The sequence below is a fragment of the Nyctereutes procyonoides genome, unplaced genomic scaffold (genome assembly GCF_905146905.1).
Source record: "Nyctereutes procyonoides isolate TBG_1078 unplaced genomic scaffold, NYPRO_anot_genome, whole genome shotgun sequence".
Classification (NCBI taxonomy): Eukaryota; Metazoa; Chordata; class Mammalia; order Carnivora; family Canidae; genus Nyctereutes; species Nyctereutes procyonoides.
In genome coordinates, this window is record NW_026575047.1 from 29695672 (window position 1) to 29817567 (window position 121896).

At 48.4% G+C, this 121896-nt stretch overlaps 2 protein-coding genes and 1 non-coding gene across 3 annotated transcripts; 2 read left to right on the plus strand and 1 right to left on the minus strand.

Moving 5' to 3' along the window:
- Window positions 1-38779: 38779 nt before the first annotated feature.
- On the plus strand, window positions 38780-102324 carry NSD2 (nuclear receptor binding SET domain protein 2). The gene is given in 22 exon segments (XM_055326052.1): window positions 38780-38795; window positions 38798-39375; window positions 41802-41964; window positions 53527-53693; window positions 54164-54646; window positions 62529-62673; window positions 65450-65568; window positions 68769-68850; window positions 70087-70208; window positions 80660-80791; window positions 81255-81378; window positions 82294-82494; window positions 83622-83801; window positions 84394-84550; window positions 84687-84892; window positions 86111-86214; window positions 87937-88206; window positions 89175-89291; window positions 96527-96668; window positions 96848-96954; window positions 97885-98089; window positions 98825-102324. Coding segments are annotated over 22 exon segments (4092 nt in total). The 3' UTR covers window positions 99097-102324.
- On the plus strand, window positions 96299-96423 carry LOC129510656 (small Cajal body-specific RNA 23). The gene has a single exon (XR_008664634.1). It is a non-coding gene; the product is annotated as a small Cajal body-specific RNA 23 (non-coding RNA).
- Window positions 102325-102769: 445 nt separating the features above from the next.
- Window positions 102770-118987, minus strand: NELFA (negative elongation factor complex member A). Its single transcript, XM_055326809.1, has 11 exons — window positions 118691-118987; window positions 110472-110643; window positions 109018-109179; window positions 107863-107952; window positions 106130-106260; window positions 105967-106036; window positions 105587-105675; window positions 104825-104936; window positions 103818-104095; window positions 103601-103700; window positions 102770-103486 (listed from the first exon to the last, which is right to left on the minus strand). Exons 1-11 carry the CDS (start codon window positions 118898-118900, stop codon window positions 103302-103304), a joined length of 1599 nt encoding a protein of 532 aa, XP_055182784.1. The 5' UTR covers window positions 118901-118987; the 3' UTR covers window positions 102770-103301.
- Between the last annotated feature and the right edge of the window lie 2909 nt (window positions 118988-121896).

Consider the following 121896-nt stretch of genomic DNA (forward strand, 5'->3'; position numbering starts at 1 on the left):
GGGGTTTTGTTCTGGAGTATGCAGCTGCGCCCAATGTCAGGGTAAGCATCCTCAGAAAAGGACTTGAGAGGCATACATGAGGCATAGAGGGAGATTTGACTCCAGAGTCAGAATGATGCCATGGGTTGGGGACCTGCACAGCCTGTGCTAGCTTCAAAGGCAGAGGAAGGGCCTTGAGCTGGGGAATGCAAGGAGCCTTTGCAGGTTGGCAAAGGTGAGAAAATGGGTTCTCTCCTGGAGCCTCCAGAAAGGAATGCAGCCCTGATGACACCTTGATTGTAGCCGAGGAAGACCTGGGTCAGATCGCTAAGTTGATCTGTTGTTAAGCCACTAAGACTGTGAGAACTTGTTACAGAAACAAACAACTAACATACCCCACTGAATTAGTGGCACCTTTATTATAAATTGAGTAGCCTGTTGAGACTCTATTCTGTCGCTTTTTCTTTAAACTTGAGTCAATACCAAGTGGTTTTAGTTACTACAGCTTTATAACCTGTCTTGGTATATGCTGTCAGACCTCCAGCTTATTCTGTTTCTTCAAGCCTGTTTGGGTTTTTTGGTGTCCTTTCATGAACCAAAGTTCTTAATTTTAGTATAGTTAAATTTGCCAGTCTTTCCTTTGAGAGCTGTCCTTTTGGAGAAAACTTCCTTTTTTTTTTGGAGAAAACTTCCTTGACCTAAGTCAGAAGTGTATTCACTTAGCTCTTCTACCAAAAGATTTACTTTAAAAATATATTTATTAAAAAAATAAAATAAATAAAAAATAATTTATTCATGAGAGACACACAGAAAGAGGCAGAGACATAGGCAGAAGCATGTGCCTTGCGGGGAGCCCTACGTGGGACTCAATTCCAGGCCCCTGGGATTGTGACCTGAGATGGAGGCAGATGCCCAACCACTGAGCCACCCAGGTGCTCCTTCTACCAAAAGATTTAGACATTTTCTTTTACTCTTTCTTGATCCATCTCAAGTTTCCAGGCATTTCTGCATATAGTGTGAAATATAAGCCAAACCTCATTTTTTACCGTATAGATAATACAGTACTTTCCCAGATTGCCTAAGTGAACAGTCATATAACAAAGCACCAAGGGAGTCTGTTTCTAGACTCTTTCCTCTTCCCTTCTATCTCATTGGTCAGCTGCTCCCTACACCACTAACCCACTCATAACTGGATGCACAGTTGCCCTGAAGCTAATGAGGCATCTGCATGAGACCCTGACCAGTGTATTCGCACAGTTCTTTTCTTGGTAAAGTTTGTATAAGTGTGATACAATTGGTTAGTGGATTGCAATTGGTTAGGACCACTGACTCACACAGCCTGACCTTCTGGGTTTTGTGTATTTTTAAAGATTTTTAAAAAAGATTTTATTTGTTTATTCATGAGAGACACAAAGAGAGAGAGAGAGAGGCAGAGACATAGGCAGAGGGAGAAGCAGGCTCCATGCAGGGAGCCCAATGTGGGACTCAATCCCAGGACCCCGGGATCACACCCTGAGCCAAAGGCAGACGCCCAACCACTGAGCCACCCACATGTCCCTCTAGATTCTGTTATCTTCCTTTGACAATGACAACGTGTGCTTTCCAGTCACTAAATACTCTGCAGCTTCTGCCTCTCTCCCTTTGGATTTCCACTCTGGGGGAAGCCAAACCCTATGTTGGGAGGATACTCCAGCAGCCGGTGGAAAGGCCCACATGGGGAGGAACGGAAGCCTCCTGCCAATGGCCAGTGCCACCTGAGTAAGCTGTCCCAGTAGCCCAGGTGAAGCCCCAGCAAGCTTTTGGATGATGGCAGCCCTGGGCATCATCTTGTCTGTAGCCAAAACTAGCTGGTTCACCCACTCCCAATTCTGACCAAAGAAACTGCATGTGATAGTCAATGTTTACTGTTGTTTTGAACCACTAAGTTTTGGAGTAACATGATACACAGCAATAAATAACAGATAAGATGTGTCTAGAGAATGTTTTGCTGCAGGATGGGGCTCCAATTCCTAGGGCATGGACCCTGGGGTCTCAGCCGCATGCCCAGGGACATTCAGGGGCTTGAATGAGGTGTCCACTCTAGTTGCCCAGAGCTCCCATGACAATGTTCTCTGGAAATTCTGGCAGCCTCGCAGCCCAGGCCTTCAGCTCAGTCTGGCAGCCCAGCCTTCAGCCAAGGGCAGTGGGACATCTTAGACTCCCCCCTACACACTTGCCTGCCCTCCAGTGCCCTGTCCACAGATTCCCACTGCATCACTGGCCCTTCAGCTCAGCCATGTGGTGTGCTCTGGCTGGACCCCATCTCCCTGTGCCACAGTAGGATACTGCCACAAGTACAGAGCTGGGTAGGCAAGGTGTACCTTGTGTATTTCCCTTCACTGGGGATTGCAGTCCTGCATTTCCTGTTTTTTTTTCACGTTGAGAAAATGGCTGCCTCATCTGTTTTGTCCATGTTAATGGTCATTTACTGTGGGAGGGCCAGGATTCTGACAGAGTCTGCACAGAAACCTCAATTGAATTTGCCTATTTTGTTTATTTTAAGACAAATCTCTCTGGGTGCCTGAATGGCTCAGTGGGTTAAGCATGGCCTTCCGCTCAGGTCATGATCCCAGCGTCCTGGGACCCATTGAGCCCTGCAATGGGCTCCTTGCTTGGCAGGAGCCTGCTTCTCCTTCTCCCCCTGCTGCTCCCCCTGCTTGTGTTCTCTCTCTCTCTCTCTCTCTCTCTGGAATAAATAAAGTCTTTCAAAAAAAAAAAAAGGATAAATCTTTCTACATTTGTGGGAAAACTGGTGAGCTCTGAATCAAGCCTAAAATTTAGTTAGTGGTAACAGACTGATGTTGGTTTCTTAGTTTTAACAAAGCTGCCGTGAAAATGTAAGCTGTTGACACTAGGGGAAAGAAATGGGGAAACTGCATCATCTGTGCTTTTCTGTAAGTGTAAACTTATTACAATGAAAAAAATTAGAAATGATCCCTCTGGTTAGGGGCAGGACAAGGGAAGTGGAGGCCAGGCTCCCTGTCTGCGTGGCTGGCTAGCAGCGGCTCTGCTCAGTCCCCAGCTGACTGGTGAAGCTGGGTTACTAGTCTCCAGCAGAAGTGGTCCAAGGCACTCCCAAGCACTTAATGGTGCTTATACCTTGCGGCTCGCTCAGGGTTTGGGAAGAACTTTCATTTTCTTTTCTTTGCTGTTTTGGGTTTTAATTTCCTGTAATCTTCACAATTAGAAAAAGAAGCACAGGGACACCTGGGTGGCTCATTGATTGAGCGTCTGCAGGCTCAGGTCGTGATCCCTGGGTCCTGGGATGGAGTCCCTCATCTGGCTATCCGCAGGGAGCCTGTTTCTCCCTCTGCCTGTGTCTCTGCCTCTTTCTGTGCGTTTCTTTTTTATTTCTTGAAAATATATATATATATATTTAAGAAAACGAAGCAGAAAACAACGTTTCTTTAGCCACAGCTTGAGTGAGTGGGCCTCGCTGGCTACAGCGCCCTGACCTGGGTGATCCTGGACCTGGGGCAGTCCCTGCCGGGGATGGGAGTGTAGGGGCCACAGGAGGGGCGGGCACGGCACTGCGAAAGTCGCCCGTGTTCTGGTTATTGCCCTCGCTTCCTTCCCTCCTCGGGAGCCGCAAGGCTCACTCGGCCGGCCAGCTGGGAGCAGCGGGCTGCAGCCTGGGCGGCGTCGGGTCGCCGGCAGGAAGAGGAGCCCAGGAGCGGGCAGCGGGCAGCGGGCGGGGCCAGGGCTGTGGGCGGGGCCTCCCGGCGGGCGGCCAATGGATCGGGCAGGACTGTAAGGGCGGGGCCAGGACGGCGGTACCTCTGTATGTCCTCCCCCCAACCCCCTCGCTGAGCCAGGTCCCTAACCTCCGCCGCCCGGGGCGCCGCCGCCTGGGCCAGAATAGGCACGCCTGCCCAGCTGCTCCCGCCCGGCTGGGCTTCCACTGCCCACGCTGCGACTGCCCGACCATCCCCCAGGCCATCCCCTCGGCCATTCCCCGGGCCAGTCGCGCCCGGCGCCTTCTCCAGGGAGTGCAGCGGGGCAAATGGGAGCACGTGTCCTTAGGGAGGCAGGCTTTGACTTGAAGAAGCCATCCCTTACTGTCGCCGCTCCCGCAGGGGGTTACTGCACTACTGCCACACAGCGTCCACGGAAGCCTCACACGCTGCCCAAGGTCTGGCAGCGAGTAGATGTTGTGGGTTGAACTATTCCCCAAAAGATAGGTTCAAGTCCTAACTCCCCTGCCTGGGAATGCAACCTTATTTGGCAACAGGGTCTTTGCAGATGTAATCAGATTAAGAGAAATCTCCAGGTGGGCTCTAATCCAATGACTGACATCCTTAAGAGAAAACAGGGGTGCACTGCATCCAATGACTGGCATCCTTAAGAGAAAACAGGGGTACACTGCTGGCTCAGTTGGTGGAACAAATGACTCTGGGTCTCACAGGGTTTTAAGTTTGAGCCCCACTTTGGGTGTAGAGATTACTTAAAAAGAAAGTCTTAAAGAGGGAAGAGAAAATAGGTGGACACACAGGGAAGAGACCATGTGAAGATAAAGCCTGGGAGTGGAGTGATGCTGCCAGGAGCCCCAGTACACCAAGGATTGCCCACCATCACCAGAAGCTGGGAAGAAGCCAGGAAAGAAGGAGCATGGCCCTACATATGCCTCGGCTTTAGGCTTCCAGGCTCCAGAACTGTGAAACAATAACTTTGTGTTGTTTTGTGGTACTTTAGTGGGGTCCTAAGGAACCTGTTCAAGGGAAACAGGACTAGAAGACTGGCTGTCCAGCCCCAGGCAATAGTGCCACTTGGAGATAGACACAGAGTTATAGGTACTCTCCAGGAGGACTCAGCCAGTCTGGGAGAAGTCATAGGAGACTTCTGGAGAAAGTATTATCCCAGGTAAGATCTGGCATGGGGACAGAGAAGTTCAATTTGATACCTGCCCAAGGTGAATGTGTGTGGCTGTCCAAGGGGTGACATCCAGTGGGGAGTCAGCTTCATACTTGAAGCTCTGGGTTTCAGAGGCAGAGCTGGACATCCTTCCTGCTCCTGAAAGTCCAACACAAGTCAGGCTGAGGAATGGGTTTCATGTGAGGGGCACTGGGAAACCATAGCACGATTTTATTATTTTATTTATTATTTTATTATTATTTTTAAAAGATTTTATTCATCCATTCATGAAATACACATACACACACACACACACACAGAGAGAGAGAGAGAGAGAGAGAGAGAGAGAGAGAGAGAGAGAGCAGAGGGAGAGAAGCAGGCTCCACGCAGGGAGCCCAATGCGGGACTCAATCCCGGGTCTCCAGGATCATGCCCTGGGCCAAAGGCAGGCGCCAAACTGCTGAGCCACCCAGGCTGCCCGATAGCATGATTTTAAACAGTTGGATGATATGGTCAATTTTGTGGGTTTTTTAAAAAAGATTTTATTTATTCATGAGAAATATAGAGAGAGGCAGAGACACAGCAGAGGGAGAATCAGGCTCCCTGCGGGGAGCCCCATGTGGAACTTGATCCTGGGACCCCAGGATCACGCCCTGAGCGGAAGGCAGACACTCAACTGCTGAGCCATCCTGGTGTCCCAGTTTTATGGTTTAGAAACATTCTAGTTGAATGCAGAGAATGGACTGGAGGGGGAGAAAGCTGCCTTTACTGGAGAGAGGCTACATTAGAGGGGATTTAGGAAGTGGAATTCCTGGGGGTTAGGGGGCTGGTTTTAGACCAGCTCAGGTGGAATCTCCAAGGAAGCAGCTTTGGGGGGCAAGATGGGTCTGGGTCTGTGGTTGCCCCAGTCTGTGGTTTGCTCTTGGAAGGACCACTGAGACTCTGTTGACAGGCACTTCAGACTTCTTGGAGGCTACTAGGATCAGCCCCGAGGTTGAAGGAGAGAGGGGTGGCAGGCAGAGCAGGTGGAGAGGCCTCCTGCTCAGGCTTTTTAGCCAGGACAGGACCCCCACTTAATGGAGAGTTGCCGATGTGACCATAAGGAGCCTTGCAGTGCTGCCTGCTGGCCCCCAGTGGCTGCATCTTCTGCTCCTGTGGGCTGTTCCAGTGGACCAAAGTGGCCCTTGAGCCAGGTGGGAGCTGAGGCAGAGCCAGGCCTTGGAAAAGGCAAGTTTCCAGTCTAGAGAGCAGAGTGGGCAGGGCTGGAAAGGGGCTTCTGGGAAAGTGGGGTAGAGGGAGCCCCCCCCCCCCCCCCCCCCGCCCCTACAGCTCTGCCTGAGCTGGGGGAAGGGCCTTTATTCCTTCCCTCCTTGGAGGCAGGGGCCACCTGGGGCATGGGAGGAGGGGTGGCTTAAGACTGCCAGTTTCCACTTGGAAGCCCTCTTTATTTGGCCAGGGATGGAGAAAGGCTGGGGTCAGAGTGCATGCATCCCCATGGAAACAGCAATGAGCCTGGCCCCTCAGGGACCCTGGCCCTGGCAGGGGATGGGGCTCTTTTGGCTAAGGGGCCTGGGCCTTGCCTTTGGCAGCAGCTCTTACAGGGAGGTCAGGCCATGAGCTGCAGGACCTGTGGCAAGGAGGAGCAGGGAGGCAGCGAGTTCTGCGGCCAAGGGCACACTGAGAACAAGGAGAGGAGGTTTCAGTGTGCCTTCTGGAGCTGTATGTATGTATGGACTGGGTGGTCAGTGGAAGGCAGGCAGTCATGGAAGGCAGGCAGGCAGAGGTGGCACAGCTGCAGACCAGGGGAACTCCCCACCGATCTTGATCCCGGGGCCAGCAGATGGGCCTGGAGTCCTCTGGTCCTAAAGACCTTGCTCAGCTTGGCCTTGGCCTGGGGTGGGGGGCGGGGGCGGGAGGTTGTGCTGTGGGAGCTGAGAAGGAGGGCAGCTGAACAACTCCCCCCCCCCAAAGGCCAGAGCAGAGCAGCCCTCCATTATCTATAATCACCTGCCTTTGAGTCCAGAGTTTTGTCCAGAGAAATGACAGGAGTCTCAAAGAGACCCAAAGTTCAGTCCCAGCTGCTGCCCTCCTGGTGTGGCCAGGATCCCTCTGAACCCACCAGGCAGGGGGCTTTGCCTCTCAGGGTCCTCACCTACCTGCCAGAAGCCTGTTTCCTGAGAATATGCTTTCTCAGTCTGTAGTGCCAGGGAAAAATCCAGACTCAGAATTTCCAAGCTCTGTATGCATTGAAATTGTTGCCTGAGGGACCACTGCCCACCTTTGGGAGCCTCATATGTAAGTGCTTGTGGGGGGCCCAGTCATGAGAAATAAGGTCCCTGCTGGGTGAGGCCCCTGGAGTGTGCAGGGCTGGGGGCTGTCCTGCTGGCCAGACTGCTGGAAAGGGCTCCAGAGCTCCGCAGGACAGTCAGGCTGGGCCTAGGGAGGCCTGCACTGGGCAGGAAAAGACCAGCCAGCCCCAAATAACTTTCTTCAAGAAAATCTAAACACACATTTGCATATTTTGAATAAATTTGCATGTTGAACACTATCCTAAATGCATTTTTTTCCCCAGGAGATTTAGTTCCAAATATGAAATCAGATGAGATATATTTGTTTTGTATACGGATTTAAAAGGTGCAGTTTTCAGGTATGTGCCTCAGAGGGATCCAAGGCCTGGAGAGGGCACCTATTCTTCCCACAGCCATAGGGATAATATGGCAAAATGCAAATGTTTATGAGCCACTGCCCAGCTAGATACCTTTCCAGGAGCCCCTCTTGAGTTCTGGCAGTGATTGCTGGGGGAACGGTCTCTTCTGGTTTCTCAGGATCTCCAGGGTCTTGCTAGGGCACAGCACACATTAGGCACTTCACATGACTTCACATACAGTTTTTGGCTGAAAGTGAGCAATTCTATAATTCAATGGAGACACTGGGGAGGGTCTCATCCCTACCCCGGCTTGCCCTATGCCAGTTCCTGCTCTGGCGGGTCAAGGGGAGTATTATGAAGTACCAACTTCTCTGTCCTGTTTCCTACCAGAGCCCTGCATTGGCAGAACTGATCATGCTTTTGTGTCTCCTTCCCCCTCGGTCACTGGATATGGCAGCCCTGGGAGAGGAGACCCATGGCCAGATGGCTCTTTGCAGCTGAGCTAGACCTGCAGGAGGTGGCAGCTGGAGGCTGAGCAGGAAGACCTTGTTTGGGAGGGGATCTGAGTGGCCCATCTGTGTCCAGCCGACCAGCCCACTGTCATCACCAACTTCCCAAAGCTTCACTCTGGCTACAGGCGGGTATTCCAGGGCCTCCCTGGTAGCCCTTTCTGTCCTGCGCCTCTGCCCCACTGCAGTCTCACTGGCATGGCACATCCCCCAGCAGTTCCAGGGACTGAGCCCTGACTCCGACCACAGATCCCCTAGGGCACCCAGCTCCAGGCCAGATTCCGGACTGGGGGACTAGGCTACGGGCTGAATCCACGCCCTGCAGATTTCTGCAGGAAAGACTCCAACACCGCCCTGCCGGCCAGTCCTACTTCGGCCTGTTTTCCACGCTCGCTCCCATTGTTTGGGACCATGCAAGCCAAGTCCGTAGGGTAGGTTCTCGGAGCGCAGTTGTGCGCGCGTGTGCACGTGCGGAGGTGCTCCTCCGGGGCTGCCAGCTGGCCTTCCCTGGGTCGGGCCACTCGGAACTTGACCTCCGCCATCCCTGCGCCACCGCGCTTCCTGTCCCGGGAGCCCTCTTCCTGCCCCCGAAGTCGGGGCGTGGGACCACCGGGACGCCGTGCTGGCGGCTCCTGGGAGCTGACCCCGCCGTGCCCCGCGCACCGGCCACCGGCGGCTGTCCGAACGGCACGTGCCATAGCAGGACACGCCGGGTGGCGGCGAGCAGGCGGCGCGGCCCCCCGTCCCCACTCCGTCGCCGCGCGCCCCGGGTCGAGGCCGCGATCGCGCGGGGCCGGCTCGCGGGCGGCGATTGGGTGCGCGGCCGTGACGTCACCTCGCCCCGCCAGCTCCGGCCTCGGGCTCCCGGCTCCGGGCTTTGGGTCTCGCCGCCGCCTAGCGCGCGCCCGGCTGAGTAGCGGGAGCGGGACGCGCGCCCGGCGCTGGTCTGAGACGGCTCGCGGGGTCCCGCGGCCCCGGCCCCCGCGGCTCCCCTTCCCCCACCCCGCCCCCGCGCCCCCCAGCGCCCCGCTAGGTCCCCGCCCGCTTCGCGCCCCGCCCGCCCGCGCGCCCCGCCCGGCGCGGATTTGAAAAGCCCGGCCGCAGCCCCGCGAGCGCGGCAGCCAATCAGCGGCGCGCACTTTCCCGCGGCTTCTGCGAGGCGGCGGCGGCCCGGCGGCGGCGGCGGCGGGCGGGAGGCGCGGGGGCGGGGTCGGCGCCGCGCGCGGAGAGCCTCGGCCTGGCCGCGCTGCGCCCGCCGCCGCCGCCGCCCCCTCCCCTCCCTCGGCCCTCCCTCCCCCGCGGCCCCGGCCCCCTCCCCGGCCCGCCGCCGCCGGAGCCGCCGCGCCCGGAGAGTCGCCGCCGCCGGAGGATGCGACGCACAACAGGTCACTGGAGCCGCCGGCCCAACCGCCGCCGCCGCGGGCCTGAGGGGCTGAGGGGCTGAGGGCTGAGGGCTGAGGGGCTGAGGGGTTGAGGGGCCGGGGCTGCCCGGGGGGAGAGGGTGGCGGGGCCGGCGGGAGGGCGCCCGCGGGGAGGACGGCCGGGAGGCTGGGGGAGGGAGGGAGGCCGGCGGGGCGGGGGCGGCCGCGGCTAACGGGGCCGGGCGGCGGGCGGGCGCGGCCATGTTGGGCCCGGCCGCCGGCGGCTGCACCTGTGCCGGCCTGCGGGCCGGGCGGCCTTTGTTCGCGGCGGCGCCGGGCGGGCCGGGCCGGCCTTTGTGAGGCGCGGGCCCGGGGCCGGGGCCGGCGGTGGGAGGGGCGCGCCGGGCCGGCGGGGAGGCGCTTTTTGTCTGCGGAGGGTCCGCGGGTGACACTGGCCGACGCCGGCCGTTGGTCAGCGCGGGCGCCCGGCGGCCGGGCCGGGCCTTGGCAGGTGGAGGCGCGGGGCGGCCGTGGGGACCCCGCCCGGGGCTGTCGGCGCGCGCGGCCCGGACCGGGCACTGAGCGGGAGCAGCCCGAGGCCTTCGGCGCACAGACGCGTCCCCCCGGCCGCACGCTGGCTCGGCCCCTCGCGAGCGGGCGGGTTGGAAATCTCGGCGTTTGAGGAGCGCTGGTGCGGAGGGTGGTTGAGGAGCCGGTGGGCCGGCGCCGGGTTCGGGCCTCTCTGTGCGCGCGGGGCGGGAGGGTCCCGGCTGTGACATTCAGGTGGAAACTTCGGACCCCCGCCGCCCTTCCGCCGCTGCTGGGTCTGCGAGGAGGGGGGGGAGGGGACGGGGGATGGGGTGCTGGGGAGGGGGGCTGCGTGCGGGGCTCGGAGCCCCCGGGCGGGGCAGGCGGGGGGGGGGTGGGTCACAGGCTTCCTTCGGGCTGCGTTAGGGAGCCGGCGGCGCTGACAGCCCACGCTTAGGTTCCCGGGCCTTGACTTTTCAGTGAGTTAAACACCGTCGTTCCTTGGTCACTAAACACATTGCGTCCCTCACGGACGCACCACGCACCCATCCTGACTATGATTTGTGTATTTTTAAATGAGCTTATCGAGAGATGAGGTAAGAAGCCATCCCGTTTATGCAGTTGCGACCCTAACGTGTATTTTTTGTAGTATCCTAACTGCCCTAGTTGCGTATTTGAATGTGAAGAGGGCAGCAGTCCTGTGAGAGTAGCAGTGCACACAATGAGGTGAAGGAAGCGAGTCCTGCGCGCACGGCCCTCCCCGTGTGCCCGACGTGTGCTTTCACACCCCACCACCGTCCATAGTTCAAATCTAAACTACCGACTGCGAGCGACGAGGACTCATGCTTTAAGCACGATTACTTTGAGTCATTTCCTTTTCTTTCCTTCCATTTTCTCAGACGCCCGGCAGCCTTCAGTTTGGGGCTGATGATGGGTGAAGTGAGTTTGTGAGAGCTTTTGTGAAGAGCTCTGATCCATTCAGCACAAACTCTTCCCCCTCCCCCACGGACTGCGCTACTACCAATTAGACTGGCCTCTGATTCCAGCAGCAGGCTGTCCAGTTTGAGAGTCCCCCTGGGTACCTGCATTTGGAAGAATGGGAGGCGCTTTGTTCGTGTGTGTGCACCCATGTATGATAGGTTCTTAAGTAACATAAACTAACACGCAGTCTGTGGAAGCACTAGGGTGAAACAGTAAACAGGCTACCAGATACCAGCAGCTAGGCTTAGGGTGTTCTGCAAGTGATTTATGTGGAACCCTGAAAACAGTAAGGACCTGCTGCAATGTGAGCACCCAAGGGAAGAGTAAGAGCCGCAGGAATTATATGTCAGAAAGGAGAAGCTGTGGCTTTCCTTAGGGAATGGGTCAGCCTCCCACCTACACAGACAGAGGTCCCAACTTTTACAAGTTTACTCCTATGGCAGAATGTAAACTAATTAGTTATTTCCTTTTTTATGGTTTGACGCTTCAGTGTAAAACATATAAAAGTAGGTGGGATAGACTTACTGAGAAGTGCTAGGAGAGGATGGACACTAATAAAATGTGTGCCACGTGAGAGAGTTTTTTGTCACCAAACACATACAAAAAGTGCTAAGTTGCTGAAGTTTATCATCTAAATTTATTTTGCTCTGCCCTTTTCAATGGGGGCAAATAACCTTTCTAAGTAAACACTTTAGTCAATCAGCAGGAAATGAAGATCTAAGCTTTATACTTCCATAATCTGGTGTATACTTTTGTTGTTGTTTCTGGCTTGACTGTGGAATGTGTGCAGTTTGGGGTAAGCATCTTAGTTTCCTGAGCCTCACTCTTCTCTTTTGGTGGACTTCAATAAGTGTGTCTTTCTTCCCCAAATATGTGGTGCCCTGCTCTGAATCTAGGCCTTTGCGTGGACTGTTGCTGGATGTGAGGTACTGGTTGTCCTTTCTTTTGGAGCACAGAGTATCCTAGCCTTTTAATGGCTGTATGTGACCTTTCTCCCCTATTGGATGAGCAGTTGGAGATAGCACTCTTTTAGCTTTGGGCAGCCCAGGCCCTTTTGGTGCCTCCTCATAGCCGGCACTCAGTAAATGGTAAATAAATGGGCCTATGACTTAGGATAAACAAACAACCCATATTAATGTCCACGTCTGGCCTGTTTGCCTCTCTTTTTGGTAAGTCACGTTGGAGCAGAAAGGGATCCTCTGGAAGAAGCTGAAGATGGAAAGTAAGAGGCTGGCTTAAGGTGACCCTGCTTTAATTGGGGAGCCAGAACTGTTTGTCAGGCAGGGCTGTTTCCTTTTCCTTTTCTCATCATAGCTAACTCAAATGTTAAATAAAAAGTTAATGATGAGGGACACCTGGATGGCTCAGCAGTTGAGCTCAGGGAGTGATCCTAGTCTGGGGATTGAGTCCTGCATCGGGCTCCCTGCGAGGAGCCTACTTCTCCCTCTATGTCTCTGCCTCTTTCTCTCTCTCATGAATAAATAAATAAAATCTTAAAAAAAAAGTTAATGATGAAACATTGCAAGTGTATACGAGTAATAGAACAGATCTAAGGATCACCAGGATGAAGCAAGCAGTGATGTTTCTACTGTACCTCTCTGTATTGCTGGGCAAGGTAAAAAGAATATAAAATGTACAAAATACAATAGCAAGGGGTGACATGAAAGGAGGGTTATGCAGGTACTTTACCCACTATCTTTATATGATTTGTTAATTTCTTTTTCAGGATTGGTTGTTTACACTAAGCTCTTTAGGGGAAGAAAAGACCTATGTTAGTTACCCCAGGTACTTGTCAGCATTTTGCATTTGTCTGTTGAAATATAGTTTTTGAAGGAGTTGATTGATTTGATGAAATTTGGGTTGCTAGGTAAAAAAAAATCAAGACAGACCACAAAGTAGTTTTGTCCTTAAGTCTGCCTTCCAAAAAGCAAATGGCCACATAGAAGTTCTCAAAGCATCTTATTTCTGTAATACTTAAATGATTTCAACAAAACAGACAAGTATAGACATTGTGAAGTGTTGGTTAAGCTGAGTGCTGGCTTGTAGCTCAATACCCTCAGCAGTGAGACTTCCCTGGCAGGTGTGTAATAAACAATGTTTATTACTGGAAGGAGTTGTCACTGAAAGAGTTGAGGATATGAGTGAAGTCTGTTACACTGTTTTTTAAGATTTCATTTATTCATGAGAGAGAGAGAGAGAGAGAGAGAGAGAGAGAGAGGCAGACACAGGCAGAGGGAGAAGCAGGCTCCATGCAGGGAGCCTGACTGGGACTCAATCCCGGGAGCCAGGATCACATCCTGGGCTGAAGGCAGGTGCTAAACCTCTGAGCCACCCAGGGATCCCTGTTACACTGTAAAGGATGTAGCTGTGTCTTCAAGTTTTGTTTTTTGTTTTGTTTTGTTTTCTTTCTTTTCCTCTTTCTTTCTTTCTTTTCCTCTTTCTTTCTTTCTTTCTTTCTTTCTTTCTTTCTTTCTTTCTTTCTTTCTTTCTTTCTTTCTATTTCTTTATGAGAGACACAGAGAGAGGCAGAGACACAAGCAGAGGGAGAAGCAGGCTCCCTTCAGGAAGCCTGATGTGGGACTTGATCCCAGGGCCCTGGGATCATGCCCCGAGCCAAAGGCAGACAGACGCTCAACCTCTGAGCCACCCAGGTGCCCCTGTCTTCAAGTTTCAATTATTCTTCCATGTGTTTTTGTTGCTATATGCTGGAGGCCAGCAGATTACAAAGTGTGCTTCTGTCTCCAGTTTTACTAGCCTCAGATCTCTATATCCTGCCTGGACTTTGCAAAATGCACACGTGGTCAGGTGAAGCCCCACTCTTCAAGGATATCCATTGCCATTTGGGCGTCTCCCTAGCTTCCCCTGCCCCCCCATCACACCCACCCTCAGTGTATATGTGGGCAGAGTTGGCTTTTCCTGTTAATTACCACTCATTTAACTCTCAGCTTGGACCTCACTCTTGCAGGGCCACCCAAGTCCCTGCCTGTTTTGAGAGGCTCTCATAATTATACCTTGAAGAGTGTGTGCTTGCTTCATCTACCTTTGCCTACTCTCCATTCTCATTCTGCTATAGCCACCCTGGCCTTTGGCCCACCTCAAGGACCATAGCCATGCTTGGCCTCAGGCCATCGCACTTGCCATTTCTTCTACCTGGAGTGCTCTTCCTGGGATACCTGCATGACTCCTTGTCTGCCTTTAGGTCTCCTTGCCTTCCTTTAGGTCTTTGCTCAAACTTCCTCTCTCTCACTTTCCTGACCACCAATTTAAAAGGCCCTGTTGCCACCTGGCACTCCCCATCTGCCTTAGGTTTTTCTGCACGGCACGTACCCTATGACATTCTGTGTTTTACTTGTTCATCTGCCTGACTACATTGAGACGTCTGTAAGGGTGCGGATTTTTTTCCTTCTGGCTTTGATTACTGTCATGCCCCCCCCAAGTGCCTAGAATGGTGCCTGAGTGTCAGTGATTGTTTGAATGAATGGACCCTTCCTTTGATGTTGAGCATAGAATATGTCTCAGAAGTGGTGCAGATGGGGGGAAGTGATGTGAGCGTGCTTGCCTTATTGTGAGGTTGGAAAGGAGAGGGCCCTGGGAACATAACATGTCAGAGAGGAAGCTCATGGACCAGTGCTAGAGAATGGTGGCCCTCCAAGGCACAGGAGGTAGGGGTAGAAAGAGTGAAGAGATGCAAGAAAGGGGGCTGAAGTGGCATTGGTAGGATCAAGCACAGCATAGGGCTCAAAATAAGAGGACAAATCAGATTTAGCCCAGGTGTATTCACAATTTGAAAGATTGGGTGGATGGGATACCAGTATTATCTTCCTGTGAACTAGTGAAAGGGAAGATGAGCCTAATTTCTGATCTACCTCAGCTCCTTCCAAAAAGAAGCTCTGATCTTATCTACCAGCCAAAAATGCATCCTTGGTGCTTCACTGTTCACCCCATAGTGGAAACCATAGATCTTGAGCTGTGGCGTGTGGCCCCTTGTGTTTTTCTGGCATTTTTGTTGGTCATTCCTTTGTGGCTACTCAGATCTCATTGTTCTGCTGCTGCAGCTCTGGTAATGAGCTGGGCTCTAGACCATCATTCTTTGTGTGTGCTGTTGCTTCTTCATTTGTCCTGATCGGTGCTGTAGCTCCTCTCATGGCCTGGCCTTCATATCCATTGCCAGTGGTGTTGCCCACTCTGCACTCAGAGCACTAGATATGGGGTTTTTGGCTTTTTTTCCTTCTAAGTTTGGTGTTTCTTTGTGAATTCTGGGCCCTGTCATCACCATATATCGTGGGGGTCTTGCCCGTCCCTCTTTAGGTTGTGAGTTTTTCAAGAAGAGGACCCTTTTACTTGACTTCTGGTCTTCAAACAGTGCCCCATTAGTACTCTGTTAACAAGCAGAGATAGCTTTTGAGTCTTCTGTTTTCCTAGAGTTTTTTGTTTCATAATGTGAATTCCTAGATTTTTAAAATTCAAATATATGTTAGAAATGAGAGGCTTCTGTGTTGTTTCCCCCAAAAGATTTGAAGTTGGTGCCATCTGGGTACAGCTTTTCTCTACATGGCTTTGAGCCTTGAATATTCTTTACCTCTTATTGAATCCTCACAGCCGGAAACTGAATCCCAAAGATATTAAGTATGACCCAAAGTCACAAGGCTGTTAAGTGATTAGAACTTCTGCAAGGCCTGACCTTTGATTCTGTACTCTGGGAACTTACTGTTCTGCCTCTCAGGGGACTTTTTAACATAAGGCAGTCTGTATGTGATCAGGAGGGTGGGCTATTATGTTTTTGTTAGTCAGTATGGTGGTGTACTTTCCAGTATTTCTTCACTCATTGTCATCTGTGTTCCAGTGATGAGCCAGAGCCTGTGTCCTTCATCCCATGGAGTTTACAGACCAGTGAGGGGGATGAAACTGAGGAGACAGTGGACAAAGATTACATTTTTGAAAACCCTGTGAAATAGTCTCGCCAAATAATTAAACCTGAATCTGATCAAGGTTCTATGTCCAACAACCAATTTATGGGAAATAATGGGGGAAAGGAACATTTTAAACTATACCATAGGATTGTCATTGATAGAACTCAAAACTTGGGGACCTGCAAGTCCTATAACCTGATCTTTTCAACAAAGAACAAAATTGTACTGTGGAGGGCTTATTTGTGTCCCAGACAGACCAGTTAGTTAGAGACATGGCTAAACATCATCTATGATACTTGAGACACTTAAGAATTGGAACATCCACTAGATTTGTCATTAAGGAATTTATTTCCTTCCTTCCTTCCTTCCTTCCTTCCTTCCTTCCTTCCTTCCTTCCTTCCTTCCTTCCTTCCTTCCTTCCTTCCTTCCTTCCTCTGCCATAATGGTTTTGCTATGTTAAAAGAATTTGAGGGATGCCTGGCTGGCTCAGGTAGTGGGGCATGGGACTCTTGAGCTCTAGGTCTTGAGCTCAAGCTTCATATTGGGTGTGGAATTATTTAAAAAAAATTTGTACCTTTTAGGGACACATATAGCTACTTGCCTATGAAATGACACACCATCTGTGATTAGCTTCACAATTCTGTGAAGAGGCGGTAGTATGTATGTGGCTGGGTCAGGACTGGCCTAGGTTGGTGGTGGTATGGGTGCATGGGCCTGTACCTATTCTGTCTACTTTTACGTGTATTTGGAATTCTCTGTAACAAAGGGAAAAAAAGTCATGAAGGAAAGATTGAATGCATCTAGTAGCATCTGTGGGGAGGCTGTATGTAACTGGGGCCTAACTTTCAGGGAACACTTCCTGATGGGATTGCCGCTGGAGCAGAGAGCAGAAGGGGTCTTGGTAGAGGGTATGCTGGGTAGAAGTAGGCATAAGTATTCCAGGGGACGGAGCAGTCTGTGCAGAGACCCTTGGATAGGAGCGGAAAGGAGGCCGGTTTGGCTGGAGCAGAGGGTGAAGGGAACTGTGTGCAAAATGATGCAGAGGTGGAAAAAGGGTGCAGGTGTTTGGGGGCTGTATTAAGGATTTCATCCTAAGAGCAACGTGAAGCCCTTGAAGAGTTTCAGGAGAGGTGGGGTCAGTGCGTGAGACATGCATCCATTTGCTTTGGAAAGTGCCTTTCTCAGTGTCCTCCGTAGAGTTGGTGATGAGAAGATCAGGGGAGAGCGAAGAGTTGGGTACTGGAGACCACACTGTAGTTACTGTCCATTTGCACTGGGAACTTTCTAGTCGCCCTTGCTCGGGTACCCTGTAGAATTGAGCATCCCTTGGAGTGTGGGATGGCTATGTAATTTGCTTTGGGCAATGAAAAGTGACCTGTGACTTCTGACTGGAAGATCTGAGAGATGTGTGCTTTATCGTATTTTCTTTTTCTGAGTCTAATTGTGGAAGCACACAGATATATGCTGTAAGCAAGAAAGACACCTTTGGGTTGAACCAAGGAACAAGTGATTGCTTTGGGGCTTGTTATTGCACTGTAGCCTAGTCCAGTGGGTCTTTAAAGTCTGGTCCCCAGCCTGGCAGCATCTGTCACCTGGGAACTTGTTAGGAATGCAGATTTGCAGGCCTGCCTTTGACCTATACTGAGTCATAAGCTCTGGAGTGGGGTGGGTCTAGCAGTCTGTGTAAATGAGTTTTCTACATGATTTGGATGCTTCCTACTTTGAGAATTGCCTGTGAATTTGCTGATTGATAAGCCAATTAGGAGCTTGAGTGTGTCTGGTGGAAGATGTTGTAGTGGGCTAGCACTGAGATTGTGGGTGTGGAGGGAAGTAGGTAGGCTTAGGTAGGAAGGATTTTGGCTGAAATGAAACTGGTAAGGCCTGTTGTTCGAGATATGAGAAGTGGTGAGGGGAGAGATGTTAGGGACAGCCCTTAAGTTTTTTACTGACAAGCCTCAATGACTGGAGGTGACATTTGCTGTCTAGACAAAATATTCTTTTGTAAACATTTATATTTACTTCAGTTTCAGGGCTCAGAAACAGAGAAAAGCCTATTAAAGAATCTTTAGGGATCCCTGGGTGGCGCAGCGGTTTGGCGCCTGCCTTTGGCCTGGGGCGCGATCCTGGAGACCCGGGATCGAATCCCACGTCGGGCTCCCGGTGCATGGAGCCTGCTTCTCCCTCTGCCTGTGTCTCTGCCTCTCTCTCTCTCTCTCTCTCTCTCTCTCTCTCTCTCTCTGTGACTATCATAAATAAATAAAAATTTAAAAAAAAAAAAAAGAATCTTTAAACATTTTTATTGATTTTTTTTTTTGCTCAGATATCAGTTTCTCAGTGCCTGTATGGATCTCCCAGTTGAAACTGCACCCTTTCTGCTCCCCTAATCCCCTCTGGCTGATTATTTTTCTCCACAACAGTTATTACCTTGTTTATCATCCCCCACTCCTCCTCCCCTGCCCCCCCTTGAGTGGAAGCTTCTTGACGGCATGACACTGGTCTCTGGTTCCCTTCTCTATACCTAGAATCATGCTGCACCTGCAAGTGCTCAGTGTATGGAAGCTGAGTGGACAGTTGCCTGGTGAGCTGTCGGCACTGAATGCTGTCCCTGTGGCCAGATTGGTGAGCAGCAGCACACTTTGGATATGTGGGTAACAAGGAGAGCATGTGGCTGACTTAGAAGTGCTCAGGTTCTGGTCTGTGTGACTGGGATGTCACTGAGCACTGTCTAGTGTCGAGGCCCTTTTATTCTCATCTGTTCACATTTTTCAATGTGATGGTCTGAGGTGGAGGCATGAACAAGATTGAGAGCACGGAGAAGCTGTCTGACTTCCGGCAGTCTGGTCTTCCTCAAGTGGGAGAAAACATGTTATGTTGGAAGCAGCCAGAATGAAAGCTTATAGCAACCTGCATGTTAGGTCTTTCTCTCTTGCTCTGTATCTGAAATTGTATACTTTATCTGTGGATCATGACTTGGGATTATGCATCATGCTAACAGTTTATTGGTTTTTTTTCTGCTTAGTTCTTAAATGTGTATAAAAAGGTGTTTGTTTCTTTAAAATTCAACTTATTATCATTTCTTTGGGGGAAAAAATCATGGTTTTTGTTGGTCTACTGTCTACCTTTGGAGGCTAAGCTCCTGTGCCTTTCTCAGATGCCAGAGTGCTCCCAACTGCTTTAGGGATCTGTGTGAATTAGCAGATTCCATCAGTAAAAGGCAGAAACAGGGTGGCACCCAGTGCTCCATTGTCAAGCTCCTGCCATGGGTCAGTGGAGTGTTCTTGCAGGCTATCTTTTTGTTCAGAGGAAAGAGTAACACAAGACATCATAGATCATTACCCTGTCTACTTTCATCATTACCCTGTCTACTGCTTTCTTTGGAGAGGGGCCCTGATTATTTTTGTAGGTTGATAAGTTTCTGATATAGAGGAAATCTGTGTCTTGATGGCCCATTAAAAGTGAAAATAGGTTTTAATAGGAGTTTGCTCTTTACATTCTGTTTCTGGAGACTCCAAGGTGACTCTTTAGGGCCCAGCATAAGTAACAGTGGTTTCACACACCAGATGTACATCTGGTGTTGGAGTGGAGCTGGTGGCCTCTCAAGCCTGGTTTCTGTTCTTGGTTGAGCCCTCTTCTATGGGCTGTCCTTCAGCCATAGAAGCCATTGTTGTGTCCCTGAGTCTTCACCAACTACTTGTTCTCCATTATTGGTTGAGATCTCGGAGCTGGTTCTTTATAGCTGCCCAAATCCTGGCACCACCTCACCTCTACCCTCCCTTTGTGAGTTTCTGGTACAGGACAGGAATGATGGGATGGATATAATGTAGCAGAAAGTGAGTTATGAATTTCAGCCTAAAGTTCATACAAATTATTGACTTTAAGGCAAATGGAAAGCTTAATTAATATTACAAATAATTTTTTAAAAGATTATTCATTTGAGAGAGAGAGAGTGAGCAAGAGGGAGAACACAAGCAAGGGGAACTGCAGAGGCAGAGGGAGAAGCAGGCTCCCTGGTCAGCAGAGAGCCCAATGTAGGACTCGATCCCAGGACCCCGAGATCATGACCTGAGCCAAAGGCAGGCACTTAACCCACTGAGTCACCTAGGTGGCCCTATTACAAATAATTTTTAAACCAGAAAATACATTTTACAAAAAATTTGTGTCATACAGAAATGTGGAAGGAAACATAATTGTATCCTCACCAACCAAAATGTTTATGGATATTTCTAATTTATCTTTTCTTTTATCAAACTGAACCACGTACCCTAAAAACATTTTGTTCTGTGAGGATCATAACAAAGGATAACATTCCTCTGCTTTACTTCCCTCTTCTTCCCATTCCACAAGGCAACTGCTCTATTCTTCTGTATCTTATGATATCTATTTGTACTTTAAAAAAATGACTTGCTTACTTTGCTGAGTTGAGAACTTTCTGATTTATATATTGTGTATCAGGTTCCATCGTTGGGAGGTAAGGACTTAACTTTCTTATCCCTTTGACCTCCCACTTCACCTTCCCTGCTTCTTCCCAATACTGTGGTGTTTTGGTCACCTATTTCTACATAATAAGCTATTCCAGAACTCAGTGGTTGAAAACATAGCATTTATTTGTTTACAGTTTTGCAGTCTGGACATAGTCTGCCAGAGTTAACCTTGTTTCTGCTCTAGCCAGTGTCAGCTTCATTCATGTGACTGGCATGCTGGTATTGGCTATTGGCTGCCTGCAGGCCTCACTTGTCCCCAGAAGCCATGAGGCTGCTTGGGCTTCCTCACAGCATGGTGGCTGGCTCCATGAAGGAGAGGTGAAACTGGCCAGCCTTTTCACAGGTTAGGCTGGCACTGGCGTGGCATTGCTTTTGTCATATTCTATCAGTGAGAGCGGGTGGGTAGTGAGAGAGAATTTTTGGTTATTTTTTTTAAAGATTTAAAAAATTTATTCATTTGAGAGAGAGAGAGAGCATGCGCACTGGTGGGGTGAGGGGCAGAGGGAGAAGCAGACTCCTTGCTGTGCAAGGAGCTCCATGCAGGCCTCCATCCCAGGACCTTGGGAATCATGACTTGAGCTGAAGGCAGGTGCTTAACTGACAGAACCATTCAGGTGCCTCTGAAATTTTTTTTTTAAGATTTTATTTATTCAAGAGAGACACAGAGAAAGAGGCAGAGAGGCAGAGAGATAAGCAGGGTCCATGCAGGGAGCCTGATGTGGGACCCGATCCTGGGTCTCCAGGATCACGCCCTGGGCTGAAGGTGGCTCTAAACCGCTGAGCCACCTGGGCTGCCCCTCTTGGTGACTTTGGAAGCTCTCTGTCTTCCTGCTGCAGACTGGACTCTTCCATAGGCTTGTGGCATAGCTGCACATTCTTTTTTTTCTTTTTAAAATAAATTTATTTGTTGGAGAGAGTGAGTGGGGGTGGAGGCAGGCAGAGGCAGAAGAAGAGGGAGAGGAAACTCCAGCCGAGTCTATGCTCAGCCCGGAGCCTGATGTGGGACTTCATTTCATGAACCAGAGCCAAAACCAAGAGTCGGATGCTTAACTGACTACACCACCAGGTGCCCCACAGCTGTACACTCTTATCTTCTGAGGTAGACTACCAGTTTCTTGGGTCTCCTGTCTTCTGTGATTTACTTTCATGTTTTGCTGATATATACCTTCTGGTAGTTGTCTTAGAATGTGTGGGAGGCAACATTTTTTGAGATTTATCATGCCAAAACAATCTATTATATTGGTTGATAGCTTGGCTAGGTATATAATTTGGATTGGAAATAATTTTCTCAAAAATTTGAATGCATTGCCTTCAGTATTTTGGGGTTTTCCGTGTATATTTTTTCTTTTAGGAAAGCTGTTGCTGTTGGGGTTTCTGATTCTTGCATATGACCTGTTAATCCCCCACCCCACCCCCAAACCAGGTGGGTCTCCTTTGCATTCATTATGCTGGCACTTGGAGGGCCTTTTTAACTTTTTTTCCCCTAGATTTTATTTTTTTATTCATGAGAGACACTGAGAGGCAGAGACATAGGAAGAGGGAGAAGCAGGCCCCATGCAGGGAGCCCAATGTGGGACTTGATCCCGGGACTTCAGGACCACACCCTGAGCTGAAGGCAGATGCCCAGCCACTGAGCCACCCAGACATCCCACCCTTTCAATTTTTTGATCCTGGGCCATTTTGAGTTATTTCTTTCATAATTAAAAAATCTTGACTATAGGGCCACTCGGGTGGCTCAGTCAGTTAAGTGTTCGAATCTTGATTTTGGCTCTGTCATGATCTCAGGCTCCTGGGATTGGAGCTCTGCACTTGGTGTGGAGTCTGCCTGAGATTCTCTCTTTTCCTCTGCCCCTTCCCTACTCTGCCCCCACTTGCATGCATGCATGCTCTCTCTCTCAATAAAGAAGGTCTTTTTTTTTTTTTTTTTTTTTTATTTATTTATGATAGGCACACAGTGAGAGAGAGAGAGGCAGAGACACAGGCAGAGGGAGAAGCAGGCTCCATGCACCGGGAGCCCGACGTGGGACTCGATCCCGGGTCTCCAGGATCGCGCCCCGGGCCAAAGGCAGGCGCCAAACCGCTGCGCCACCCAGGGATCCCTAAAGAAGGTCTTTTTAAAAAATCTTGACTGTATTTATATTTTTCTTCAGTTTTGTTGAGGTATAATTGGCAAAATTGTGTATATTTAAAGTGTACAATGTGGGGCACCTGGGTGGCTCAACTGGTTAAGTATCTGTCTTCGGCTCAGGTCATAATCCTGGGGTCCTGGGATTGAGCCTCGCATCAGGCTCCCTGATCAGTGGGGAGCCTCCTTCTCCCTCTGCCTGCCACTCCCCCTGCTTGTGTGCTCTCTCTGTCAAATGAAATCTTTATTTTATTTTTTTTTTAAAAGTTGGAGGCTACCTGGGGTGAGCCTCCTTTTTTTTTTTAATTTTTTTTAAATTTTTTATTTATTTACGATAGTCACAGAGAGACAGAGAGGCAGAGACACAGGCAGATGGAGAAGCAGGCTCCATGCACCGGGAGCCCGACGTGGGATTTGATCCTGGGTCCCCAGGATCGCACCCTGGGCCAAAGGCAGGCGCCAAACCGCTGCGCCACCCAGGGATCCCCAAATGAAATCTTTAAAAAAAAAAAAAAAGCATACAGTATGATGGTGATTTTGATATACTTATACATTGTGGAATGATTACCAAAATCAAGTTAATTTACATACCCATCACCTGTTACCCTTTTTTTTTTTTAAGATTTTATTTCTTTGGGAGAGAATGGGGAGGGGCTGAGGGAGAGGGACAAGTGGACTCCATGCTGAGTGAAATCAAGAGTCGGATGCTTAACCAACTGAGCCACCCAGGCGCCCCTCACAGTTATCTTTAATTTTTCTGATTCTGGTGTAGTTAACATACAGTTATATTAATTTCAAGTGTACTATATAAGCTTTGTGTGGTGAGTATGCTCAAGATTTGCTTTCTTAGCAAATTTGAGGTATGATACAATATTATTAACTCTAGTCACTGTGCTGTAAATTACATCTTGAAAACTTAAAAATAAAAGTTTCTATTCTTTGGCCAATGTACTTCCATTCCCCCCACCCCCAGCCCCTGGCAACTACTGTTCTACTCTATTTTTCTATGAGTTTGACTTTTTCTTCTTTAGATTCCATATATAAATGGGATCATACAGTATTTGCCTTTCTGTTTTGCTTATTTCACTTAGCATGATGTCTTCTGGGTTGTAAATGGTAGAATTTTCTCTTTTTTAATTTGTTGGATAATACTGCATTGTATATATCTGTCATATTTTCTTTTTTTAACATTTTTTATTTTTTATTTATTTATGATAGTCACACACACACACACACAGAGAGAGAGAGAGAGAGAGAGAGAGAGAGAGGCAGAGACATAGGCAGAGGGAGAAGCAGGCTCCATGCACCGGGAGCCCAACGTGGGATTCGATCCCCGGTCTCCAGGATCGCGCCCTGGGCCAAAGGCAGGCGCCAAACCGCTGCGCCACCCAGGGATCCCTCTGTCATATTTTCTTAATCCACCCATCCATTGATGGATACAGAGGTTGTCTCCCTGTCTTGGTTCTTGTAAATAATACTGCAGTAAACACAGGGGTGCAGATATCTCTTAGAGATCGTGATTTTGTTTCCTTCTGATAAATGCTTAGAAGTGGGATTGCTGGGGACGCCTGGGTGGCTCAGCAGTGACTGTCTGCCTTCAGCTCAGGGCGTGATCCCGGTGAGGGGATGGAGTCCCACATTCGGCTCCCTGCATGGAGCCTGATTCTCTCTCTGCCTATGTCTCTGCCTCTCTCTCTGTGTCTCATGAATAAATAAATAAAATCTTTAAAAAAAGTGGTATTGCTGGATCATATGGTATTTGTTTTTAATTTTTTAAAAAAGATTATTTATTTAAGAGAGTGTGTGCATGAGTGGGGGGGGAGGGGCAGACGGAAAGAGTCCCCAGGCCAACCCCCAGCTGAGCATAGAGCCTGACACGGGGCTGGAACTCAGAACCCATGAGATCATGACCTGAGCTGAAACCAGGAGCTAGATGCTCAACTAAGCCACCCAGGCGCCCGTTTTTAATATTGTGAGGAACCTCCATATTGTTTCCACAGCGGGTGTACCAATTTATCTTCCCACCAACAGTGCTTGGGGGTCCCCTTTCCTCCACATCCTCGCCCACATGTGTTGGTTTTTGTCTCTTTGATGAGAACCATCCTGATGGGGGTGAGATGATTCCTCATGGTAGTTTTAACTTGCATTTTCCTGATGATAAGGGATGATGAGCATCTTTTCACATACCTATTGGCTATCTGCATGTCTTCTTTGGAAAAACTTCTGTTGAGAGCTCTTTAATAATTTTTAAAGTCTTCTGTTTCTGTTTGGAACTCTTATCGCATGGATATATTGTCAGCATGATCTTCAGATTTTTTTTTCTCACCTATGTTTCTCCTTTTCTTTCCCTGCCTCTTCTTTTCTTACATCCTCATTCTTTGCTGTTCCTGCTTTCCTGCCTTGGTTCTTCCACTCCCTCCCTGGTCCCTCTGCTTTCTCCTCCTTTCTTCCTGCCTGCTTCGCTCCTTCTCTCCTTCCTCTTCTTGTGGCAAGACTGTAGGGTGTCTTGTCTCTTTTTGTCCCCTTAGTGGTTGTGGAAGGTGACTAAAGAGAGTGCCATCATTTTTAACTCTTTTGGAAATATTTTTGCATTTTCATAATGTTCCGTTAGAAGTCTAAAGAACTTAGATATGTTCTCATACTTCAACATTAAAAAATATGATGTGAAAATCCCTTCCACTCCACTCCAAGATGTCTGATTCATCTTCCCAGGGGCAGCTGTGTAACCAGAGGTAGACCGAGCACACCTGAGTGGGAAGGAGTGTGTCTGATTGACTACTATGGGAATGTATGTTGAGGGTTCTCTCATTCTCTGTATGATGTATTCCTCTGAGTTCCTAGTTTTCTTTTGCTTGTTTCTCATGGCAGGTTTCTGAGTTTCCTTGCATGCCTGATTGCCCTCCTCAGCAAAGGCTCCTTGTTAAGAAGGAGATCCAGGAGCTGTGCACAGGTCTCAGGGGTGGGACGCTTCATTGAGGGCTGGGCGATCTCAATAGGTGTCCCCCCTGGGTCCTGACAGGTGTCCTCTGGCTGGCTGCAGCTTAGACTTCACTGCTGGACTTTGATGGAAGCTTGTGGTATTGAGCACCCCTTCCCCATGGGTTGTGATCCCCCCAGGTACCCTGTCCCTAGTCTAAACTGCAGTCCTCCTGAGGCTGGGGCAGGGCTGTTACATGAACTTTAAGCCGGTTCTTCCCAGGTTTTGTAGCAGATGCTCCTGCTACATGCAATGGATTATAATTATGCTTTATTTATTTTTATTTTTATTTTTTAAGATTTTATTTATTCATGAGAGACACACAGAGAGAGGCAGAGACACAGGCAGAGGGAGAAGCAGGCTCCATGCAGGGAGCCTGACACGGGACTCGATCCCGGGACTCCAGGATCACACCCTGGGCTGAAGGCAGGCGCTAAACCGTTGAGCCATCCAGGGATCCCCTATCATTATGCTTTAAATATATTTTAGAAGGAAAATAGTGAAATATTTTACAGGTATATGAACAATACAACTTAATATGTTTAATATCTTTCCCATTCAACAAAAAATTAGATATTTAGAAAATTGAGATAAAATTCACATACCGTAAAATTCACCATTGAAACTATTCTAAGGTTTATATTTCAGTGGGGCTTTTTTGCTTTTTGTTTGTTTAGTATGTTCTTAGTGTTATGAAACCATCACTACTATCTAATTCTTGAATATAGGGGTGGGGGCCTGTACCCATTAGCAATCAGTCCCTCCTTGTTCCCTCTCATTCCCAGCCCCTGGCAACCACTGTTGTACTTTATGTCTCTGTGGATGTGCCTGTTCTGGACATTTCAGAGAAACAGAATCCTACAGTACGTGGCCTTTTGTGATTGGCTTCTTTCACTTAGCACTCAGGAATTCATTCCTTTTTATGACTGAGGATTGCATTGTATGGGCAGAGCACATTTCTTTTCTCAGTTTATCACTTATTGGCCATTTGGGTTTTTTGCTTTCACGAGTAATGCTGATGAAGATTCTTGTACAAGTTTTTTTTTAATTTTTATTTATTTATGTATGATAGTCACAGAGAGAGAGAGAGGCAGAGACACACAGGCAGAGGGAGAAGCACCAGGAGCCCGATGTGGGATTCGATCCCGGGTCTCCAGGATCACGCCCTGGGCCAAAGGCAGGCGCTAAACCGCTGCGCCACCCAGGGATCCCATTGTACAAGTTTTTGTATGAACATGTGTTTTCAATTTTCTCTTGGGTAGATACCTAGGAGTGGAATTGCTGGGTCGTGGGAACCCTAGTTTAACTTCCTTTTTTTTTTTTTTTTTTTTTAAGATTTATTTGAAAAGGAGCACAACTGGGGAAGAAGGTCAGAGGGAGAAGGAGAAGCAGACTCTCCAGAGAGCAGGGAGTGCAATGTGGGACTCCTAGGACTCTGAGATCATGACCTGAGGTGAAGCAGATGCTTAACCAGCTGAGCCACCCAGGTGCCCCTGGAGTTTCTGTTTAACTTTTTAAGGAGCTGCTGGACTGTTTTCTACAGCAGTTATACCAGCAGTGTACAATGAGTCTAAAGATTTGACATACTACATTGAGAATATATGGAGTAAAAACCAATATGATACCAATTTATGTATCATCATAAGGTTAAGACGGGGGTTGTAGGGGAAAGAAGCAGCTCTGATGGGTAGGTCCAAGGCTGACATTGAGACCTGCCTCTGGCTCTAAGCTTTGCAGCCAAAACAAAACAAGAAACAGGTCAGTGGTGAAGTCCTTACTGTCATAGATGTATTTCTACAGGAGAAACAAAACTTTTGCTGTGAATTCTATAAAATCTTCTCTTTCATAAGAGAATTATTATGGAGTCATAGAGTGGCTGTTGCCCTCAGCCCCTATTTTATAGCAAACTACTGGTTTCATTATTCTTCACATAGAGTTCTTTGATAAAAGCGTGGAGGTCTTATCATCATTCAGTGAAGGCAGGACCAAAATACATTCCAGGTAGGTGAGTGTGACGTGTTAGAGGACAAAGGAACATGGAGGGTTATGTGCAAATCTTATTTGTAAACTTGGGTTTTGCAGTTAAGTCTCTCTTCTGCCCCTGGAGGAGTGACTCAAGAGCGTGGTCCCTCTCCTGGCTTGGCTCTGGGGCATGTCCTGAGGCCTTAAAGCTGTCTCAGCATTGAGATCTCTGCATAGTAGTTCTCTGCTCAGTTAGATTCACAGAGTGAACCCAGCAGGCTGCAACTGAATATCCAAGCAAACAGGAGTGGGGCCTGGTGGGCCTCAGGCAGGTGGTGCCCCAGGGAAATGAGCTTTGGGGATTGCTTAGCTCTAGTCTAGGGAGGACTTTCTCCTGCCGTCTTCTGCCTTTCCACTCCATCATTGTCCTTCCTCTTTTCCCTAACATACTATATCTATATTGTGAAATCTCTCTCTGGTCTAGAATATTAGCTCCACAAGAATAGGGAATGTGCTTTATTTGCTGCTCTTGTTTCCAAATGTTGGAGCAGGGCCTAGTGCTCAGTAAATAGCTTTGAATCTTGATTGCTTTTTTCTGGTTAACCTTTTCCTTTCTCCTGAGTGCAGTGCCCCTTCCTTTACATTGGAAACTCCTCTATTCCATGAGGCTCTGGAGGGGCTGCCCAGCCTTCCCAGCCATCTAATGTATCAGGTCATATTAAATGTATTCTGTGAAACCTGAGGACTTAATATAATTCTCAAGAGCTTATTACAAACAGCAGCGATATGATGCTTAGCTTTCCACACTGGCTCCCCTTGGAAAGCTACGGATAGCTCTCAGCTGCTAATTTCTCTTTTAACTCCCATATTTTCATTTTTCACTGTTTTAGTGTTTTCTTCTTACAGTGATCACATGCTACGTTTGTTACTGAAAGACATTTTGACGGGGAAAATGTTGTTGATCAAGAGAACTGAAGCCCTTAGCCTCTGTCACCGCAGCAACAGCGTGCCTCTGAGGCAGCTTTGGTTCCTCCCGTGAGCGCCCCATGCAGACACTGCCAGCTCTTGGTACTCTGTTGCCTTTGTCCCCATGTATTTACACTGTTTTTTGTAATTCCTTTACTATCGTTTTAATTGGGGTTTCTGGAAGGAGTGTTGATAAATGTGAGAAAGGAAGCTTCATGTTCTTTTTAAATATAAAAATTGTTTTAGAATTATCACTCTTCCCTTACTTTTTACATCCTGTTCTTTTCTTCTGGGTTTATGTTCCTGATACTGTGCCTCTTTTAGCATTTCTTTTGTGGAAGGGATATGTATATATATATATATTTTTAATTTTTATTTATTTATGATAGTCACAGATTGAGAGAGAGAGGCAGAGACACAGGCAGAGGGAGAAGCAGGCTCCACGCACCGGGAGCCCGATGTGGGATTCGATCCCGGGTATCCAGGATCGCGCCCTGGGCCAAAGGCAGGCGCCAAACCGCTGCACCACCCAGGGATCCCATGTATATTAAACTCTCTTAGTCTTTATCTGAAAATATATTTGGCCTCACATTTGAATGATAATTTTTTTTTTAGATTTTATTTATTTATTCACGATAGACATAGAGAGAGAGAGAGAGAGAGAGAGGCAGAGACACAGGCAGAGGGAGAAGCAGGCTCCATGCTGGGAGCCCGACACAGGACTCAATCCCGGGACTTTGGGATCGTGCCCTAGGCCAAAGGCAGGCGCCAAACCACTGAGCCACCCAGGGATCCCCTTGAATGATAATTTGGGAAATTATTTTCCCTTAACATATTAAAGAACCTCCACCATCTACACCTATCTGTTGAGGTTGAATAAGGGTCTGTGCTACTATTTCTCTTCTTGTGGTGAAGTCTGGCAGTTAGCTAATTCTTTTTTTTTAATATATATTTTTTAAGATTCTATTTATTTATTCATGAGAGACACAGAGAGAGGCAGAGACACAGGCAGAGGGAGAAGCAGGCTCCATGCAGGGAGCCCGACGTGGGACTTGATCCTGGGTCTCCAGGATCAGGCCCTGGGCCAAAGGCGACACTAAACCACTGAGCCACTCGGGCTGCCCAGTTAGCTAATTCTTTATGGGTTTTAAGATTTTCTTTTCTTTTTTTTTTTTTAAAGATTTTATTTATTTTTTTCATGAGACACACACACACACACACACACACACAGAGGCAGAGACATAGGCAGAGGGAGGGAGAAGCAGGCTCCATGCAGGAAGCCCGATGTGGGACTCAATCCTGGGACCCCAGGATCACACCCTGAGCCAAAGGCAGATGCTCAACTGCTGAGCCACCCAGATGTCCCTAAGATTTTCTTTTTATCCTTCATGTTCTGTAGTTTCATTATGATATATCTAAATATTGATTTTTTAATTTATCTTGCTCAGAACATTGGGTACTCTTAATCTGAATACATGATTTCCTTTCATCTCTGGAAAAATTTCCATCATTGTCCCTTTGAAATTGCCTTTCCTCCATCCTCCTTAGTCTCTCCTAGAACTCCATTGAAATGTAAGCTCCTTGAGGGCAGAGTGTCCATTCCTTTTTTTGGTGGCAACATACACATGACATAATATTTACTGTTTTAACTATTTTTGGGTGTGCAGTTCAGTGGTATTAAGTACATTCACACTGTTATGTGAGCATTACCACCATCCATCTGCAGAACTTTTTCATCTTCCCAGATTGAAACTCTGTCCTCATTAAACACTAACTCCGCATTCCTCCTCCCACTCTCTTGCAACCACCATTCTTTTTGTCTCTGTGATTTTGATTACTCTAGATACTTCATATAAGTGGAATCCTATAGTATTTGTCCTCTTATAACTGGCTTCTTTCACCTAACATAATGTTTTCAAGGTCCATCCATGTTGTAGCATAACGGAATTTGTTACTTTTTAAGGCTGGATAATTTCTGTATGTATATACCAGGTTTTGTCTGTCTATTCCTCTTTTGATGGATACTTGTGTTGCTTCCATCTTTTGGGTACTATGAATAATGCTGCTTATGATTTGTTGGAATACAAACACCTGTTTGAGTCACTGCTTTAAATTCTTTTTTTTTTTAAGATTTTATTTACTTATTCATGAGAGACGCAGAGAGAGAGGCAGAGACAGGCAGAGGGAGAAGCAGGCTCCATGTAGGGAGCCGACGTGGGATGCCATCCCAGGTCTCCAGGATCATACCCCAGGCTGCAGGCGGCACTAAACTGCTGTGCCACTGGGGCTGCCCTCTGCTTTAAATTCTTTTTTTTTTTAATTTTTTTGTTTTATTTATTTATGATAGGCACACAGTGAGAGAGAGAGAGGCAGAGACACAGGCAGAGGGAGAAGCAGGCTCCATACACCGGGAGCCTGACGTGGGATTCGATCCCGGGTCTCCAGGATCGCGCCCTGGGCCAAAGGCAGGCGCTAAACCGCTGCGCCACCCAGGGATCCCTCTGCTTTAAATTCTTTTGGATGGGTAGAATTTATTTTTTGGAGCATTTTTAGATTCACTGCAAAACTGAGGGGAAGGTACAGATATTTCCTGTATATCCCCCGCCCTCCACCCTGCACCTCCCCTGCATAGCCTCCCCTGTGTCAACATTCTCCACCAAAGTGGTACCTCTGTACAATTGATGAACCTGCACTGACATATCATAATCACCAGAGTTCATAGTTTACATCGGGGTTCGTTCTTGATGATGTATGTTCCATGGTTTTGGACAAATGTATAATGACAGGCAGATATCCACCGTTGTAGTATCATACAAAGTACTTTCTTTGCTGTAAAAATCCTCTGTTTTGCCTATTAATTCCTCTCTCCTTCTGGTAACTACTGATGTTTTTACTGTGTCTGTAGTTTCACCTTTTCCAGAATGTTCTATGGTTGGAATCATACAGTGTGTAGTCTTTTTTTTTTTTTTTCAGTAAGTAGTAATATGCATGTAAGGTTCTTCCATGTCTTTTCATGGCTTGATAGTTGCTTTTTAGCATGAGTAACATTCCATTGTCTGGATGATCCACAGTATATCTATTCATCTACTGAAGGATATCTTGGTTGTTTCCAAGTTTTGGCAATTACGAATAAAAGCTGGTATAAACATCTGTGTACTGATTTTTATGTGGATGTAAGTTTTTAAATCCTCGGGGTAAATACCAAGGAGTGAGATTGTTATTTCGTATGGTAAGAGAATGTTTAGTTTTGTAAGAAACCACAAAGTTATCTTCCGAAGTGGCCGAACCATTTTGCATTCCCACCAGCAGTAAATGAAAGTTCTCCTTGCTCCATACATATCCTCACTGGCATTTGATATTGTCATTATTCCCGATTGTGGCCATTTGAATAGGTGTAGAGTTATCTCTCATTTAAATTTGCATTTTCCTGGGACACCTGGGTGGCTCAGTGGTTTAGTGCCACCTTCGGCCCAGGGCATGATCCTGGAGACCCGGGATTGAGTCCTGTGTTGGGCTCCCTGCATGGACCCTGCTTCTCCCTCTGCCTGTATCTCTGCCTCTCTCTCTGTGTGTCTGTCATGAATAAATAAATAAAAAATCTAAAAAAAATTTGCATTTTCCTGATGACCTGTGTGTGGCACATGTTTTCTTTTTTTTTTTAATTTTTATTTATTTATGATAGTCACAGAGAGAGAGGGGGGGGGCACAGATACAGGCAGAGGGAGAAGCAGGCTCCATGCACCAGGAGCCCGACGTGGGATTCGATCCCGGGTCTCCAGGATCGCGCCCTGGGCCAAAGGCAGGTGCCAAACCGCTGCGCCACCCAGGGATCCCTGGCACATGTTTTCATATGCTTATTTGACACCTATATTTCTTTGGTGTCTGTTGAGATCTTTGGCCCATGTTTTAGTTGGGTGGTTTATTTTCTCACTGTTGAGTTTTAAGAGTTCTTTTTATATCTTGGTAACAGTCTTTTATCAGATAGGTCACTTGCAAATCTTTTCTCTTAGTCTGGTTTGTCTTCTCATTCTCTAGACATGGTGTTTCACAGAGGATGATTTTTTTTAAAAGATTTTATTTATTTAATCATGAGAAACACACACACACAGAGGCAGAGACACAGGCAGAGGGAGAAGGAGGCTCCATGCAGCGAGCTCCATGGGACTCGATCCGGGGTCTCCAGGGCCATGCCCTGGGCTGAAGGCAGCACTAAGCCACTGAGCCACCCGGGCTGCCCCTGATTTTTTTTTTTTTAATGAAGTACAGCTTATCTATCATCTCTTTCATGGATTGTGCCTTTAGTGTTATATATAAAAGGTGACTGCCAAACTTAAGGTCATCTAGGTTTTCTCCTATGTTATCTTCTGGAAGTTTTATAGTTTTTTAACTTCACATTTAGGTCTATAATCCACTTTGAATTTATTTAAGGTGTCTAGATTCTTTTTTTTTAATTTTTCAATTTTTAAAAAGAATTTATTTATTTGAGAGAAAGATGAGCATGAGCAGGGGGAGGGGCAGAGGGAGAAGCAGGCTCCCCAAGGAGCAGGGAGCCCTGTGCGGGACTTGATCTCAGGACTCTGGGATCATCACCTGAGCTGAAGTCAGACACTTAACTGACTGAGCCATCCAGGTGCCCCTCAATTTCTTTTAAAGATTTATCTGAGAGAACATGAGCAGGGGAAGGGGGCAGAGGGAGATGATGACAAACAGACTGTGAAGCTGGAGCCTGATGTGGGGCTTGAACCCAGGACCCTGAGATCATGACCTATGCAGAAATCAAAAATTGGATGCCCAACCAACTGAGCCACTCAGGCACCCCTAGGTTCTTTTTTCTTTTCTTTTCTTTCTTTTTCTTTTTATTTATTTATTTATGATAGAGAGAGAGAGAGAGAGAGGCAGAGACACAGGCAGAGGGAGAAGCGGGCTCTATGCACCGGGAGCCCGACGTGGGATTCGATCCTGGGTCTCCAGGATCGCGCCCTGGGCCAAAGGCAGGCGCCAAACCGCTGCGCCACCCAGGGATCCCCTTCTTTCTTTTTCTTTTCTTTCTTTTTTTTTTTTTTTAACCTGTGGATGTCCTGTTGTTACAGCCCCATTTGTAGAAAAGGCTGTTTTTTCTTCATTGTATTTTCTTCACTCTTTTGTCAGATTTGTTGACTGCCTTTATGATGGTCTGTTTCTGGTACCTATTCTGTTTTGTTGAACATTTATCTATTATTTTGCCAGTATGACACTACCTTCGTTAGTGTACCTTCTTCATAGTTAAGGCTAGAAGTCCTATAGTGTCAGTTCTCCAAATTTGTTTTTTTCCTTCAATATTTTGTTGGTTATTCTGAGTCTTTTGCTTCCCCATATGAACATTAGGATCAGTTTGTCAGTATCCACAAAATAACTCTGATTTTGAATGGTATTGCACTTAGCTTTTAGATCAATTTGGGAAGAACTGACATCTTGCCAATATTGAGTCATTTTATCCATGAATGTGAAATATCTTTCCATTTATTTAAACTCTTCTTTGATTTTATTCATCAGAGTTTTGTGGTTTCTTTTCTATATAGGTCTTGCACACATTTTGTTAGATTTATTCCTAAATGTTTAATTTTTATTTATTTATTTATTTATTTATTTATTTATTTATTTATTTATTTATTTATTTATTTATTTATTTATTTATGATAGACATACAGAGAGAGAGGCAGAGACACAGGAGGAGGGAGTAGCAGGCTCCATGCCGGGAGCCTGATGTGGGACTTGATCCCGGGACTCCAGGATCGTGCCCTGGGCCAAAGGCAGGCTCTAAACCGCTGAGCCACCCAGGGATCCCCCTAAATGTTTAATTTTTTGGAGTGCTAATGTGAATGGTGTTTTTTTTTTTTTTGGATTTTTAATTTATTTATTCATGAGAGACACAGGCAGAGGGAGAAGCAGGCTCCCTGTGAGGAGTGTGATGTGGGACTTGATCCCAGGACCCTGGGATCACAACCTGCGCCAAAGGCAGATGCTCTACCACTAAGCCACCCAGGCACCCCCACTCTATAAATTTAAAAAGAATGAACATGAATGTTATATCTTTTAATCCCTCTTAAATATTTTTCATCCCTTTATCAGCTGTATGCCTTGGTGATTTGTCCAGATTTATCTTCTAATAAGTATATATTTAGTTGTGGTTAGTCTGCTGTATTCAACTCAACTATTTTAATTTCATTGCCTGTTTTTCTTTTCCAAATCTGCAAGTTATGAGAAAAATAATTTCCTTTTCTTATTTCTGAAATACCTTCCATATTACCCTCTGCCTAGCTCCTTGGGTATCTCTCTCTGTTGGTGATGGGTTTGCATGCTGTGTAATCCCTCTCTATGGTTCACCTCAGCAGGGAGGTCTTGCAGGCAGGCTCTGGTTGTGGTGTGTGTGCTTCCCCTGAGCAGTTTCCAGCTTGCTTTTGCAGGGTCCTACCAGCCTCATTCGTTCTAGATCTGTTTTTACATAAGTTTCTTGGCTCAGGCTTTGAGGCATCACAGGCTCTTGAGGCAGATTTCTCAAGAGTGATTGTCTCCCCAGTGTTCTCTGATTTCTCACATTCCCCTTAAGAGTGGTCTTTTATCTTTAATTTTGTTAAACTATACATAATATAAATTTTATCTTAATTTTTTAAAATGTATGGTTCAGTGGTGTTAAGCACATTCTCATTGTGCAGCTGTCCCCACATCCATCCCCAGAACTCCTCATCTAGTGAATCTGAAACTTATACCTATTAAACACTAACTCCCTATTTCCCCCTACCCCTCGCCTGAGGTTCCCACCATCAACCTTCTCTCTCCACAGATCTGTCTCCTCTAGGGACCTCATGTAAGTGGGATCCTATGGAATTTGTCCTTCTGTGACTTGGTCACTTCTCTGAGCACAATGTCCTCCAGGTTCATCCAGGTGGTGGCAGGTGGCAGAGTGTCCTTCCTGTTTCAGGCTGAATAACATTCCATCGTGTGGTTGGACCACATTTTGCTTATCCATTCATTGGTTGATGGACACTTGGGTTCTTCTGTGTCTTAGCTGCTGTGAAGAGTGCTGTTGTGAACATGGGGAGGCAGGCATCTCCTTGAGACCCTACTTTCAGTTCCTTTGGATACATATCCAGATGTGGAATTGTTGGGTCATATGGTGTTTTTTTTTTTTTTAGAGATTTTATTTATTTATTCATGAGACACACACACACACACAGAGACAGAGAGAGAGAGATAGAGAGAGAGAGAGAGAGAGGGGCAGAGACAGGCAGAGGGAGAAGCAGGCTCCATGCAGGGAGCCTGATGTGGGACTTGATCCTGGGTCTCCAGGATCACACCCTGGGCTGCATGCGGCGCTAAACCGCTGCGCCACCGGGGCTGCCCGCTATTGGCCATTTTAATGTTTCTGAAGAAATGTCTATTCTAATCCTTTGCTTATATGTGAATCGGATTTTGTTTCTTTGTTGTTGAATTTATGTCATTCATTTTTGCAGCTTTAAAGTTAATAATTGGTTCAGATGTAACACATTGTCATTTCTTTTTATATCCAACTCAGATATGTACCTTATTGATTGAATTAGTATTATTAGAGGAGTGGTCTTGGCTTTATATTGGTTTCCAGGTTTTATGATAATTTATTATTGTTTAGATAAATAGTGATTGCTTATTTCAGCATGATTTTCAGAAATCATATTTTATACTACCAGTTTATTTTTTAGGCCTGTGGGAAGAAGGAAAAAAATAGAGCTATTCTTCTTTGGCATCATGAAACTTGGGAATATAAATTGGTCCATGGAGCAATTGAAGAACACATTAAGAATATATTAGTGATACAGATTAGAGTAGATGCTAATTTAAATATTAATTGGAGAGCTCACAAAACAGAAAAACTCATGTGTTTTGGAGGGAAAAATGAGTTCAGGTGGTTTGAGTCTGATGTGGGACTCAATCCCGGGTCTCCAGGATCACGCTCTGGGCTGAAGGCGGCACTAAACCTCTGGGCCACCGGGGCTACCCTTATATGGTAGTTCTATCTTTAATTTTGTGAGGGATTTTCATATTGTTTTCCACGGCGGCTGCACCATTTGCACTTGTATTGACAGTGCACAGGGTTCCAATTTCTCCACATCCTCACCAACACTTGTTACTTCATGATATTTTTGAGAGTAGCCATCCTACTGGGTGTGATGTAGGATCTCACTGTGGTTTTGATCTTAAAGTGATGTGTTGGTTTGTTTTTTGTCCAGCAGCTGGAATCTTGTTTCAGTTATTTTATAAACTGGGCTTCTTGGACTCTGTCCATATATGTATCTACCTGGAATTTGGGCACGGTTTATTTATTTATTTATTTTTAAAAAGATTTTATTTATTTATTCATGAGAGACACACAGAGAGAGGCAGAGACATGGGCAAGGCAGAGGGAGAAGCAGGCTCCATGCAGGGAGCCCACCGCGGGACCCGATCCCAGGACTCCAGGATCACGCCCTGAGCCAAAGGCAGATGCCAAACTGCTGAGCCACCCAGGGATCCCCTGGGCACGATTTCTATGCAGAATTTGGGGCTTTTCTTCAATGGCTCTCTTCTGTTAGTTTTACTTTTTTTTTTTTTTAAAGATTTGTATTTATTTAAGAGAGGGTTGGGGAGAGGGAGAGGGCAAAGCAGACTCCTTGCTGAGTGGAGAGCCTGACGGACGTGAGGCTTGATCCCGGGACCCTGGGATCATGACCTGAGCCAAAGGCAGATCTGCACCCACTGAGCCACCTAGGTGCCCCGAAATTTTACTTCTTGTACAGCTGTTCCTGTTGCCTCAAACTCTCCTTAGGCACAAAACTGAAGCCTCAAACTCTCCTTAGGCACAAAACTGAAAGCCGGCACGCTCTCCTGGCACTTTCCACCAGGAGCTGACTCCCATTGATTTTCTTCCTGCTTTCAGTCTCTCTTCGTGTCTTCAAGTAATTTTTTTTAAATATTTTTACCCAGTTAATGTGACTTGAGTTGTAAAAATTTACATTAAAAAAAAATTCCATGTGAGTAAAAGTGCATGCTATCCCACAAGTTCCATGTCAGGAGGCTACTGGGTGCGCAGGACACTCCCTGGAGCTCGGGCTGCTTCATGTGCTCCTTTTTCCCCCATGTCTCTCCAGTGAAGTCTATGTTCCTTATTGCCGCACCTCAGATTTCTCCACCTTGGCACTGTTGGCATTTTGGCCAGATAGTTTTCTGATATGGAGGCGGTCCTGTGGGTCAAAGGGTATTTAACAAGCTTCTTGACCCTCCCCAGTAGAGGTCAGTAACAGCTCCCTAGTGGTAGCAATCACACAGTGTTTCCAGACCATGCTAAGTGTCCCTGGGAAATAGAGGCTTCCACAGTTGAGAACTGCTGCTGTGCACGTGTGGACCTCTTTGCTCTGTGCTCTCAGCTTCTCGCTGGTGTCTCATGAGCTGGTGCTGCCTTCTTGGGTGGGGGGCTCTCACTGGTAGCTGACATAATGCCGTCTTGGTGAATGTCTTCCTAGCTGGAATGGGTGCCTGCCTGTCCCTGGTTACTAGCTGTCCTTTGGGTTTCAGTGCCATCATTGGTGTCCCCAAGAGAGGACTATAGCTGTACAGTAAGGACCCCAATCATCACACGTAACCTAAGGGGTCTTCCTAAAATTGCCCCCTGCTGCCCTTGGGCCTCAAGTGGCCAGTGTGGCCAAAGGCAAGTAGTGCATGTTATGGCTCAGTGGTGTTGACCTTGCTAGTTAATCTTCAGGAGATAGCTGAAGAGAATTTACCATTCCTGCAATGCTTCTTGTCATAAGCAGTTAGTTTGGGCCTGGGCAAGGACAGGGTAGAAGACAGAGATTAAATGACTAGTCAGAGTGTAAACCAGAACTGACTCATTTTTTAACTGCCCCCACCATTAATCTGGAGCTAATGGTGTGGCAGGGACTGGGAGATCTGGTTTTCTGTTGTGCTGATTAGTAACCTTGGGCATGTGGCTGAACCTCTGCCTGGAGTCCTCAGCTGTGCCCAGGGGAACTTTGTTTTTGAGCTTTTCCCTCTGTCCTTTTACAAAGGCCTTTGTGTTAGCTGCCCCAGGCACATGTACTAGTGGTGATCTCCCCATTTCAGCAGTGGTTGAGCCAACTGAATCACGTGTCCACGGCCACATTCATTGCTAGTTGGTGGTGGTGGTGGTGCGACTCGGGGGCCTGACTTTTGTGTTCTCCTCCTTAAAAATTATCCTTGTTCCTTTCCTTTCAGTTTTATCATTTTGTGATTCTGTCTCATTTTTGAAGTATTAGAACTGCCTTCTGTGACCTAAATGATTATGTAAATATCATAAATTGCCTCGAAACAAATAACCACACAAAGCTGTAGAGGTATTGGCATACTTAAGTTAGGTTTTAAACATTATATTTCTTTTTTATTTTTGTTTTTCTAATACTGTAGTGTTCTAAGAACAGAAGCATCTGGGCTGAATGGAATTTAGCATCAAAAAAATCCTCTTTCTGTTCAGAAAGTTGTAGAGTGCATAAAGATGAAGCAGGCACCAGAAATCCTTGGCAATACAAACGGAAAGACTCAGAACTGTGAAGTGAATCGTGAATGTTCTGTATTCCTCAGCAAAGCCCACCTCTCTACCAGTCTGCCGGAGGGGGTCATGCAAAAATTTAATGGCCACGATGCCCTTCCCTTTATTCCATCTGAGAAGCTGAAAGATCTGACTTCCCGTGTATTTAATGGAGAACCTGGTGCTCATGATGCCAAATTACGTTTTGAGTCACAGGAAGGGAAAGGACTTGGGACACCGCCTAACACCACCCCTATCAAAAATGGCTCTCCGGAGATTAAGCTGAAGATCACCAAAACATACATGAATGGGAAACCTCTCTTTGAATCTTCAATTTGTGGTGACGGTGCTGCTGCTGTATCCCAGTCAGAGGAAAACGGACAAAAAGCAGAAAATAAAGCAAGAAGGAGCAGGAAGAGAAGCATAAAATACGACTCCTTCCTGGAGCAGGGTCTTGTCGAAGCAGCACTGGTGTCCAAGATCTCAAGTCCCTCAGATAAAAAGGTATCTGTGAAGAGTTGTGGCCAGGGGAGGATCGTGAGGGGGGCCTCTGCGTGTGGGGTCGGGCGGAGGAGAGGAGAGGCTGCCATGCATCTGCTCTCCAGTTCTCCCCGTCTGCCCGTGGCCTGGGCCCCTGCATCAGTATACCCTGACATTGCCCACCTTTGGCCTCTCAGCAGCTGTTGAGCCAGTGGTGAGGCCTGGAGAGGTTAACTAAGTGATCAAGATGAAAGTGGCTCAAGAGGTAAAACCAGTTTCTAAACTCAGGTCTGGCCAGTTCCAGAGCCCTTGATCTTTAGACTGTATTCTTTTTCATGGATCTTCTCTCCAGAGACATAATTTAGCCTAATGATAGAGGTGTGTGGGGATCTAGCATTGGGCTTCTTAAATTTATGCCGTGTGAGGAATAGGGAACAAAGCTGTGTTATGCAGGAGTACTCCTGTCCTTCCACATGGTCCACTGTCCACTTAGCTTGTCTCCTCTACCAGGGGTCCAGCAGATGGTCTGCCTCCTTGAGGACCAGGGTTCTGTTCTTATACCTTCACTTTCTGGGTTCCCAGCGCAGAGCCCAGCATTCGGAACACATCTGAGCAAGTGTTCACTCATCAAACACTGGGTGGAAATCCCCAACCTATAGTGAAGGAATGTAGTGGTTTATGTCACTGTATCTTAACGTGGCACTCAGGATGGCCCACTACTTAATTTAAGTCATACAAAACAGGGAACTCTGGCCTTGGCTGAAGGAACTAGGGGGGTGCCAGGGGCTGGCAGGCTATACAGTCTGTATGAACAGAATTTGGAAGGTGCCTGGTGCCTGTTGGTCTTTACCTGAAACTCCAGGTTCACTTGCAGGGGTGGGCAAAGGGAACCTGAAACCGGTTTGGGTTGGAATATTTAGTTTAAAATTACAATTGAGGAATTTTATTTACAACTTTCACAGATAAGAGGGGAAATGGCTACGGTTTCCTTGAAGTCATTAAAATAATGAAAGTTTTTAAGGGTTTGAAAACAGTGTTTTAAGTGCTCAGGAGCTGTTTAGCTTTTGCTAATGTAACTCCTACGGTGAACTTTTTAAAGATCGATTTAGTGAGCTGGGCTGATACAGTGGGTTTTGAAATGCCCATGATTGTAGGGGACCTCACTCTTTCATAAGGGAAGAGGCTGGTGCAAATTCTTTCCTGCTCTGCTACTTGATTTTGTAAAGACTTGGGTAAAATGCCTGAATTTTGACTCTCCATCTTCAGTATGGAGGTGATACTACTCATCTTTATGGGGCTGTCGTGTGGCTTAGATGACAAAAAATGTAAAACTGGGATACCGTGGAGTAATCAGCTGGCATTTTTTGAGGTACTCTACCTATTATTACACCAAGCATATCCCGCAAAGAAGAATACTTCTGATAGAATAAATAAAATTATTCTGTAATGCAGTGTGTAATGTGGCAGCTCTAGGCCAGCCCTTACCACCACACACACTAATCCTTTTAACAACCAGTGAGATTTCAAACCTGCTGTCCTTGGTTTACAGATGAGTAAACTGAAGCCCAAACCAATTAAGCTTTTTGCCCAAGTATGTAGAGCTCTTAAGAGAAAGCTGGGGAATTCACACCCAAGAGGGGGCTATGCTGACTGTGCTTGTCCCACTGGAGGGCAGAATTGAGAGGGGTGTGTGGTGATAGTGGCCCTGGTCAGGTCTTCAGACTCCTAAAGTGACTTGTGTTCTCAGGTGGAAAAAACAAGCTTACAGCCCCAGGACTCAGATCAACAAATGAGACTGAGACCTGTGGCCACGCCTTCCTGATGTCCTTGTCACTCTGGGACCTTTCCTGCGAGTGATGCATGTGCTCCAGAGAAATGACAGATATACGGCTGGGGAGTGGGAGGGTCAGAATATGGATTTGATCTATGAAAATTCTTTTTGGACTAAGTGAATAAAGCACCATTAAAGACCATCTACCAGGCCAAGGAAATCAATTTATGTAGGTTCATAATGTTGATTATCTACTGTGTGTGCCAGGCACTGTGCTAATTCTTTAGCTAGAGCAAGGGACAATTTTGATGAAGTGATAGCAGGGGAAGCATGTTCCTTTTTTTTTTTTTTTAAAGATTTTATTTATTTGAGAGAGAGTATGAGTGGCAGGAAGGGGCAGAGGGAGAGGGAGAAGCCGACTCCCCGCTGAGTAGGGAGCCCATGTCAGCGTGGATCCCAGGACCCCCTGGAGATCATGACCTGAGCTGAAGTCAGTTGCTTATTAATCAGCCTGAGCCACCCATGTGCCCCCAGTATGCTCCTTCTTTAGGGGTGTGTGTGTGTGTGTGTGTGTGTGTGTGTGTGTGTTTTAAACCTATAGTCTGATTAATCTGTGGATAGAAGGCTGGGTTTAGAAGTACTTATTGGATGTGTTAGTATGTCTTTTGTTCATTTTCAGATTGCAGCTAAGAAAGAGTCCTGTCCAAATACTGGCAGAGATAAAGACCACCTGTTGAAATATAATGTCGGTGATTTGGTGTGGTCCAAAGTGTCCGGTTACCCTTGGTGGCCATGCATGGTTTCTGCTGATCCACTCCTTCACAACTATACCAAACTTAAAGGTATTGTGTTTATGGATTATTTTTCCATCTTTCCCTTTCTGCACTTACTCTTTCTAATGTGCAAACTTTTTTTTTTCACTTTTCCATAGCCCTACGATGGTTCTTTCTTTTTTTTTTCCTATTTAAAAAAATTGTGCTAAAATACACATAAACTCTACCATCTAGACCTTTTTTTCCCCCATCTTGATCATTTTTAAAGGCACAGCTCAGTCGTATTAAACATTTTCACATTGTTGTATGGTCATCACCACCATCCATCCCAGGACTCACTCATCTTGTGAATCTGAACCTCGGTGCCCATTCCTGCCCCTCCCAACCCTTGGCACCCACTGTTCTATTGTCTGTCTACTTTTTGTAGTTTGGGTTTGCAATTTCCTAAGGATTAGTGATGCTGAGTGTCTTTTCTTGTGCTATTGGCCTTTTTTTTTTTAAAGATTTTATTTATTTATTCATGAGAGACACACACAGAGAGAGAGAGAGAGAGAGGGGCAGAGACAGGCAGAGGGAGAAGCAGGCTCCATGCAGGGAGCCTGATGTGGGACTCGATCCTGGGTCTCCAGGATCACACCCTGGGCTGCATGTGGCGCTAAACTGCTGCGCCACCGGGGCTGCCCGCTATTGGCCATTTTAATGTTTCTGAAGAAATGTCTATTCTAATCCTTTGCTTATATGTGAATCGGATTTTGTTTCTTTGTTGTTGAATTTATGTCATTCATTTTTGCAGCTTTAAAGTTAATAATTGGTTCAGATGTAACACATTGTCATTTCTTTTTATATCCAACTCAGATATGTACCTTATTGATTGAATTAGTATTATTAGAGGAGTGGTCTTGGCTTTATATTGGTTTCCAGGTTTTATGATAATTTATTATTGTTTAGATAAATAGTGATTGCTTATTTCAGCATGATTTTCAGAAATCATATTTTATACTACCAGTTTATTTTTTAGGCCTGTGGGAAGAAGGAAAAAAATAGAGCTATTCTTCTTTGGCATCATGAAACTTGGGAATATAAATTGGTCCATGGAGCAATTGAAGAACACATTAAGAATATATTAGTGATACAGATTAGAGTAGATGCTAATTTAAATATTAATTGGAGAGCTCACAAAACAGAAAAACTCATGTGTTTTGGAGGGAAAAATGAGTTCAGGTGGTTTGAGATTCTTGTAGAAAGTTCTTCCAGAGTAGAGTTTGAATTCAGTTTGAGGAAGGTGATAGATGGTGAGCACAGTGTTGGAGCTGAGCCAAGGTAGTGCCCAACTGATCTTTGCACCCTTGAAAGGTGTGGTGACTAGAGCTGTGGGCTGGGCCAGGCGGCCTTCCCAACCTCCTAGTACTGCTGATCAGTCAGCCTTATATGGCATCTTAGGGGTATGTGAGTACATGTCCCCTCCTGTTCTTTGACTGGAGGCCTGAGCTCTCACAGGAGCCGCATTGCTGCTCTCACTATAGGTTGGGGTGCTATTGGCTTGCTGTGTGTGTGAAGCAGATGGCTGCTGGGGATGGGGTACAGGGGAGCCTCTCTGGTAAACAGCCTTGAGAGGAGATGGGTTCAGGATGAAGGGGACTATGCTTGAGTCCTGAGTGCCTCTGTCTGAGTCCTGCCCACCTTCCTGCCCCCAGGGGTGGTTAGACTCTGCCTCAAGGCTCAGGAAAGCATATCTGCTTACGATGTGTGGTGGCCAGAGAAGACCCTTTGGGGTGGCTTTAGCTCTGACTTCATGGAGGACCTTTGGCATCCTCAGCTTGATGGAATTGGGGAGTCCCTTCCATGAGGCTTAGGGACCCCAGGATGTACCCCAGAGGATTCTAGACTTGGTCAAGTATGAAAAAAACTATCAGTTGAGACAGAGGCTGGGCAGGCATACTGATGTGCCTGAGTGCTGCTGGTTCCTTCCCAGCTCCTCTAAAACCATGCTGCAAAGCAAAGTGGGAGTCAGTGTGGGCATTATGAGTCTCATGCCACTGGTCTGCCTAACCTATCACAAGCAATTCCTTTTTAATGTCTGAGGGTTCCACTTCGTATGAGGCCCTCTCCCTCTGCCTATGTCTCTGCCTCTCTCTCTCTCTGTCTCATGAATAAATAAATAAAATCTTAAAAAAAAATAAAACCAGATATTTTATTGTATCTATCCTATCCCCTTCCCCCAGACACCTCTGGGACTCTTTTCTGAAAACATTCCGGTTTGGCCAGTTATTTCCCTGCAGGATCTTAGTGTTGGGTCATTTACTTTAAATAAATTTGTACTGATTCTTAGTGCCTTTATGTCGCCAGATGTGCCCTGGCTTTCATAGCAGTGCCATCTTGTCATTTGTTTGCTTTGTGAAATATTTTTGTATTATTGCTTGTTCATTTTTTATTTAAACCCCCCCCCCCAAAAAAAAAACCTTCCCAAGCCCACGGTTCAAAGTAGAACAATGCAGCGGACATCCATGTACCCTCAGCTATATTTGCAAACTTTAAACGTTTTGGTGACCTGCTCCATCTCTTTCTGATTGTGGACACTCTCCTCTTGGCCAACCCATGTGAATGTAGGCTGTAGGTGTCATGGTGCCTCACCCCTAGATGTGCCAGCAGGGATTTTTATAAGAACAAGGACTGCTTTCCACACAACTGAGCACCCAGGCACATGTAGGGAGCACTGAATCAGTGACTCTGTCCCATCATCGTGGCTCTTGCTTAGACTTCCCCAGTAATCTTCAATATTTTCTCTGTGCCTGTTTTTTTCTTCACTCTGGATTGAAAAGGATGCTTGCATTGCATTTAGCTGTCCTGTCTGTTTAGACTTCTGCAGTGTACAACAGCACTTCCTGCCCCAGCCCATTCTCAACTGCTCTAGTCTCTTGTGATCAGATTCAGGTTCACAAGACGATTCAGGATTACCTGTTGGTGTTCTTGAGGGAAGGGGCTTGAGCTTAGCCCTTCCCTCAATACCTGCCTTCTTGCAATGTGTTTCTCTAGGAATTATTTGGGGACACAGGGAAGGCAGCACTCATAATCACAAGCACATCAACTTCAGAAGACTGGTAATGTGCATTTGAAAAGTAGTCCAAAAGGAAGGGAGCCAGGGTGAATTCTCTAACTGATAGGATAGTCACATGACCTTTGAAAAGAGAAGGAGTCAGAAGCAACAGAATGGGGAGCGGGTGGTGGTAGTGACAGAAGGACGCTCCCTTCAGTTGAATTTCATCAGGAGCTCTTGGGGTCAGCTATCCCACTTCCCAGGAGGTGGTGGCCAATGGAAAATATAGGCCTTTTTTGTCATTAGCGAGTGATCCGTGGCTGTGGTTGGAGATTAGTTTCCCCTGCTAGTCTCACCTCATGGTGTCAGCACTCATGACCCATGGCTCTATAAAATGGTAACTGTTGATTTTTGTCTTGCTTTCTGTGCTTAATTAACTGGTATTTTTCTGTGAAAATGAGCTGCTTCTTAAAAATTTTGTTACGTAGTATAGTCCTTACTCTTTTTTTTTTTTCATTTGAGAGTGAGAGAGAGTGTACAAGCAGGAGGAGGGGCAGAGGAAGAGGGAGAAGCAGGCTCCCCACCAAGTTGGGAGCATGATGTGGGGCTCAATCTCAGGACCCTGAGACCATGACCCTAGCCAAAGGCAGACATCCAACCATCTGAGCCACCCAGGCTTTCTGTCCTTACTCTTCTAAAAAAATTTTTTTTTAAAAGATTTTACTTATTTATTCATGAGAGACACAGAGAGAGGCAGAAACATAGGCAGAGGGAGAAGCAGGCTCTCTGCTGGGAGCCTGATGTGGGACTACACCCCAGGACTCCAGGATCATAAAGTGAGTCAAAGGCAGACACTCAACCACTGAGCTACCCAGACACCTTAACATTTAAAAAAAAAAATTCAAATTCACTTTAATTAGCATATAGTGTTTTATTAGTTTCAGAGGTAGAATTTAGTGATTCATCAGTTGCATATAGCACCCAGTGCTCATTCCGTCATATGCCTTTCTCAGTGGCCATCACCCAGTCCCCCAACTTCTTATTCTTACTCATTTTACATTTTAAAAAAAATATTTATTTATTGGGCAGCCCCGGTGGCTCAGCGGTTTAGCGCCGCCTTCAGCCCAGGGCGTGATCCTGGAGACCCAGGATCGAGTCCCATGTCAGGCTCCCTGCATGGAGCCTGCTTCTCCCTCTGCCTGTGTCTCTCTGCCTCTCTCTCTCTCTCTCTCTCTCTCTCTCTCTCTGTGTGTGTGTGTGTGTCCCTCATGAGTAAATAAATAAAATCTTTAAAAAAATATTTATTTATTTATGATAGACACACACACACACACAGAGAGAGAGAGAGAGAGAGAGAGAGAGAGAGAGGGGCCGAGACAGAGACACAGGCAGAGGGAGAAGCAGGCTCCATGCCGGGAGCCCAACACAGGACTCGATCCCGGGACTCCAGGATCGTGCCCTGGGCCAAAGGCAGGTGCCAAACCGCTGAGCCACCCAGGGATCCCCCTCATTTTACATTTTTTAAAAAAGATTTTATTTATTTATTCATGAGAAACACAGAGAGAGAGAGGGGCAGAGACACAGGCAGAGGGAGAAGCAGGCTCCATGCAGGGAGCCTGACATGGGACTCGATCCCGGGTCTCCAGGATCACGCCCTGGGCTGAAGGTGGCGCTAAACCACTGAGCCACCTGGGCTGCCCTCATTTTACATTTTGATGCTCAAATTGTCCCAAATTTAACCAGCAAGAGTCTCATGAGGTCCCTTGAGCAGTGTCCCTTTGACCTCTCATTCGGACTTTGAGCACTTCTTACATGTGGCCCAACAAGATGTTCCTTGCTCATTTTATACTTTGTTTGCCCTAGTCATGGAATCATCCGTTTTCTTGGGAAAAAACTTGGATCTTTTTTAGAAGACAGTGGTGTGTAGAAGCCCACATCTGGGCCCAGTTGTATTCATTGCTATGGGAGTCAGAGGATTCAGCAGGGATGTGTAAAGTAGGACTCCAGGCAGTCCTGAGACTTGGCTCCAAGCAGCAGCTGTATAGTGGGTGGGAGTGACATGGTAAGGGGTGGGTGTGCTTTGGGGGTTTAGGTGTCTGTGTTGGGCCCAGGGACCTGAAGAAGGGGTGGCTTCTGGCACAGAGCTGGTTGAACATGGGGGTCTTGTGAAGTGAGCATTTTCTTTTCCTGTGAGGTACAACTGCCTCACCCTACCCACTACCCAGATTTTCTCTCCTTCTTTTTTTTTTTTTTTTTTTTTTTTGTGTGTGTGTGTGTGTGTGTACTTCTTTTGTTTTCTTTTTAACTTATCATGCTTGGATTTATAGATGTGTTTGAATTTGGATCTTAGTAATGTACTTAGATCATTGAAGTATAATCTACATGCAGAAAAGAAAACACCTCCATAGGCTGCAGCTCAATCCAGACTCTTTTGAAAGTTCAAATTTCCTTTGAAAAGCTAAGTTAATGAAAGCTTTAGTAGCATTTTTGTGATATATAGTAAGCATAACTTGTCTTGCTTGCTATCTACAAGGGCATCCAGATGGATGAGCAGCTTTGAGACCTGACTCTATAAGTTGGAAACAGAAATAAATGTATGTCTTAGATATGGTACTGTGAAGAAAACTGAATTCTGTTGCATCTGGGAGCTTCACCATCTTCTTTTTTTTTTTTTTTTTTTTTTTTTTTTAAATTTTTTTATTTATGATAGTCACACACAGAGAGGGAGAGAGAGGCAGAGACACAGGCAGAGGGAGAAGCAGGCTCCATGCAGGGAGCCCGATGTGGGATTCGATCCCGGGTCTCCAGGATCGCGCCCTGGGCCAAAGGCAGGCGCTAAACCGCTGCGCCACCCAGGGATCCCTTCACCATCTTCTTGTACACCTTTATCTCACTAGTCTTCTCATCAGATAACTGGGGAAATTTTTGTCCCTTTTTCTGTTACGAAAGGGAACCCTCATTGCCTTATTTCTAAATTCCAACATTTTCTAAAAATATTACAGGTCATCTGGCTTTCTTATATCTTGGGTTATTTGATAGTATAATCTTCTCACTGATTTTTTTCCTTTTTTGCTTCTCTCAGTTACTAAGTGAGGTTGTGTTAAAATCACCCACTGTGATAATGAATGTGCCTATTGTGGGGATCCCTGGGTGGCTCCATGGTTTAGCACCTGCCTTTGGCCCAGGGCATGATCCTGGGATCCTGGGATTGAGTCCCGCATCGGGCTCCCTGCCTGGAGCCTGCTTCTCTCTCTGCCCGCCCCCCCCCCCCACCACCTGTGTCTCTGATGAATAAATAAATCTTAAAAAAAAAATGAATGTGCCTATTTTTTTTCCATGCCGCATTTCTGCTTTACCTATTTTGGTGCTCTAGTGCCCCCCAGGGGCTAAACCAGGAAATTCAAGCATGATGATACTTGTCCTGTATTTCCTTAGATTGTGAGGTCATGTCCTTGGGATTTTGTCCCTGTGCTCTATTCTTGCTTCTGTAGACACTTGTCTGCATTTTTTTTTTAATGGCTTCTCTTCCACCCTGGAGCTTTGTCTGTATGTGGGGTCCATTCTGCATGCATGGGTGACTGCCATTAAAGGATTCTGTAGAATCTGTAGAGAGACTGGCTCAGTCTGGCTCAAAGGCTCAGGGGCCACCTTAAGTCTGCTGGGCCATGATGGGGAGGAAAGGATTGTAGTGAAAAATTAGGTATTTGGGCTATTATTGGTGGAGGAAAGGTTTTCTTAGAAGGGATTGTAAGAACCAACCATGATTGATGAACATCAGAAATCACAGAAGAAATAATTACTAATAAATGGTGGGATAGCTGGTTAATTATGTGGTAGAATAAAACTGTGAGATTTTCACCTCTCACTTGAAGCAAAGATATTTATTCATTTGTTTGTTTGTTTATTTATTTATTTATTTAAAAAGGATTATTTGTTTACTCATGTGAGGCACACAGAGAGAGGCAGAGACATAGGCAGAGGGAGAAGCAGGCTCCCTGAGGGGAGTCCAATGTGGGACTCAATCCGAGGACCCTGGGATCATGCCCTGAGCTAAAGGCAGACGCTCAACCACTGAGCCACCCAAGTGCCTGCCCCTTCTCTGCTTTTCTTCCACCTGATTTGTAAGGAGCATTTTTCTGTGTAATTAACTATTTATAAAAAATAATGTAAGTTCATATAGTGCATCTCATCTTAAGCACTATAACAGATTTTCTCCATTACCCGAATGCTGTGGTGTCTTTTGTAGTCCTTTTCATGACCAAGGAAAGTTCTTTCCCAGTATTAAAGTAATGCAAGAAGTCCCAAATCCCTTAATGTATTTTTGAATTCCAATTTGAATTGTAAAATCAAATCAGTATATGCACTTATAAACAGACCAAATTCTACTGAAAGGTTAACAGTGAAAAATAGTTCAATCTTCTCCTTAGAGCTAATTATTTTTAACTCTTCCAACATTTGCTTCTAGTTTTAATTACTATCTTTTGATTTAACATTATTCAGATATTTTCTGTTGATTTTTTATTATGGAAAATGAAGCTGGATCTCTTCAATTGTTTATTTCTTTTTTTCCAATCCTCTACATATAATTAACTCTAACTCAGTTTTTTGGTGCTTTTTATTTGTTTTAATTTTTAGCCTACTAGCTAGCCACTCCAGGGGGCAGATTAACTCACTGTTTTTATTACAGCAAACAAGTATTTACATAATTTTGATTATGATTACAAAATATCATTCAGTGAAAAGCAAAGTGTATTCTCTAGTCGCCTTTTCTTTTTTTGTACAACTTTTTGTTTTTCTTGGAGTTAATTGTTGCCTGCCTGCCTTCTCTCCTTCCTGCCTTCCCTCCTGCCTGCCTGCCCACGTGCTTGCTTTCCTTCCCTCCTTCCTTCCTTCCTTCAGCTCTACACCCAACATGGGGCTTGAACCCATGACCCCAAGATCAAGAGTCACATCCTCCACTGCTGAGCTTGGCAAGCTCCCCTGCTTTTCTTCTTATTTTATTTTTTTTAAGATTTTATTTATTTGTTCATGAGAGACACACAGAGAGAGAGGCAGAGACAGGCAGAGGGAGAAGCAGGCTCCATGCAGGGAACCCCACATGGGACTCGATTCCGGGTCTCCAGGATCACGCCCTGGGCTGAAGGTGGCGCTAAACCACTGAGCCATCCGGGGCTGCCCAGAAACCTGCCTTTGATTACCATTTTTCCTTTCCTGCTCCTTGGACCTCATCTTTTTTTTTTTTTTTTAAGATAATTTATTTATTGGGTGCCAGGGTGGCTCAGTCGGTGAACCGTCTGCCTTCAGCTCATGATTCTAGGGTCCTGGAATCAAGTCCTACATTGGGCTTTCTGCTCTGCAGGAAGTCTGCTTCTCCCTCTCATTCTGCCATTCCCCCTGCTTGTGCTCACTTTCTCACTTGCTCTCTCTCTCTCAAATAAGTTTAAAAATCTTTTTAAAAAAGATTATTTATTTAGAGAGAGGGTGCATGAGCAGGGGAGGGGCAGAAGGAGAGGGAGAGAGAATCTCTAGCAGACTCTGGGACTGAGCCTGGAGTTGTCTCCTAGAATCTTCCATTTTCCTCCCTCAATCTGTATCACTGGCACCCTTAATCTTATGCATAGTAGTAATCTTAGACTTTTTTAAAGTTGCTTTCCCGGGTTACATGCATTGTTTTCTGTGGCTCTGCACTGTGCTCACTCTTGGTCAGTTTTTCTTTTCTGCTGGAGTATATTTTTGGGATTCTAAGAAAGTTTGCATGGGAGGTAAATTTGATTCCCTGTCATTCAGAGGATGCCACTTTTGTGGTTTGGCTCAGTATAGAATTTTATGTTGAAAATAATTCTTTTCAGAATTTTGAAGGTTTTACATCATTTCCTCCTAGCATCAGGAGTTGTTCTTGAGGGCAGCCCCGGTGGCGCAGCAGTTTAGCGCTGCCTGCAGCCCAGGGTGTGATCCTGGAGACCCTGGATCGAGTCCCACATCGGGCTCCCGCATGGAGCCTGCTTCTCCCTCTGCCCGTGTCTCTGCCTCTCTCTCTGTGTCTTTCATGAATAAAAAAGAAAAAAGAAAGAAAGAAAAAAAGTACTTCACCTTGTTGATTTTTTTTTTAAGATTTTATTTATTTCTTCATGAGAGACACACACACACACACACACAGAGATAACAGGCAGAGGGAGAAGCAGGCTTCATGCAAGGAGCCCGACTTGGGACTCGATCCTGAGTCTCTAGGATCACTCCCTGGGCTGAAGGCAGGCGTTAAACCGCTGAGCCACCCAGGCTGCCCTTTGAAGTACCTTGTTTTTTTATTTTTTATTTTTTTAAGATTTTATTTATTCATTCAGATACAGACACACACACACACACACACACACACACATACAGAGGCAGAAACACAGGCAGAGGGAGAAGCAGACTCCATGCAGAGAGCCCGATGTGGGACTTGATCCCGGGACTTGATCCCAGGATTCCAGGATCACTCCCTGAGCCAAAGGCAGACGCTAAACTGCTGAGCCACCCAGGGATCCCCAAAGTACCTTGTTATCCTACTTTTTGTTCCATGAACATGGAAGCTGCACTTGTCTCTTCCCCCAACAGCTCAAATGTCACAAACATGTGCATTGGTGTGGGTATTAGATGAGGCACTTAGGATTGTTTCAGTTCTGAGACATGGTCTTGTGTGTGTTTTTGTATGTGTGTGTATGTATGTGTTTTGACAACTTTCTCTGTTTCTCTCGCTAGAAGAGTAATTACTTGGGTATGGTACTTCCTGGGTTGATCTTATAGGTTGCTTATGGGAGTAGATGTTTTTCATCTTACTCTTTTTCTTCTTTCTGAGAGATCTTTTTTTAATTTTTAAAATTTGTTTATTCATTCATGAGAGACACAGAAAGAGGTAGAGACATAGGCAGAAGGAGAAGTAGGTTCTCTGCAGGGAGCCCAATGTGGGACTCGATCCTAGGACCCTGGGATCACGCCCTAAGCCGAAGGTAGATGCTCAACACTGAGCCACTCAGGTTCCCTTTCTGAGAGATTCTTAACTTACTTTCCAAGATTTCTTGCTATTTTTTTAAATTGTATTTTAAAGTCTCTAATCACTCTTTTTCTCTGTTCTCTTTTCATAGCAAACTAGAGATTTTCTTTGTTAGGTGTCCTCTCTTCCTGGAGTTGTGTGTGTGGCCTTGCAGAGACTGTTTATTTCTGTGTATCTTGGATTCATTTATGCTGAGGCTTCCCTGGGTCTTGGAGGTCCTTGACACTGCATTTGTGTTTGAGAGGGCACCACTCAGAACTGCTGCAGCATGTATGTGGGGAGACTCTTAGCTTATTTTAGAGGGTCCAGTTGGTCATTGGCCTTGTAGTTGGGAGGATCTCCAAAAGACTGGAGGAGTTTTTCCTTTGGGGTGTCTTGGTTCTTTAGGAAGTGTTCTTGGATTTCTTGTAGCCAGCATTCTCTATGAAGAAGCAGGGGCTAGCAGTCCTCCCATGGAGATCCCTTTTCCTCCCTCCACTCGACACAGAGATCTGACCTTTTATTTATTTATTTATTTATTTATTTATTTATTTATTTATTTATTTATTTATTTATTTTTTAAAGATTTAATCTTTTTATTCATGTGAGATACAGAGAGAGAGGCAGAGACATAGAGGGAGAAGCAGGCTCCTCACAGGGAGCCCAATGTGGGACCCGATCCCCAGACCCGGGACCACGCCCTGAGCCAAAGGCAGAAGCTCAAACACTGAGCTATCCAGGCATTGAGACCATTTTATTATTTTTAATTAAAAAAAAATTCTTTTTTTTTTTTTTAAGTTCAACGCAGGGCTTGAACTCACAACCCTGAGATCAAGACCTAAGCTGAGATCAAGAGTCAGATGCTTAACCGACTGAGCTGCCCAGGCACCCTGAGATCTGACTTTTTAACCAGCTTCCTTGTTTTCAACTTACTCTTCCTAAGCTGAATATGGCACCTCCTCGCTTGGATTTTGGGATCAAGCGTCTCTTTCCTCACCCATTTCCCTTCTGGCTGCACTGTAGGATGTGGCTTCTTCCTTTATTCTAAGAGGAACAGCAGTGGACCTCTTGGGGGGTTACCCTGTTGCCTCATGGCTGCCCTCAGAGGTCATTGGTGTCCTAATTCCCTCTGTGAGCTTTGTGGGTGAGGAACTGGCCCAAGGTTGTCCAGCTGGTAGGTGATGGGTTTGGTTTGGGATTTAAACTTAGGCTGACAACCAGTCTGTCCCCTTCATTGCTACAGAGTCCCCTCTCTGTTGAATGGCCCCTTTGTTGATATCCTTTCTTGCCTTCTTTATTTGGTAATCTTTTTAAGTGGATCTCGGAAGGGAGGAGATGTCTACGTCCTTTCCTAGTTGAATTTGAATCTTATCTGAGCCCCTGATAAATGCATTTCTTTTCTCCTTGACGTGGAGCATGGTGGGGATAAAAAGAGTAGAACTTTTTTTGAGGTTAACAGACTCAAACAGCACCAAATAAAACAACTTCAAAGCAGCTTCCAGCTTCATATCAGTAATTATTAATAGACTTGCCTAATTTCATCCCAAATTCCAACTTTCAAGTTCTAACATTTTATTTCAAAAACTAGGTCAGAAAAAGAGTGCACGCCAGTATCACGTACAGTTCTTTGGTGATGCCCCAGAAAGAGCTTGGATATTTGAGAAGAGCCTTGTAGCTTTTGAAGGAGAAGGACAGTTTGAAAAATTATGCCAGGAAAGTGCCAAGCAGGCACCCACGAAAGCTGAGAAAATTAAGGTGATAGATGTTCCTTAAGTATAATTTTAGACCAAAACTTTAATTTTTATTCTTATTTATCTTATTTTGAAATTATGGTTGCTTGATATATTGTAATGGCTTATTTATGTCTGTCATTGTTTAACTTTGCCCAAGTATGCTGTTATAAAACATGACAAGTTTCATTAGAGACGGTTTTCATTTTACTCATTTGATGATAGAGGTAATTTGTTTTATAATTTTAATTATTTTGTATATATGAAAATATATAAAATGTTATCTATAATATATAATGTGATGAGAACTGATTTCTAGTTTAAAGAAACAGTTATTATATTGGGCTGAGTACTATATAAAACCTTCAAGTTAATTGGCTTTATAGTGTTTGATTTCTAAATTTATCTGGAATTGTAAAAGTATCTTTCTTTAAAGTGGATTAATTTTTTTGCTTATATAAAGAAATTTACAATGTCATATGTTTTTCTTTTCAGCTGTTGAAACCTATTTCAGGGAAATTGAGGGCCCAGTGGGAAATGGGCATTGTTCAAGCAGAAGAAGCTGCAAGCATGTCCATAGAGGAACGGAAAGCTAAGTTCACTTTTCTCTATGTGGGGGACCAGCTTCACCTCAACCCTCATGTAGCTAAGGAGGCAAGCATTGCTGTGGAGTCTCCGGCACAAGTGGTAGAATCCTCAGGAGTCATTGAAGAAGCTGCTGATAACCCCAAGTCCCTGAGAGAAGAGGGCATTCCCATCAAGAGAAGGCGGAGAGCCAAGCTGTCTGGCTCTGCTGAAAACCAAGAAAGTGAGCCTGGGACAGTAAAGAGTACTCCTCAGAAGGTGGCAGAAGCTGACCCCAAGAGAGGAGTTGGGTGTCCTCCTGGAAGGAAGAAGAGCGTGGCCTCCACTCCACGGAGCAGGAAGGGAGATGCAGCATCCCGGTTTTTGGTCTTCTGTCAGAAGCACAGGGATGAGGTCAGCACTGTGATGGGTTCTGAGGTGTTGTGTATTTATTCTGGGGATTTCCTGAAATTGAGGGACATCCCTTCAGTGCAGTTCCTCTACTTCTCAGCATTATCAGCACAGTCTGTAGTGAGCCTGGCTGAGATTTTAGGTTTAATAAATAAATATTGTTAGGGAACAGTCATTTTCATCCTTGGGTGCAGAGATGCTTGGCTCTGCACTCTTGGTTATAGGAATGTCTCTCCCATGGTGGATGAGAAGATACCAAGGACAGGAACATACCAACAATGAAAGTATTTGAACACTTTTCTTGATTGTCGTCATAGAATAAGGCATCTTTTAGTACATTGTAAAGCTTGATTGTAAAGAACTGAAGGGATTAGGTCTCTGTTTTTTGTTATGTTTGATACTACTTCAAGTGAGTGGGTTGGTAGGGCTTTTCTCAGGTGATGCAATGTGAGAAAATCTAGTATGTGATTCACTATGTTGCACATTAAATGATCCTCTCAGTAGATGGAGAAAAGGCATTTGGTAAAATTCATTGCTCTTTTTGTTATTGTTGTTAAGATTTATTTATTTATTCATGAGGGACACACAGAGAGAGGCAGAGACATAGGCAGAGGGAGAAGCAGGCTCCTCACAGAGAGCCTGATGCAGGACTCGATCCTAAGACCTGGGGATCATGACCTGAGCCAAAGTAAATGTTCAAGCACTGAGCCACTCAGGTGCCCCAAATTCATTGCTCTTTGATACAAAGTTAGCAAGCCAGAATTAGAAGGTGACTTCTTTACTCTATTGAAAGGTATCAATCAGAAACTTTCAGCAGGCATCGTACTTACTGATGAAACTTTAGAAGCATTCTCTTTAAAATTGTGAGCAAGACAAAATACCTATCCTTAACCACTTACATTAAGTGTTGTAGAGAAAATAACTAACCAGTATGCTAAGGTAAGGGAAAGGAATGTTGTTTGCAGAGGTGGGGAAAACTTAAGAGAATCTACAGAAAATCTTTAGAATTAATAAAAGTTCACTAGGACTGCTGGATCTAAGATCAATATACAAGAACGACAATAATGAGGAAACATAATATTAAGACAGAGACCATTTGGGGCACTTGGCTGGCTCAGTTGGTGGAGCATGTGACTCTTGATCTCAGGGTTGTGAGTTTGAGCCCCATGTTGGGTATAGATGTTACTTAAAAATAAAATCTTAAAAAAAGATACCATTTATGACTGCAACAAAAAAATAGGTACCAAGAAAAAAATATAACAAAATATGTATAACTTGGAGAAAAATAACTCTTAGTATTTTACCAGACCTAAGTAAACAGACATGTAAAAATATAGGAAGATTCAATATTCTGAAGTTGAAGTTGTCAGTTCTCCTTATATTAAACTATAAATTATGTATAATCCTAATAAGACTCCCAATAGGAAATTCTTTGCACTTTTTAAGTGCAAAGATGATAAATAGCCACATTTGAAGAGGAGCTTGGCCTGAGGACTTGCCATGTCACACAGGATATTCTGTTATTGGAAGCAATGATATTTGTGCTGGGATGTTGAGGGCAGTGACAGCGCCCAGAGTAGAGCCCAGAACAGGCTCTTGAGCATGTGGAAGCAGATGGGAAAGGGGTGCAGGCAGCTGGACAAGCTGGCTGTTTGGGATGGGTGCTGGGCAGATGCCAGTGGTTTCAGAACTCAGCCCCTGTGGAGCAGCTTTGTGCTTTGGGTGAGGGGAGGTTTTCTTAAGCCAAACTGATCATAGACCTTTGGGGAGCTGTGAAAGTTTATGTGCCAAGCATACCACGAACAAAATGAAAGTATGAACTATGTGTACAGCGCTGAGACAATTCTGAAGGCTATGAAAATGGCAATTTCTAGAAAAGCCTGGGCAGCCAGTGCATCCATGAAGAGATGCCGCTCAACTTTGCTGGCAGCCAGGGAACCGCAAGTGGCAGTCAAGATGAGGGTCATGCTTCACGGCCACCAGGTGAGCAACACAAGCCAGTACCTCAGAAGTGGTGAGCAGCAGGGGAACCCCCATCCAGAGTTGGAGGACCATCATTCCTTACACTTGGTTTCAAGAGAAATTTGGCAATCTGTAGTCGAATTGAAAATGCATGTTTTTGATGTATTATAATATCATGCCCAGCTATTTGCCCCAGAGAAATTGGCCCTTGTGCCCAAGGAGATAGTGTAGTATTCAAAACAGAAAGGTTGTTAAAGGAGTGACAGCTGTGGTGTGTGTGCTCCTGCAGGACTCTGGACACCAGTGAAGTGAGCCCGCTGGAAGTCGGGGGTGGGGGGAGAGCAGGCTGTTGAAGGTGTGTACATCCCACCAGTTCAGTATCAAGTGTGAAAAGTGTAGCATACCCACCTGTTTTACCTACTTCCCAGAAGAGTAAATGTGTAGCTCTGGATGAGTATCCTCTGTCTCAGAACTGAGACGTCATCCCAGGGAGATGCTGGCATTTGGTGGAGGAGCTGTGGTCCCTGTTGGATTTGAAATGGTGCAGAGCACTGAGCAGTGTGAATAGTGGAGAGCTGGACATCTGGATTTCTGCCTGCTCTGGGACCCTTGAAGCGGCCTGCCAGCTGCACTCCAGCCTGTTCCCAGTCTGTTTCTCCATGGTCTCTCCACTCACTTGAAATTATGAGAGAAAAATGGGTGCCTGTGAATTCAAAGCACTTTACAAAGACCACCCTTTTTTGCTTTTGGGGACCAAAATTGTGCTCAAATGGCCTTTCTAGTACTAAGAAATGTGCCAAAAACAAACCGAAGGTTGTCACTCCAGACCTTGCTGACAGGCTGTGGCTTGAAGGCTGACACGGGTGGGGAGGTACTCTGCACTCAAGGAGCAGTGCTGCTGCTCTGGAGCTCTCTGGCTCCAAACACCCTTTGAGAGCCTGGTCTGCACAGTGTGGCCATTGGCATCCTACTAAATGCAAAACCAAACTGAACACTGCAAAATTAAAATTCAGTTCTGCATTAGAGACAAGTGCCCACCCCTTCTCTGCTGGGGGGCCATGTGAGGTCCATGGGCCCCTTTCCTCCCAGCTGGGCTCAGGTGCTAGTTGGTTTTGAGTAATTATGTGTTATCAGGAGAGTGATGATGGCAGGATGCTCTTTTTAACTGGTTCAGTTATGTCATTGTTATAAGTGTGTTTGTGCTGGTTCTCTAATAAGTAATCCTAGACTTGAGGAAGCTGCTCTATTATTCCATCCTGAAGAATAATCTGAGTCTTTCTGGTTGTGTTTTCCTTTTGGGAGGTGGTGACTCCGAGGATGGTTTTTGTTTGGTAGTTAATTGATTCATCAATGGCCAGCCGTAGAGGAACAGAGTTGGATGAAGCCTTCCCTCTGCTTCCTGGACACCCCTTTTCTAGGGTCACTAGATAGAAGACTATGACTATCAAGGACATTTGGCTGCCACTTGACTTTTTTTTTGAGGTCCAACTTCTTGCAAATGAAGGAAAATATGCTTTGTGAAACATATTGAGTTCTTCATTAACATGTTTAGCTTGTTCCTTTTGTCCATCAGGCTGAGCTCAGATGTGTGTTCTGTTCTGTTCCTGGAGTACAGTTAGAGGGGCTGCAGGTGGGGAGATGAGTTTGCTGGAGTTTGCTGTAGACCCCCTGGTGAGCACCTGAGTGGGGAGAGGGGACTCTTCAGGCAAGGAGGTGAGAGCAGGTAGGGGCCCCACTGTGATGAAAAGCCCAGGAAAAATTTATTTACTGACGGCTTCAAGTGGCAATTTCATTGACATTGATGTGTGTGGTTTGTTTCCCATCTTTAAATAATCTTTTCCACTTTCCCTGATTCTAATTTTTACAGATGCATTAGAGTTGAGCCATGCTATATGTCTCTGTTCTTTGTATATATATTCGTGTCAGTCATGTAGTGTTGCATAACACATTACCTCAAAACTTAGTGGCTTAAAACAACAACACACATGGATCATCTGACAGTTTCTAGGGGTCAGGAATTTGGGAGCAGCTTAGCTGGGTGGCTCTGTCTCAGAGTGTCCCATGAGGTCACAGTTAAGTGTTGGCTGGGCTGCAACATCTGAAGGCTCTTCTGATGATGGGGCTGGAGGATCTTCTTCCAAGGTGTTGTACTGATATTGCCTGCTGGAGGCCTTACCACATGGTCTTCTCCATGGGATGTCTGGGGTGTCCTCCTAGCACAAAGGCTGGCTTCTCATGGAGCAGGTGATCCAAGAGAGGGCAGGGAGAGGTCTTATGTAAGTCTTAGACTTGAAAATCGTAGCCCACTGTTTCTACACTGTGCATTGGCTACTCTGGCTAGTGCTGTTCAGTAGGGAGGCAGGAGAACTAGGAATCGAGGCATGAGCTGTAAGGGGCTGCAGCCATCTTAGAAGTCTAAAAGGGGGTGCAAAAAAATAAAAAATAAAAAAAAATAAAAGGTGGTGCAAAGCTCTCAGAGGATGTGGAGGCGACAGGTGGGCTGAGGAGGGTGATCTCTGAGGAGCACACAGAATCTTCATGCTGGTAATGGTTCAGTTAGCACGTGCGTGAGCTTATGGATATTTGGTTTTCCCTATTTTTTGGTATATCTGAGATAGTTTATTAAAAATATGGTTGGGACACTTGGGTGACTCAGTCAGTTGAGTGTCCAACTCTTGGTTTCGGCTCAGGTCAAGATCTCAGGGTTGTGAGATGGAGCCTCGTGTTGGGCTCTGTGGGGAGTCTGCTTGACAATTCTCTCTCTCCTCCTCTGGCCCGTCCTCCAGCTTGCACACATGCTCTCTTTCTCTGTCTCTCAAATAAATAAAGATTTTACTTATTCATGACAGGCACAGAGATAGAGGCAGAAACATAGGCAGAGGGAGAATCAGGTGAGGAGCCTGATTGGGACTTGATCCCAGGACCCTAGGATCACGACCTGAGCTGAAGGCAGATGCTCAACCACCGAGCCACCCAGGTGCTCCTCAAATAAATCTTTTAAAAAACACAGAAGTAGCCATTACTGAGTGCTTACTATCTGTAAGATACATTGCCAGTATGTTACTGTGAAAAATTATATTTAGTTCTCATAAAGGCCTTTTGAGGTTGGCATAACTTATCCCTGTCTTATAACTAGCTACCCTGAGCTCCAAGATGTAAAGTGGGAGGGCATGGGCAGGAAGAAGGATGAGTGAGACTTGGCCCAAGTTATACACACTTGTATACATTGTGTATGTGTGTACGCAGGCACATGTGCACACAGAGCTTGTAACCATTGTGCTGCACTGCTTCATTGATGAAACCCATAAACTTCAATGAGCAGCCATTGCCTTATTAACCTAAAATGATGATGGAGATACTTTCTGTGCCCCCACTGGAGTACACAGTGTATGATTAGGAATGAAAAATAAACAGGTGGCCCCCCAGAAGGTGAGCACTGGGTAGGATAGTGGCTACCTTGACCTTTTTATTCCTGTTCCTAGCACAGAATGCTCCTTGAATGAATGAATGAATGAATGAATGAATGAATCATTGTAGCTGAAATTAAAAGGGTGCTCTGAAGTCAGCCTGGTGGAAGAAAATGTCTTAGGAAGAGTGTGGCCTGTGGAGGGATGGAGTGTGCCATTGTGCCCTTGAGTGTCGACCTGCTTGGGGAGTAATAAAAGTGGGGCGAGGGTAGGCTCCAGGTTATGGGGGATCATGGAAGACATTGCAGGGCAGGGACCCCCTGCACCATACATGGTGTCAGGCAATGGTCCCTCTGGTTGCTAGGAGGAAGACCTTTCAGGGTGGGAATGTCAACAAGTAGGTGTATAAGACTGAAGGCTAGGAGCCATATGCTGGAACCATAGCCATCTAGATGAGGTGAATGCGAGATGCTCATCAGTGGAACTGGCATGGATTTAGGTACAAGGGGGCAGGGGTCCCCGAGGAGGATTCAGGAGTCTTGTTTGATGAAGCAGCTGTGAACACTGCTAGGCTTCATTCTGATTAAGGACATTGTACTCGGGTGGGTAGATCCACAGATATTCATGCTAATCTTGAGGAACCTCTAAGTGGAGAGTTCCAAAAGGCAAGTGTCCTGTGAATTTGAAGCTCTGCACAGAAACCTTCGCTGCATGAAGGTCTGAGACCTTTGATGCTTGAAGTGTTTGGGTTAGTGAGCTCACCTCTCATGAAGGACGGGTAGGTAGGACAGAACTCTGCTGGGCTGAGAGGTGAGGGTGCCCCAAGATGAGCGGAGGAAGCATGTGTATGTGGCCAGAGCTGCCGAGGCAGGGGCAAGGTAGGCACGGTGACAGTTCACAAGGAGAACACCCAGTGGAACGCTGGAGGTCAGAGTGGGATTTCCAGTTGCAAAAGGTGTCGTTGTGGTAGGACATAGAATGACTGGATGATTCACCCACATCTGAAAATGCATGTTCTCTGAGACCCAAGGGTGGGTGGAAGTTGGTGGTATGCTGGTGTTCATGAGGGCCGGGGAGGATACGATGAGGTATAGGGGAATGGTCTGCAGTGACCATGTTGTGAGTAGGGGTTTGCATTTTGAGGCAGGGGTTACTTATGTTGGTTGGGCAGGTGGTGGGTGGATCTACGTGGTAATAGTGACCAGCAGCATTAACTTGATTCCTTATCACTGCCAGGTGAAGCGTTAGCACCTTCACATCACAGACAGGAAGACACCTTCACTTACCCAAGTTCATAAAGCTGCCACATGAAGGAGCCACAAGCGAAACTGGGGCCTGGCCCCTAAGCATGCTGGCTAGAGCTCCGAATTGGGCAGTAAACCTTTTTTGAAAGGGCCTCAAGGGCACTTGAGGCCTGTGTCACTGTTACTCAGCTCTGCTATTATAGCAGGAGAACAGCCCTAGAAAATAGGTAAAGTGATGCTTGTGGCTGTTTCTAATAAAACTATATGAACCCTGATGTTTGAATTTCCTGTAATTTCTATGTGCTATGAAATATTCTTCTGACTTTTTTCCAACCATTTAAAAATGTAAAATCAATTCTTAATTTGTAGACCACACAAAAATGGAACGTGGGGCATATTTGGCCAGCTAACTGTTTGTCCATCTCTGTGCCCCTGCCATGAAAGGCTCTCAAGCTTGGGAATGTGTATGAGCCCCTGGGCATCTTGGAAACACTGATGCCAGGCCCAGAGAATGAACTGGCCTTGGATGGGACCAGAGCACCAGAGGTTTTAAAGCTTGTCTGGCTGTTAGTGGGCACCCAAGGCTGTAGGTCCATGAGTCAGACTCCAGGGTGCCCACGGCCCATGTGCAGACCTTGGGAAAATGCAGGTTCCTCAGGTCTAAGGTTGAGCCTAAGGTCCTCATTTCTAGCATGTTTCTGAGGTGCTGATGCTGGAAGCCCCAGCATGGCTGGAGGGCTGTGCTGGGGGCTTGTCTCTTCAAGCTGGCCTGTGCTGTGTCATGGTGTGCACCTTGGATCCCACCCATACCATCCTTTCAGAGCACATACCTGAGAGGGAAGTTGTGTGTGCTACAGCCAATGAGAAAGCCAAACCAGAATTTCACCCCCATGTTGACAGGTAGCATTTCCATGTCACTCTCCTACCAGTGATTTTTCAAGGAGGTCTAGAAAATTGTAACTTACTACTGATAATTTAGTTATTTTGGAAAAGTGTATTTTTTCCTCTTACCATTTATCATTTCCTGCCTGGACATAAATACAGTTGAATTGTTTAAACCAGCACTGTTTTTATTTATGAGCTTTTAAGGGTTACAGCATCAGATAATCACTAATTTTCTTTGAAGCTTTTATGGGGTATAGTTCCATGATGTGGGAATAAATACACCACATGCTGAGTTCCCAAGGGCTGTGCATTGGATTTTGTGCAGAACAAAATCCAAGTGAATTGTAGGTCTGTGGCCTTCTGAACCCACCTTTCTTGTGTCCACAGGTTGTTGCTGAGCACCCAGACGCCTCAGGTGAGGAGATTGAAGAGCTGCTTGGATCCCAGTGGGACATGCTCAACGAGAAACAGAAAGCACGCTATAACACAAAGTTTGCCCTAGTGGCCTCTTCCCAGTCTGAAGAAGACTCTGGTAAACGTAATACCATAATACTGTGCTTGTGTGCTTTGCGTAGCTGTGACACTATGTGTGTGTGTGTGTGTGTGTGTGTGTGTGTGTGTGTGAGAGAGAGAGAGAGAGAGAGAGAGAGAGAGAGAGAGGGAGGGAGATGTAATGGTATAGCCAGCCGGGCTCTGATCTGGGAGCTCTTGGGAAGTGTGGCCACTCTCCCCAGCTCTGACCCATGCTGCTCACACCAACAACCAGAGCGCACGTGGTCACAATAAAGCAACCTCTGCTGTCTGCGTTTTCTCCCTTGTCATGAGAGCTGTTGGGTGTGATCCTCTGTCTGGCTGCGAGCCCCTTGTTCTTCTGCCCCAGTGGAGCAGGCACTCTAGCCTCTGCAGCTGATGGGGTGGTGTGAGGGAGGACACAAGAAGGAAAGGAGCCCGTGTGGTCTCTAGGACTCCAGTCTTCCATGACATGGTAGAGTGGACTGCAGGCCTATGTTCCCTGGGTGAGGCTGCCCTGCTGGCAGGCACTGTGCCTACACCTCAGGAGGGGCTTGTTCACCTCTGCAGGTGGGGGGTTCTGGGCCTGGTGGGGGTATTCCTGGCCTGTTTACATGAGAGCTCACAGGGTGTGGAAGGTGACTGAGAACCAATCTTAAATATGGCTCTCCTATGGTTCTTCTTAGGCCTTCAGTTTAAAAAACAAAAAATGCTACTTTGCTTCAGTCACTAGAAAGAGAGGGGAGGCTTAATACTGTGAGCTGGGGAGAACCTGTGATAGCGGTCAGATTTGTCCTCCGTGTGTGCTTGTATGCACATGTCACGATACTTCTAATGTAAAAAATATATTTGGTTATCAATTTAAAATACAAAACAATTCTGTATCTCTCAGGGTTCACCACTGAAGGGTTTTGGAGAGGCCATAGTGTTTGAAGACTCAACTGAAAGGAAACCAAGAGTCAGAAGTAATTGCAGTTTGTCTTGTGTGCAGTAGTGTGTGCTTCTAGACCAGCATTGTGGACATCTGACTGTGTCTGCACATGGATTATATAATCTTTCTGTTTTGTTCACAGATGATCTTGATTTTAGGGCTTTCTAGATCTGCACATCAACTAATATATTAATATTGAAGTTTGTTCGATTTTTTCATCACTTTATTGCAAATGCTATATTTTAGAATAGTGAGGATGTTCTGGATTTGTGCATTTTCTTTAAAAGGCGAAAGCTCACTTGATTCTTCATCAGTGTGCTAAATCTAGAAGAGTGGTCCTTTACAAAGACTAGCTTATTTAAGAATGAGGTTTTCCTGAAGATTTAACTATCTTGGAGAGTGTAACTGTGATTGTGTGTCACATGTCATTTTGGACTGCTACTGAGCACGTAGCAGACGAGGATAGGGTTGGTTCCTGCCCTGTGTGTGTCAGCTGTGTGCTTGTCCTGGAGGCCCTCTAGTTGTCCTTGTGGGGCCACCAGTGCTGATAACCAAGATGATGGACTGTGTTGGTGGCATCAGCTGTCCATGGCCTCAGTGTAAGGAATTCAGACATTGCTTACTTCTGTGTGAAATGCCTGCTGTCTTATTTCAGGTACGGGGGGAGATTCTTATGGAAAGGACCGTGACATCACCTCACCCATGTGGAGGTGAGGTGCCAGGTGGCAGTTGCTGCTAGCAGGTGTCTGTAGCACAGTGGACATGTGCTGACCAGGTTGGACAAACCAGATTGAGGAGGTACTGGCAGGTCAGGCTGGCCATGCCCTGTGCTCGTTTGCTTGGTCAGCTACTGAGCAGACCCCATTACTCTGCAGGCCTCTTCCTGGTATGCCTTTGTGGCCAGCCTCCAGTGTTGTGGAGCTTAGTGAAGGCTGCTCTTGGGCCAGCCCACATCACTCTAAGATTGGCAGTTGGGGAGGGCCAGGGCTTGTTTGCTCAGGTAATATCAGGCCTCTGCCTGTGATGATGCTCTGTGTACATGTCCACTGGGGCAGAGTGACCAGGGTGTGGCCACCTGCACCTTCTCCCGAGGCACTGTTGGATGCCACATTTCCTGGCTGGTTTGCTCTGTTCCACCTCCTAGTAAGCTTTGAGGATGACTCTGCCCTCCCACCAGATGTTTGACAAACAGTCCAAGGGCAAACCCTGAACAAATCTCTGTAAAACAGTCATGCAAATGAGAATACTGGGTTTGTGTTTGAAATAGACATTGGTGTGTTCAAATTAATCTGTCTAGACAGCTAAGTTTACCAGGTTGGTACTGTTTGGACACCGTAAGTCTTGGATTAGTTGATATTCCTTGAAACACCTAATAACTGGCATAGTTCAACAACATGTAGAAAGCCCTTAATTTGCAGATACAAAAGGAGTGTTGCAAAAAATTAATTAATTAAAAAATTTTAAAAAAGGAGTGTTGCCACTTAACATGTTTCTTTCAGGAAATATAAAAAGTAGCAAGTTGTGCACTTTATAACTTTCCACTTAAATTCCACTGGTCTTTGAATGTTAGTAAACTTGTAGGTTATATTTAATGCTTCACTATATTAAAATATAATTATAACAAATACCAGTATAATGGATTAGATAAGAATTTTCCAGTAATTTGATGTTACAGGAAATGGTCCATGTAATTAATTTGCAAAATGCAAAGAGATTTGGTCTGTAATACTAGGGCCCTGGAAACCAACAGGATGCAGGAAACCCATCACAGCTGGATTTGCACCTGAATGCCCTGGTTAGATTATCATTGCTTTGGAGGGTGGCTTGAGTGTTTTTCATGTAAGTTTCCCCCATCTCCCATTCCAAGGTAACATCAATGGGAAAAAAAGAAACCACACAAAGAGGACACAGGAGCCTACTGAAGACGCTGACAGCGAAGATGCACCCAGGAAGAGACTCAGGACCGACAAGCATGGTCTTCGGAAGGTAAATGATGTTCCCCAGGACTGCTGTGACCCGCTGTGTGCTGTGGGACTTCTGGGATGCAGGCGAGGGGAGGGAGGAGTGGGAGGGAGCTGGGGGGGGGGTCGGGTGTGGGGGTGTGTGTGGGCAGGAAGCCTTCCTCTGTGGATGGTGCTCATGGGTGTTGTTTCAGATGCAACAGGGTTGGCTTCTCTCCTGAAACCTCTCTGAGAAGGCTGCTGAAGAGAGCCAGTTCTTACCTGCCAGGGACTTAAACACAAACTGTGGGTGCTTGGCTATCCAAAAAAAACCCCCATCCAAACACTTTGAATGATACTTGATGTTTAGATTTAATGGAAATATATATATACTAAAGATTGCCCTTGTCTGTAGGGCTATTATTCAATGTGTAAATAATGGGTTGGCATGAAAACATCAAAATCCATTAGAGACATGTTATACTTCAGTAAAAAAGTTTTTCAGAATCCATTAATGGCATTGAAAATAGATTTTATGAATTCATTCAGTTTATTAGTAATTCATGTTATTGTTTACTTAATGGGAGTACTAAACAGGCTGTGTAGGCCTGTTTGACCACATAGCTAGGAAGATCCAGCCCCAGCGTCCTCTAGTTCTAGCATAGTCCACTGTGCATCAAGGGGCAGAGTTTGCCTGGTGCCTGAAGGAGAGTGAAACGGGCCAAAGTCCACGTATCCAGCCAGACAGTGTATTGTCCCCTCTGGCTTATGGCGCTTGTGCGTGTGGAGAGTGTGAGCCCTTTCCTGGGTACTCTATGGCCCTGTGCCATTTATTGAAACTGCCTCACACACCCATTAGCTTCTTCATGAACTGAGAGTTCAAACAGACCTTGTATCTTTTGTTTGAGTTTATAGCTATTTAATATTTCTTTTTTTTTCCTTTTTTTTAATAAATTAATTTTTATTGGTGTTCAATTTACCAACATACAGAATAACACCCAGTGCTCATCCCGTCAAGTGTCCCCTTCAGTGCCCGTCACCCATTCACCCCCACCCCCCGCCCTCCTCCCCTTCCACCACCCCTAGTTCATTTCCCAGAGTTAGAAGTCTTTATGTTCTGTCTCCCTTTCTGATATCTCCCACACATTTCTTCTCCCTTCCCTTATATTCCCCTTCACTATTATTCATATTCCCCAAATGAATGAGAACATACACTGTCCTTCTCCGATTGACTTACTTCACTCAGCATAATACCCTCCAGTTCCATCCACATTGAAGCAAATGGTGGGTATTTGTCGTTTCTAATGGCTGAGTAATATTCCATTGTATACATAAACCACATCTTCTTTATCCATTCATCTTTCGATGGGCACCGAGGCTCCTTCCACAGTTTGGCTATTGTGGACATGGCTGCTAGAAACATCGGGGTGCAGGTGTCCCGGCGTTTCATTGCATCTGAATCTTTGGGGTAAATCCCTAACAGTGCAATTGCTGGGTCGTAGGGCAGGTCTATTTTTAGCTCTTTGAGGAACCTCCACACAGTTTTCCAGAGTGGCTGCACCAGTTCACATTCCCACCAACAGTGTAAGAGGGTTCCCTTTTCTCCGCATCCTCTCCAACATTTGTTGTTTCCTGCCTTGTTAATTTTCCCCATTCTCACTGGTGTGAGGTGGTATCTCATTGTGGTTTTGATTTGTATTTCCCTGATGGCAAGTGATGCAGAGCATTTTCTCATGACTATTTAATATTTCTAACAGAGTCGTTGTGTATTATAGTTTTGAGTAAAGCTTTGTATACTGTCTTTTACTAATCTAAGTTAAGTTCCTTTCTTCATTGTTTTATTTTGAAGAATAGAAAGATAAATTTCACATATTGTGGGGATCCCTGGGTGGCGCAGCGGTTTGGCGCCTGCCTTTGGCCCAGGGCGCGATCCTGGAGACCCGGGATCCAATCCCATGTCGGGCTCCCGGTGCATGGAGCCTGCTTCTCCCTCTGCCTGTGTCTCTGCCTCTCTCTCTCTCTCTCTCTGACTATCATAAAAAATTTTTTTCACATATTGTTCAAGTGTCAATGTGTGGCCATCACATTATCTGTCTTAACCTCTTGAAGGCTGTTGTGCACTTGACGGCAGTAGGCAAGGCCCTGCCCTATTTTTCTGGCCCAGAGAGCATCCTTCCAAGGCACCTGTCAGGTGAAGTTGTTAGTGATCAAGTATCCAGCACTGAGATAGGTAAAATTCACCTGGCATCACTGACATTGGTGTTACCTGGCAGCTCAGGCCCATTATTAAAGCAGTCAGGCTGACATTGACTGCCTTGAAATGTTTGTATTTCGTATTTACCTTAAAAAATGGCCCTGGACATTTGAAATCTCAATTCACATTAAATAGTAGGTAGAAGTTGCACATAATAAAAAGAGTAGTGGTTGAGTTTTTATAAACCTAATTAAGCCATATCCTATATACTTCCTAATATGCATTGAGCACTTTGATGTGTCAGGTGCCATTCCACGTGCTGTGCCCCTGTTACCTGGTCCACAGTCTTGTGACTACTTCCACTAGCCCTGGGCAGCTTGGGGAATGGGGCTTGGGTGCAGGGACTGGGAAGGGTGGGGGGTGGCCATGAGGCAGTGCTGCCCTAGGGCTATCAAGACAGGTTTATATTCAACTACTTCACATTCTGAGCACTGGACAAAATGTTTCTGATCCCTTCTTGTGTGTGTGGGTGTGTGTGTGCTTGTGTGTGTGTTTTCCTCAGTTGTGAAACATGCTTTATTGATGATCTTTGTGAGGTTTGTCTGGACCTTATCTCCGAATTGGAAATCCTCAGCATGGGGACTTAGAGCAGTGATATTGGCAGTGACTTGGGGCCCCACTTGAGGTCGATTGAACAGCCTCTAGAGCAGAAGGGTTGATTTCTTCTACTTCATACTCTGCTTTGAATTCAGAGGGAAATTTGAGTAGCATATTGAATGCAGCTCATGTGAAGAGTCTCAGCAACATGAGTTGTTGCTTGGCACAGCCCCACTGGCTCCTCTGTCCCAGCAGAGGATGGGGCAGGTACAGGGGAGAGCCTTCCAGCTCCTTCCAGCTGTGGAAGAGGTGTGAGACTGACTCACTGCTCATAGCATGTATGGAACATGTTTCCAGAGGAAGATGTTTCTGTTGCAGTGTTTCAGCAACCTGTATTAGTTCACATGAGGTTCCCCCCTTCCTTTTCTTCTCCTTTTTCTTTTATTTAATAACAGAGAGAGACGATCAATGACAAGACAGCCCGAACAAGCTCCTGCAAGGCCATCGAGGCAGCCTCCTCACTCAAGAGCCAGGCAGGTAATGTGGTTAGTGTTTCTTCCTTGTCAGCTCTTCCAGGCACCTGGGCTGGGCTGAATGTGCACAGGAAGCTGGGCTGGGGAAGGGTGCGGGAGCTGACAGCTAATAACGGGGAGGGAGGTTCTCGTGTGACTGAACGAGTGAGTGGTTGCAGTGCTTCAGCTACGTTTTATTGAAGTTGTTTTTCTACTGGGCTTTATTTTCAGTTTAAAATTATACTAAAGAAGTTATTTAAATGAAGAATATCCAGATTTCTCACTTGATGGTGCCAGTTGTTGCTCTAAATTCCATCACTTTTGAGTATCTCACAGCTTCTGTATATTTTCTAAAAGTAAAAGTAATGACTAGTTATTTCTGTTTTGTGTGTTGAAGAACCTAGCTTCAAAGCAATGAATGGTGGAGTAGGCTCCCTTTCCCTTCTCATTGTCTTTTTGAAGTGTCTGACAGTTTATTACAGAGAGCTTATCATCTCCAACTCTTTTTTGTTTTTATTTCTTTAAGAGTGAGAAGGTAGGAGAAGGGCAGAGGGGAAGGGAGAGGCGGGGGGTGGGGGTGGGAGAGAACTTCAGGCTGACTCCCTGCTGAATGTGGAGCCCAGGGCATGGCTTGATCTCATGACCCGGAGACCCTGACCTGAGCCGAAATCACGAGTAGGCTGCTTTGACTGACTGAGCCCCCCAGCATCCTCCTAACTCTTGATTAGAAAGGAAAACAACATTCAGGGGGGAAGTGAGTGTGGGTTGGAAATGGATTTATTTTCCTTATTTTGCATGAGTGCTATGCTGGTTTTCAGAAATCAGTTAAATAGACTATGAAAAGAAAGACAGTTGTGAGTAGTTTGAACATTGGGTATTTCCTAAATAAAAGGATTACTTTTAAGAATGGTATAGTGGTCTTCAGCGATATGTACTGAACTTCTTACATGTTTGGAAATGGTGTTTGGAATTTGCTGCAGAAGTGTGTGGCAGAGGGGTGTGAACATAGGTGTGGATGGGGCTGTGTTGGCCCTAGGTCAATGGATGTGGGATCAGCCAGGCAGGGGTTGCTGGCGTTCACTGGACTGTTTGCCTTTGTTTCCATTCAGATTTTTTCACAGTAAAAAGTTAAGCCTTTACTATGACAAAGGAGCCCAGGAAATTTATCTTTAGAACTTCATTTATTACGGGGTAATTTTGAAGCAGTTAAGAGATTGAGGGTTTAAGATTTCAAACTTTATAAACCAAAATTGTTTTACAGCAACGAAACATCTGTCAGATGCATGCAAACCACTGAAGAAGCGGAATCGGGCATCCACAGCAGCGTCTTCTACTCCTTTTAGCAAAAGTTCATCTCCTTCTGCATCCTTAACTGAGAATGAGGTAAAATAATAATGATAGTGATGACATGGTGTTCGTATGAAGGCCAGTTAGTTGCCCAAGTTGAAGTGTGAGCAAAAGTCAGACTTAACAAACATAACACTGGTATCCTCTCCACAAATGTAGGTGAGTTTCAGAGTCTTTAAACTATGTATAAGTCATGGAATGGAAAAAAAAAAGTCACTATTTTAGTCTATTTGAGCACCACAGATATACACACATGCACACAGTGTATGTATAAATGTACGTGCATATACTTTAGTCTGGATGTAGTTTCATTGTTTTTCTTGAAATTTGTCTTTAAAATGTTGTGTTCTCTATCCCCCTCACATTGTAATTAATTTTCCATATCCCAGGAAGTCTGCTCTGATCCTAACATGACACTGTCACTTGAGCTGACTCTGGTCCCCAGGGGGGTGGAGGGTGGCCCTCTCGCTATGTCGGATTCCAGCGGTTTTTGGACCTAGGCTCACGGAGGAATGTTCTCATGCGTTCCATGGTCTTAGTCCTTTAAATTCTGGCGTATTCTTAGGTACTTGAATGTGGAGGTGAGTCAGAACCACCATGGTAATACGACTCCTCTGTTTTCTGTATTTGCAAAATATGCAATAGCAGAATAATAGCTGCTTGAGGCTCTTACCCTCATTGTATCATGACATCATCAAATATAAAGTCTTTGCCATTCTAAAAACAAAACAAAAAAACAGCCTCAGAATGCAAGCATGACACTTTTGTCCAGAGGGAGTTTGTCTCAATTTTATTGACCACCCAAGTGACTAAGGAGTTTATATTCAAGTTTTAATTCCTTATTATTTTGTTCCCTGTGATCCTCTTTTTCTCATTGTAGACATGAGTCCTGTTTTTAGAGTATTTATGAGGAGATGCTAACCTTGGGTTTTTTTGAACAAGGCAGTCAGGCAGGGCATGGATAGACCCTCACTCTGTTGGGTAAGAAGGTGGCACTTCTGACTTGCCATCTGCCACAGTCACTGCTGGGGGCCTGGCGGTGCCCCTCTGGTCTCTCGGCCTCGGCTGCTTCCTTCTCTTAGAGGAGGGCCGGGCCTTCCCTCGCGGGGTGTCTGCCATGGGCTTGGGCCATCTGAGGGGTGCAAACCCCCGAGGGCTGCTCTGAGTGGGATTTTCTTTGGGGACTCACACCAGTAATGGTGGGAAGCTGCTCACATGTATGGGACTGGGGCTTTCTCATAGTTTGGTATGTGTAGGTGACTAAACATTTCTTACATGTGGGCACATTCAAGAAAATGCAGTAAGAATTCTTCATTGAACTTCCAAGGGCTTATTGAAACATGGAAAAAACAAATTTTATACATATGTTTTTCCTTTTTTCTTGTCTGAATTATGATTAGTATCCTGAAAAATTAAAATAAGGATTTTAATTCTAAAGAAGAATACTAAAAACATTTCAGGTCCACAGACCCTTTCGCCTAAAGTCGGCTTTTTTATTTAAAAAAGATTTTTAATGAGTTTTCTTCTCATTGCCTTTTGATCCACTATCAGGTTGAGTTTTTACTTACTCTGTTGTCAGATACAGTTGCAAGGAAAAACTGAGGCTGAAAACAAATCTTTTCTGTTATTTCTGGTCAGAAGCTGTGCCAGCCAAAGGCTTGGATTTGGGGCAGCACAGCCCAGGGTGGACACAACCAGGGTGGGGTTAGAGCAAGTGGATCAGGCCTGGTGGTCTGACATTCACTAGGGCCAGGGTGAGTGTGAACTTCCTGTGTAAGACATTTGTTCTGAACTTGGGAAGCATTTTATAATCATTAGACTTAATTGATTTTTAATTCTTTAGAACTTCAGAGTGGATAGTTTATTAAGTATGTTTATATTGTATATTAAATACATTAAATCATACACCATTCTGCATTTTGAGAGTGATACATAGATCCCATAGTATGTATTCTGTTGCTTATATAAAAACATTGAAATTACTAGGCCTTATCCATCAGGCTACTCTTATGTGGCTTATATAAATCTTTCATTAGTGTTCATTAAAACTACTTTATTAGGCGAACAAAAAGCCTTGTCTATTATGTGTTAACACTACTGAATCATAGTACGTGTTTACATTGTATACACCATGCTGAATGCCTTTTAGCATAGGAGGCAAAGTGTAGTGTTATAGAACAATGTCCTGTAAACCACTGGTCCAGTTCTGGTGGGAGTTAGGTGACCATGGGAGCTGCTGTTTAGGGTTCAGATTGGTCCCTTATTCAGGGCACATGCCCACTGCATGTTTGTATGTCCTGCTTTTACAAACATCCTTGACTGACACAGGAGTTTTCACTGAATTGGTATTTCAAGACATTTTAGGTCATTTGTGGTTTAAATTCTTCTCAAAAAAGGTATATGTGAGAAATAAAATTTATATTTAAATAATTATTTCGTAGTACTACATCACGCTAATGAAGAGAATAGATTAAAATTACACACGTGCATGACGAAGGCCTGTGAAGGAATTAATGTGATTTAAGTGTTTTGTAACTTCATTTCTTATTCCCTTAGTAGAGCAAATTCTTATTTTTTTCGCCTTCACTGGTAACAGCTTTTATGGGAGCCCACATCAGCCAAGTTGGATTTGAACTCAGCTGCCCTGTACTGCACTTAAAATGATGTAATATTCCAGGATGTCTGCTGCAGGTGGTGTATCATCGTACACACTAAAGGGACATTCCTATCACAATCATTTTATGGAAGATGTGTGATAATCTGTTTTTACTGGTATTACTAACACATACAATGAAGAAAACAGATAACAAATTTTAAGACCAAGGTAAGATACCTAATCAAGGCCATTTACCTGATCACATTCATCTCATAATAGAAACACACTCATATTGCAACGATCCATGTAGATTTCACGTTGAAAGGATGCCCTTCACCCGGGGCTGCCCCTGGGCCTGCGACAAGGACTCTGCGCCGAAGGGGCTGGTCTTGATAGAGGCCACCCTTGTCTCCTAGTTCATGACTTACTGAGTTTTTATTGAAAAATGCTGGCATCTGCACCTTCAGAAACAGAGAACAAGCAGCACACACTTAAAAGGAGTCTTCGTCAGCTAATTCCCATTGCCAATGGAATGTACTCAGTACTGTACATATTAAACTCATTTCCAACATAAAAGGCAGGAGGAGTTTTGATTCTGTCTTTTTTTACTAAGCAGTTTTACTATGACACTAGATACAGCAATTTGTAGGAAAAAATATCATTTACAGTATCATTATGAGCCATTTAACTCTACTCTTTTGATTCAGTGACCGGTATCTTAGGGATACCATAATCAGGTTATTTACAATCACCACTTCATCATTTGCTTTTGTAGGACATCAGCTATCATATTAAATGTCTAAGTCTTGGGTGACCACCTGGTGTCATATCCCTGGGTGTCTGCATGTTTGCATGGTGAGGTGCAGGCCTCACTCGCCCTTCAGCTCGTGGAGGCAGGAGTGCTGTTCACGTTACCATGTTAACAGCACTCGGTTCATTCCCAGCAGACTCTTCAGATGTGTTCTACCTTTCATGAAAGTTTCTGACTAATACTTGTGTTCTAAACCGTTAAGTAATGTAACGCATGTAAAACACTTAGGGTGCCTGGCGCCTTGCAAGGACTCAGTGGTTCGCTATTGTGACAATAATGGTTAATAACAATAAAAATAATAAAATCATCATCATTCCATTTTTATCCAAAAGTATAAATTTTGCTTTGGCATGAAAAGCAATCCTCTTGACTGCATTCTGCACGTGGGGGTAAAATAAACCTAGAAGTGGCAGACACTGGGTTGGTTTGAGTAGCACCTGAGGGTAGTAGCCTGTGGCTGAGGGCTGGTCGGGTGGCTCTTCTCAGAGCTGATAGGATACACAGCCTCAGAGGTGGCCTGAGTCATGCTGTTCCAAAAGGACATGAAGAAGCTCAGGAGTAAATGTAGGGTTCACAGAAAACTAATTATTAAATTTAAAATGTGAAAAAAGGTCACGTAAAAGTGGCCCAGTTCCACAAACGAGCACCCCCAGTAGAGACTAGCCTGAAAGGTTTTGACAAGAATGCATTTGAAATTACAGCATGATGGATTTTGAATGGGCAGCCGGCCAGCTACCAGCATGTGTTAGGTGCATTAGAAGTCAGCTGGAGAGTAGGTGCTTTATCCACTAAGCAGCAGAAAATTAGCATCAGTTGAGGACATAGGAGGGCATGGGTTGGGGGTTGGGGATAAGGATGGGGAGGCGTTATCCCTCCGTTGGGGATATTGGCAAGGTGGCCAGGCGCAGGCAGTGAGAGGGACAGTCCCACATGCGGCAGAACTGTCCCTCTCCAAGTGCCAGCAGTGGTCTTGCTGGGGAATGCTGGTGGATGATCAGAGCTCCTGAGAGGGCCCACCCATGGCTTCCTGAAGGTGAGTCAAAAGGGCTTCTATTTTGAAAGAGCTTAGGGGCAAGTAAGTTTGTCTGCCAAGAGTACAAAAAAATCATTCTCCTACTAATTTAATATGAATTCCCTCATTTCCTAAAGAGATCAGAATAACACTGATACGTTGTAGTCTTGTCATTGAACTGCCTGTTGTTGAGATGACTTTTGCTTATACTGACAGAGAACCACTTAACGATCCCATTTGCTTGATTCAAACCATCTGCCATACACACACCGCATTTGTGCCTGGTGAGAGGAGGTGGGTACGAGAAGGAACTCTCTAGTATAAAATGTGAGGCATTCGCAAGAGGTGGAAACTTGTTTGAATATACAAAAGTTTAGATTGTAGCTGTTCTGAAACTGAGAGTTGCCCATTGTCATAGAGTGGTACCCTGACTGAGTATGCCTGTTGGCAGTAGGGATCCTGTGCTGTTTACCCACCTGCTAGGGGCTTCTGTCTCCCTGTGGGCCTTTCTTTAGAGCTTGTACACAAGTTAAGTGTCTGTCACTGCTGGTGATGAATTTAGGTGTATTAGCATCTCAGTACTCCCTCTGTACCTTGTGTCTGTTATATTTCTGTCTCCCAATGGAAGATAACCTGTGTTTTTTAAGAGAATGCTCCAAAAAACCACCAAGAAATCTAGGCCAGATCTCATGACAAGGAAGCACAACAGTTTCATGAACATAAAGCCAGGGATGGCTCTGCACAGTGCGTGGGAGAGTCCTGTGTACCCCACCTCCTCACAGACGCCCTCTGTGAGGTTCCCCCAGCTTTAGATGTGTCTAAGTCCAAGGCTTTATCTGGAAGTTCATGCCGAAGCCCAGAAAGGTTTAAAATGAAGCATTCCGGGTTTGGGGGCAGGATAAGGGAGGTGGCTATGTTTAGAGGTTTCTGTTATTGGGGATGTTAGCAGCTGCACGCATCAGAGAAAAGGATGCAGAAGGACATGAGGACCCCCAATCGTTAGTGACAAGGTCAATGTGCTGAGGGGTCTCTTTGGCCCTGACCTGCTTGCCTGAGATTTGAGACCAGAGGTGCAAGAGGAGGGCTGGACTTGAGGGCAGAGGCAGTGTTTGCCCTGGGGGTTGTGACTTGAATACCCACGGAGGGTCTGTCTTAGCAGTGTCCCAAAAAAAGAATAAAACTAAGATTGTAAATCAGCATCTAGTCCCCAAACAAAAAAATGCACCCATGATTGAGTATAAAATTAAAATGATAAATGCCCTTGAAGAGGGTTCTTGGCCACAGCCTGAGGTGAGTGAACATGGGGCCTGCTGCGGCAGCGGCAAGCTGTGGTCTTATGTGGTTATTTCAGTGATTGCACATGCGTTGTCTAAGTCAAGGTCTCTGTCCAGCAGAAAGGGGAGGCTTGGCGAGGGGTTCCTTGGTGACTGAGAGGCCCCTGTGTGTAGCCAAGCTGGAGGGGAGGCTGGGCTCTTGCTGGAAAGGGCAGACACACCTGTACTTGGGGAAGTGTACTGGTTTCCTTTCTCACTTGATTTCTGACCTGACGCTTCTCAATCATGTCTAGCCCTTTTTGATCATTGACTCATTTTAAAGGTGGTTCTGGTTCAGGTGGACTTTTGTGTGTGACCTGGCAAGGGCTCTACTTAGTGCAGGCTTTTCCAGTCAGAACCATCCTCTCTGTTTTTAAAAACCTCTACCCAGAGGAAGTGATCGCTGAGGCCTGCTGTTTATCTTTTAGAATGTGAATCAGAATGGTAGTGTTTTGCTAACAGAATTGAATCTGATTAGGAAAGGTCTCACAGAATGCTCTCTCCAGTCTTATTGGCTTCTTGTTGACTGTTAAAGTTCTTTCTTTCCTTCCTTTTTCTTTTCTTTTCCTTTTTTTTTAAGGAATATATTGACTCCTATATATTTTAGGATTTTTAGTCAGTGACTTTGATTTTGATCCCTTTAAGTACTATTTTTGCTGTTTTACCTTGTTTATTAGAAACTACCATTAATTTACTTGCCATGGATGGAAAATCAACCATCTTTGGCAGGTAGAAGATGATATGTATCATGTTCATTATATTCCTCGTGCTGCCCTGGGGAGGGGCATGCTCCCTTCCAGGCATTTTCACCAGTGAGGGCGGGTTTCCTTCGGTGGCATTTTAAGAACCCGACAGGCCTCGTCGTGTTACAGACCTTTGTGACTAGAGAGTTACATATTAGATCCACTTTATAAATTTTTCTGGCTGACATGTAGCTGTGGGGCTTTGGCATATAATTTTTTTGGTATAGATTTTAAAGCATGCTGACTATCCAGGCATGTTGTACCTTTAAGGAATGACTGAGGTGTGGGGTGAGGGTTGCTCAGCTGCAGGCAGGGACTTGGCTCCTTATTCCAAGTTGACACAGGGAGGGCACAACCCAGGCTCTCCCCAGCCCACTCTCTATGGAATGGCCACTGCTGAGGGACACAGTTGGGACAAAGTTGGGTTGATAGGACATTTTAGAGACTCATTTTACCCATGATCAGGGCCGACTTTGAATCTGGAGCCGTAGCTGCATGGCCGATGCTGTGTCCATGGCCGTTTGGCTCTCACTGGTGCCTTCTGGGGCTGTGGGGTGACACAGAAGCACCCAGGTTAGGAGATGAAGCACAAAGATGGTGTGTGAGCTGGAGATCTGTGTGTTCTCAATGACTCAGACCTAGCCCTAGAATTTAGGGGCAGCTAGGACGGTTCTAGTCTATGTCATCTTGAAGGGCCACTTTAATAAAAGTTATTCTGAACTGTAGTATTTTAGGTGATGAATGACTGATTTAAAAATTATTTTAATTCCACTCTTAATATTTCACTGTGATGTTAACTTGGAGGACCTGTCTGAGATTAGTCTTTTTGATTTTAAGCTCATTAAATCTGCTGAGCACAGGATATTTATCATGTGTAAATCCAAAATACTGTGTGAAAGTACTTACAGTTATTTCTTCCTTTACAAAAGCGTAACTTAAACATGAAAATAATGTTGGTTTATAGAAATATTTATTGTTCAAGGTCTGTAATTGTATTTCAAAAACGATGTGGTATTCAACTTGTGAAGGGATTTGTTTTGTCAAAAATTTTTACAATCACTGTGTATACCACCATCCCAGGCATAGGGGCCCTTTCCCATCACAGCAGAGAGGACTGGGATCTGCATAAGTCACCCTAAATGGCTACACTGTTTCTAGAAGTTGGTTCAAATATGTTCACTAGGTTACCATGTGTTCATTAATATCCTCTTGAAAAATTCCTGTGATACATGTTAAGGAGACAGCCTTCCCTGCCCATAAAGTCATGTATTTCTAAGGCAAATAGGCAATTTGATTCTATCACATACTGAGTGGGGAGTAGAGGAAGTATTTTCAGACTCAAGAAAACTTTGAAAAGTCAGGAACTAAGCTGCTTGGAGATCTGTGCTGCCAGCGTGGCTTTGGTGAATTCGGGAAGCGCCGGGAAAGTTCTTGACAGAGTCTGTGTCCGTTCAGTTACTACATTGTTCTTTTTCCAAATGCATCCTACTGGATATGGAATAGACCGTAGATGTCGTAGACTGAGATTTGGGACTGTGTTGGGACCATTCAGGTGAATGTGTCGCTTTCCCAAACGGCGTCTCCGAGTGAGTACGGTCAGCTGGTGCACGTGGAGCCTGCGGCTGGAGCGAGGCGTGCTGGTGTGGCGCCCTGCGCACCTGGCTCTTCGTGCAGGCGGTTTGCTGAGCACAGAGCCGTTGGAGCCCTCCGACTGTGTGCTAGGTGTCTGTCCGGTCGCTGGGAAGGGGTTTGCTGGGATGCAAGTCGCGATCTCCTGCAATGTGTGTCATGGACTGTAATATTGTAAGGTCTGTACTCTGTATGTGTATCTCAGACCCCGATCAGGAAACAAGCCTCATGTGTGTCTTTAACATTTATATTTCCATTCAAAATATGTATTCAGTGTTTATTTCCTCAAAACAGACTTTGTTAATTTAGGAAATATCTCCAAGTGGAAACGTGCTAACTTTTTCTGTAAATCTTAAATAAAAGGTGCTGTTCCTTTCTTCGACCCAGGACTGGTCTGTGTTTTCTGTCTTTCTCTCCATGCAGTTTTTCTTTTTTTTTTTTTTTCTTTTTTCTTTTAAAGCTTTCAGTTTGTTCCAGCTGCATTGAGGGAAGAGCATGGGTTGGTGGGTCGGGCACTGGGCGCTCTTCCCTGAGCCCATGTTGAAGGCCCTTCTTTGGGTCTTGGTCCCTCCGTGATGGGTCAGCCTTGGGCTGCTTGTTGAGTGGGGCCGGGCTAGGAGGGGTGTGGCTGCTCTTTCTGCCCCCCTGTGTCCCCCTGCATCCCCCAGCGCCCAGCAGTGTCCTGCCTCAGAGTGCTCAGCAACACCCCCCTCCCCTGGCCCATCTGTGACTCCGGATCCCATGGACGTGTTAAAATTGGGGTTTGGATGCAGAGTTGTTTTTCAAATTGCCTTCTTTCTGGACGTTAAATGTTAAAGAAGTAGGAGGTGAGCTGATAGGGAGGGGCTCCCTCTGGCCAGCCTGGGGGAAGTCTTGCCATGCGAGGCCCCTGTAACCTAGTGTATATTCACACTGCTCTTTCCGTCTTCCTGGAAAAGGTGAGGAAATGGAGTCTAAGAGGCTGCTTGCTCCGAAGACTTTGTTGTTAAGGGACATGTCAGGCGTAGAGCAGCGAGGCTGGAACGGTGGGCCAGTGAACCTGTTGCCCCTGCTACACACACCAGTCAGAGCTGCACGCCCCTCCCAGACTGGCCCGCTCGCACCAGCTCTAAGTCTGTGTTCATTGGGTGTTTTTCTTCCACTGCTCCCTGTAACCTCAGGGACTCTGGAAGATGTTCATTGATAAGACCCTGGAATTGGGTGGATTGGCTGGTGGGGTTTGTTCTGTTTTGTTTTGTTTAAGTGTGGCCCGACCTTAATTTCTAGCTTTGTGTTCATTGGCAAACAGCAGGCCTATAGCATGATCACTTGTTGCGATTATCAAGGTGTATACGAAATGTAGTTTATACTTTTGCTGTGTTGAAAAATTCAGTTTTCAACATTCATTAACCAAATCAAATAAACACTAAATGTGTTTTTAGGTGTTTTTTTTTAATTTGAATTTGGTATATGAGAAAGTTTTCTAACTAAAGATTTATTTCTACATAGAGATTTATTATTGCTGCTCAAATTCAGGCAAAGTGTTGTGTGCCATGAGGAGGGAGAGGGTTAGCCTGAGCAGGATGATCTCTGATGATGAAGGAGATAGATGAAATCCGACCAGGAAGGTAGCGGGGTGGGAGTGAGGGGTCCTTCGATTTGCTCAAAGATTCCACATTTTTCTCCCAGGCTTTTCTCTTAGACTCACATGTTAACAGAGTCGGCAGGGTTTATTTTGCTTTTTCCCACTTAACCCTCCAGGGAGAATAGGCAATGGGAGGAAGATGAGAACAGAACGGTCAGTTAGTTACAAGTGTGATGCTTCTTGAGCACTGACATTGGGTCAGCACTCTGGCACACAGACACGCTTCCAGAACAGCCCACAGGCTCTACAGCAGCAGCAGGGAGTCAGCAAGACCACCGTACAAAGGCTCACCCTTTGATGCTGCACTTTGGTGCTTTAAAAAACTCATTAGGTATTTTTTTTTAAACTCATTAGGTATTAATCTGTATCTTCTACTTTAAAATAGTTGGACCTTAAGAGATTGGGTAAGAAAGGTTAAGATTCTTTAGTCCCAAAGCCCATGTTAGGTCACATACTTGAGCCAGTTGGGTTTTTGTAAAGTTCCTTCCTCTGTTGGGAACACAGAGAGATACGAAATTTTGTGCCTCTTCTAGAGAAATGTAACTAAATATCAAGGAGGGTAAAGTCCATTTCTGAATTTCTACACAGTTCAGGCGACAAGTTATGCTGTCACAAGAAACAGTACCGTACTTTTGTGACAAGTAGCTGGCATTGGGGCCGGGTGCTGAGAAGGCCTGTGTGTGAGGTGACATGGGGGGGCCGCGTGATGCCACCACGCTCTGCGACTAGTGAACTGTCGTCCGCCTCCTCCATCTCCAGGTGTCAGATGGCCCAGGAGACGAGCCCTTGGAGTCCCCGTATGAGAGTGCAGATGAAACTCAGACCGAAGTGTCCATCTCGTCTAAGAAGTCTGAGCGAGGAGTAACTGCCAAAAAGGAGTACGTGTGTCAGGTGAGGGGAAGGCGGTCATTGAATTTGTCCCTTGTCCCTGTCCCAGGCCACATCATCACTATTCCCTCAGACCGCACCTGGCATCACACTGATTTTTATTTTGAAGGCATTGGATTGCCAGCAGAAACCAGATTAGGTGCCTTGCTGAGGGTCCTGCGTCCTTCTGCAGGCTCCGTCTCTTATGTCACATCCGTCCCATGTAACCTATAGCCATGCTTGTATGTGCACACTTCTTGAAGCGTCTGAAGTTGGGTGTGTTGCCACCAGCACCGTGGCCAGTGGTGGCACAGCAGGTGGCAAGAGCCCAGTCCATGTCCTGTGGGGGCCTAGATGAGTTTGATTTGCGGTGGAAATGTGTATACATTTTCTTGATCTTTGCATCTGATTCTAACCCTCCTGAGTGTGTCCTTCTGGGTTTTGGTGCCAAGTGTTGCTTTACCACTGTCCCCTCTCTGCCCTACAGCTGTGTGAGAAGACGGGCAGTCTTGTGCTCTGTGAGGGCCCCTGCTGTGGAGCTTTTCACCTTGCTTGCCTTGGCCTTTCCCGGAGGCCAGAAGGGAGGTTCACTTGCAGCGAATGTGCTTCAGGCAAGTTCTGGTGTGGCTTTGAAACCATACTTCCTGAGACAGGCAGCTCTGTGAGCATCTGAGGCCCCTGTGCAGAGGATGTTGGCCTGCCTTCACAAGCGCGTCCTGATGTGTGCATTTGTTAGAGACCTGAGACCCTGGTGGAGGACACTGCCTCCCTGCCAGTCTTGTGCCTCACTCCCCGTGGGCTGGCCTGAGCCCTGCTCTGCCCATGAGGCGGTTGGCATGGGGTGCCACAGTACCAGAGGGCCTGGCATTACTAGGACAGGTAACCTAGTCAGTCACAGAACACTGAGGTTCACAGGACTTCTTTAGAGACACTGCGTGAACCTGAGCAGAAAGAATAGCTCCATGCTGGTGACTGAGTGGCCATCGGATCTCACCAGCACCGTGTGGGGGCTGCTGGGAAGACATTTCACTCGGATGCAGCTCCTCCTGTCAATGGTCAGACCTGAGGGTGTCCTGGCTGTTGGGGGAGCATGTCCTAGGTTAGCAAGACACCTGGAATCTTCCAGAGAGTTCCTCCAACCCCAGGCCAAGGTCATCTGATGCAACAGCACCTCATTTCTAGAGGCATCCACCTGCCTGTGATGATAAGTTGTTCCTCACTATACTTGGTTAGCTGCCCTCCAGAGGAAGAGGAAAAGCCTTTCCGGGGCAATGCTTTCTTTCAAGCCTGCAGCTAATACGAGTGGGCATCCCTACCTAGGCTGCCTCCTCCTCAGGCTTATCCTCTGGGGGAAGCTGGAGCCCAGTTCACAGCAAGGTAACCCTTGGCTGGACTAGTCAGCAAGGTCAGAAATTGAACCAAGGCCTTCACGCTCTGGCTGCCTCTGACAGAGCTGCTGGACTTTAATGGCTGAGGAGCAACTTTGTAATTCTTGTTCTCTGCCCCTTTCTGTTACTGATTGTTAGGGATTCACTCATGTTTTGTGTGTAAGGAGAGCAAGACAGATGTGAAGCGCTGTGTCGTATCGCAGTGTGGGAAGTTTTACCATGAAGCTTGCGTGAGGAAGTACCCTCTGGCTGTGTTTGAGAGCCGGGGCTTCCGCTGCCCCCTCCACAGCTGCGTGAGCTGCCATGCTTCCAATCCTTCCAACCCAAGACCATCGAAAGGTACAGGCGCGGCCCTGGAGCTCCACTCGGGCTCAGTTGCACTCATGCGGGAGGGGCAGTGTGGCAGCCAGCTTGGTTGTCTTTCTGTTACTGAGGTCATGCATGCTGGGTGAGGGTTTTTCTTGACAGAGGATCTGCCCTGCCCTGCATTTTCCCTTCTTCCTGCCCTAAATGGCATTAAAAAAAAATTAGTTGAGAGCACAAAGGGGAAGTGAGAGGGGGAGAGGGAGAAGCAGGCTCCCTGATGAGCAGAGAGCCCATCTTGGAGCTCCATCCCAGGACCCTAAAATCATGAACTTAGCAAAGGCAGATGCTCCACGGACTGGGCCACCCAGGTGCCCACCTAATAAATGTCATCTTAAAGCCTCTTAATTTTAGGAGGGGGACACCTTTGAACCATTTTGATAGATTCTATTCTGGTTTTAATACTCTTTCATATATAAGAAAAATACTTTAAAATTAAGTTGTTTCATGTTGGGTGTGTAGGATTGGGGATGGCAGGTTATCTACACTTCCTGACCCTGGTGGTTATCAACCAAGGGTGACTTTGTCCTTGAGGGAACATTTGGCCGTGTCTGGGGATACCTCGGGGGCGTCTGCTGGCATTTTAGAGAGCCAGAGATGCTGCTGAACATGCCAGCAGCACCCAGGTTCACAAACTCTTAGTTAAGACCCTGTTTCACAGTAATGTTTTAAGCAGTTGGCTGTTTTCTTAAACATTATTTTGAGGCATCTTTGCCTTGAGGAAATGTGTTTTTGTGACATGTATTAAATATTTTTCCAACCCTAGTTATTATTTTATTTTATTTTTTAATTTTGAGAGCGAGAGAGCATGAGTGGGGGAGAGGGTGAAGGAAAGGGAGAAGCAGATTCCTTCAGAGCAGAGTGCCCGATGTGGGGCTCCATGCCAGGACCCTGAGTTCACAACCTGAGCTAAAGGCAAACGCTTCACCCACTGAGCCACCCAGGCTCCCTTATCTAGTTTTTTTTTTTCTTTCATCAAATACTTCATTTATTTCAGCATTAATTTTGTAACGTGTAGGGGCTTGGTCGTTTCAAGTTGCCCTGTTCACTGTTGGGCCTTCCACAGCTCTGCCTTCAGGTAAAATGTGTGTCTCTGCCTTTAGGTAAAATGATGCGATGTGTCCGCTGCCCTGTCGCCTATCATGGAGGGGATGCTTGTCTGGCAGCTGGCTGCTCGGTGATAGCTTCCAACAGCATCATCTGCACGGGCCATTTCACTGCTCGCAAGGGGAAGAGACATCATGCTCATGTCAATGTGAGCTGGTGTTTTGTGTGCTCCAAAGGTGAGGGCCGTGCTGCCGGTGGGTGTTTAACAGTGTTATTCTGTTGGATCAGTTTGAATGGTGAGGGAGCCCTGCTTCTCATGGCTTCTTAGCACACAGCTCTTGCAGGTAACCCCAGGGGCCACAGTGGAGGGTGGGCTCCAGTGTTCTTCCAGCTTTGGGTGTTGACACTCAGGATGTCTCCTGGGTTGTCACATGCAGTGTCACCATGATGTTTCTGAATTAACTGTGACAAGTGCACAGACTTAGGGGAAGTTAGTCATGTTGGCACTAAAGTGGGCTTTTTTTTTTTAAAGAAGATTTATCTATTTTAGAGAGCACGAGCTGGCAGGGGGGTGGGGTGGGTGCAGAGGGAGAGGGAGGAGCAGACAATCTGCTGAGCAGGGAGCCCACCATGGGGCTCAATCCCATGACCCACGAGATCATGACCTGAGCCAAAATCCAGAGTCGGAGATGTCACCTACTGAGCCAGCCAGGCGCCCCAAAAGGTTCTTTTGAGCTTGTTGCCAGCTGGCTGCTGTTTCGCTGGTGCATTGGCATGAGGTGAGGAGCCAACCATGGGGCCGTCTGAGCCAGCTCGCCTCCCTTGCAGGGGGAAGCCTCCTATGCTGCGAGTCCTGCCCGGCTGCCTTCCACCCCGACTGCCTGAACATCGACATGCCTGATGGCAGCTGGTTCTGCAATGACTGCCGGGCAGGGAAGAGGCTGCACTTCCAGGACATCATCTGGGTGAAGCTCGGCAACTACAGGTGCGAGAAGTCAAGCCCTGAGCCTGCCCGCCTCCGCGTTCACATGTGTTCTTTTCACTTTGCAGGACTGAAAGCGCTGAATGGTTGTCACTCTGTCTGAAGAGTCTGTGAATCCTGTTTTTAATATTTATAATAGATGGTGGCCGGCAGAAGTTTGCCATCCCAAAAATGTCCCCCCAAATATTCAGAACCTGAAGCACGAGATTGGAGAGTTCCCTGTGTTTTTCTTTGGGTCTAAAGATTATTACTGGACGCATCAGGCGCGAGTGTTCCCGTACATGGAGGGGGACCGGGGCAGCCGCTACCAGGGGGTCAGAGGGATCGGAAGAGTCTTCAAAAACGGTACGGACATTTCCCAATGCATGAAAACCATTCTTGGAAGTGGGGGGCCTTCAGCTAATCCATGATCTGAGCTGTACCTCCAATTAGAGAACGGTTCACAGATTGAGGCACAAGTTAAAAGACACTGTGTAGTAACCTTTATTAAAACATCAGTTTGTGATTAATTTCTCTAAAATGCATTGAAACTTGTGTGAAGAAGTTAGTTTTAGTGATGATCTATAGAAATTTCTCAGCGCTTGCCTTTATATATGATGGAGATGTAGACCAGGTGCCCCACAAAGTGCCAGGTGTGGGAAGGTAGATAGGCGTCCACCCTGACTTCACAGCCCAGGTGTGAGACAGAGAGGGACAAGAACAGTGTCATCCAGGTGACAGGATGGGAAGGCGAGTGCTTCGCTGGAGGAGGTGGCATTTACTCTGGGCCATGAGTGAGTGGGACAGAAGGGAGACTCGGTGCATGCCTGGTGAGTCCAAGGAAAGCAGGCCTACCCCAGCAGGTCTTACACAGGAGGCTTGGTGGGCTGCCCTGGGCCACGGGGTCTGCCGTCTCCTCTCCTGGGGATCCTCACACACAGGTCTGAGGACAAAGGGGAGGCATCAGAACAGGATCCATACGTGGCATTAAATGAGATAGATGTTGAAGTTGATAAGCAGCTCAGCACGTCTGTTGTTGGAGGCAGTTAGAGAGTGTGATGTCAGGGTCTCACCTTCTCCTAACTTGCTCCTGGGGTCCTGAGGTCAGGTGGCCCCAGTGCACATAATGTCCTCCAGGTAGACCTCAGTGGTTGTTTCCTCTGCTCTCACTGAGCCTAGTACTCACTCTGCAGGGCCCATGTGCTCCCTGAGAGGAGCAAAATTCCATGTTCATTTTCTATCTTAAGACAGTATGTTCCCAGGACTGATGCCCGATTCTGTGCATCAGATCCCAGTGGAGGGTGGGGAGCTATAGCACCATTCATCCAGAGAAACCTGTCCTGGGGCCTGCCTCGTGGCCAGGTGGTGCCAACACAGCACTGCCCAGGGCTTTCCAGCTGGGCGTGCTCCGAGCACCATTCCCCAGACAGCGAGTGTGCTGCATGGTCTCTCATAACCCCCTAATCCGTGGACACTGGATATCACACATAGCAGTGAGGTGGAGGTCCGCGGTCAGCCACTGAGACGCAGAGCTTGAATTTACCAAAACCACTTACTCACACTCACATCCTATTGACTTTTTAGCACTGCAGGAAGCTGAAGCTCGATTTCGTGAAATCAAACTTCAAAGGGAAGCCAGAGAAACGCAGGAGAATGAGCGCAAGCCCCCGCCGTACAAGCATATCAAGGTGATGTGCAGATAGCTTAGGTATCACAAAAGGGGACTGTGGGTGGTTCTTGGCGTCAGTTTTGGGGCCCTGGCCTAGACAGCTGCCTGAGGAGTCACAGGCTGAGAGCAGGTGCTGCTACTGCCGTACATGTGTCCTTTTACGGGAGGGTGACTGGGTGCATGGCTGGGCGGGGGGTGGCTTTTGTGTGTGGAGTTTCACTTTTGCTTTCGTGAGGCCCAACCTGATAGCCAGCGAGGGGCTAGAAGAACCATCCTGGCCAGGCTGCCTGGAGCCAGAGGGGCTGAGGGCAGGCCATCCTCCTGGACCACACCGTCACCATGTGCTGGGGACGAGCTTGGATGACAGGTGGTCAGCCCAGGGCTGGTGTTCCACCGAGAGGTGGCTTGGACAGCTGGAGCCCTGGAGACAACATGGTCTTCCCAACTCAGAGGGTGTATCCACCCAGGAAGGATGAACGTGGCCTCTGTGCTGTCTGCCGGGAGCCCAGGCACACATGTCCCCACCCTCTGGGAACAGGTGTAGCCAGGGTCTGGCTCTGGGAGATGAGGGGTGCTCCTCCCAGCACTGCACATGGCACCAATCATGTTGCCTCCTGACATGTGTGTCTGCCTGCTGGCTGCTAGGGGGCTGTGTCTCTGCTCCTAAGATCTGGGCTGCAGGCCCTGTTGTGTAAAGGAAGCACTCTCTGTAGTGATCTCTGCTTAGCATTTTCTCTGGTGAATTAACAGAAACAGAGCTACTGGGTCAAAGCTTGGGACTTGTAGTTTTTTTTTTTTTTTCTTTTTTAAGATTGATTTACTTCTCTGAGGGAGAGAGCGTGTGTGCACGTGTGAGTAGGGGTAAGGGCAGAGGGAGGAGGAGAGGCTCGTGTAGCGCCCGAGACCGTGACCTGAGCCAAAATCAAGAGTTGAGTGTCCAACAGACTGAGCCCTCAGCTGCCCTGTAGGACCTTTAGATCCTTTTTTTTTTTTTAAGATTTTATTTATTTATTCATGATAGTCACAGAGAAAGAGAGAGAGAGGCAGAGACACAGGAGGAGGGAGAAGCAGGCTCCATGCAGGGAGCCCGACGCAGGATTCGATCCCGGGTCTCCAGGATCACGCCCTGGGCCAAATGCAGGCGCTAAACCGCTGCACCACCCAGGGATGCCACCTTTAGATCCTTAAGTCATATTTTCGCCTTGCTCTTTGGTGTTGTACTGCCTGTCACCCTGCAGCAGGGCACATTTCCTCTTGAATTACTAGTTTCTGCTTCAGTTTCTCTTCTCTTCTCTTCTCTCTGTGGCTTTTTTGTTGGGATGCTCTCATCTCATCCTTACAAACAGTGAGTTTCAAGGGCAGAGACTGTGTCCTTGTGCTCACAGCCACCTCCCTGGTCACCTTCCTATAGCCCCTAGGGTCCAGGCACTCTGCATTGTGCTCAATGCTTGCTTGGGTTTCTGTCTTACAGCAGCCTGGCTTGAGAAGGGTCTTCTGTCTTGTAAATGAGGAGCATGGAATAGGGGTGGGATGAGGGCTGTATAACAGCTTACCTTCTAGAGCTCCCAAGTCAGAGGCTGGCCTTTGCTGCAGGTGCACCTGTGGAATGTGCCCCCTGCCATCCCTGATGGGCCTCTGAAGCTCAAAGACCATCAGGAGGCGGGGCCAGTGGGGACAGGGCCTCAGATACTTATTCTGTTTGATGTACCCCCTGATAAGATGCCAACTTTCTCCCTTGCAGGTGAATAAGCCTTATGGGAAAGTCCAGATCTATACAGCTGATATTTCTGAAATCCCAAAGTGCAACTGTAAGCCCACAGATGAGAATCCATGTGGCTTTGATTCGGAGTGTTTGAACAGGATGCTGATGTTTGAGTGCCACCCGCAGGTGTGTCCTGCAGGCGAGTACTGCCAGAACCAATGTTTCACCAAGCGCCAATACCCCGAGACCAAGATCATCAAGACAGATGGCAAAGGTTGGGGCCTGGTGGCCAAGCGGGACATCAGAAAGGTGTGTGTTGTGCCCTGTCCCTTGCTTGTAAGAAATTATGGTTCATGTGATGGGTTAAACTTGGATTTGCCTATTGTGCTTCTGTACTCATGAAAGAATATTTTTTTAAAAAAAGTTTTTTGAGTTATTGTAATTGAATATTATGAAATGAAATGTAAAATGAAATATTATAAAATGTTACTTGAAAGCTGTCTATCAAAAAAAAGAAAGCTGTCTATCAAAGTAAAACTCATAAATCCCCTTACAACATACCTGCAGTTGGCATTTTGGTGGTTACTTTAGGACATGAAAAACTGAAGGAGCCCTTCCCTGGATAAGTGGACGGGACACTTGGGGTCACAAGTGGGTAGGAGGAGGCCATTCTGCCTGGGGCAAGGCAGGGCCAGGTCGTCAGGTAATGCTAGAGGCTGTGTAAGCCCACCTGCTCTGTCCTCAGACTGAGCAACCAGGGACATCCATTAAGTAGGGAACAACTGGAATTGCTTGTTGTGCCCCTGTCTTGCCAGGCCAGCCCATGGCCTCAGGGCAGTGGCCTCAGACCCTAGATCTGGCATAGGCCTGGTCCTGGGCAACAGAGACTACTCTGAAATATACAAACCCCCTGCTTGCCTTGGCAGGACTTTTGTGTGGACTCTGCTAGGAAAGAGGAGGCGCTGCAGTGGCAAGTCCTCCTGAAGCTTGAGGTCTCACTATGGCGTTCCCTGAGGCAGTTTACTGCAGGAAGCAAGAGTTAGGGTGTTGCTGCTTTGGGAAGGACACTTGGATAAGCTCTTTCTTGGCACCTGGGATTTTGTCCAGAGTCATATGAGCTCATTCAGAAGTAACTGGGCCTTTGAAAGACCCGCCCCTGGCAGTGATGGTGCAGGGGGGCACCTGGCTCTGATTGCTTTGAGTGTGGGCTCCTGAGTACTGGAACGGAGAGCTGGCTAGTCTGTTCCTTGTCCTCATCATGGTCTTCTGGTTTCCAGGGAGAATTTGTGAACGAGTATGTTGGAGAGCTGATTGACGAGGAAGAGTGCATGGCGAGAATCAAATATGCCCATGAGAACGACATCACTCACTTCTATATGCTCACCATAGACAAGGTAGTGCTGAGAATCTTCACCGGCTATGTTTGCAGGACCCCTAGGCTTTACCCAGAACAGCGGGCCTTGTCTTGTGGGGATAACGTTTTGTCCACATGTTGCTTTTTTCCAAATGTTTGTAAATTGTTTTCTAAAGTATAGTGTCTTCTGGCAGCTGCCTGGAGGCCAGGGCTGGTTGTCTGCAAGAGAGCATCCTGGGAGCTTCAGGTGTCCCACATGTGTGTGAAGAGTGTGCTAAATAGTCTGACTAAGGGCCAGTGGGTGAAAAGCACAGATTAGGAGAGTTACACAGGTTTTAGTTACCTGGCGGGGCTTCCTGGTGGTTCCTGCTTGTCTGAAGCCCAGATGTGTAAACAGCCCAGAACACAGGTTTGCTAGAGGGAGGGTGGATAAGATGGCTTGTTTACAAGTGGAGGGGATTGGGAGAACGTGCATGCGGGCCCATTACAGTTGGTGGCTGGTGCCTGATGGGGGTGGGCCCTTTCCATGGCACCTATGCAGAGGACTGCTCTGACCCCAGGGGCAGCCTCCTTGGCTCCTGAATGCTTCTTGAGGGGAGGGCAGATGCAATGCATGTTTCTGCTGCTGCTTGCCCACAATCTCAAAATCTAGCAGGAAGATGGCTGGTTTTAAGAATCCTTGAAAACAAGATAGAAAATGGTCACCTGCCAAACGATCTGAATAATTCGTGGAAGACAGGTGATGTGATGAGCTCTGGAGAGCTGCCTGTTGTTCAGAGTAGGACAGTCCTAGAGACCTCACAGTTTTGTCCCCAGGGAGGCTGTGTCCCCAGGAGCACTGGCCTCATTGGTTGCAACTTGACCAGTCATGAGACCAAGGAGACTAAGGAGGCATCAGGGCCACTGTGTGCTTCAGCTGGGAAGCTGGCCAGAATGGTGAGGACATTCCTGCCATGGACACACAGCTGCTCCTGATGTTGTTTCTCAGGGCCTGATGGTGAATGCCTATATAGGTTGCTCCTTGTGAAGAGAAAGTGCGGACACGTTTAGGGTTCAAGCATCTGAGGCTGGTAACTGGCAGAAGGAAGGAGTGTGTGTGTGTGCTGTGCACACAAATGTCTGAGCACACGCACATCTGTGTAACAGATGACAGGGCAAACGTGAAGGTATTAATAGTCGTGTATCTAAAGGGTGTACTGTCGTTTGTGGTCATAGTATTCCATTTAAAATAAAAGAATTGGTTAGAAAGCGAGGATCGGGGTTTGGCACTTGCCTTAGGCCTAGGGCGTGATCCTGGGGTCCCGGGATCAAGTCCTGCATCGGGATCCCTGCATGGAGCCTGCTTCTCTCTCTGCCTGTGTCTCTGCCTCTTTCTGTGTGTCTTTCATGAATAAATAAATAAAATCTTAAAAAGAAAGAAAGGCGAGGGTCCTGGACTAGAGGGGAGGCCACTTTCCCTCCGTTGACCTTGTTGGGAGCACAGGGCCTCTGGAGCTCTGTCCACATAGGCTTCTGTAGGAGGCGGCCCTGGCAGACCCCAAGGCTGGTATGTGGGAATCCGTAGCATGAAATGAACAGAAAACCAGGAGAAACCAGCCGTTGATGAAGGAGAACTGTCTGTCCAGCCTCCTTGAAACTCTCACAACACCGTGTAGGATGGCAGGTGAGGGGCAGAGTGCTCTGCCCTGCTGGGGCTACATCTATGGAGGCAGGAGTCAGCACGTGCAGCTCCCAGGGAGGAGCCTTTGTGTGGGGACCACTGCCAAGCCTGGGGCCATGGTGCCCAGGTGGACCCCCCGGTGGCTGTCATCCCAGAGGGCAGCAGATGTGTGCTTCCCTTTGCTGTCTCCTTCCCTTTGGTCAAAAGGGAGGTCATTTTATTAGAAACTAAACCTCTAGGCCTGTGTCTTACCATGTTTTGGATTCTAAATTTAAACTACTTGCGTGTTGTAAGAAATGCCAAATTGACCATTTAACACACAAATCAGTCCCTAAAATGGTAATTCACTGAGGGCACCTGACCAAAGCAGGGATAAAGCCTGTGACCCATGAGGGACATGTGAATGTTCATACCTTGTTTCCTTGCTATAAAAACAACACAGAGAAGCCTGACCTCAGTGTTCACAAAGCACACAGGAGCAGGGTCTCCCTAAGGAGAACCTTCAGAAAGTCAGCTTTTGGTGAGAACCAGAAGTAGTAGAACTTACATAGGAAAGGAAGTAAGTGTGCCAGAAGTGGTAGAAGCCATTACCAGAGACGTGGGGATCCTGAGAGGAGCAGGATGTGAACAGGAACCACTCACACTGAGAGCTGGACGGGTAACTGTGGAAATAAACCCAGAAGGTGGCTGAGGAGGTGCTAGGCAGCTGCAGGGGACACTGTGGACCATGGCACGGGAGGAAGAAAAGGTGAAAACTTGGTAATAGTGGCCAGGGGACGTGGAAGTTAGGGATGGATGTTCAGTGTATGCTCCAGAAGCAAAGACTGGGTAATGGGCAGAAGGACATATGAAATAGGATTTTCTAGAATCTGATGAAATCCAAGTTTTGAACAGAATGAATACAAATAAATCTATACCTAGATACATTATTTAAAAAACCCCAAACTTGTGAGGTATCAAAGATAACAAAGATTGAAAGCCCAAGAGAGGGATCCCTGGGTGGCGCAGCGGTTTAGCGCCTGCCTTTGGCCCAGGGCGTGATCCTGGAGACCCGGGATCGAGTCCCACATCGGGCTCCTGGTGCATGGAGCCTGCTTCTCCCTCTGCCTATGTCTCTGCCTCTCTCTCTCTCTCTGTGTGACTATCATAAATAAATAAAAAATTAAAAAAAAAAAAAAGAAAGCCCAAGAGAGAAGAGCACGTTTCAGGGAGCAGCAGTCCCAGGGTCATGCAGCCAGTTAGGCATTTGGCTCTTGATTTCTGTTCAGGCCACGATCTCGGGGTCATGAGATCCAGCCCCCCATCGGGCTCCATACTCAGCTGGGCATCTGCTGGAGGCTCTCCTTGCTCTCTCCCCCCTCCCCATGCCAATGTGTGCACGTGCTCCCACTCAAATAAGATCTTTAAAAAATTTTTTTTGAAAAAAATAACCACAAGGGTGTTTTGTTTTTCTTTTTTAAACTACAAGGTTTTAAGAGTACTAGGAAATAAGAAACATGGCAAGGGCTAGTCCAGAGAAGGCTGCTCTTGATACGTTAATGCCAAGTAAGGTAGACTTTGAAAAGCATCATGGAAGGGCTACAGGGAGCCCCTGTGTGGTGGCAAACATGAACCCCCAGGCCTGCACACTGTAGCAGGGGCCCTGGGGACGCAGCACTGGGCATGAGCTCCATGTGTATCCTTGGAGAGATCTTCAGAGTATTCATGAAGAAAAAAAACACAAGACAAGATCTGCGGTGCAGCAACATAAATCTACACAAATTAAAATAAAAAATCTACACATAAGATTTTGGTAGGAGAGGGTGGCCATTCACTTCCAAAGCAGCAACAACACGTGTACATAGTACATCTTCATTGGACCTTAGGACAGACAGACCCATCAGTCTAAAATGGCCTCTGTCAAGAAAGCAGAGAAAGAACCTGCCCAGGAGCGGTGCCTGCCACCAGCAGGACTGAGTTTCTAAGGGGAACGGTGGGGACGGGAGGCATGGGGGCTCCTAGGTGATAGGTCTAGGGACGCCCCTCAGGCTGGCAACAGAGAAGGAGACCTGAGGCAGGTGGTGGCCAGGAGACCAGGCAGCCTGCCCTCTGCAAGTCCAGCTGCTGGCTGCTGTGGACCCCTCAGTGCACTCCAAGCGGGGAGAGAGAGACAGAGGGAGCAGCAGGGCTGTCAGGGCAGTGTCGCCACAAAGCAGATTGAAGTTCTACCCGGCGTTCAGCATGGATCGTGAAGGGTGAGGAGCTGGAGGTGGCCAGACAGGACAGTGGGCAGAGCCAAGTCAGGGACTTGGAGGGCTTGGGATGGGACAGAAGGAGATGCAGGTGTCTGCTGGGCAGAGCGTCTGCTGCGAGGAGCACCTGGAAGAATAGGAAGCAGAGCCGCAGACACAGGACAGACATGAGGATTGAGGAGGAAGGACAAGGAAAGATGGTATGCGGAGCAGGCCGGAGAGAGTCTTCTCCGTGGCTGCAGCCCGGAGACAAGCCTGCCCCCCACTGATGTTAAGAAAGACAATGACCTCGTTTTTCAGGGAAATCATCCAGAATGGCCAACATAGTAAATATTAGGTTAAAATTACAGGCGTGACAGGATCCTTTGCTAGCCCAACCTAAACGTTAGATTGCTCATGAGGGGAGAGAACAAGGCTGCAGCACAGAGGGTTAGCAGCAGCACGCTTTTCAGGACAGAGGAAAACAGAGACACTGCAGTGAGCTGAGTGGGTGTCAGGTATGACGGCTGTGGGGTGAGAGGCTCGTGCAAGACAGCTGGGAGCTGGCCCTCCTGAGGAGACTGCGGAGGACGAGCTCCAGCTGCTGGCCCAGGTAAAGCTCTGGCCACAGGATGGGGTGGGGACAAATGGCAGAGCGATCTTGGGAGGTCATTCCCGACAGGAGCAAAGACGGGCTAGGGAAGGGCGGCCAAGGGCACCTCTGATGGCTGAGGGTCAGAACTGATGAGTCCAGTGATGCTGGTCAAAGCTTGTCTAGGAGTGAAGGTGGGTGAGCAGTAAGGGGATGGCACTGATGCTGGGACGAGGGATGGGGAACCAGCTCTTCTCCCATTGGCTATAGCGGTGGGCCTGTGGGTGCTGCGGGAATGGGGGCGATCTAAATGCCAGGGTGTTGGGGATCCCTGGGTGGCTCAGCCGTTTAGCGCCTGTCTTCGGCTCAGGCGTGATCCTGGAGTCCGAGGATCGAGTCCCACATCAGGCTCCCTGCATGGAGCCTGCTTCTCCTTCTGCCTGTGTTTCTGCCTCTCTCTCTCTGTGTCTATCATGAATAAATAAATAAATGCATGCATGCCAAAGTGTTTATGAGGGTGGCCAGGAGGAGGTGAAACACAAAGTTCTCAACATGACAAGAAAATGAAAATGAAACTCCATCATTAGAATGGACTGACCGGTGAGAACTGTGCCCAGCGTACCATTCTGTGTTGCAATGCGTGATTCCCTGCTCTCCATAAGTAACCGGAAGACTCAGAGGCTGAATGTAGAACTGTGGGCAGAGGCACCAGGGGAGGTTCTCATTGAGTGAGGGTGGACCCCACCCTGCTGCATCCCAGGAGGCCAGGGGAGCCCCGAGGGCCTGTGTCCTGGGCAGACACGCGTGCTCTGGAAGAGCAGCACAGCCAGTGAGGATGGAAGTGAAGTCAAATCAGACCCTCAGAATTGAGCAGACTGTGGAGCTTGTGAGCAAGTCACTGTGTCCAGACACACAGGTGGTGGCCTGAACTTTTCAGAACCCCCCCCCCCACAGCTGGATCCCCCCCTCCCCCGCGCAGTAGAGCAGGACCGGGCATGCCCATGATGAGGCAGGTGCCATCTGCGCGGCACACCTAAGAGGTGCCCTGTGGCTCAGTCCAAGACCAAGGAGAGGAAGACCCACCAACAGTTAGTGGCTTAGCGAGTGCGAAGGATCCCTCGAGGAAATGAAGACGTGCTTCTGACGAGATGATTAGGGGACAGAAGAGAAGGCCTTCCTCCCTGTTTGATGAAGGCTATGAGAAGGCCCAAGTGAGGCTCAGGAGGTACATGAGACGCTTGCTGCTGCTGCTGCTGCTTTTGGGGGTGGCACAGGGAGGTCATGCGCACTGGGGTCTGGTGCCCCCACACCCACAAATACTGAGAACATGCAGATTTGCGCTCCAAAGTTCACGCAGAGGGCTACATCTGCAAGACTAACGGGGGTGTGTTAGCAGCGATGCAGGGCGGCTGCATCCTGCCAGCTGTCAGGGGCTCACTATTGGCCTTCCCATGAATAGGGTGGCACCATCCCTGGCATGTGGCAGGGTGGCAGGCGAAGGGTGTCCCCTTGCCTGCATTCACCAAAGTAGAGCAGTTGGGAGTTACAGCATGTTGGAGTATGTGGGGGGGGGGGGGCTGGATCAGGCTAGCAAGAAGCCCTGAGTATATAAAAAATAAGAGCCATGTAACACGGGAGGCTCTGAGAGAAGATTCTATAAAATTGAAAATCAGTGTTTGTAAGAAAGATCTTGACACATAGTCACCGAGGCTCAGGTACCCAGAATACATACGTACAAAGAAGAGCTGGGCCATCCCCAAGGCAGATGCACACATGCCTAGGGACCGGGGCTGCCCTGCTGCTGGCTTGCCTCGCAGGGTGTGTTCTGGAAAGTGTGTGTGGGAACAGGCACTGGTGCATGAGGGGGCAGATAGTGCCCCTGGGATGATCATGAGAAACATGACGCGGTGGTCAGTGGGGCTCTTACTGGGTGGGCAAGGTGTGCTGAGGGGCAGGCCTGTTCTGCTACCGGTTCTCTGTAAAGGAACAGCAGTGTGGGTGAAATGAAGCAGGATGTCTACAAGCCAGCGGGACCCTGGGGGGCATCGTCGCTGGGCATCTGCTCCTGAGGCCGCAGAAGAGACACAGTAGCTTGTGTGTTTGCACAAACTCGCGACTCTCATCTTTTCTGTGCCTGATTTCAAGTGCCATCCTGCCTGCTGGCATGTTTCTTACCTCTACTGCTCCCCGTGGTTGTGGGGTCCACCCACTGACTCTCCCCCCACTCTCCCCGTGGCTGGACGTCAGGTGGGTTTGTATGTCTGTGCCTCTGTCGGGTCACTTTCTTGACACTGTCCCTGTTGCCCTGGGACAGCCCCTGTGTGTCGGCTGATGACTGACGGTGGACGATCCTTCTCAGTTTAAGGTCGAATGGCATCGTTGGGAGTTTGCGCCTTGTTATCTCTGTAGGGATGTGGATGCCTTCCCGGAGGCTCGTCTGGCTTTGAGTTTTAGGGGCTGCTTTGTTTTTGTTCCTTGTCCATTACCGTGCACTCCCACTGGCCATCCATGTTGATCTCTGGGCTCCCCTGCCTGTCATCTGTCGGGTGGCATTGGCCTGTGCCAGATGGCTGTCCTCCTCACCCACACTCGCTGGGGCCTGGTCCTCTCCATGTGGTCCTGACCTACCCCCCGCGAGGGAGAGAAACAGAGCTGGTTTGGGGGTGTTCCACCCTAGTGGACATGGGAGACCACGGTTTCCAGCACAACACTCGACCAATGGGTCTGATGGGGAAAATCCTTTTTATAAGGACACGATACTTGGTGCTGCCACATGTGTAAATGTGGCTTAAAACCAGAGTTGTGCCTTACAGGACCGGATCATCGATGCGGGCCCCAAAGGAAACTATTCCCGCTTTATGAACCATAGCTGCCAGCCCAACTGTGAGACCCTTAAATGGACAGTGAACGGTGACACTCGTGTGGGCCTGTTTGCTGTGTGTGACATTCCTGCAGGTACGACATGTGCAGGGGCAGGCGCGGGCAGGTGTGGCGGTCATGGAGGCTCTGGGAGGCCGGGCTGGCAGAGGGGAGCCGGGACTGGGCAGTGAAGGAGGGACGCGTGTTCTATGGGTGGCGATCTCACCCCTGGAAGATGGTTGGTATGTCTCGTGCATGTGTCTTTCATAACCCAGGGACGGAGCTGACCTTTAACTACAACCTGGACTGTCTGGGGAACGAGAAGACGGTCTGTCGGTGTGGTGCCTCCAACTGCAGCGGGTTCCTTGGGGACCGACCAAAGGTAAGTCGTACTCCATCCTCCCTGCTGACACCAGCAGTGGTGATAAGCAACGTCCCCCAAGTTGACTTGTCACTGTGGTAGGTAGCGTGGGCAAGGGTGGCTACCTTGCGGGTGGCTACCTTGCGGGTGGCAGGGAGGCCAGAGTCCCCTGTCAGAGTGCCACAGGCTGAACCGTGAGCAGAACTTCTTGAGGCCGGAAACCCAGAACTAGGGTGTGGTCTAGGCTGCACTCCCTCCCAAGCTCTTCCAGCCCCTGCTGGCTTCCGGCAGTCCGTGGTGTCCTTCAGCCCGTCAGCACTGTCCTCTCTGTCGTGATCTTCATGGGTCCATTTCCTGCTTCTGTGTCTTCCCCTTCTAAGGACCCCAGGCATGTGGGATTCAGGGCCCCCTGCCCCAGGGTGGCTTCTCCTGACTTAACAATGAGTCAGGTCCCATTCTGAGATTCTGGGAAGGTTATGTCCCATGAATGTGGGACAGTCTCCCTGCCTCCCCGTGCCGTGTGCAGCATGGGCCCTGGGGCGCCGCAGATCACAGGCTGTGGCCCGAGAGGGAGTGTCTGTGTTGGATCTGTTGCTTCCACCAGAGAAGAGTTTTCTCCCATTCATGACAGAATCCTTCCTAGGAGGACCAAGGATGTCCCCCCGAGTGGGGGCCGGAGCCACTCTGTGGCCTGTGCATCCCGTCAGCCGACCTGGGGGTGTGGACCCGCTGGCCAAGATGAGCTGCCGCTGCAGGAGGCTTTCAGCAGAGTGGGCTTCACTTTCTGGGCCTGCCTGTCTTCCATGTAGCAAGGCGGCTGGCCCTGGCCCTGTGCCCTGTCCCCTGCCCCACCCCTCGCCGCCCCTGCACTTCTGCTTTGGCTCCTTGGAGTTTATTACTGCCCATCCACGTGGCTCCCTGCAGCAGCCTGCCTCTGCTTCTTCCGTCTAGACCTCAGCATCCCTGTCTTCAGATGAAAAGGGCAAGAAGACCAAGAAGAGAACCCGCAGGCGGAGAACCAGGGGTGAAGGAAAGAAGGAGTCTGAGGATGAGTGTTTCCGCTGTGGGGACGGCGGCCAGCTGGTGCTGTGTGACCGCAAGTCCTGCACCAAGGCCTACCACCTGTCGTGCCTGGGCCTGGGCAAGCGGCCCTTCGGTGGGTGAGCGGGCCCCCTGGCGGCCTTGGGGGGGGGTCCCCATCCCAGGCTCTCCTCTCCCTCTCTCAGCCTGGGGAGGCCCACGGCATTGACAGTCATGGGGCCGGGGAGGCAACCCCACAAGTGGAGGCCATGTCAGGGCCAGTGGCGAGGGAGGAGGGGACAGGCAGCGGGGTCTGCCTGGTGCTTCCAGCCTCGGTTCAGGAAGATTACGGGTGCCAGAGATACCATCCCCTGTGGTCTGAGAGGAAAAATAGACCTTTGCCCAGAGCAGTCGAAAAGCTGTAAAAGAAAAGGTCTAACATGTTTGAGTGTAAGAGAAAAATAATTACGTGCAGATGACAAAGCACAATTTCATAGACAAACAGGAGAGAAACCTGTTTGCAGGAGGCGTGAACATGACCTCTACAGTTAAGGCCAGTAGACCCTGGGTCCAGGCCACAGCGAGGTCACAGAAGAGAAGCCAGCATCTGCTGGCCACCCAGAGAGCCACCTCATCCTGCACGGGGTGGAGGCCGGGGACTTGGGATGCAGGTGCCCTCTGCCAGGCCCACCCACCAGGCCTCTGAGTGCCCGTCCTCCCTCCTCTTCATGTTTTTGCAGCTCAATAGGCAGCAATGCCTTGTCTTAATTTGTGTCCATCTCGCTGGACAGTTTTAAAATAGGTTCTCAACCGCGAAGATGTTAAAAGTAGTTACAGTTTTCGTCATTTCTGCTAATTTGTTTTGTTGCAGGGAAGTGGGAATGTCCTTGGCATCACTGTGACGTGTGTGGCAAGCCTTCCACTTCATTTTGCCACTTTTGCCCTAATTCATTTTGCAAGGAACACCAGGATGGGACAGCCTTCAGCTCCACCCAGGATGGGCGGTCGTACTGCTACGAGCATGACTTGGGGGCAGAGTCGGCTCGAAGCACCAAGACTGAGAAACCCTTCCCGGAACCCATGAAGTCCAAGGGGAAGAGGAAGAAAAGGAGGTGCTGGAGGAGAGTCACGGAAGGCAAATAGCGCCAGGCAGCGGCTTGGCCAGATCCAGGGGTAAAGGGCCACAGAGGGGACTGGCCCGAGGACCCAGCTCGAAGCCGCTATGCCAGCCGCCTAGGCCTCCTGGGGGGGAGCGCCGTCCACCACTGAGCCATCCTCAGCAGCGCCCGCTGCGTCTGCACTGACGACCCATCTGAGCCACAAGGTTCAGAAGGTTCCTGGACAAACAAGCCTTACTCCACAGCATTACAGCTACACTTGAATTTCTGAGAATGTCAAGGTCCCCTCCCACTCTATTTTTGTAGGTTAAAGTTATAATTGAAAATTAATTGGCATATGAAATGTTTTTATCTCACCCGAAATGTAGAGTAGTATTTTTCTAAAGGATCACTATTATCTCTTTAATCTTCACAATGTTACTCGGCCTGCTTACCTGTCTTCATCACTCAGGAGAGACCAGGATGGGGCCTGGCCTGGGCAAGGGCTCAGACCCTGGATTCCCTGGAAACCATGATTTTGATCATTATTTTGCTCATATGAAACAGCTGTATGATTTTTTTTTTTTTTTTGTACTAATGTGAAATTTTTCCTCAAAATGCTTCTTTTCCATCCTGGTGAGAAGCCGGCCCCAGGAGCGGTGATAGTGATAGTGTTGTTGTAAGATTCCCCCGTAGTTTGTTCTGTCATGGATCTGGACTGAGCGGCGCCATCGCGTCACGTCCCACGTGTGGGGTCGCGAGCATAGTCTCTCCCGACCAGGCCGGGTCTGGCACATCTCACCTGGGCCTGTCTCCTGAACGCACTAGGTCCTTACCAACATTTGGGGAAGACTTTGTATATTTTTTTCATTTGGCTTTTACCAGTTTCTGGCTTTTATTCTCAATATATTTTTGCTAAACTTGTTTCACAAATTACCACCGACTGAAATGTGTATTTACTGATGCGGCCCCAAGTTGTCCCTGAGAAAGGAGTGGTGCTCGGTGGGGGTGAGGCCCTTTGGGGGCTGTGTTCTGCCCTGGGGCACAGCTTGTGCTGGGTACTCCCCACCCTGGGGCCCAGGGCATTTCTGAGAAATGTTCTTTAGGGGTCTGAGGAGAGGCCCAGAGTTTAGAACTCTTCCATCCAGTTACTGACGTTCTGTCACGCTTGTGGGTCCGTTCATGGAGAACATGTTCGGCTGGGACACCACGGAGAAGCGCGTGCCGGGGCTCCAGGCCTGCCCAGCACCACCTGCACGCACACCAGTGGGTGGCGCCCGTCCTGGAGTTTCCCTGAGATGCCCACTAACTCTTATTTATTCCCACAAAGTGAGAAGCTTCTGGGAATATGAAGTTGTCTTCTCTTCTTGAAGTTCCTCTTGACCTTGACCATGGGGCGACCGGAGCGCGGCAAGGGCGGGGGTCCTGCCAGGCACCTGTGTGCATTCTGTGGGGCCTGCAGTCTCCATGCTCACAATGGGAGGGAAGGGAATCCTCAGCAGCAGATGCTTTTTTCTGGCCCTTTCTTAAGGAGGACATGTATCCCACAGAGATGTATACCCAGCCCCTCTTGAAAACTGCTCCTGAGGTCTCCTGTTCATTCTTCCGTCGTCTCTGCCTTGCACAGTTGCAGGATGTCCTTGGACCCAGACCCCTGTTCACTACTGCTCCGTGGTTCTGTGATACGAGCTCTTGGGGGCAGTGGTCTCTGCCAGGCTGACCACAGGGAAGGTCTGCTTCGGGTGCAAGGCCCCTGACACCTGCAGGTACGCACCTCCCCCTGCACTTACTGGGTGCAGAGTGTTCCCAACTGTGGCTGTCCCTCTGGCCCCTTTCCTGCCACCGTCCTGGAGATGGGAGCCACCCCTGGCGACCCAGGAGATCCGGGAGCATGGTCATCAGTTGACTCCTGCAATGGCTCAGGTGACCTCTGGAAATGTACTTGCTTGGTAAGACACAGGGACTGAGGGGATTTCAGTTTAGAACTCTAATTGCTCTCACATCGTCCTAAGAAAATACTGGATTGATTCATAGATTTGTGCTCCTTCTTCCCTGAACAACTCCGGTTGTTCAGTGGTGACCCAGCAGCACCCCCACACCCTTGCTGCCACACGCGGGGCTCGCCTGTCCGCTACCACCAGCGAAGGGACATCTGGACCAGTCAGACCAGCAGCCTGGGCTTGCAGTGCACTTTGGGGAGCAGATTAACTTATTTTTTGTATTTGACGTAGTAAAATCTTGGGATTTTTTTTTTGAGTCACTTTGATATTTTCAAATTCTACGATCTTTCTGAAGGAAATACTGGAAACATTTTAAATATGGTTATCCTCTTTCCAGAAACTGTTGAACCTAATGAGCAAGTAACACTAACTTTGCAAATCTCTAGAAAACTGGTTTATGGATCTGAGTACGAGGCTGCAGCATGGCAGCTGAGCCCTGAGGGCTCTGCCCAGAGTCTGAGGGGGAGCTTGGAGAGCTCTTTTGCGGGGATTCAGTCTTTCTGAATGGCAGCTTCAGTCCTTTGTCATGAAATGCAAAGCAGAAACAAAACAAAAATTGCCCCAACTTCTTCGGATTACTCAGCATCACCATTCCCCATCACCCATGAGGTGGCACCAGCACGGGTATCTGCAGTCAGGACATGCAACCACTGTGGGGGACCGAGTATGGCACCTGCAGCGCATGGGGAGTCTCCATCTGGCCTGTTCCATCAGGAACCACGTCGCGTGGACACCACACCTCCCCCCACCTCTTGCCCCCCCCCCCACTCAGGTCCATGCTCCTGCCACCTCTGAAGTTCTGATCTTGACGTACAAACACACAGGGTGTGTACTGCCCACCTTCCAGAACTACCGTATTTCCAGGAATTAAAGATAAGCCTGTTTTGATGGAAATTAATGCAAATGACTGTTGCCAAATTCTCAATCCTCCAAGCAGCACAGTATTGGGCATTAGTCACTAGAGTGAATGGCTGTCCCGGGCGTCCCGGTGTCCGCTGTACCCTGTTGAGATGTGAAATGCCCCGTCAGAAATTAAATACGAACTGAACTGTTGGGTGTCGGAGCTTCACACAATAGGCGGTCAGGCTCCTGTTAGGAACGCTCGGTGCTCTCACTGGTCTGGACAGACTTAAAAACTTGAAATTCCTTCTGGGGGTCACAGACTGAGCTGCAGACGTGACAACTGCCCGTCAGGGGGAAATAACATTTAAAGTGGGACGTTGTGTTTGGAAAACTGTATATGAGTATTTTTGTATTAAAAAAATTTTAAAGGCTTTTTTTCTAGACTTACTTTATATGGCATCACATTTTGAAGTTTGGGGCTTTTGCCCACTTGCCTAGCTCCTGTGGCATCTGGCACAGCCCGACATACCCCATCTCAGATGGCTGCCCCGCTCAGGCCTTGCCGGGGCCTTGGGAAGTGCAGCCCATACCAGGAACAGTAGGCTGGGTTCTCCTTTGGATAAATAATCTGATGACCAAATCCCCTTTAAAGGTGGAATTGTCGGGGGAAGGGATGGGGGGGAGACCTGTCAACATCTTGGCTGGTGCTTGGCTCAGCTCCAGGTCTCCCATCTTCTCTGATAAAGCGCCTCTGACTGGGGCTCTGAGTCAGTGTAGGGGGGTAACAGTTGTGTTGCCCCTACCAGCTCCCACCCTGAGAGGGACCAAGCCCCTGGAGCAGAGAGGATGGGCTGGCCCCAAACACCGCTCCGGGGCTTTCTTTAGAAAAGCTATATTTTAATTACTCAGATCGTTTGTACAATGAAAACAGGTGCCAGAAGACTGGTCTCAATGCTCACAACCATACAAAAGACAAATACAAAACCTGCCTGTGGCTTGTCCGGCCTGGTGTCTCCTGCTCTGGGGCATGGGCCAGGCCATCCCCACCCTGGTCTCAACTGTGCTGGGCATCACTTGGTCCCCTCAACCTTGTGGGATGGGAAGAGCATCGCACTAGCAAGGAAGAGCCCTCCCTCATGGTCAGAATTTAAGAAAAAATAAAAAAAAAGATAAAAGTCTAACAGGCAGAGCTGTCACTAAAATTAGAAGTTATAACTTTTTTGGTTAACTTTAACATTCAAAAATGTAATATTGAATCCAAAAAAGTATCTGAAATCACACAAAAGGTAACCCATATTAAAATTTAAAAAATAAGTCCAGAACACCCCGAGAAATGAACCTAAAAGCTTCAGTGGGCTGGGGCCCAGCAGACCCCGCAGCAAAGGCAAGCAGAGGTGGGTGGGCAGCCCTAGGACACGTTGGCCATGGGCTTGTATTTCTTGAAGCGCGTCCACTGGCCTGTGGCATAGTTCATCTCGAACACGGTGTCCACCAGCATGGTGGTGCTGCCCTGGCCATCGGACTTGGGCAGGTCTTCCGTGTGCTCGCTGAGCTTGATCTGGATCACGTCGCCCTGCTCCTGGCACGGGTTCTCTGTGGAGGACAGGGGCTGCTGGGTGGGGCTGGGGGAGGGTGGAGGAGCCTGTCCCTTCCCTCCCCTGTGGGGCCCTCGGCCCCCACCCCACTGGGCTGCCCATGCACACCCACCTCGGGAGCCGGCCATGAAGCCCAGGATCAGGGCCTTCTCGGGCCGTGTGACTTTGTTGGCTGTCTTGAACATCTCCTGCGCAGCAAACATCTGCTCTCTCTGCGAGTGTGGAAAGGGGGTGTGGGTACCTGGGCCCCATGGGCACCACCACTCATATCCATCTGGAGCCCATGCCACCTTCCCACGGGGCCTGGGGCCGGCCAAGGGCCCACCTACCGTGAGGGAGAGGTTCTTCTTGGGCTGCTGCTGGGCAGGGGGCTGGGTCTGTGGGGCCACCATGGCCACTGGAGGTGTCTGGGCAGCCGGGGTGACGGCTGGGGGTGTGGTGGGTGTCAAGGGGGAAGTGGGCGTCGAGGGTGCAGATGCTGCTGGGCTGGGGCCGCTGTTGTACATGGGTGCTCTCTGCTTGAACTGCGCTGGAAGCGCGGGGCTTGGGGTACTGGGCTCCTCCGGTGGCCTGCTGGCCTGTAGGCCGGCTTCCCGAGAAGATGGTGCTGTAAACAGAGGGAGATCTGGCAAAGGGCTTGCAGGGCCAGGGACCCCCCACCCCCCACCCCGCCTTGAGAAAGTGGGCGGGCTCCACCCCACCTCCCAGGCCCTGACTGCTGGTACCCTGGCTCACCCTGAGACCTCAGCTCCGTGTCCCCACAGCTGGGGCCAGAACCACAGGCCGCACTGCTAGCCTGCTGATGGGCATAAGCCCCCATACACCCCCACCTTGGAGCTAAAGACATTAGGCCCTTCCAGACAGCAGAGGAGAGGTCTGAGCCCAGGTCCCCCTGCTCACAGCCTCAGTAAGACAGGAACTGCCTTCCCTCTGGTCGCTTCTGCTCCCAGGCCCATCTCTTGGCAGGCACAGCCAAGCCCGGTGGAGCAAGAGACCGAGTCGAGGCCGTGACCCTGGATCCACCTGCCTTCAGGATCCTGGGACTGCGACAGGACCCCCTGGGGCCTGAGGCACTGTCAGCCAGACACCCCACCCCATCCCTGCAGAATGCACTCCTGTTGGGCCGTGCGAAGGGGGCACTGCTTGTTTGCCCCCAGAATGGACAGAGCAGGTGAAAACTCTGGGTTCATTCCTGGAAATTTGTGTGACCAGAAGGGTCTCCTGCCCCAAGTCAGCACCAGCAACGGTTCAGGAAGGACATGGCACAGATATCCTGACACCCCTGGATGCATGGGGGAACAGGTCTGAGGAGGACACCTCCAGGTAGGCGGCTGACCTGCAGGCGTCTCGGAGCTGGGGATGTAGGAGGAGGCCGGGACCACACTGGGCGTGGCAGGCAGGTAACTTGTGGATGGCAGCACAGGCTCATTGTTCAAGGACCCGAGTTTCTGGAACACAGTTTACAGTCCTCCTGGACGCTGGGCTCTGCTGGCTCCTCTGTGAACCTCCACCCCCAGCCCCGGGGCAGGATGGCAGGCTTGCGGTCCTAAGGGCTGGGGAAGGGGCACCTGGCTGTGCTGGACCTCCCCGCCACCGCCCATCCAGAGCTGCTTGTCTGCTTGGGGAGCTTTCCAAATCAGCCGCCTCTGAGGAAAGAAGGGCTGCCAGTCTTCCTCTGCCACGAATACCAACGACCAAGGGAAGACCCCTCCTCGTAGGAAGTGAGGAAACAGCCCCACAGCAGGAAGAAACAAAACCACTGCCCAGAAACCTGTGGCCCCATGGTCTTTCTCCAGCCTTGGCTTGCAGCCCTATCCCCATGGGCTGCACCTGCACGGTCCCCGTGGATGAGACTCCAAGAAGCAGGCTGTGCTAGGCCACTGACCCTCACCCGACAGGAGAAACCAAGTCACCGCACTGAGGAGATCGCTGAGGAGGCCCCGCAGAGAGCACACAGTGTGTGCCTGCTCTTCACGCTACTGCGATGCTCCCTGGGCCTCTGGCCAGCGCTGCCTCTCGCACCCACATCCACACACAACCCCCACGGAGCACGTTCTGTGGTTGACCACCAGGACAAGCGGGAGCACACACGGCCTACCTGCGTGGACACCAGGCCAGCCGCGTAGTCCGGGGTGGCGTTCTCCACGACAGTCTCTTCCTTGGCTGGCTTTTCCACCACTTCTGCATCTGTCGACAAAGCAAAGTCCTCGCCGGTCCCCCGACTGCACAGCACCCCACAAGCAGGCTGAGCAGACCCCCGGGGTGTGGGAGGGGCCCATGCTAGCCGCACTGAGTGTGCGCTTCACAGTCTCTGGGCAAAGAACACACTGGGCTAGTTTCAGGACAGGTCGGCCATTGTGTTGAGGTCTTGTTGAGACACAGAAGCCACTGGTGGCTTGAGAAACACAGGTCCCCACGAAAAAAGGAAGGGGTAAGTCGGGGAGAGCAGGCTATGGTGAGGGAGCCCCAAGTACGTACCCAGTGTCTTCCTCCTCCTCTTTGCCTCTCGGCCAGCACCCACCATATCCAGCTCGGAAATGTCAAGCAGCTGCCAACAGACAGGAGCCCACCCTTAGCTGTGCGGTGAGGAATGCCGGGGCCGGTCTGGGGAGGCCGCCAAGGCCGGAGGGGCGGAGCCCACCTTCACTCCCCGCTCCTTCCGCAGAGGGGTCCTCGAAGGCGGGATGGGGGTCCGGTTCCCAGCAGGGCTGAAGACACTGGGAGTGGTGGGGCTTCTGAAGGGCGCCTGCTTCGGGATGCCTTTGAGTGGGGCTGCAGAGAGGATGGTGCCCATCAGTGGCCACCTGGACGGGGCTGCCCCCGTGAGGCAGGACTTCAGGTGATGGGTTTTCTATAAGGACAGAGGCCACCCCGCCAGCATGCTCTAAATGGAGGGGGTGCTCTGCCGCCTGCTTGCCGGCCCAGCGCCCACCCCCCACTGTAAGCCTGCAGGATGCTCTGCAGGTGTGACCCTGACCCCAGGGTACTTGTTGTGTCTCTGTGGGGGGGGGGGGGGAAGAGACTTGACCACCAGTTGGCCACACGCTCAGGCATCGCATCAAAGAGCAAGGCAGGGCAGCCCAGGTGGCTCAGCGGTTTAGCACCGCCTTCAGCCCATGGTGTGATCCCTGAGACCCAGAATCGAGTCCCGCATCAGGCTCCCTGCATGGAGCCTGCTTCTCCCTCTGCCTGTGTCTCTGCCTCTCTCTCTCTCTCTCTCTCTCTCTGTCTCTCATGAATAAGTAAATAAAATCTTAAAAAAAAAAAATAAAAAAAGAGCAAGGCAATGGAAATGATGACATCACAGCCAAGCTGACATTTTTGCCAAGAACACCAACAAAAACAAAGATGCCACACGATGCTCAACCTGGCTTCCCTCTTGCACCTCTGGGCAAACAGCTCTGCTCACGGCTAGACCTTCCCACACTGTGCAGCCAGGATCACCTTCCCCTGTCCCCAACTATGTCCAAATGCAGTCGCCTGACACAGGGATGGTGTCTCCTGAACAGGGCCTGGCCCTGTCCCCCAGCCTCTGGTGCCTCCCTGGTCCTACCTCTAGGACCCCATTTGGGCACTTGTGCCCAAACCCACTCACATGCAGATCTCACACCGTGATGTGGGCCCAGGGCATGCATGGCCCCTTCCAGCACAGCCAATGGGACCCTGAACTGGATGCTGGGTCAAGGGCATAGTGACCATGCCCCTGCCCTCGGGAACCTCGCTGGGATGGGCCCTATAGGAGGGGCCCCCACAAGGCGCACAGGCCCACAGGCGCATCTGTTTTGTTTTCAGGTGACCCAGCTTCCCTGTGGTTTGGTCAGCGCTGGGCCCTGGAACACAGGACAGCGGGCAACCTGCCCTCTTGCCCTTTGGGGTGTCTGTCCAGGGCCTTCTGGTGGCAAGCCCCAGGGCAACCCACATTCTTATGTCTGCCCTGTGTGCACGCACGCAGGGCTTCTGCTTCCACCTCTGAGGGAGAGAAGAAGGTGGGCCCTGGAATAGCTACCTCAGGCAGCTTGCTCTCCATTGGAGGGGGCGCCCCTTCCCTCCCCAAAGAAGGGGGGGGTCCTGCGCACAGGGCAGGCACACTGTTTTCCACACAGAGAGGGACACAAACCAGCATCTCCCTCAAGTTCTGGTCAGGCTCCTGCATATGCTTCCAGGTCCTTTTGTCGGAAAACCTGAAATTTCCCCTGGGCTCTCTCCTCATCTCATGTGCTCCTTTCACCAATACAACCAAAGACACCTACAGGGGCCACGACCCATGCACATCCCAACATTTAAATGACACCACAAACAAAAAAGACAGAACCCTTGAGGTGGAGCCCGGTCTCTGATGAGCAATGAGGGCTCAGAGCTGGGGGCCAGCCTTACTCGTGGTGTCCATCTTCCGGAGAAGCCCCCGGCCCTTGGCGTGGAAAGGCACCCCTGCGCTCCTCTTCAGCTGCTGGGCCGTCTCAGTGGCTGCAAGAAGATGTGTCAAGTCAGCAACACGCCCTTCACTGCAGGCTAAGTATGTCATGAAGAGGTCGCACTGGGTGCATTCATGCAGACACAGGGCTCCCTTTCCCAAACATTCATGCCTTCCCAGAGAGAATTGGCACGACTTCCGATGTCACGTCCTCCACTGAGCCAAACCTACTTTTGAGGAACCAGAGCCAGGGGGCCATCCTTCCTAGAGGGGCCCAGAGAGTGGGCCGTAGGGAGGCCTCGGGGCAGCCGGTGGCACATCCTCACTTCTGGGCACTGGGCAAAGCCTAATGTGTCTCCCCACACATGTATCAATCAGTGGAAGGAGACGTGGTTTTCCAGAGCTAGCTCCGTGGGGACGGGGAAGGGGAAGCATGGGAGGCTTCACTGTGTCCCACTGGCTCTGGGAAGCCACAGAGCCGCCCCGAGCCTGGGATGCTAAGGTCATGAAGGCTATGTTTTATTCAGATTCTCTGCAATCAGGCCATTTGTGCGTATGGTTAATACTAATTTCATGGCCATTCAAAATAAAAGTTCTTGCAATTCATACTTTGCAATTTGGTTGAAGAAATCAATTACCCTGCCTTTTTCCTGGCAAATACCTTCCATACACATTCTATACATCACTATTTAGAGAAACATAAAATAAAATGACCAAACATCTTTAAGGTTACAGGGACATCCTCTCCAACTCCAGCAAAAGGCGAAGTTATAGGAGTGAGGGTCAGGCATCCTGTGAGCCTTCAGAGGGCTGCCCTTCTTACGGCCCACAGGACTCATCTGCAGATTTCATCGTTGTAACAAAGATTAGAGAGAGACGCTTTAACGTAAAACTTCTGACGTTTCTAAAATAGATTTAAAATACAGTTTAGCACGGTAATAAATAAATTTCTAAAAAAAACAAAACCCCACAACTTTACGTAGCCGGCTGTCTTGAACAGTTCAGGGACCATACACTCTAAAGGAACTCTAGAAATAAAACCACAGAAGAAAACAGAGGCACCATCTCTCAGCATCAGATCCCTCGTATGCTGGGCCTTCCAGAATGGGGGCACTCACATTTCTGCAGGAGCTCCGCTCTCAGCGTGGCGCTCTTCGGTTTCCTCTTTAATTGAAAGTGTTTCACTGGGGGAGTGAGGGGTCCGGCGAGGGTCGTCAGGGCGTTTTTATTCAAGTACTGGCACTCCAGCGGCAGCATGGCAGACGCTTCACACTCGTTCACTGCTCATTCGAGAACCAACACAGCACATTAGGAGCTGCATCCCCCTCACACAGGCCCTGGCTTGCACAGCTCGTGTGAAAACACCATCTAAAGTGCTGTCCTGGATCTTCCACTTTGTTTTCAAAACAGAAAACAGGTAAGACTGCCCAGGGGCTCCGCTCCACCATCACCCAACAGTCAAGGCCGCCAACACGGCTGCTTGTCAAGTGGGTGGCCCTGCAGCTGGGATGTCCCCACCCCAACCCCCAGGACCTGTTGGGCATGAGGGTTAGGATGTCCTGGCTGGCTGGCTGCTTGTCACCCTGGGGCACCATGGACATACAGCAGTACAACCTTCCCAGAGGGTGTTCTAGGTGTCCAGAGGGCAGCAGCAACACTGAGACATGCCCTGAGCGGCAGAAGAGGCAAAGTCTGTGGTGGCCACAGGCTCCTCCCCACCAATCCCCATGGGCCCCCAACCCAGCGGTCCTCCCAGCCCTCAGAAGCAGCTCCTGGATTCAGAACTCATCCCCTTTCCTGTGCACCCCTCCCGCCACGCCACCCCCTCTAGGACCTGGATGCCCCCAGGACCCCCAGCGGCCAAGAAGCCCACCTGCAGCCGCAAACAGAACAGGCCCTTCCCAGCCCAGAGACATCACCCAGACAGGCATGGGGTGGCCGAGTGAAAACTGACAGAGGGTGGAGGGGTGGTCACCTCATGGGTAGCAGAGGTGGCAGGGGCCACCTGCAGGGGGTGCCAACCACTGGCCCTGCAGCAGCATGGGTTCCATCTCTAAGGGGCATGACAGATGCAGCTGTGTGAACCAGGAGAGGGACCTGGGGAGGAAGCCCACCTCCTCCTCTGTGTTCTTTCTGACTGTTTGTATTTTCTCAGTGGTTTTCAGTTCATGTTCTAAACTGAACTCATCCTTTCCCCATATATTTCTGAGTGTCTACTCTGTGCCAGGGAATGTTCTAGGCTCTGGAGCTGCAACCTGAACAGGCAGAGCTGTGGCCTCAATGAGCTGAGCAGGGAGAGGGCATCTGAATATGCAAACAGTAACACACTTGGATCCAGCAAGCGCAGTGAGCAGCAGCCTGTGGGCCGTCCTGAGCTTGCTTCTCAAAGCCAGTCAGAAGCTGGGGCTGTGGCGGGGTGGGGGTGGGGGTAGGAGATATAAGCAGTCAAGGAACCATAACATGCTGTACTGCACATGATGCAATGCTCTGGATGTCAAATCCACTTTAGAAAAGATGTTTTAAAAGGAAGACCCGTTTCCCTCCTCCCAGCATAACACACACACACAAATACCCTTTTCTCTGAGTTCTCCTAAAATATCTTGAACGTTGGGATTCTGTTCTTCGAGGTCAAGGTTAAGCGAGCCTGTGTCAGGAAAGGACTTGAGGATGTCAGCTACCATGAGAACCCAGGGATCGGAGTCCAAGGTGGCCAGCTGGATAATCTCCGCCAGGGCGCCCTTCATCTGCCAAGAAAGGAAGAGATAGTAGTCCTGAGCCGGGGTGTGTACGTGCGTGCACATGCATGTGCACGCATCCCAACAGGCAACTAGGCAGTCACATGGCTGCCCGGACCCCACCTGCCCAGCCCTCTGACCCGAATCAGCATCTTGCTAGGGACATAGGACTAGAGCTGGGCAGAAGCCAGCATCCACGCATCTTTGTTTTTATTTATTTTTTTATTTTATTATTATTATTTTTTTTTTGCATCTTTGTTTTTAAATAGAGGAGAGCACCCTTTGCATCCTGCCAGGGCTTCTGCGGGGCACACGATGCATCCAACCTCTGTGGCCACTGCCAACACACCTGGACTCGTCTTCACGAGAACCTGTGGGCTCTCCCTCCATCCCCCCACCCAATGGCCACCCATTTCCCTGGGCCAGGCGGCGATGCCCACTTGCACTGAGTATGCCCACCTTGGCCCATGGCCCACCCACCATCCCCCAGGGTCGCCTCATCTCCCCACAGCCTCCTTGATGGCTCCTGGTGCCTGCACAACAGGAGAAGGGAAAGCTGTCATCTGAGGGCGTGTTCCTGAGAACCCGCACCAGGTCACCAACACCCACATCTGGGGGCACCTCTGAGACCAGGCAGCCACTGCGAGGGCCTCACCATGCTCGGCAGGGGGGCCAGAAGGTGGTGCAGGGCTCCCACTGCCCGCCCCCCCCCCAGCCCTGTCACGCAGTCTCTCAGGAATGGGCCAGAGCCTTTCCGTTCCCCAGACATGAGGTTTGTCACTCCTGCCCTTGCCACCTGCCCTGCTGCCCTGGAGTCCCCACACCCTAGCACATCCAGCACCAAAGTCAAAGCTCCCAGGTGTTTGATTCTGACACTGTCAGCCCCACACAGACCTAGGCACTGGCAGACCCACTCTAGAAGGCCATCTCTGGAAATATGCAGACATGTGTTCTTTTCATGGCAGAAACTGTAAACATCTGTGGTGGGGGCTCTTTGTTGTTGTAGAAGAATGGCCTGCCCACCACCTACCCCTTCTCCTTAGCCGAGCTATAAGCTCTGTTCCATACCAAAACCCAAAAGGCACAAAGTGAAAAATATTTTTACTTGTGTTCCTCACTCCAATGAGTCAAGGATAAAACCCATCTCAGGCAAAATAAAATTATGTATAGAAAATTACTCCTCTAAAAGCATCTCAAGGGGCTCAGTAAGACAGCAGGTTCCACTGTCGGCAGTCACCCTCACCGCATGGAGAACAAGAAACAGACTGTGTGAGGAACCTCCCATGCACCCATGCTCACAGAGGACAAGGTAGAAGGGGACAGGCCACAAAGGTGACATGGACCCAGTGGGCGGGCACAGCTCACACACCCGGGGAGACCAGCATCAGAAAGACAGGAGACAGTAAATGTTGGAGCCCTCGGGACTGCTGCCAGGCATGGACACTGGGAGCCCGGCTGGCAGTTCCTCAGGAGGTTGAGTGTGGGCACCAACCAGGTCCAGAATATTCCACGGAGCAGTGGAAAGGAGGCCACACACGCAGTGACACAGAAGCCTCACCAAGATGAGACTCACCCAGGCTACAGAGTCTCTCCTGAGAGCGGGTGACGTGGGCCATTAGGGGTACAGACACCAGGAAGGCACAAGACCTGCTCTCAAAACAGCTCACAAGCAAGCACAAGATACACTGAGAATCCACCTACGCTCATGAAAAGCTAGGGTCTTCAGCTGAACTGTACTCTTGCAAAAAGATACCCTGGAGTCTTAACCAGAACCTCAGAAGAAGGCTGTGTTTGGAAAATGGGCCTTTACAGAGGTGGTCACGTTACAAGGAAGCCACTAGGGGAGGCCTCATCCAACACAACTGGTGTCCTTGTAGAGATGGAAAATCTGGACACAGAAGAAAGACAAGGTGAGGACAAAGGGACACAATGGTGGGAATGATGCCACCAGCTGCCAAGGCTGAGCCCACCCTGTGCTGTGGGACAGTGTACTTCTGTAGTTTTTTTTTTTTAAGATTTCATCTATTTATTCATGAAAGACACACACACACACACACACACAGAGAGAGAGAGAGAGAGAGAGAGAGGCAGAAACACAGGCAGAGGGAGAAGCAGGGTCCATGCAGGGAGCCCGACATGGGACTCGATCCCGGGTCCCCAGGAACACACCCTGGACTGAAGGCGGCACTAAACCGCTGAGCCACCAGGACTGCCCAGTACTTCTGTAGTTCTAAGCCACCTAGCCTGTGGTCCTTTGTTCCAACACCCCAGCAAACCATGAGGCAATACAACAACCATGAGGCAAAACGCATATTTTATAAAGATGTAAGAAAGAAAGGAAGAAAGGAAGAAAGAGGGAGGTAGGTTGGTTAAAACCAAAGAGATTGCTGTTATGGACTGAATGTGTCCCTCAAACTAGACACTGAGACCCAATCCCCAGTGTGGTGGTAGCGGGAGGTGATAAGATCCTGAGGGCAGGGTTTCCGCAACGGGAGTGGTGCCTTCATATAAAAGAGATCGCAGAGCTCTCCTACTGCGTGAGCACAGCCAGGAGGCTACCATCTGCAAGCCAGGAAGATGGCCCTGGCAAGACACTGAACCAGCCAGCACTAGATCCTGCACGTCCTAGCATCCAGAAACGTAAGAAAATGAATGTGTATTGTTTAAACCATCTGGCTGATGGTATTTTGTTACGGTAGTCCAAGCCACTTTTGGATTCAACAAAATCTTCGACAAAAACACCACCTTCAGGGCACCTGGTAGCTCAGTTAGTGAGGGTTTGGCTCAGGTCATGATCCCAGGGCCCTGGGATTAAGTCTTGCATTGGCCTGCTTCTCCCCCTGCTCATGCTCTTTGCCAAATAAGTAAATAAAATATTAAAAAAAAAAAAAAGTACTCCCTCCAGACATGTTCTTATGATATGCTTTCATTGGGTTTCGGGGGAGGGGGGACAGACACTTGAAGATGTAAGGAGCTTCCAGTCCTTGCCAAGAGGACAACCTGGCATGGGCCACTGGAACATCACATGCCCTTATGCTCAAATGCATGCGCTCTCTCCCCTCTCCCTCCCTCACACCCCCCCCCCACACACACTGTGCACACATGCACGTGCATAGCACCACAAATTCATGAGAAAGAGTTGGTCTACATCTAAATGCATGGCTGGAGAGAGATCTGGGACTCAGAACAGAGGCAAATAAAGCCCCAAGGCACTGGGTGGCTCAGTGGTTGAGCGTCTACCTTTGGCTCAGAATGAGATCCAGGGGTCCCGGGATCGAGTCCCACACTGGGCTTCCTGCATGGAGCCTGCTTCTCCCTCTGCCTCTCTGTCTCTCATGAATGAATAAATAAAATCTTAAAAAAAAAAAAAACAAACAAACCAAACTGGCATCCAATCTCACAGCATGTCTGAGGGGTGCACTCCTGACGCATCAAAGACCCATCTGTGAATGGAAGGACTACAAAATGAAAAGAAACAAGAGATGCACACCTAATGATTTCTTAAAACTTCCAAGTACAAACCATTAACAAAAAAAAATATTACTATGTATTAAAATGAAAGATTTCTGTTCAGTGAAGGACAAATGATAAAGTTAACAGGTAACAGAATGGCAGATGTAATCTGTAATGAACTGTTCAAAACCAGCAGTTTACTATCCAAAATATGAAGTCCCCGCAAATCAACAAGATAGCAACCCCAACAGAAACAAAGGCAGATGTTACTAATAGGCAATGTAAAAGGTGGAAATTTGAGAAGGCAATGAACACTGGGATGGATGCCTCAAATGAACATAAGGTAGCAAACACTTTCCAACCAGCTGATCCACAAAAAGGAAAAGTGAACCAAACCAAGTGGGGAGAAGTGGGGGAAATATAAGTACCATGAGGCACTGCAGGTGGGAGTGTGGACATTATGCTGCCACCACTTAAGCAAATACATTGTATGACTTGACAGACACTTCTACCCCATGGGTGAGAAGCTGTGTGCAGCCTGCCACCCAGGGCTGGAGAGGGGCATGAACAGGGACACCAAACAGGGGCACAGCAGAGCAGATCTGGAGTTGGCTTATCTTTCTGTGAAGGGCCGGACAGTGACTTCAGGGCTTGTGTGCCATGTTGGCAGAAAAAGAAAAAGAAGAAATGATGCACACTTGAACAATCCGTTTAATAATGTGCAAACCTTCTTAGCTCATAAACCTTCAAATAGGTTGTCACAGGCCAGTTTGCCAACCCTTGGATTAGATGAAGAGCAACATGGGTGAATCTTAAAAATAATGTTTTATTTTAATAATTTGACACAAGTATGTAAGACAATGTAATTTATATCAATTAAAAATAATATGCACTTGAAGATTTGAAAATACTTTCCCAAGAGGAGATGTTCAGTGTCACTAGTGATGCTGGAAACACACAATGAACCCTTCAGGAAGGGCCAAAAGGACAGAGACACTGTCAACTGTGGAGGAGGACAGCTGGAGCCCCGTCCACTGCTGGTGGAAGGTGACCTGTGACTACCACCATGGACAGCAGTCTGCCAGTTTCTTTAGAAGTGAAACACAGGGGCACCTGGATGGTGCTGTTGGTGAGTGACCGACTCTTGATTTCTTTGGCTCAGGCCCCCGAGATCTAGACCTGCATCAGGCTCTGTGCTCACTGGGTAGTCGGCCTGAGATTCATTCTCTCGGCACTGTCCCCCCCCCGCCACATGTGTGCATGTGTGCATGTGCAGTCTCTCTCTCTCAAATAAATAATCTTTTAAAAAAGAGAAGTAGGGGATCCCTGGGTGGCTCAGTGGTTTAGCACCTGCCTTCGGCTCAGGGCATGATCCTGGAGTCCCGGGATCAAGTCCCCCATCGGGCTCCATACATGGAGCCTGTTTTCTCCCTCTGCCTGTGTCTTTGCCCCCCCCCCCCCGTGTCTCTCATGAATATATAAAATCTTTAAAAAAAATAAATTTTAACAAATACTATTTAAGACAGCGAAAGAAATATGAAATATCTAGTCTAACAGAAAATGGAACATCTGTGAAGAAAATCAGAACGCTTTAAGCAAATATTAAAGATCTAAATAGATCCATATTCACAATTTATGAGATTCAATATTATTAAAATGATTTTACCCCAGAATGCACTACAAATTCAACTCATTCTTAACCAAAATCCCAAAGTGTTGTATGTGTAACCTGAGGAGTGCAGATTAAATCTATATGTGAACAGAGACAACCAAGAATAGCCAGAGATGTTCCTGAAGAATAAAGGGGGAAGTTCTGCTGTTAGCTGGCAAAACTTTGCATACAGTGGCAGTAACAGGACTTAGTGGGTTATTGGTACAGTGGTATATAAATAGCCTGAAGGAACAGAGCAGAACCCAGACACAGACCCACAGAAGTGACAGGGCAAATCAACAGGGAAAAGAAGCTGTTTCAGTAAATGGTAATGGTGCTGGACTAAATGGACATCCCTATGGAAAATAAAACTGGATTCCCAGATTCACACAATGATTAATTCCAGGTAGATTGAAGACTCCGACGCGAAAGGCAAACTGAGCTGCTCAAACAAGACTGCAGAAGTGTCCGCCCTCCAGGCAGGGAGCCACATCCCAAATGAGACAAAATCAGCCCCAATCAGAAGAAGGCAAGACTGGCAAAGGCACCCAGTTACAGCTGAGAGTGTCTGTACATCCAAAGGTTCTGTGAAAAAGGCTTAAGACTGTAAAGTATCTGTAAAATATATAACTGAAAAAGGACCGCTAGCCAAGATTTATATATATTTATATATAAAAAAACCTAAAAAAAAAAACCTACATTGCAAAAAAAATAAAGTTATCAGGAAAAACCCTACAAAAGATGTAAAGATGTAAAGATTGTATTTCCTACGAAAGAAGGAATTTGTGAATAAATACATGAAAAATGCTCAACCACATGAGTAGTAAGGCAAATACAAATTAAAGACATTGAATGTGGTGACTATAGTTAATTACACTATACTGTATATTTGAAAGTTGCTGAGAGTAAGTCTTAAAAGTTCTCATCCCAAGAAAAAAAGATTCTGCAGGCATGGTAGACTTACAGTGGTGATGATAGGCAGTATGTGCAAACACTGTATCACTGCCTTGCACGTCTGAAACTCATTTAAGGTTGTATGTCGATTATACCTCAATTTAAAAAATTGTGCAAGGGTACCTGGGTTCAGCCCAGTTGAGCCACCGACTTTTGGTTTTGTTCAGGTCATGATCCAGGATTCCTAGGATCCAGTCCTGGGCTGGGTTTCCTGCTTGACCCTCTGCACCTCCCCCTGGCTCATGCTCTCCCTCTCAAATAAGTAATTAAAATCTTTTAAAAAAAGATATGATGTTGAAAAGCAGAGTCATGACAGGGGCACCTGGGTATCTCTGTCGACCTGGGTAGGGTCGACCCTTGGCTCAGCCTGGATCTGGGGGTGGGGGGGTGTGTCCTGCTCAGCGGGTAATCTGCTCTTCCCTCTCCCTCTGCTCCTCCCCGCTCCCCTGCCTGCTCTCTCTCAAAGACATAAATATTTAAAATAGTGAAAATAAATTTACAAGTGGTGCAGGAACTCTGGTAGAAAACAAACAAAAAAACACCACCACACCTTCAGGCAGCCAGCAGGGGTTCATGTGACACAAGCACCCTGAGAAACAAGTAGCATAAGGTCAGGACCCGGGTTCCACTCATGGACATTACACCCAGAAATGTGTGCTTCCCACATCCCAATACAAACATGAGACCCTCGGCACCAGCAGTATCCACAGCAGTGAACGCTGTACACAACCCACTGTCCGATGGGGTGGGATGGACTGGGGCAGGATGGACAGGGGCAGAATAGATGGGGCCGGGATGGACAGGGCGGCACGGAGGGGCGGCATGGACCAGGCAGGATGGATGGGGCAGAGATACTACTCAGGAACAGCCCGGACAGTCCACCCGGCAAGCACAGCACGCAGGTGGCCCCACTGAGGTGCATCTGTCCCCAGGCCCCGCCTGCCCCCCCCCCCCCCCCCCCCCCCCCGCACACTCGGAAAACACAGCAGCGTCCTTACAAAAACTGCAACGGCAGCTGCACAAAGTAGTAACAAGCACCGGGCTTCAGTATTCTGAAAAACTAGTTTACCCCACACGAAAAATGGCACAATATGCCATCAGGGAAAAAAGAAAACCAATCTCACACATCCACTAATTCGAACGAGGTGAAGTATTCATGCATGGAAAGAATCCAAAGAATACAGGGCCCCAAACAAGTGGCTATTCCGTAAGGTAGACAGAACAGTCCAGAGCCCCCCCACACCCCGCACCTCTGCCCCCAGCCCAGACCCTCCCAGCCAACAACCTGGGCTCGGGGAGGGTGCGGGGAGATGGTCCGGAGGGAGAGGGTCGGTAGGGGTCCGGGGATGCGGGTCCATGGGTAGGGGGATTGGGGGTCCCGAACGAGGATCCGTGGGAAGGGGCGTGGGGGTCCGGGGACGAGGGTCCGTGGGGAGGGGGCGTGGGGGTCCGGGGACGAGGGTCCGTGGGGAGGGGGCGTGGGGGTCCGGGGACGAGGGTCCGTGGGGAGGGGGCGTGGGGGTCCGGGGACGAGGGTCCGTGGGGAGGGGCGTGGGGGTCCGGGACCAGGGTCCGTGGGAGGATCCGTGGGGTCCGGGGACCAGGGTCCGTGGGGAGGGTCCGTGGGGTCCGGGACCAGGGTCCGTGGGGAGGGGCGTGGGGGTCCGGGACCAGGGTCCGTGGGGAGGGGCGTGGGGTCCGGGGACCAGGGTCCGTGGGGAGGGTCCGTGGGGTCCGGGACCAGGGTCCGTGGGAGGATCCGTGGGGGTCCGGGGACCAGGGTCCGTGGGGAGGGGGCGTGGGGGTCCGGGGACCAGGGTCCGTGGGGAGGGGGCGTGGGGGTCCGGGGACCAGGGTCCGTGGGATTCCAGGTGGCCCTGAGGGCCCGGGACAGAGCTGGAGGGGTCCGCAGGGACTGTCGGAGAGGAGGGGGCCAGGGCCCGGGGTCTCGGGTCACGGGAAGGGGTGGCCCCGCGCCCCCACCGCCGCCCCCCTCACCTCGTCCACAGTGCGGCGCGGGAGGTGCAGCGTCCCGAGCAGCAGCTTGAGCTTCACGGCGGATGAGAGGCCGTGGAAGCAGAGGCGGATGTTGTCGATGACCGCGGCGGTGAGCAGGGACGCGATGCTGGGCGGCGCCCACAGCTCGTCGGTGGCCCCCAGCTTGTTGTGCAGCCACAGGCCAGTGTCGCTCTCCCGCATGGACGCCATCTTGGGGGGAGAAAGCAGAGAGCCGCCGAGCCGGCATCTTATGAAGACACCTACGCGCCCGCGGCGAGGACCCCCAATATGGCGGCGCCCGCCCGGGCAGGCCACGGTGACGTCTCCCAAGGGGCGGGGCCTCGGCCGGAGGCTTCGTGGCGAAGCCGAGCGAAGCCGGTCGGCGGCCGTAACGTATCATGGCGGCATCCGCAGCCTGCTCCGCGGCTGGCTGTAGAAGATGACGTCAGGAGAGGGGCGTCGCGCTCCTGTGGCGGGTGGGCGGGGCGTCCGTCCGACTTCCCGCGCTAGCTCCGTCGGGGTTGGGCCGCGACGCAGACCAGTCCGGGCCCCGCGACGGCGGGCGTCCGGGGTTCCCCGGGGGCAGGCTCACGGGCGCTTCCGTGCATGTGGCCTCCCCTGTCCGCGGGAGCACCCTCCTGCGGGCCTGCGAGACGGAGCTTCCCCAGCGCCCAAGGACGTTTGTGACCGTCCGCGGGGGGCCCGGTACGGACGCGCGCACGCCGTTCTGCGTTCGTTCAGCGGGGTGCCCTGGGTGCCTGCCCTGCCTGGTGCTGAGGGCTCGGCAGTGAGCGTAGACCCAGCCTCGCCTCGGTGCCCAGAGGTCGTGGGCGGGCTACAGGGTGCGGTGGTGTGGGCAGAGCTGGGCGGGGGTCCCAGGTGGCGGGAGGGCGTCCCCAGCCGCCGAGCTGGCCGCGAGCTGAGAGCTGGAGGGCAGCGCCAGCCGCGTACTGGCCGAGTGCATACAGAGCTGGGGGAGGGGGGGCAGGGGGGCGGGAGGGCGGCCCCCCCAAGAAAGGACTGAGTGGCTATGCGCTCCGCTGCTCCACGTCCTGCAGGTCGGCGGCCGGCAATCTTCCGGGGCCGTCCTGACGCCCGTTGGTGCTGGACTAGAGCCTGCCCTTCGCAGATGCCTGGAGAGGGAGAATCCGTAGTCCATCCCTGTTTGAAAGGAAGTCAGCCCTGTCAGCCCTGCCTACCGTGGCCGGGGTGGGGGGCTGTTCTTAGCCTTCCCCGGCTTCAGCCTGCCTGAGGAATAATCCAGGGAAGCACAAAGGGAGTGAGTGCCCCCCTGCCTGGAGGGAGCCCTGTCCCTCCCACTAGGCCAGCCTCCTCGCTTGCCCCTGGAGGCTCTGCTGAACACAGCCCTGGGAGACAGAGGTGAGCTGGGCCCCCTGTGGGCCAGGGGGTGCTCTGAGTGTGGTCACAAACTGAGGGGAGGGGGAAGACCTGCTGACCATGGTGTGGCTGGGGCCCTGGGGAGGGGACACTACAGCAGAGGTTGAGAGACTGCTGGCAGTGAGCAGGGGCAAGGGTGACCTGCTGAGGAACGTCTCCCTTTCTGGGCTCCTCACCCCCCCCCCCATCTTCTGCCCCTCCTCCATCTCCTCAAGGACAATTTCCCTTTCCAGCCTGTTCCTCTGCCCTCCACACCCACAGGCTCCATCTTGCCAGTTGGTCAAGACCACTGTGGGGATGCATCACCCTTCCTCCTGTGATCCAGACCCCTCAGATCAAACTGACACTCACCTCCACCCAGGGACCCCTCCCCCCCATTCTAGTGTGTTTGGGATTCCTACTGAGCTATGTATCATTAACAGACCTCAAGTGTACCTGTGTCCTCAACAGACAGAGATAAGATTGTGCCAGATCTCGTATCCACCACATTTCAGCTTCCCATTCCCCAGGATTCCTCCCTCACATGGCTTCCGGTTGACCCCGCTGACAGAACCCACCAAGAGGGCCCTGCCAGTGTCCCTTTAGCACTGTAAGGGTCTGGAAGTTGCCTGCCCCAGAGTGCAGGTAGTGACCAAGGGCCATCCAGGTAATGTTATAAAGGGTTCCGGGGGGGGGGGCGGGGGGCACGTGGGGAGGACCTGCACTAGCTACCCTGCCACAGCCCTCATTTGCTGGAGCCCGCTGACCTAGGCTAAGATATCTTACTTCAGGGTGCTTGGCTGGTTCAGTCCGTGGAGCTGATGTAGGAAAGAATGTTAGGGTCTGAAGCTGACAGCTAAGAAGAAATTCTTGAAACGTCTTTGGTGTAAAAAGGTGGTTTCATTAATGCACGGGGCCAGGGGCCAGGACTCGTGGGCAGAAAGAGCTGCCCTGGGATCATGAGGGGTGGCCCATGATAGACTCAACTTGGGAGGGGGTTGGGAGTGTGTAAGTCTCTAAAGAATTTTGGGGGCAAGGTTTCCAGGATCCTGAGGGGCTAATTATTGCTGGGAAAAAATCATTTATTACCATCTAAAAACCTGAGTCACGAGACCCTTCAGATGTACATCAGTGGGTATTGGGGGATGATCACCAACACATACTGGGGGATGGAGATAAAGGAACTTTGCAAAGAAATTTGTATAAAAGTAGACTCACAGAATCCTGGGGGTGGGAGGTGCTAGGATTGCCTGTTACCCTCAGCAGAGAATTAACATTGAGGCTGCTGAGGTGGAGGAAGGTCACTGGGCCTGTTTTAAGGACATGTCAATGGGCTGTAGGGAGTAAGGAAATTTAATAATTTCTTGTCTGCCTTTGTTTCCCACTCATTCCCCCCTGAACAGTTTTGACCCTTAATCTTTAAGGTTGCTGAAGGTGGAAGGTGTCTTCTGTAACTTCCTTCTACTGAGTAGGGACATAGAGATGTCCCTGCCTTTGGGTCACCACGGATCAGTTGAGGCTTATATAGATTAGGAGTGATGACAGCAGAAGAAGCTGAGTCCAGGGGAGACCGCATGTGTGGATATTTTCCGTTGGCTTGAAGTTAGGGCAGCAAAGGAGTCTTGACCCCAAGTGGAGAGACCTGAGAGAAAACAAAACCCGATTGGAATAACAAATGAGTCCTTTGAGGGCAGCCCGGGGTGGCTCAGCGGTTTAGCGCCACCTTCATCCTGGAGTGTGATCCTGGGGACCCGGGATCGAGTCCCACATCAGGCACCCTGTGTGGAGCCTGCTTCTCCCTCTGCCTGTGTCTGCCTGTCTCTATCTGT

Excerpts from the sequence above, each read along its gene's own strand:
- NELFA (XM_055326809.1), bottom strand. The coding sequence starts at position 118,900 with ATGGCGTCCATGCGGGAGAGCGACACTGGCCTGTGGCTGCACAACAAG. Across the intron at positions 106,037-106,129 it reads GGAAGGAGCGGGGAGTGAAG|CTGCTTGACATTTCCGAGCT; the intron begins GTGGGCTCCGCC and ends GTCTGTTGGCAG. Across the intron at positions 103,487-103,600 it reads CTTCATGGCCGGCTCCCGAG|AGAACCCGTGCCAGGAGCAG; the intron begins GTGGGTGTGCAT and ends TGTCCTCCACAG.